This window comes from Gouania willdenowi, chromosome 10 (genome assembly GCF_900634775.1).
Source record: "Gouania willdenowi chromosome 10, fGouWil2.1, whole genome shotgun sequence".
NCBI lineage: Eukaryota > Metazoa > Chordata > Actinopteri > Blenniiformes > Gobiesocidae > Gouania > Gouania willdenowi.
Window position 1 is genome coordinate 25,271,831 of NC_041053.1, and position 121,387 is coordinate 25,393,217.

Below are 121,387 nucleotides of genomic sequence, written 5' to 3' on the forward strand. Positions count from 1 at the left end.
GGGGAGTGGAGGAAGACGTCTGGACAGCAATCAAGCGAACTACAAACAGGAAATCTAAGTCTGTCGAGGCCCCAGCTGTTGTGTTTGGATTTTTTTTCAGTTAAATCAAAGCAGCATGAATACCTCATACAACAAACCTTGGAGTGTCAGCCCCCTTAAAATAGTCAGTTTACATTAGCGACGTTTTTCCCACTGTGCAAGTGTTTGGAGTGGCTCCATGTTTGTGTTAATGCCCCCTGTGTTTTCTTTAGTGAAGGCTTTACTGTGCGTGAGACGGACAGGAAGCATGTGCCTCTGAGTGCATGACTGTATGTACGCCAGTGCAAGGATGTGTTGTCTCAGTGGTTAATGGCTGTTTGATATTGATTACAGCTGGACTGTCCCCGGTCACGTGTTCTTTGTCCTCTTCAGATAACGAGAGTTAACCACTTGACCCCCCCCTGCATGCCAAAGAGGCTCAACCTATACCTGCATCTGAAGCCTCATGGCCGCAGCTGTATCTCCCACAGAGGCCGTAACCCTCCGGTCTCGGCCTGGCCTGTAGATCACAACTCTGACATGAGGCCACACCAGAGGGAAATGTGCCAGACTTCATTAAGAGCAGATTACAAGCAAGAGAAAGCCACTTTCATAGTGATTTATTTCACTGTGAGTTTTGCTGGACACAGGCACGCCGTGGCTGCATCCAAGAAAGATGATGTCATGGTTTCAGTGTTTGCTAAGTGTAAATATCAGATTGGGAAAGAACTTTGTCCTCAGCAACGGAGTTCGGCTAAGATTTTACAAGTCAGGGAGAGGTGAGTTAGCCGATAACTCACTCTTTTCCACTGCTTAGACCACAAAAAGAAATTCCTTTTAGAGAATTGTTAGCCGTTTGGATATTTCATTCAATCAGTAGCCAAATAAATCACACACATTTCTGAAGTGTTTAATGAACGTGACATAGCTTTTAGAAAGTTCTTAAAGTGCTTTTAGGACTTGTTTATGGTTTCAATGAGCATTTATATCCTTCACTCATCATCATCATCATGTGTAAAGGTTCACTTACATATATTGCAGGTCAGTGTTTTCCATTTACTGCTACGTGTCACACTTAGGAAACCGTTAAGTGTGTAATTTACCTTTATCCAAAGAGGTGTCATTGAAATTATTGCTTTATTACTGTGCTAAAAGATTAAATATGATGGCCTTATAATGTCATAAACAGCTTGTAAAAGTGTGTTAAGATTAAAAGAATGATCTAACATAACCCACAGATCATTCTGTAATGATTTGTGAAAATTTCATACATTCGTATTCACGGGAGCTAAATTAGCAAATGGATCAACAAATAATATGCTTGCATGCAGTAAATCTGACCACCTGGTGTGTGATTTTCAATCTCACAGACTTGTATTCCGCCAACTTCGGTGGATTTAAGTCTTTAGCAAAGCTTTGACAATTGGGCCGGTTTCTAAGCCTAAGAAGCTGTTTTTTTCCCCTTCAATCATCCTATTTAAAATATTTCTAAAAGAAAAAAAAACTAGCTATTAATTAAAAAATAAAATAAAATAAAAATCATTAATGAATGAAAATCATATCCTGAGATCCCAGCTCAGAGGCGTCTAAGGGAGTGCCCGAGTCTGAGCCTCAGTGGTATCAAAGTACATTCAGCCTATTTATAGCGGCTCTAATCACAGCCCCCTATACTACACAACTACCATGACCTCATTCGTAGAGCACACTTTTCTCAAAGGTAGATATGGCAAAACAGAATCATTGCACCAACTGTTCTTCATGGTATGGAATGCTCCATTAAATTGTAGGTGTATTAGTGGACGATCCATTATTGCTCCACAATACATGTACACTACTGCTTTAATCCTCTTGCACTGAATCTGATGTTGTTTTGTTTTTCTGTTACACACGAAACTAAGAGATTAGTCCTGGTGGTTTCCAGTGTAGATCACTGTGAGGTCAAAACAAGAGTAATAATGCTTTGTTTGGCCCTCCCTGCGTTTGTGGTCGTCGTCCCATTGGCTGGCAGCTGATCAGGTGTAATGTGAGGAGTCATGAATCGCGAGCTCTGTGGCAACTTTTTTTTTTTTAATTCAACTTCATTGACAAATTGCAGTAGTTTACAAATCAGTAAAGGGAACAAATAAAGAAACAAAGAACAAAGCCAGGGAAAACATCATTAGTAAAGTATAAAGTAAATACAGGCATCACACTATGTCACTTGGAGGTACAGGAAACAATTATTCATACAAAAACAGAGTTCTTTCATCTTTTTGTTTTTCCAAACCCCAAAGTATTCATGTAATAATTACACTCGATTAAGAAAAAAATATAACATGGAGGGCATGATTATAGAATGTTGCCATTAATATAATGAGACTAATGATGAAAGGCATTGATGTATTTTTGGTTTTCAAATATAAAAATAACATCGCATTCCAAAATGATAACGGATATGGGCAGTGGAGCTCTGTGGCAACTGACCATGTGTTTGCTGTTTCTGTGACAACACTGTGACTGTTAGTTGGGCCATGGAGGATGCAGACATGGCATTTCTGTGGCTCCTGTTATCACTGACACACACACAAACACACACACACATCCGCACACACTCACTAATAGAATGTCTCACTTATTTTCATCCAAAGACTCACACAAAAGTGATATAAAAGTGAGATAAAAACTTAAACTATAACTCTGTTGTTAGGTGTTTTCCATCTTGTCCAATGACAGGCTTCCCCTGTAGTGTGAGAGTAGAATCAATCTCAACCAATAGGGGGCAGCATTGACTGGATAAATACTATAACATAATGAATTGGGGAGCAATTTTACCCCCCCCCCCCCCCCCCCCCCCCCACACACACACACACACACACACACAAAGGGGGCACGGACATGGACATGATCAATTATGTGTCAAGCATTTCTTCCTCAATGAATGAATGGTCCAATGACTATAGGCTACCCACCGTCTATTGTGCATTGACACTGGAGACTGAGTTCTCATGGAGTTCATTATCCCTAAAGGGGACAAGCAGAAAGAGATCCAAAGAGACCATTAATCATCATTTCCCTCGGTAAGGGAAGACGGACGAGCAGAATAGGAGAATACTGTAACTCCAGATGGGAAGATTTACTTTTTTTTAAGAATTAAAAAGACACATACACACACTTTTTAAGAGGTTTGCTGACAGATAGATCTTAAGAACACTTAAGAACAGGAAACTGTTCCAGGGGCCAACTTTTTACGCACAGATTTGTCGCATTCGCCTTCCTCTCCATGACCAACAACTCCAAAAAAAAAATAAGTCTATTCTAGTTTGGGGTCGATGCTTTGGTCCGAGCTGATGGCGTTGGAGGTGGAGGAGAGGGAGACGAGGGGTCAACCCAATAACGGAACCACCACCTCCCTCTGCCCCCTCCTCTTCCTGCAGCTCAGGACCGGACTGCGCGCTGTGATTGGCCGATCCCCGCACTGTGGGCGGGCCTCAGTGTGAGCTCCGCTCCGCTCGGCTCGGGTTACAGTCGAGCTGGAGCAGCCGCACACACAGGGATCCCAGTGTGACACACAGACACACACACACACACACACACACACAATCAGAGGTGCTTTAAAAACTACACACCGGTTTGGGAAATGTCGCTGAGCTAATCTAAAGCCAAGGGGCCCCGCGAGCTGCTCTTAATCTCTGCACTTTTTTGTGGTCAGGGAACAAACAATGACGCACTGTGACATTTACGCACCGGCGGCGCAGCAGCAGCAGCAGCAGCAGCAGCATGCCTGAGTTGGACTACTAGAAGCTGCCCCAGTTGGAAGCGCAACAACACGCAGAGAGCCTGGAGAGATTTTTACAATAGAAACTGGGAGAAGAATAACAGAGAGAGGGGGAAGGACTGAAAGACAACACCGGAATGAAGCGGACCCCGGGATTCCTGGCGTGCTGCGGAGTTGTGACTGATGGATGAATGTGGTCATCTGTAGGCTATTTACAGCGACAGGTACGCGCACCGACAGGAGAGCCGTGACAAAGGCGCGGTACGTGCTGCGTCCTCTCCACACAGAGAGAACATTTCTTTCTTTTTCCTTTCTTCTGATTTCCCACCGGGACACTTCTATCAAAGAAAGAAAAGAAAAGAAAAGAAACCAAGACGCGGAGGGTTCTTCACACCTCTTGTTTAGTCAAGGACACGGGGTCTGGTCCTGGAGCGGGTTTCCACAAGTCGGACTGAAGGACATGTATCTGATATCGACTTCACATGCTCCCGGCTGATCGTAGCTCACCTCCATCCACACCGTGAATAAAACAGGGCTCCACCGGCCGCTGCACTCTCCATCTCTGAGTTATCGCCTCTGTCTACGGTGCACCAGCATGGCGGGGCTCGGCGGTTGGAAGTATTACCTCTGGATCTTTATTTTAATGTGCAGGTCGGCGTTATCTTCCGCCAAATCTCTGGAGACAATCATCTGGAGCTCACAGAATCCCAAGTAAGTCTCTCTCTCTGTCTTAAAAAAAAAAAAAAAACACACATTTTACGCAGGCGTGCCGTTAATGGCTAGAAATGAGCTAACAGAAGTGGAAAAGTTGCCTTTGTGTTTTCCATTCTGTTAAATGCAAAATGCACTAATGATCTTCTTCAAACCGAGTGGAATTCATATGGTTTAATTGACATTCCCGCGCGGCAGAGTTTTGGTGTTGATTTATGTCCCAGTGGGGAGTTTCCCCCCCAACACCTAAAGAAACCCAGTGAAGAGCCAGCAGGCGCACAAGCACATAACGCACAGCGGCAGGCCTCACTTTAAATCACAATAATAGATGCTTAATCGTGCCACTTTTATGACGGTATTACATGCATCTCTTTATTTTCTCAAAGGCGGCACAGACGCATCAATCACTGTAACCTCCGTGCCGTGAGAGCGCGTCTGCGCCTTCCCCATCTATTCCTAGTAATTGGTGTAATTAGTCGAACAACGAAAAGCAGAAGTAGAAAAAAAAAAAAAAGTCATTTAAAAGCACGCCAAGTGTGTCAAAGCGTATAGCACGGGATATTTGGCCTCTGCACCCAAGTTAGTGATTAGTTTTAAATTCAGTCAGATATGTTAAAATACATTAAATACTTAAAAAAAACATATTAAAGTTCTGATTTTTTTTTTTTTTTTTTTTTTTTTTTTTGTGGTCAGAGATCATGTTTTTGTCAAAGCAAAAACTAATTTAAAAACAACATATTTATAGAAGCAGCGAGAGCCCATATTTATAAATTCCACCCTGGAAACAATTATCACCCAGTTAGACATGGCTGCTACCTTTTTATATGAAGCTGGAAAGCATTGTTTAAAAAAAAAAAAAAAAAGAGCGAGAGGGGGAACAAGCTGAAATCAGTGTGGTTGGAGCTGACCTTCATTTGAGCCCACTGCACTGAAGGGAAAATGAAAAGTAGCTGCACCAGGTTTCTAACTCCAACTTTGCTCATTCAAGTAAATCCATGATTTATCCCTCAAATGTCAGATGTCACAGGAGCTCATTGTGCAGTCAGTGACTATGAATATTGCTGTCCTGTTCACTGGACTGTGTGTGTGTGTGTGTGTGTGTGTGTGTGTGTGTGTGTGTGTGTGTGTGTGTGTGTGTGTGTGTGTGTGTGTGTGTGTGTGGGGCTGAGAACCTAATGGTAAAGACTACGGCCCATCAGCTTTTATTTGACTTTGGCTTCAGAGGTAGTGGAACAACTGGCACCATCAGTAAAAAGGATACACTGACACTACACATGCACACACACGCACACACGCACGCACACACACAAGCCCACCACTACAAAGTTGAAAAAAACTAGGGAGACATTTATTGATTGATGATGTCACCTGCAGTGAATGCCTCAGAAGGTTACCACGCTGCCTTTAAGGACTCAGAGATCATTTCTCCATCTGTTTCTTCACTCGCCTTCATCTGAAAAAGAAACCCACACTAGGCGAATATATCATAAAGTTCACAGTGGAACAATAATGCGCTATGCGAAGAGTTTCTCTCAAACTAATTATCCTGCTGTTCCGCGTTTAGGCAACAATGGGCAATTACCGCTATCTTTTAGCGTGCAGGCTTTGCAATAACAAAAGACGAACCTGTTTTTTGCTCTGAAATGTATCAGTCAGCAGCATTGGCTGCAGTGAAAAAGAGGGGAACCCTTAGAGAAAAAAAAAATCAGCATCCACTTTGGAAGGATAAAGTTCCCCTCTGCATATTGCAACCAAGTGATAACAGAAAGAGAAACCCATAGAAGTGTGCAGTGCACTCACTATCTGGTGACTTATCAAGATTTACGATGCCTCACCTCCTTGTTCCTATACTTTAGGGAACTGCAGCTACCTCGGCTAATAAATTAATATGGCCGTTTGCTTCCACAGTGAACCACATACACACAAATATAACAACACCAGCACCTCCCAACAGGCCATGAGTTATGAGAAAAAGTATAGCAAAGCAGTAGGCACGGGCCACAAAGGTGTGTGTTCTTTCTCGAGTGTGTTTGGGTTCCCGCTGTTTCATGCCTGGGTGCCATCAGTCCCACTTCTAGACTATCAATAACCAGAGTTTTCATAATTGATTTCCTCCCACCGCGCCGGAGCAGACGACATATATCATCTCTGCTGTGCTGTCCGAAAAAGGCAAACATTAGAGAAGTTAATGTTTATTAGGAGGTCAGGCGAAGGAGATTAGAATAGGAGAAGAAGAGGTGGAGAGGTGCTCTGAAGAAGCCTGGATCTGTCAACTTTTTCTTCTAACATTTGATCAAAGCAAATCGGATTAGCTCTCTTTTAGCTGAGTGGGATTACGCAGAGAAAATGTCACTTTGTTATGACTGATCACGTCTCCTTGGTGGGGTTGAAGCCGACCCAGCGATGTACAGACATGCTACGCACACACAAGGAGGCTCACCGTGTGTTCAGGAATTCTGCAGCGATGCCCTTTTTAATGATAGTCCGACATGGTTGCCACGAGTTTTTCCCCAGTGTTCCTCTCGCCCTCTCCTCAGCTAATATTTACCTCATGACCTGCAGCCCCTGCAGCTTCAGGAGGCAAAAAAGAAGAAGACTGGGATGGGAAACACGCTTGCACACCTCTGAAAAGCACTCAGCGAGTCCTGAGTTATAGGGAAAGTCATCGGCGCTGATCCTGAACCTTTTCGGTGAGGCTTCGAGAGAGTTTGTGAAAATGATTTCCCTCTGTAGGCCTGAGCGTTGCTTACAGCAGGGTTTCTCCAATGACCAATGACCCCTTTAAAGGTTAAAACAATGCCAGAAGAACCTTTATAATACTCGCATGGATTACATTTAATGCCTTTTTTTACCTCACAATGTCCAAACGATTATCAAAGTTTTTAAAGAAGCATATTGTTACATTAGACCCCCAAAAACACTCAATTAAAAAATATTAGAGACACATTATTTAATCAAATATATGTTTAAATATTATATATTTTTTAGTCTTCAATTTAAAAATTGTAAAAAATATTATTATTGTGCATTCTTAATAAAGTTGTGAATTCCTTTATATCATTTGTGCTTTGCACCTCCCAAAGTGTTTTTAAACTCAACCGATATGGGATTGTTATGGCCGACACCCATTATGAGGTTTTGAAAAAGCCGATATCTGACATATCTGACAATACCCAATGATTTTTCGGCTGATATATGAATAGAAACAAAAAAAAAACTGATATATAAAGTATATATACTGTACATAAGCCCAACCCAAAATATGATATATATATATATATATATATATAAATTAAGTTGTTTAAATCTCAAACAGTAAATATGGATACATTTAAAAAAAATAAATAAATAAGAAAAAGTGAAAATGTAACTGTAAAAAATTAACTAGTGCACTTCTCTCAATGTTGTCGTTTTGTAATCAATACTGCTGATTCAAAAGTAGAAGCGTATAATACACAGAGCCACAGGAATTTCCACGCAGCATAAAAAGTGAATACATCAGTTTTATATTATAGCCCGACCGATTAATCAGTGTTTGCTAAAATTGTCCTGGTTATTCAGTCAGGCTCTACTTTTTTTTTATTCATCTTTTTTCTTTGTGGATCATCAACAGGAGCTCTGCAGCTATGGAGCATGTTGTTACTTCTGTATGTTCATCTGTGTTTTAAAAATCTGGATAAACTATAGCGTTATTGTTTTGGAAATAGTTTTGCAGATCCACACCCTTTGACTCACAATGGTTTTGGCGCCCAGTTTGAGAAACGCATTAAGAAATGGTGGTTTGGGTTGATAAAAGTCAAGTGAACCCTCTTTTATCCAGCTCTCTCTGCTGTGAATTGACCTCAACTGTCTGGCTCGCAGTTTAACAGGCGAGCGGTTCGGTTTATATATCGTGCTTGTGTGGTTTAACAGTTCAGTGAGCTGAACTTGATTACCTCTGTAATATTAAGCAAACATGTTTATTTTTCCAAAAAACACAGGGAAACAAATTTGTGGTTTGCTGAAAAATGTTTGTCAGATGATGAGGCAGCAAGTCCACGTACGCCTCGTTGTAATTAAATTTTGCTGATTTTCCTTTTATGTAAACCCCCTTATTTCCCCAATGAGGTAATTGTGGACAGCTCATTATTTTCTTGAGGGTACTGAAGTATAAAAATGGCTGAAGTATCAAAGCAAACATCTTACACGTTTGTTCCTGATCCTGTGACCTCTCGGCTCCCGCTGCCATGTTGATGTTTGAGTGTCGGGGAGGATTTCTTTTACGAAGTTAGAAAAACAAACGGCAACGGCAAAACATGAAACTGCCGTAACCTGTTGAACAAGAGGCGGATGAAACCCCAGACGTGAGACAGGATTTGGTTCAGGGTCTGAGCAGGTTCCTCTCCTTCTAGCTCGCGGAACAGGTCACCTCTAAGCGGGTCGGAGGGCCTGTTTTTATTTCCTGCGAGCCCCACGTCCTGCTGCTCGAACCCATTCCCCCTTTCTGCTACACTCACCTTCTCTCCCAGAGTCCCCCCCCCATTTCTCCACTCTTTAAGCTGTGATCGTGTTTCTCATCTGATACAGATCTCATTACACGCAGGGAGGACTTAGAGCCTGAAACACTTTCAGAGAGAACGGGAGAGGGCTCAACCAATAAGGAAATACTTGTGGAAAAGCAACTGGTCCACGTCCTGTAAAGGCTCCCTGTGTCTCGCCTTAAGGACAGCTGCGTTTACGTGTGTGTGTGTGTGTGTGTGTGTGTATAGGTCTGTGTTGACAGGACTGTTGTTTCAGTGGTGGAATCACACATTCTTCTTTTTGGGGTATCTTCTAAGGGGTACACGATGGCACTACAGGGGGGTACTTGGAAGAGGGAGAAAGGAACATTAACAAATGAAAGCATAAAAAAAAATGGGGTTTTATATTGTTTATTTTTAATTAAAAATGATAATCACACTGAATACTACCAACAACTCGCAAAACGACAACAAAAACGCACACAAAAAAAGAAGAGGAAAATATGTATAAAAACAACAGACGACAAGAAAATACACAAAATGACATTAAAAACACACAGAGATAAAAAAAAAAAACAATACTTAACATTACCAGCGACACACAAAACAGCAACAAAAACATTGATCACTACAAAATACACAAAAATAACAGAGGAACATACAAAACGACACAAGAAACGACACCAAAAGCTCATACACAGAGATATAAAAATGTAAATAATATCAACAACACACAAAATGAGAGAAAAAATATACTGAGTAATAAAATTATCAGACAAATAATAACAAGATACACAAAATGCCACCAAAATACACAAAATGATGATAGAAATGATCTTGATTAGAACATGAACTAAATCACGACCATAAATTATAAAAAGTATAGAAATAAATCCATTTAGGAAGCACAAAATACTGTTTCATTTCACTTATTTACAAAATAAGATTCTTCAAATTGGGTGTTATCATTCATTTGTTCCATCATTATGCTCTATAGTTGTTTTTTCACAGAATTCTAAGCAAAATGTAATAGTCGATAGGGCTGCTCAATTAATCGAAATTCGATTACGATTTTGATTATTACACCCAACGATTACAAAAATAACATAATCGAGAAAAAACAAACCCACTATTTTGGACATCTACAAATAATAAAGCTTGGCACACATGTTATTAATGCTAACTTTGAGTTGTTTAATCCACTCACATGCAAGCTCCTCCCCTCTGCCCCGCCCCTCTCAAAGCCAAAGCTAGCCTGCAGGCTAACATGAGGAAAGTTGTTGCTCATGGTCTTTAAAATGCAGCAAAAACGGTTGGTAAACAAGTGGCAAGTCAAATTCTCTGATATGGGAACACTTTGGGTTTAATAATGAAGACTTGGACGCATCACATGCAAGAAGTGTTTTGTTTTGTGTAAAAGTGAACATACTTGATTTTAGTGTTTGAAGGATTTTATTTATGTTTAAAGAATATATTTTATGGTTTTTTTTGTACAAAAAAGAAAGTTTTTGGTTGACAATTGATTTGAATTATGACTAAAATAATCGTGATTATTATTTTTTCTATAATCGAGCAGCCCTAGTTGATAGAAGGGGGTACTTAAGCCAAAGAAGTTTGAGAACCACTGTTCTAAGGGCGTTGGGCTCAGAAACGGGTGCAGGGCCTTTTTTTTTGTTTTTTGTTTTTTTGAGGTGTGGGCGGACGTGTGAGGACACAAAATCTGCTTTTTCATTATGTTTTTTTTTCACCAGATGGACTCACTTTATCCACTGGTGGTTTGGCTGCCACATCACCAGAAGCTGAACATTGTGTTTTCTTGACTTATTGATGCATTCATTTCTTCTAATTCAAGCCCTGGTAAGCCTGAAACCGAGCTTCCACTCCCCAGCATTTATTTTTCCCTTTTCTCCTTTGAAGACGTTGCGCTTGTGACTAGCCCCAACGTTCCATAATTGTTTATTTATTTATTTGGTCAGGACACATATTGCAGAGACAACTGCTGAACGCAGTGGATCATTAGCAGAACGGAGAAGGATTAGTTAATTAGCTGAACATGCAAAAAACCAAAAAAAAACCGACTGAACAAGTAAAGGCAGATCCAACAGTATAATAATGTCCAGAGTATGTTTTTTTGTGTTGAACTGGTTAATTAGAGACCCAGAGGCTTCATTACTCTGATCCTGTCCAACCTGTTACAACCAGAGGCAGTGGAGACAGAGCGGACTAATGAGATAATGTGTACGCATTAAGCTGTCCCACCATCTAACATCTAACGCTAGACGACTAATCTTTTCTAATTTGTCTCACAAAGTAGGTGCAAAGATCGGCTGTTGTTTTTTTTTTTTGTTTCTGTGTGTGTTTTTAAAAAGGCATTGCAGTAATTTGTGTTTTTATTTTGTTTTGTTGCGGGAAGAATACACTGTAACCCAAGTTTGAGGAAGTCATTTGTTGTTAAAAGACATATTTTTCATTTGTGTTAATTTTGACAGCAAATTTAGTTTTAGTTTAGTCTTCTGACTAAAATGCAACTTAGTTTTAGTCCCCTCACGCTCTCCTATGTGCAGTATGTAAATTCAACTCAGGTTATATTTATTTATTTATCTTTTTGTAGAGTATTCTTCTGTTCTTTCTTTTATTTTGCACTTCTACTTATACCGTCTTGGCTGATTTGTTGTTTTATTTTTTTTTCAATTTGACTTTGGGACAAGAATTCCATTTTACCTGTTCTTTTTAACGTGTGCATATGGCAATAAATTCTATTCTTCTCTATTCTATAGTTTTATCAGCTAAATTACATTAAGATTCCAGTTAACTGTATCTGTAACCGATTAAGTTGACTGAAATCTTAAGTTATTTCTTTTTTTTTTTCTTTTAAAGATTCAGGATTCTCTAAAATTTCACTTTTTGCAAATAATTTAAATAACTTAATTTCATTTTTTTTGCAATGATATTTAAACTTTATTGTCATAAAGGTAGTACAAAGTGTAAATAAAAATGTAAGGGTTTTTAGGTGTAATTCATGCGCTTGTGAACATCGACAGAATGAAATTACGCTAAGCCATTTTATTATTATACAGATTAGATAGATATTAATATATACAGTAAAGAAGTGACCTGTTGTGGACATAACAGCAATTTTCATGATATTGTTTTAAAATCAACTTTATTTTCTACACTGACAATAAACATTCCCGTGTTGATATGTTGAGTTTTTCAGCCCAGGCTGTTTTTTTTTTTTTTAATATCCAGCACTGCTTTACTCACTGTGAAATACCTAATTTTTTTTTTCTCAAATCATTCCCATATTTAAATCCTTTGCCAGACTTAAAGGCATGTGTAAAAACTTCTCTTCCAAAAGCCCTAAAGATTTCTTTTTTCTTTTTTAATTCTTGGGAAAAAAAACCCCTCTTAGCATAATGACATCACACATTTCAATAGCACAGCCTGAAAGTCAGAGGTTTAAAGTACTTAATCACACTCCAATCACTCTCACATAATTTGGAGCAGATGATGAAGAATTTCATACATTTGACAGTCTCCATCTGCTTAGAAAAAAAATATAAAAATAAATATCAGTTGTCAGTTTTATGTGTCATTTATTTGATTTGTTTTACTGTTTCAAAAAAAAAAAAAAAAGTATCATGTGTTTTACCCTCAGGTTGGTGGTGAATAAAGGCCAAATAATTCTTTCAGGTGCTTTGGCAGAGGATTGTATATAAATGTGAGAACCAGACTTTCAGAGCGGTCCTCATGACTCCCACATGTAGGTGTGACGGGCTGTGAGCGGAGATAGACTGTAGTGAGTCATGAGAAACGTGTGACAAATGGTGCAAAGTGCAAGTACAGACAAAATAACACACGGCGGCTAATGGGTCAATTAAAGAAGCCAAAAAAATGCACACAAATAGGTAGATGTGCAGTAAATATCAAGCAAATTACAGTAAATGGAATAAATAACATGTCATTTTGGTATTTTGTTTGTTGTCGCCGTGTTTTTCCTGTTGATTTTACCGTCGCACAGTGCGAGGGCGAGTGTGAAAAGGACAAGTATAAGCTTTTGGTGGTAAATGAGTGTTTAAGAGTGCATGTTGATGTTCCATTGTTCTTTGTCCGGCCACAGTGGAGCATTAAGGAAGTGTTAGGAGCGTGCCAGTGTGCCCTCGTGAAAGTGCCGAGGGCCGACTGCTGGATGAGTGTGGAGTGGCTGAACAGAGGCTGCCTTACAGGCAGTTAGCGACCCCGGCTTCATTAGACGGAGGCCTGGCTGGCAGCAGACAGGAAGTTCCTATCAGCACCAGCTTTGCCAAGCAGAGGCGCCGCTGTTGGAAATTTTTTTCCCCCCTCAACTTTTCTTCTGGCCCCTCTTTAGCCGCATTTAGAGAAAATAAATATGAGATGCAGAGTTACAGGAAGTGGAGGAAAAATGTTGAATAGGCAAAGTCTGCCTTTTGTTTGCCATCTTATTATTATTATTTATTTTTTTATATAAGAGCAAGTGAAAATGGGGGATTAAACAGAGGAAAGGAAGCTAATGTAGAGCGTTGAACGCAGCCTTGGGCTCAACCGCACATCCTTTCAGTTCACCATAGAGCTTCTAGATTACTTCCATGTGTCAGTGTGAAGGAAAAAAAAGAGAGGCAGAAAAGAAGAAAGCAAGGCATGGAGAGAAAAGTTGAGCAATTGAAAAGCCAGTGGACTTGGATTGGTGGAGATCAGCGGCGGTATTGGACAGTGGAACGGATCTGTGTGACAGCCATCTCTAAAACCATTACCCCCGCAGCTCCGACTCAGGGAACTCGTAACCTCCTCCTCCGATCTGACCTCATCGACTTAACTCTTTCTCACAGAACCCCTCTGTGCTGGTGGAGGCAGACCTCATCACATGCCAGTACCAAACAGCGGGCATGCAACCTATAACAGCCAGCTGCACTGCAAGCTTTTAAAGACATCAGGAGTTGTCACCGGCACACAGGCAACAGGGGATCTGTTTTTCCCCAAAAGTTTGTGGCGCTCCAAAGACTTTTTTTGTGAGGAGTTTCGAATTTAGTAGGCCAGGAGGTTGGGGAGAGAGAAGACGGATTGCAGCAAATAAATGACAAAAATGTGTGGCACAGGAAGGAAAAGGTTGAGTTTATGAACAAATAAAGTAGATGGAAAAAAAAACCAAGCTGGAAATAAAAAGGTTGACGTAGGCTGTTCTCTCTTTTAAACCTAATGAACAATGAAATTAGGTCCAGGTTTGGGTTTTAAATCTTAGAAAAATACTTCAACTTTTAACCATTTTAATACAATAAATAAAATTTACAAACCACAACAAGTATCGTGAACAATGAGTCGCTTTCAAGGAAAACAAACACGTAAAATCTATCTAGTTAAAATATGTGCAGCAAAATGAAGACATTTAAAAACAAAATAGAATTAAAGTGGACTTATAAAAATATTTAATCAGCTCTTACTCTAGCTTTTTCTATAAAATATACTAGGTTATCCCAACACTTTACACCAGGGATTCTCAACTGGTGGGTGGCGGACAGCTGGTCAAAATTAAATAAATACTTAATGTCTCTCATGTTGGACTTTTATTTTGAAGGAAACTTTTCGATTGCATGTTGCACAGGAAAATATATAGATTTATGTTTTAAAAAAAGATTACATATGTGTGTTTTAAACAGCTATTTTTGAAAAACTATATTTGGTTTGTAGAAATAAAAAAAAAAAGTGGGTCCAAGGGCGAAACGATTTGAGAACCCCTGCTTTACACTGTATAAACACAAAAACTAAAAATGAAGTCAAATAAAATGGACAAAAACTTTGTTACTTAACTTTTTTCCTCTCACAACTTAAAAAGTATGAATAAGGTCATGAAATTATACATTTTGAATTCTGATATATCTATGCTTAAACTCTGAACTTATGTTTATTATAATACATTAGAAACATTTTCTATTCAAAGGTGAAAAAAACACTAGTTTGATTTAAAAAAAAAAAAAAAAAAAAAAAAAAAAAAAGTAAATTTTAGAAACTGAAAATGTAATTTACTTGAACTCTGCGTGTTTGTCAAAGTGGAACCAAAGTGAGGTTTTGCCCTAACTAATGACTTCACAAGTAGTGACTGGATGAAGTACGACCGTTCTCGGCCAAGTCTGAAGATATCATTAATGATCATCACAGAGCTCTTTGTTCACTGTTATGAGTACACTAATGGAGTGACAGGGTAATTGAATAGAGTGGTAGGATAATAGAATGATAGAATGATAAAGTAATGGAATAGTGTGGTAGCGGTCCTCGTTTCCCAAGGGACACCCCTGTAAGTGTGTCAGCGTGGCAGATGGGCGGTCTGGTAACAACCACGCCACCACCCCACCCCCAGCCCCCCTTCCTCCCACGTTAATTATAAAGCATCATAATCCATCTATGGCATACACAGGCAGGACATGGAGACTATTAGGGCAGCATGGAAATGGTGCAGTATTTAATCCTTGGTTCTTTGCCACTATAGGCTCTCCAGGCATTGGGTAAAAACCACTCATTTCTCCACTGATCTAGTTTGAGCAGGTTCTTGTTTTCCCGCTACGTCTGCAAATGTTTTTTTCCACATTTGTGAATGTTCTGTGGAAGTTTGACTTATCTATGATTTTTTTCCCCCTCACCCTCTTCCCCTCAACCCCGCTCCTCTGAACAGGCGGCTTTAAAAAGTGTGTGTTCCGCATGTGTGTGTATGTGTGTTTCATTTAACCCATTCAGCTAAATTTTTAGTTCAGCTTTTTCTAAGCAAGCTCCCAGCATGATCCTGGTCCCCTCTTGTACTGGTTAAGAGGAGCTGGAAGAAAAAAGTCTGTGGAACTCCTGCTGCTCCCGGGGCCCAAACCCCAGCCCCTGCCCCTGGGTAGGCCAGTCTTGGGATCTGGTGCATGCTGGGGCTCTGTGTGGCAGCTGTGAGTGACGCTTCAATCGGGACACCCCAGTGCCACCCCGCATTCCCTCTCACACCTCGGAAACCAGGGGGAAAAAGACAATTACACACATATTCAAATACCTCACCCCCCACCCTCCTTAACCCCCAGTCTGTCCACAATCCTGCGTTTCTGATGCAGACATTTACCAGATCTATAAAAAACTAATTGTAAACTTTTTTTACTCCGTGTTTCGCAAATAACTCCTCTTCCTAAACAACTTGCAAATTAGCTTAGCTGTTTGGACAGCCTGCCTGGAGTTTCATCATGTTTTTGCAGTCACTCTTGTTTATTTGATTTTTTTCCAAGTTGTGCTTTCTCTAAGTAAACAGCATCACCCGGATACTTCCTTTATATTTCCCCTGACATTTAAGTATGTATGTAATGGAAAAAGATTGGAGCCTTAAAGTGGAGTTAATGCTATCATGTATGGATTGTCAGTAAATTGAGTTTGTCTCCAGGCTATTGGAGCAGGGACTCATAAGCCAGCAGGATTTAAGTCCCTTAATTGAATTATTTTGATTGCTGACTTGATTGATGGAGTCAAATGTGGAGCGTTTTCTGTGCGTTTTTGTCTCCCTAATTCTTCTTCCAATGGAGCCACACCAGACAGATACAATAGAAACCTGCAATCAATCACAACTGCAACCCTGAGCATTTTGTTCAGAAAGAAATGTGCCTGCAATCAGGTCCGTGTCCCACAAGCCAACCAAACAACGTAAAACCAACAATGACATCAGATAGTAAAGCACTCTAAAAGTCTAATCTTCCCATAATGCCAAGCTAAACCCCATAGAGACCCTCAGTGGAGAGAAAGGCTTTTTTATGCCCCACCACTGCTCCTCCTCCCATGGCCTCTGGCTGTGTGTGTGTGTGTGTGTGTGTGTGCACATATTGTGAAAAGGAAAAGAATTTAAGAGTGAATGGAGATGTCACTGTCAGACTCTGGCCTCTGCATGAATCTGCCTCAGAATGACCATATTGGCAGCGTGTGTGCGTGTATGCGTGTGTGTGTGTGTGTGTGTGTGTGTGTGTGTGTATGTGTACACGTGATGACTGAGAGGAGGTCTGCTGTTTCCCCTCCACGCCGAGTTCTTACGGCCGTGATTGGAGCTCAGTGGGACGCAGGTCCATATTTCATCCTATTCATACAAGTGAGGTTGTTTCATCTCCCACACACATGTTCCCCATTATGTGTGTGTTTATTCTCCCCCATGATGTGCTCGACCATGGAAGCCTCTCATCTCTCCAATATTGGAAATAGCAGCAAAGGTCCGCTAAAGCAAACACAATATCCTAAACCTCTCAGCTGGCCTCACGAACTAAACAGAAAGTAAGAGTGAGGGCTCTGCAGTCTGCACTGGCTCGCCTTAATGAGTTACTTTGCTAGTTTTGCCTCTTAAGGCTCTGTAATGTAATATTTCACGCTGTGATTCTTTTTTCTATTCTAATCTTCACGTGTGGACCTCTTTCCACACTTGTTGTCTCATCTCCTGTTCCCCCCCTTCGCGCTGAAACGTTTGACTACTTTTAGCTATCCCCCTCATCTGTCTCCATAGTCCTCCCACAGAGAAACATGACAGCCCACATCTTCAACACATCACTCCTCTTTTCTCCACTCTTGTGTCAGAGATGAATTAGGAAACGTCTGCTCAATCCCCCTTTTTTGGGGGGGTATTCTTTCTTCTGAGCCTAAGTTTCTTGCTTTTAGTTTCCTTGTTTGCTGGATTTTATCATTTATTTATGCACTTCTGATTGTAGCACCTCATGCATGTCAAGCATCTCAAAGTGGAAACATTGCATGCACATTATGTGGGCTTGAGTCAAATTCTGTTTTTGAAATATACATGAATGCATGAATATATTTATTGACGAGAGGGTCCATGCTTGTGCGAGAGAGACTATTTTCCTGTAATGACCCTGCTTCAACTTGGTAGTAGCATAGATATTTGAAGTTGGGACCAAGCAGAAGGCCCAGTGTGGTGGTTCTCCCACAATGGAAGTTGTAGAGGGCAGGGAAGTGATTTAGCTGCTATCGGAAAGGTTGGGGCGAGTTGCTTCAAAGCGGTTTGCCAAGCTGAGGCTTTAACCGGCCATCTCTCTGCATTAGTTGTGCATCTGGTGATGAGCCTTTGAAGGGTGCAGGCAGTCGTGGCTGAGAGATTGCAATTGCATTGCATGGGTGTTTAGAGGTTGAGGGGTGGGGGGGTAGAGTTCAGCCTCATAAAGAGAGTTGCAATGGGGTTCAACTGGATTCTGGTTCTCTGCTCAGAGTTACTACAGCAGACTAAAATGTGTGGAGAGGAAAAATGCAACAGCTGCTTGTGTCACATTTGAATTTACACTGGCAGCGCGGTATAGATGAGAGAACATGCACCAGCTCAGGAGTCAGCTGCGGTTAGATTGTGTAGATTAAGTTTGAGTGTGTGTTACAGATGGCAGTAATAATGATCAGATAGCTCTTGTAATGGAGACGGCCTGTTTGTAATGGCTTCCTAAAACAACAAGTGGATTGTCTTTTTACGAGGCCCCTGTCTGTCTGATCATCACAGAGCAAAACTGCACAAATGAGAACAAGTTATTAACTCACACGTCACAGACAGAAACACACACGCTTCATTTTAATGCACACAGACTTGGTCTTGCCTCGCACTCAGCTTGTTAGGGGCGAGTGTTATCAGAGGAGACACAGACTCCCGCTGCACCAGTTAGACCATCCTCCCCCTTTTTACATTCACTGTTAATGAGCCTAATGATGTGTGTCTCTGCGATTGCATCAGTCAATATGTCGTTCAATATGGGTTTTAGAAACCCACTGACAACTTAAGCATGTCCGCCTGGATAAGATCTCCCATCCAAGGGAGGAAATAAAAAGCTACTCATTTGTTGAGGATTTGAAGGGACATGTGTAGCTGTCTTTTATAATCATGAGCTGAGATTGTAAGGAGAGAATAGACTTGCCACTTAAAATCTAAGATAAGGCACTCCTTTTAAGACACAGAAAGCAGCTGTGTGGTAAAGAACCTGCAAAAAAAAAAACCCCAGCGTCCCAGTTCTTAGAGAGCATTTTTTAAATGTTTAGAGGGTGGGGATTGCTTTTAGCTTTTTTGGCTTTCGGTGTTTTTTTTTTTTTTTTTTTTTTTTTTTATAAATTTCCATTCAGGTTTAGTTTCAGTTATGTGTTTATGTTTCAGAGGGGATTTGGCTGAGGTTTTATTTCACTTTATGTTAGGAGGCGTTTACTATATTAGCAACAAGGGACATATCGTTTTCTGCTTTGTAAGAGAATTGCAGGCTAGAGTTCAGCAATTTCTGGGTAGTGATTACAGATGTGTCTTTTAAAAAATGATTTCTGCAAGATACGCAGCATAACTTTATCATTGCATTAGTTATTACAGCTTCTGACACACATGTCTAAATATTTTATTGTAAGTTCTAATTATCCTCGTGTGGTGTAAAAAAAAATGTAAAAAAAAAAAAAAATCAGGACATATGTGACATTGATGAAAACTGTTCCTTTTATGAAAGACAAAGCTTTTGATTGATCTGTCTTGTGGTCTTGATCCCTGGGCTTTGCTGATTAAACCTATCCATCAGTCTCTCTTATCAGCGACGTAACAGATTGACTGCAGGACAACCAACGTAAACTCCCTGTATTGTTATAACGGAAAAAGTCAAAGGCTAAGGATGGGGAGGAGAGAGGTTCACCAGAACTCCTTTCTCCAAGGCCTTTTGAACAAAGCCCAAAAAATAAAAAATCCCCCCTATGTTATTTTAAACAAGTACCTCTCTTAAAAATAGATTCTGAGATAGCCACCCCCTCATTCTGTTGTGAGTGCCCTACACACACACACATACACACGTTTCTTGGCTGCGCCTGTTGGAACAACCTTTAAAATTAGGTCAAACAGTAGCATCGCATATTGTGACAGGAGTGTTTCCATTCTGAGGAAGACTCATAAAGTAATGTTTCCTGTCTACAGTATCACATACCCCCCCTTTCCCCTCAACAAGCTCCTTCCCCCCCACCACACACACATGCACGCACACCCCTTTGCCCTCGATCACGACTCGCTCAGGCATCAGCCCAGATAATGACATCTCTTTCATTGACAGCCTGTCATTCACGTGCCTGTAGAAGCACACGCACACGGATGCACACATGGACGGACTCCTGCAGGCGTGCACTCGTGCCTGCTTGAAAACGAGGGCAGGCAGGCACAGTTATGATTCATCTGGATGATTTGCAAGTCAAATACACCGGTTTCATAAGATGTGCCTGTTATTTTCCCAAATAAATGAGTTTCTCATCTTCCGGGGGGTGACTGTTAAAGCAAATGCATCAAGGCTTTTCAAACGTGGATCATCTTATACCACTTTTTCTCTGATTTATCTGCAAGTCGTTGATTACCATCATGTTGTCAAGTCTGTGAAAAACCAGTGCTGGAATAACTGACAGATGGGCTTTTATTATTCACAGATGTAGGATTTTAAGACAGTTTGTTTAAGATAAATCCTATTTTATCTTTTAAACTTCCTAAATTGCATTAAATTGTGATGCTTAACATGAGGAAAGCAAACTATGTCATCTGAGCAACATAAACACAGATTTATTTTGTGAATGAAGGTCCCATCACAGCTTGCATGCTGCTGGTTTATCAATGCCTGAGAGCCTTTTCCAAATCAGATACCACTCAACGTTTGCAACTGGCTGCCTTATCAAGAAACAATCAGTTGAAGTTTACATAGGCAGAATTTCACGTTGAAAGGAGATGGTTTTTCTAAAATCTTGCCACAGCAGGCCCGGAAGAAGCAGGCATAGACCTGCCAACTTGCCTAAAGCTATTATATTTTGAGGAGAAGGTTGTGAACACTTCCGCTGAACGTGAGAGGTGACGAGCTGCCTCCATTGCACATCCATTAACATGGTATCTAGTTTTTCTCCTGCCTAGTTTGTTTATTTATTTTTTCAAGTGCTCCTGTGTATTAATATCCACCGTGTGCTTCTGCTCGTGGGATGTAGTAGGAGCGTCGCCATGGCGATGATTGTGTCATTAATTTGCAGTCAGATGAGTGATATCCCAGAAGGCTCTAGCTGAGATGTCCAGGCTGGTTTAGAGGGACTGATTAGAATTGCAAATGGCCGCCAAGTGTTGTGTTTATTGTGTGTCTCAATATTGGAGACAATCAGGCAAATCAAAGCCCTCAGCTGGAGAGATGGAACCGAGGCACGGTGGGCCTCTCTGGTTGGCACGGTGTCCCCACTCCTCAGTCCTCGCAGAATCGGCCTCCCCCTCCACTCCTGCTCTCACTCTCTGCTTGTTTGCTTCTTCCACCGACCCTCTCTCTGTCTCTCTCCATCGGAGTCTGCCTTGTGTCTACATCCTGAAGTACAAGAACACAGCTGGAGAAAGTGAAGGAGACGCTGAGAGAGACACTAAATCAAGCGCACTCAATCATGTGTAGTGTGGCAGTCCTCTCACACAGCTGAGAAATATTAAACACACTTTATGTTAATGAAAGCACCAACGATGGACATAAATATCAGAGGCAAAGTGCTGAGGGATTAAAATGTCTTGTACATTCGCTCATAACACAAATTCGTCATTGATTTCATAGCTTTCCGATTCATTAAAAACTAAGTAATCAGCCTCTGATCGCAGAGTTTTAGTTGTTGTTCCGGTTGATGCTTTTACTCTGATGAGGAGTATCGAGACGGGAGTCATGTTAGCAGCTTGGGAATATTCAAACATCCGCCTGCAGCTCTCTTGTCAAAGCACTGCAAATGGATCCTGTACTGGCAATGCGCCTTTGATACGGCTGGGTGACAGAGTGTGGTGCAAAGTGCCTTAAACACATATTTCCACCTCAAATCACTTGTGAACCGATCCCGCACAACGATTGGCCCTCATGCTGGTATTGACTCACTTGTTTGTACAAGATTCGATGAAACCCATCTGAAAGCCATCCACCACTGTTGTGTGGGACCGGAAGCTGGTGTTTTAGCTCTCTGTGTAATTCACTCTGTCAGTCGCACACAGAGAGGCCCATCATCTCTTGTTTCGCTACTGTGGGCTTTTAAAGAGTGTACATGTACGTGGTGTCCGTGCACATGCAAGAATCTCAATGTGTGTGCGCATTAATGCGTTCTTGGATAATTCCTTAGGTCATTTGCACTCCCTATATAGTGCTGCATGACCAGTTGCAACAAGCATGCGTGAGGCCCAGGTACGGGCATGCTCAGTGAGCCAGGTATTGCTACAGGGAGATGAATGTTAAAAAGAAATTTTATTACACAACACACCTTCCTCCTAGCTCTCTTTGCTCTAGGCCAAATGAAGAACTATGTTATGAAGTATGCATCAAAGTCCCAAAGATCTAGCCCAAAGCTTTTACTGGAATTTTTAGAGCAAAGAATTCACCGATCCTCATTATAGGATGCTACCCATGGCTGAAGGAATCAAGAGTGTTTGAGGAGCAATAAGCCACGGTAACAGCATGCGAGTAGCAGCAGATCACGGGCTGTTTAGACAGTATCACTGTGTGCTGTTAAGCTTGACAAGTGGTTGATGAGCGATCAACTTAGAGTTGTGCGCGCGTGCGTGTGTGTGTACAGAGAGGAAAAAATAAGAATGCGTGAGAGTGTGTGCGCCGAATCGCCAACGTGGCTGTTTGTGAGTATGTGTGAAACCGAGGAGAAGGTTCACGAGGTGACATCTTGTCAGCTGTTTGACTTTCCCAGTTTCCCAGGGAAGCAGTTTCAAGAACAATACAGAAGAAAAACCACCAACCACTGACGATTGAAATGGCCCAACAAAAAAAAGACGAAAAAAAGATCCCCGTTTGTTGGAGAGTGAGTTATTGTCATTGCTCGAGATCGGAGATGGTTGAAGGAAATGCGTGAGTGACTGCGCCGTTCTTGTGGCAAATACACATCCACTACCAAACTCCTTTACCCATCCATCTCATGGCACGCCTCACAAAAGCAGGAATACATTCAAAAAGAGTGAGTCAGAGTAGGAATAGGGAACACAAGATAAATATTGTCTTAGTATCCGTGCTCCCTCTAGCTTGCAATTGTCTCTCAAACTGACAGATGAACAATGAAAGTATTTTGAACTTTGCTGCCTTCTATCCGTCACCTCCGGGTTCTGAACTGTGATGTCAAAGCCAGACATTTTCTGACAGTTTGATTGATTTTACTTTCTGCGTGTCATTCTTATATTCACTCTTCTTGGAAAGGTTGGATGCTTCAACCCCAATGACTATTTTTTTGTAGCTGGATTGCATTAACACATGTTAACAACACTCGGGATAATAAAATAACAACTGAGGTGTTGCCACGAAATTTAATCTTGAACTCAGACACCGTGGTTTTTTTTTTTTTTCTTGTAAAAACTGCCTGAAAAGTAGGAACTTTCATTATTTTTGTCTCATAAGAGTCAGGCAAACATTTACATTTTCAAACACGTGAAATAAGTGTAATAATAATATTAATAATAAACAGCAAAGAAAAAATATTTTGAAAAAGCTAAAGGAAATAAAATGCACTGTAGTTCAAAATTCAGTTCACAAATTTTAAAATGAACTTCTTCAGTTCATAGTTAATGATTCAAAAATTTCAAACCGAGTTATCAGTTCCAAAAATGAACAAGTATATGTTGATGTGAGCTTTTCCCCTCAGAATCCTTCCGTTTCCCCGTTGTTGCCATCCATTCAGTCCACAGTAGTAGCTGCAGCTTTCACTCCTCCAGTGAATTCTCAAAAACAGGAGGAAAAACCTGCTGCCTGAATTGTCTTTAATGAGGAATTATTAAAACAAAAACAGAACAGTAGTCCTTAGGGTGCATTTTATTTCCATTATAATAATTTTCCAAACCTGGGAACAATTCACATCAAATTATATATATATTATATAGGTCATACTGAAAAGAAACCTAAAGAAAACAATAGTGGAAACATATACCAGACAGGTATAAATAATTTTAAATATCCTCAAGGATACTATTGTAAACTGAAGCATACTGTTAACAATGAAGTCCAGAAGATGTGTGATTATACAGAGATGCTGTAATAATCGTGGAGACAGAATCTTAGTAGTGCTGCTGATAGAACGCTGAACTCAGAGTCAGCTGTAACATCATTCCCAGCTTTGATGTCTGAATTCTGATGTCCCAATCCGATATTGATAATGGTTAGATATTGATATCGGATATCGGTCCCATATCAACCAGAAAACAAATATCTGATTTTATCGGACTGCATCTAAAATCTCCAAATGTATTATATTATATTACATTTATTCAATTGTAGAATACTGTAGATATTATGTTGAAGGTTAAAATGTATGTAACCAATTGGTTAATAATAAAAGGGTCAGTTTTTCTCATACTTACTGTTGCTGACTATTGTTCTCTGTTTGAGTGACATCACTTGATCAAGCTTTTTCTAACATTCCACACTACAAAATAAGTAATACAAGTATATATGATTCGTGCTGATATCGTATCAGATCGGTATCGGCGAGTACACAAGGCTGCAGTATCGGTATCGTTATTGGAAGTGAAAAAGGTGTATCGGGACATCCCTACTTTGAACGCAGCATGCTGTCTCCATTTGATGACGCATGTGGCACAATGTCAAATTAGTTAGTTTTTTTCACCTCCATGTTAAAGCTTGTTTACATCGTGTTTTAGCTGGGTTTTCACTTGACAGGCTCTGTGGATATGTCACTCTCTTCAATGCAGGTGAACGGTAAGAGAAGTTGCTGTTCACAAATGCCAGAATGAACAGAAATACCGTATGTTCAGAGTTCATGACTGATCGTTCATTGAACACGTTCAGGCACAACACTGGTTTAAAAAGTCTAAAATGATGTTGACTTTTTGACAGCTTCAGGGTGATTAATACATTGCTAGGGGAAACCGTTACATATTTGTACAAGTGTAAATAGTACAACCCCTTAATTTGAGCGGATCAGTACAAAAAGTTAAAAGCAAGCCATATGTTTTTGTGGAGATTTTAAGGCAATGTTCAGCAGCCAAGTCTATTAGCTTGGCTAAAGATGGCAACTACTGTACTTGAATTAACTGGCCTGGCTCTGGACAAAGGTGACAAAATCCACTTAGCACGAGCAGTGTCTGTAAATCTAAGTAATCGGCAAGCTAGCTCTCATCTATTTAATTTGCACTAAAGCCTGTGCAAGTGTTAAAATCATATACCCTAATGCTGCAGGCCAATTTTCCTCATGCATACAAGAGTGTGGTATCATTTTCATTCTTGTGATGAGAGCAAATAAACATATTTCCCCTTGAATGTCAAACTATTCCTTGAACGAAAAAACCTCATTAGTTAGAGGTGTCAGGTTTGTTTGGAAGATTGGCTCAGGCCTGATCGCTCACTGATTTGAGTCCCAGTTGTGTTCGTGCCAAAATATAGTCGACCAGGTCAGATAATCCTCCTCTACCTCATGTTTCTGTGTCTGAAATCTATTCATTCTTTATATTAGTTAAAATAATTTGTTATTTCCAGTTCAAGAAACAATATCTAGTCTCAATTTCAGTTTCCTATATCATTCAGACTAAACACTGTAAAACATAGAATGAGCAGTTGTTAGTTTCCATTAATTATAATTAACTAATATTTGTAATAATAATTTTTTTTTTTACAATTATTGGTTGTATTTAAGCCAAACTAAAAATAGCTAGTTTAACTTGATAACATCTGTATGCCCTCATGGCGAGGTAGTTGCACATTTAATTAAGTTACAATCTTTTTTTCCCAGGTGAAATGGCTATGAAGAACTATTGATTGGATTTGAGATACAGAACAGAACATGTTGTAATACTACAGAAAGCTGTGTCAGACCGATAATGGTTATGATCCTTTTTCTCTCTAGTTTATTCCCTAGAAGAGTTGAAACAAAATCAGAGTGAGTGTGAGGGCCCATTATTGTTCTTCAGGGAGGGTTTGCTTGCTTTTCTTCCTCCCGCTCTGCTTGACGCTGATTGTGGTCTTGCATCCTGGTCCAGCTCTTGACTATCTGCACTGCAGCCCTTCAGTCCAGAGGGATGCTTCTTTCTGCGACCAGCCAAGCACACCAGCTTTGGCTTGTTTGATGCACCTGGCACAGAAACACACACAGAGACCTCCCTCTAACATACACACACACTTCCAATGATGTCTGTACATGGATGCATGTATAATATCTGTGAGCAGAAATGAGCTCACGCACACAGTGGGCTGAGGCCAGGCGGGTTTGGCCACGACTGTTGACTGGGCCTGTGGAGAGATCTTTACGGAGCATGGAGAGCCCATCTGTGGTTGCTCTGTGATGATGGGAGACAGCTGGTTTTGTGTATTTGTGCATACGTGTGTTGTGTGATGGCCAAGGAAGGAAATAGGGAAAGCTTGTGTGCATTTGGGTCACAGTGGCCCCAGAATAAAAGCTGACCCAAGCCTCGAACACGGGCAAACCAAATCGTAGGTTTTTCTCCTCCTCCTTCTACTTCTCCTTCCTTTTCTCCTTCTCCTCCTAGGTCTCCAGCTGGATAAACTCATTCCCCGAGCTCTGGGATGAATAAGTGGAAACTCAGAAAGCAACAGTCTGCGCCTTCTCCTGCTGTTAGCGATACTGTGGATGACGTTCAATCACAACCGCATCTACACATACTTGCTTAACTCTCCTGCTGTTATGGAGGGACGGTCTTGGCTAAGACAGAAACCACAGAGGCCATAAGAAGAAACAGATTATGTTCTTTCTCCTCCCAAATGACTTCTGACACTCCTTTTGCTCAACGGTTCTTTTCAGCTTGTTTGTCAACTAACATCCACTTCCATCCTTCTTGTTTCAAGGCCATCTGGGTGTCATCTTGTTAGCTCATTAGAACTGTAGATGGTGAGACGTTGGCTCTTCACTTGACACTGATAGAAGGGCAGTCACACCGAGTCTGTTTGGTGAACAAGTGAAGTGTATGTCATCGTTCGCTTGTGTCTGTGTTAGAAGTCGCCCATGTGTGACTGTTATGAGTCATGCCGAATGTAATCTACACTGCATGCCAAGTTGCTGACTGAGTTAACTGTGGCCAAAGTGTGTTTGTCTGTGAGAGAGTAGGTGTCTGTGTTCACACGTACAGAAACTGTTCTCTGTGGGAAGGAATACAGGATAGTCTGTCTGTCGTTTTCGCCTCTGACATTGTCATTTATGTCACTCTAATGAGGAAGGCCCTGGGGAAAAATTCTAAGCTTTCTCTGTTGTTCGGCAAGTCTTTGTTGCCAAGTCTGGAGTTCAAATGCAGCTGTGGATAGAGTTTAAACTTTAGCCAATGCCACCACCCGTTGGCATGGTTTTGTTGTCCTTTTCTATAATAAGGGTCAAATCTGTCTTGCTTAGTAAACAATTTTGATGCCAGATGGACCTTCTTGTTTTCCTTAATTTCAGGATGCTTGTGCTTGTCTTTGTGTGTGTTTGCATGTGTGTATATATATATGTGTGTGTGTGGGCTGCACTGGCATTGAGGCGGCTTGTTTACCAGATTTGAAATGTGAGGAAATCGGAGTGTGTACACTACAGGGCGTGTGTTTATGTGTGTGTGTTTATAGTCAAGCCTCCCTAAGAACATCTGCCCCCGTGACAGCCTGACAGAAGCCAGCTATGTATACAAGTACACGGGTCGCGCCCCAGGCCTGAGGAAAACCGGTCGACGACCAATTCACCTACTCGCGACAATGGCGAGTAAGTGAATTGGTGAGTAGGTGATTATTTTCAAATCAGTTTTTCACAGTTTGGAGTCGAGGACAAATTTATAGCGATAGCAAACATGTCCGGACATGTACTAACATACTAACAGATTGATGTGTGCCTCTCTCAAATGTGAGACGTGATCACTCTTGCAAAATCATCTGAGCCGCTACTGCTTCTCCAGTGTTTCTGTTGTGTGACCAACAGAGCATGTACAGTAGCTTCATTCAAATGATTAGAATATTTTTTTGGCCCCAACATTCTCTGCTAGCGCAAAAATATTCCATATTTATTGACTTTGCATGGAATAACAAATGTTTTAAATGAACATTGCCTCAGGGAAATTATTCAGGTTAAATTTCCAGATTGCTTTATTTATATATGATGTTATAAAGCACATGTGGGAATTACTTTTAGATTTCACAGGCAATAGGTTCAATCTGAGTTCTTTCTATTAGAATATGAAGGTTAACATTTTGGTCTTTAAAATGTATCATTAATTTATTTACTGTAATTTAAAGGCTGATATCAGAAGAACTAACAGTGGCCACGTTTACATGGGAGCTTTAATTCCTTTTTAAAGCGGAATAAAAGTTAATTCCTCTTCAACCTGACTTTGTAAACACATAATTCCTAATGCTAATTTAATTCTGAATTAAAGTTAATTCCGAATTAGGTGGCTGGTTTATTCTGTTTTTAATTCCGAATTAGTTAATTACTCTTTTGTAAACACTTAGCTTGGTTAACACTGCTTTAAGTTAATTTGTATCGTTTCGCGCATGCGCGACTTGCGGCAATGACGTGCCGGTGATGACATAATCCAAGATGGCGGCGGTCCTGACTCTAGCCTAGACTATTTAATAAGAGCCTTAAAAGACATGGATATAATGAAAAGAGTGGATGGACGGAGGCATAAACATGCAGACTTTCACACGTACACACACGGACTTATTAAACACACACGGACCTCGGTAAACGGAACAGGCTTAACCGAACGGCTGGCACTAGGACCTGGAGACGGAGTAAATGCGTCCCTGTACTGCTGTACAGGTTGTAATATTACCAAGTTTATCATTTTACCTGTTGTTAGAGCTACTATCTTTACTAGGTAGCAACTATTTATTCCTGGTGACTGTTTTCCAGACATTTACTGGGCTTTTTACCGGTGATTAGTTCCTATCTCCTTCCGCTCCGTGGTCCAAACTGAAACCGTGTGTTTTTGTTGAGCTGCTGCTTCAAAACTACAAACAAAATAAAGGTGAAAACAGTTCTCATGTGTGGTTGTCTGTTTTTTTCCTGATAGACGTGATACTTCACGTTCTCCCCCTGTCCAATCAGAGCCTTCCCAACCCCCAGACCTAAAGTGGAATTACCTAAAGCCGGACAAACCATTTTCCATGTAAACCTCATTCGGGAATTACCATTTCCATGTTAACAAGAAGCAGAACACTTTAATTCCAAATGATTTAATAATTCCGAATTAAAAAACATCATGTAACCGTGGCCAATGTGGACCACTTCTCTTGGGTTGCTAATTTTACCAAATTTATATCAGGGAGAGTAAATTGCTAGCAGCAATTTGATTATGTTGATGTGTTTTTTTTTTTTTTTTACATACAAAATGTGTGATGTTTATTTTGAAAAATCAAGCCAAAAACACCCAGTGAAATCAAGATAAGCCACTTACTGCCACTAAGTTACTGCTATAGCAGAGGTGAATTTTTCCCAGTTATGTAGCAGGCAATAATTGGTTTTAATTATAATGTATGACATATTCTTGCTGTTGCTCAAGAGGAACAAATCAATTTGACACCACTCCGTTGATAAGAGCCACCTTTGCCTTTTTCTGCTTTCACTTCCTGTGACTGGAATCCATTCATTCAGCAGGCTGAGGCAGCCTGCCAGTGCAGCGCTTTGGGCAGAGGGTTGAGTTGACTGGACGGGGGGTGGAGAACATGGGGGAAGGTGGTGGTTAGAGGCTCTCCAAGGGGCTTTGAGTGGGCCTTCGTGTAGGCAGCGTTTTATATGAAAGTCGGCAGGGCAGATTGCTTGAATAGGGGTGGCTGGGAAGTTGGTGTGGGAAGGTCCAGGATGCACCCCACAGTGCTTTTGTGTGCTCTAACATCTATGTATGTGTGTGTGTTAGGGGAGGGTGGCGGTGGTAGTGGTGGTGGTGCAGCATATGTGAGATCATGTGCTCATATTCACCAATGGAATGTAAAAAAAAAAGAATGGTGGGGGGGTGGGGGTTTTTTCTTTTTTGCTTGGTTGTTTTCTGTTCTCTCGGTGCTACAGTGTAGGCCTGTTTGTATAAGCTCTTTACAGGATTGAGCACACTGTGGAGCTATCCAGATGAAACAAAATCTACCTCGTTTGGTTGTTTTGAAAATGATTCTCTTTATTTTGTTTGGTTCAGGGAGATCCACCTCGTTTGACATGAAGGGAATAAAGGCTTGAACATTCAGGGTCATTTCCCAGAAACATTATTTGTGTCGGCACAGCTCTTCCTCTGTGCACTCAAACCTCTTTCATCAACAGGTCTTCCATAGTCCCCAGACAAAATGAATGAAAGATCCGATTCAGTCGTCCTTTCACCTTCTTTTTCCCTTTTCGACCTCTTCCAAAGTACAATAATCTTCAGTCACTTGTCTCTTCCTCTCCATTGCATGACTGTGTTGCACCAGAGTGGCTCTGATTAGGCCAACAGAGAGAGACAAACAGGAGACAAAGTCTCAGCCCACCAGTTTAGCTTCACATCCTGGACTGGAGCTGGGCCGCAGTTTGCCAAGTGGAGTGCTTTTAAACTGGGCTAAACACTAATTGCTGCCCTATTTCTTTTATGTTGCTTCTTTCCCATCTGCGATGGCGCTTCCAGACCTCCACAGCAGCCAGAACCTCATTATAGCAGACAGTTAACAAAGGCTGGGAAACAGAAGCCGAGAATTCACTTAGGATAGCTATCTAACCGCCAACTCTGAGGTCTTTTCAGAAAATTGAATCAATGACAGGGGCCGGCTTGCGACTATATCCTTCAGGGATATTAAGATAAAGCACATTTTTTTTAGTCGGGAAATCTTAATTATTCATCTAAATTGCTGCAACTTGCTTTGATAGTAACAATTGGCGTGTGAAAGAAAATTGTGCAAAGTGGAAGCCTCATTGTTATAGTATGAACTGAGCTTTTATACTTTTTTTTTTACAGTATTTGGAATTTGTTGAAAAACAAAGTTGACATTAGTCATCCTCCAAATAAAACATGAAACCAAGAGTTTGTTGAGTTAAAAGAATATTGGGCTTGATGTGATGTTTGCCTGGATGTTGTCCTCGCATAACCCCCCCCACCCCCCCCCCCCCACCCCCCCACCCCACCGGCTACACGCTTGTTTTTCTGTAGGTGTTTTTTGTGTGTGTCGAGAGAGGCAGAATGAGGGGGAGGACGGAGGGGATGGGGTTGTGGAGGAAAACAGAATGAGAGAAATGTTGAAGAGGTGAATGAGAGGGAAGGATAAAGCAAAGCGGAATGAGATTGCAGTGCAGAAATGGAGGGGGTTGAGATTGGGGATGTGGGGGGGTTGATGAGGGAACAGAGAGAAGGTGGGCAGGAGGTGGGGGGGGTGGTCAACAAAGCCTGATGTTGCCATGGAAACTTGTTTATGCCTCACTGATGCATCTTGTAGATCCAATTAGCAAATGATTGTTTCTGTGTCTTCATACACACATGCGCATGTGCCCTGGCGTCATGTGCGTGTGCGTTCATGGCAACATATGTTTGATCACGTGCAAACTTTGTATGGCCGTATTTGTGAAGACAAAGCCTTACCAAATCTAATCTTAACCAAAATGGCAAACCTAACAGCACTTAAAGATGCATAGTAATGTGAGCTAATCTTCACTTATATCTCTTCAGTTTGTCAAACTTTAAACCTTTGTTTTATGCGCCTGACAATAGCTGGGTTTACATTACAGATTTTCGCAAAATGAAAGCGATATTTCTAAATGTTCACAAAGTATAATTGCGCTTTGAACATGTTTCCATTGAACGTTGTTTTGGGCAGGAGCCTCGTAATATCTCCTGTGAAATCTCGTCCCACGAGACTTGGCTGCAGAAAGCTTGACTCTCAAAACCTCCTTATGACACTCTGTATTCCTTTGTTGTTCAGTGTCTAATGTGGCAGTAATAATTTTAAAGTATAATGGCAATGCTAAGAAATGTCCTGTTCTCCTCTTCTGTTTACACGTACCGTGGCATGTTTATTTGGAGAGCAGTGGTCACTTGACCATGTACGTCACGTCCTGTGATGTGATTTGTATTTGCGCGTTTTCATGTGCCTTTGCAACACATTTCAATATTGAAACGCCTGAAGTTCCTCCTCATGTCATGAGCGTAAAAACTCTTTTGAGATATTTGAGTGTTTTTTTCCCCCCAAAATTCAGGTGTTTCAGTTTTTATTGCGTTATTTAGATTTTGGACATTTCCAAGGGTAATGGAAACACGGCTTGTGATAATTTGTAACCCAGGTAAAATAATGTATTGAGGTGAATATGCACTCCTGCACACACCTTTACACATTTAGTTTAAAAAAAAAAATGTTAGTTGACACTTGTCACAATATCACACCGCCTTTCCTAACCTCAATGTAGTATGAGTAAGCACGCACAAGCACATGTAGTAGTGCTGTTGAAAACGAGCAAATTGTTGGAGATGTAGGACAAAGCATAACCCGTGTTCTTTTATCGGCCCTTGAATTAGCACAACCCCTCCCCTCACCCCGGGCCCCTGCCTCACCCCCAACGGCATCAGACAATAGCATGGAAATAACGTTCCACCCGCCTCCAAGGAACGCATATATCAGCCCTCATTGGCACATGCTTTTATGACTTCACATTCACCCAAAAAGAATTGAGTGATGACAAGGATTGACAAGAGGATTTTTACCATCTTTGCAAATTTCATTTCGCGTGTATCTCTTTTGTGAATGGATTCATTTATTCAGTAATGCCTTGGTCCAAGAAGAATGGCCGTGAATGCTAATCCAATCATTTTAATTGGGGGTATTTTCCCCCATAAAATGGGTCTTATTCACAAATTATCTTTCTTCACAATGGCTGTCTATTTGTCAGTCTTTAACATTATCATCACAGGAGGAGGATTGGCGATTATGAGTCACCCTTGAATGTCTTACACTTATGCATTCCTATATCAGCCTCTTTCAAGAGGCATCATGGCCCTCCATTTCAACAGCCTGTCTGAAAAGTCAGTTATTTATTGGTGAAATGATGTGTGTGATGGTGAAATGACGGGGACATAAATAAGGGGGAAACTCACAGGGAGAGAAAGATAAGGAAGAGGAAGAGAAAGAGAAAGAGGGGCCCGGCCCCTGATGTCTTGTTAAAACGTGAGGGATCAGTAAGAACAACAAATGTATTCCGCGCTTCTAAATCCTGCTTAAATCCGCTGGCATGGGCAGATCTAGCAGATAGCCGTGCTGCTGTTCTCACTGTCTGCGACCACAGGCACACACACACACAAACACACACGCACACCCGCGGTCAGTCCGGCTGTCTGGGTTAATGCTTGGCTAACTGGGACAGCAGAGATGAACCATGCTGACATTTTAAGCCTCAAACAAGTCCAGAACAATGATTCAGCCCGTCTGCCCCCCCCACCCTGCCCCATCAGACCGCAAACTCAGCCCATTTTGCTGACCGACTAACACACACACACACACAAATATGCTCACGCGCACACACTGCAAATAATCAGAGTTCCCTCTACCCTCTCTTTTCAGACACACACACACACACACACACACACTGGCCCTCCTCTTGTTCCCTACCTTTAGTGAATAAAAGAGAACAAGAGTTGATCTGATTGAGTTGGCAGCAGCGAGAGAGGTGGAGAGGTACAGTAAGGCCAGATGGATTATCTTAATCCTCGAGCCAATGATCATGGAAGAAGAGAAGATGAACCCGGAAGCCTTAACCTCCTGCCTGACCCCTGCAATGTTTTTGTCCAGAAAACACAGATCTCTGAAGTAGAGGACCAATAACGTTAAATCACAAGTATTATCCCTAGCTTGGAAAATATGAGTAAAATCAATCCCAACTGAAGTCATTTCTAGGGCAGCCATTTTGTGTTGGATGTTTTTTTTTAACTTTTTCCATGTGCTTTGATTCAGATCTGAGTAAGAGGAGCAATTCTTGAGGATGTGTGCCTCAACTCGAGTCAAAAATGTCAAGTTACTGCATGTTGTGTGTTGTTTTAAATCAAATTAATGACGCGCAACCTCAAAGCAGGTGTCAGACAAATCTAAACCCATAACTTTCAGAGCTTAAGGCATTATGTCTGTATAAACTGGTCTTGAGTTATGTCGGCATTTCCAGACATCTTTTTTTTTTTTGTCCACGGATCAGTGACATTTATCTTTTGCTTTTCATCTTTAGGTTTGTGTCTGGGAAAGGCCTGGTGATCTACCCAGACATCGGGGACAAGCTGGACATAATTTGTCCCAAAGGAGACCAAGGACAAGATTATGAGTACTACAAGTTGTATCTGGTGAAGAGGGAGCAGGCTGAAAGCTGCAGCACAGTCCTCGACCCGTACATCCTCATCACCTGTAACAAGCCAGAGAAAGACATCAAGTTTACCATCAAATTCCAGGAGTTCAGCCCTAACTACATGGGATTGGAGTTCAAGAAGAATGTCAATTACTACATCATCTGTAAGTTTCTCTCATTATTGCTTACATTTAGCTTTTCAACCCTATGGATCCATACTGAACAATCTCGGTCATAATATGTCCTTCACACTTGGCTGGGTTACACATGGTCACATCTGGGGAGTTAACTAGTAAAAGTGCATGTTAATGACATGCTGCAGTGGCCCCGCATAGCAACAACTGCATGTCACATGCCATGCTCAAGGCACCGCGGTTTTAGGTTGTTTCAGATGGATCTGGGCCATGTTATTACAAGACTCAGAGTGGCCACCCTGCACGACTTCTGTATGTAAGACTATAGCTTACAAAGCTCAAAGGACCAAAGAAAATCACAAATTTATTATATCTGGATTTACAACAAGAAGATTTATTCAAATCCTGTTGTAAAGGTAATATCAAAGCCATCACACTAGTGATGTATTACAGTTTCATTACCTCCACCAAGGAGGTCATATTTTCATCATATTTTATTTATTTATTTGTCTGATCGCAAGATTAAGTTTGTAATGGATTTTGACAAAACAAAAAAAAAATCTGGAGATCTGGATCAATACACTATACTGATTCTGGATTAGTTTAAAAAAAAAAAAAAAGCAAAATACTTATATCTCATTATTGGCAAAATTAAAAAAAAATCATATCTCGTTTCATAATTGAAATTCACCCAGTTATGTGAGGTAATTCTTTAATTACCTCACATAGTTTAATGTGGATCAATCAATGTGCATTGTGCATTTCATCACAATTATTTCATACATTTGGACCTACTGTATTGTTATTAATAAGGATAGAAATCTCTTCCGAGCCTTTAAAGTGTGAATGATCATGTTGCCATGATCAGAATCACTGAGCCACACAAATGCCAATATCTGGCAACGAGGACATTTGGCACTTGGTGGAGGTTTGCGCTCTGAGTGCTCTTGTTCTTGTTATTTCTGCCATGCAGACGATCAGACATGGTTTTTGGAAGACGAAACAATACAACTAAACTAATAAACTCTTAAACTAATAATAATGAATCCAACAATTACAAATACCAAACATAATTTTTATTCCACTTCCTTACATTGTACTCTAGAGCTGCAAACCTCTATGCAACTTTCATTGGAACCTAAAGTATGAGTTGGCCATCAGCAGCAGTTATTTTGCACATTTGAGGCATAAAGGTGAAGTTCTCACAAGTGATTTTGTATATTTTAATCAACCGCTGACTGTTACTGTGGTGACATGAAGCAGCAGAAGCTGTGATTAGTGTGGGTTAGAAGGATGGGATAATCATCTGCAATCAACCACTATTATGGCCTAGGTTTTATTATTCGCACTAAAGTTTCCTGATCAAACTATATGGTGGAACTGGGATGCTCACTACTTCTATTGTGAATCGAGTGCAGGTAGCCATTTCACCTTTTCAGGAAAGTATAGAGCACTCCTTATATTGATTGTCCGACTGGTAGATTAGAACTTAGAACGTCACTGCAGTGGTATACATAGCAGCATGTCTGTGATCAATTTTGGCTTCACCAAACAATGAAGCTACTGTCAATTTCTACCAAGTGACAATGCTTACACATTTTTTCCCCCCTGTAGAATAATGTGTTAATTAGCGACACTAGCTAAAACATCTTGTTCCTTAAATGGTTAAAGCTTGTTGAGTTGTTATATTTGTTTTTTTTATAACTTTTTTATAGCATTTCTCTTTCAGGTGAAATATAGACCCTCTTTTTGAGGTTCTTTTTTGCTAAAAAATATACATTTATTGCATGGATAGTTTTCCAAACTCAATAACAGTGCTGGGAAACTACAATATCAAAAAGTTACAGTATGTCATGTCTCCAAAGAGCAGTTCTGCTTGAGGGTTCGTAAGGTTGAGTTAAATTAAGGGTGTCCCAATCTGATATTGATATCAGATATAACCGCCTGCATCTGAAATCTCTGATATAACATGGATTGTTTTTATTAGATTTTTTTTTTCAACATCTTTAAATTTATTTTTTAATGATTTTATCCAATTGTACTATATTCTTATATTTAAGGTTAAAATGTAACGCATTGGTTAATTATAAATGACTCAGTTTCTTATACATGCTGTTGTTATTGTTCTCTGTTTAAGTAGTATCACATGATGAAGCCTTTTCTAACATTCCACACTACAAAAAAATTAATTAAATTATTGATGATTTACACTGATAGATATTGTATCGGATGGAATAACAACACACAAGGATGTGTTATCTGGTCACCCCTAGTTAAGAGTATAACCCAACTCAGCTTTTGTTCCTCTTTTAAATTAACGTGACCTCCAGATTTGGGAGGGTTCAGCAGTAAATTTCAGATGGCTCGCAAATGTGTAGCATTTTAACATCAGCCTTGTAATTCATGCATCTTATGTCAATAAAGTTAAGTGGCATATTTTCACATCAGCAGACTGCACCTGGCTGATTTATGTCAGAATGCTTTGAGCTTTTATATTCCTTATAGAGTAGTAGAACCGTCTTTGCATTCCACAGTGAGAGAGCCTTGCCGTCTTTGTCCAACTTGGCCCTCACAAACCCAATAAACAGTTAACTGAGCCTCTGGGAAGCTGTGATTAGCAGTAGCTCCCAGGAGAAACGCCGATCCTGTGCAGGACTCCGGGAATGATCTCTATCATCACTTCTAATGAAGCAAAGCTTCTAGTTGCTTTTCTATTACGATCTTGACAAATTCTCATGCCCCGCTGAATACTTTCTGATTTGATTTGGCAGCAGTCATTCAGTTTAATAAAATGTTAAATCCACTGAAAATGCAGCAGAGAAGATGAATCCATGTTTATTGAGTACTTACTTGTGTCAAATGTGGTTCCCTGAAAATCAGAAGGTACGACCTCTGGGGCCATGCGAGGCGTATGTGTGGGCTTAACACTCAACTTTCATTTAATCTTTGACACACAATTCTCACTCCTAATATAATTCATCTAAATATCAAGATAAGGTATTTGAAATTCTGAGTATAAGATCGGCTTTCTGTTGGCATTCTTTCCACTTCCAGATAAAGTAGGTTTGCTTCATTCTCAGAAAAAACCTTTCAAACTTGCAATGACATTTATCTAAATGAGAAAACTCTCCAGAACATATTTTTTACGTCTTTATGAGCAGCCCTTTGGAAAAACATTTGCAAAGTTAAGGTTTTTTCCTTTTCGTTTTTCCTCTTCGAGATCATATCTACTGCAGTAACTCAAATATGCTTTGGTTTTCCTGCTGAACCCCAGCGTGCCGTATCATTAGCACAATCTAAAGCCAAAGAAAGATAAGTCAATCCAGTAACGGCGCAGAAGGTTAGAGCTGACCAGAACAGAGCCATTATTTATCTTAGTGTAAAAAAAAAAAAAAAAAACAACAAAATGTAATAATTTAAAAAGTTTCATCTACCTTTTATAATCCAAATTGTACCAGAAGGAAGTTACTCAGTAGATTTGTGGATATCCTTTTATCCTACATCTTCATCCACCAACTTCTTCCTCATTTTAAAAGTTTCCCTGAAAGTCACAGAACTCAAGGTTGGATCACGAAACTAATCCCGAGCTGATCCTGAGTGGCGCTCACTAAACTTTCCAGGCAGCAATTTCATTCTTTTAAAAAGGATTTCTCCAATAAAGCCTCACTGCAGAGGGATACGTAGGAGTTTTTGAAATGGCTTGTTTGAAAGCTCATAGCCACTCATCACCAATGTGATTTAGGCATTCCACACCAGCCCATTTAGCCCATTTCATCACATCTAGTGTATTTCTATGTAAAGAACATGTATATACAGTTCATTCCCGTGCAATGAACCTGTTTGTTTATAGCTTTTAAAATTACAGTGGGTGGAGGTTCCACGAACATGACTAATGAACTGTTGATTTCTGCGTTTTATATGTAACCTAATAACGTGATATTACTGTACTTTTGTCCCTAACCCAAAAATCCCATGCACAGACTGCACAAAGACATTATTATTCATTTATTTTTAACATCTTTCTGTTCCACAAACAACTCTCAACATGTTTCCTAACAGCATTACTGATGTTGTTTTTTGATCTTTTTCACAGCATAATGTTTGTCCCAGATCTTTTGCTGCATCTGGAATTTGTTTCTTTGAAACTCTATGAAGTGATAAGGGACGATACTGACATTACAAATGCTGCGTCTCAGATAATGTGCGACGAGCCGCCTGATGCCAAAGAATGCCTGGAACATTTGGAAATCTACAGAGGCTCATTAAGCCAAAATGAAAAAAAAAAACCAAAACAAAACCAAACATGCACTACAAATCTCCACTAATGAAGAATGCAAGATAATATTGTTGCCTCGAATGTGGCTTAATTAGTTGTTCTTTTTTCAATTCGGAATATCATCAAAATCCTTTAAAAATGAATCTCCTCACATAAAACAATGAGACAAATACAGTTGCTCTTTCATTGTTGCATTTTAAGAGATGAAGCTCCTTTAATTTCCCCATTCATCTAAATTAAATCCCCCCCCCAACACACACACACACAAAAGTAATATCCACATATGGTTTTGTTTTCATCAGTTCTATCGATATTACAAAGCCTCCCTCATATACAGACCTCGTGGAAACCTGTAATGTTATCAAGGGGCAGTTTTCTGGAAGGCGGTGGCACTCTCGTGGCCCAGGACAGACTTTTGAGAAAACCTGTTTGAGTTTTATTCCACCCACATCTTTAGAAAACACCTCAGGCATTTTTGGCGGCCATAAAAAGTTTCTCCTAGCCAGCTGCTGAGCATATTGTCTCCTGATTACATCATAGATTTTTCAACTTTATTTGTGATCAAAGAAAAAAAACTCAACTTCACTTTTCTTGTTGGATTGGCTTTTTATTGAACAAATTTCAAGCAACTTCAGTTCTGAAATTGTGAGCAATACTGCTTTGTGCTGTTTTCTTAGTGTTTCAGACTGTGAACTCATAACTGAAACCTAGTATAAATCCTCTTCATGGGATCGGCTGCTTGTGCAAGTTCCAGCATGGTGTTGGATCCTTATTACACTTGTGCTGTTGCATTTCTGTGTCAGCAGTAATCAGATGTAGTGTTTGTCTTTGTGTTATGTTAATGTTGTTGTCCTTTACAATCGGAAGCTTGTGTTGCATTTATTTAATTGCAGCCTGTGTGCGCACATAGCGAAACACTTTCTCTGTCATGTAGATAATGAGCACAAGTGGATGTACACGTTCGTGTTTTATGGCCTTTGCGGTACACACTTTTCCGGCTTTACCTGTATTTTCACACTGTTTATAGTGTGTGTGTGTGTGTGTGTGTGTGTGTGTGTGCGCGTGTGCGCGTGTGTGCGTGTGTGTGTGTGTGTGTATTTGTCTGTGTGTGATTAGGTGCATTTGAGTGTTAAAGCCCCTCCATCCCATCTTTAATCCTCACCTAGAAGACGTGAGTTTCTTATCCTATCTCTCTGCTGGGAATGCAGTCCAGCCGCCAACAGAGCAGCGTAAATCTGCTGGGCCTATAAAGACCTGGCTTATCTACGCTGATTAACGGTTAAATGTGGCAGACACCATTTGAGACAAGAGGGAAATGTGTAGGGAGTGGACATTCCTTTGAATCTTCTAACAGTCGTTCTTTTAAGCACCCCCGTCCTCTTGTCTTTTCCTTCATCTCCCCTACCCCCGCTCTCATCCTTACGTCCTTTCTTTCCTGCACTAGGCAGAACAACCAACAGAAGGTGTGGGGTAAAGTAAGCAACAAATGGTTTGTGTGTGTGTGTGTGTCTATTTGTTTTTTATGTATCCCGTGCTTTGCTGTCACCACAGGGAATCCCCTCTTCTCGGTTCCGTCCGTCCCGGCCCTGACAGGAGCTGTTGGGGTCAAAGCTGAGGGCCGAGGGGTCACGGAAACCCAGCAGGGGGTCTGTAATGATAACCCTCTACTGATCTAAACCCCAGACCTGGGCCAGCTTGTGCTGTCCATCAGCACCCGATGCATGCACACGCACACACACACACACACACACACACACACACACACACACACACACATACATTGCATCTATTCCCACACACCCGGCGTAGTGAACAAACTGGTTATATTTCATTGCGTTGTCTAAACACAGGATATCGAATGAGCTGTTTGTGAGTAAAATGGCTGGAGAAAGGAGAAGTGAATTTAGACAGGAAGGCTTTTAGGAAAAAGGAAATATAATGGGGAGAAAATCAACAACAGAAGTGGAGAGCGAGAGAGAAGGAATGACTGTCTGTGTACATGTAAGAGGCACACATGCTCTCTTACATGTACACAGACAGTCATCTAACCCTCCTATTATCCTTGAGGTCAATTTGACCCATTTCATCTTTATCATTCAAAAAATAATAGTTGACTTTGTTTTTTTTTTTTTTTGCTTCATATTTTATGACTTTTCCTAATATGATGGGTACAATTGATTAAGCTTAAAATTATCACAAATATTTTTTTTTTCAATGTGCTGATTACGTATTGCATATCAATTTGACCCCATGCTGTATTAGCTGTGTAAAACTTGTCTCTCCTCTAGGGAAAGGTTTACTGTCAATGAGGTTTTGGAACAGCTCTTTCACAGTGAAAGTGACGTAGAAGAGAATGTGGACTCAAACAATATGGTTTTTTCTGTGAGAGTCATTCATGTGCTCCCCAAATTAGAAAAGATTTGGATGAAAGATTTTCAAGATAAATAAAGTTTGACCTGATGGTGGCGCTAGAGAATGGCTCAAGATTTCATTATCAACAGGTTATTTATGTATTAAAAAAATAAACAAAGTGCCTGACACAAAAACTTGGTCAACAATTTTTTGAAAATTTCCTAGAGTCAAATATCCCTGGGGGTCAGATTGACCCCAAGGGTAAATAGTGTTAGTAACACTTGAGGATAATAGGAGGGTTAAGACACCACCACCAGCTTCAGCTAAAAAATATCCCTCTTTCTCCCCATGTTGAGATAATGTGGCATGACTGCTGGAATTGTACATTTTAAAGTAGTAGCATGGCTTGTTCTATATAAGGCTACGGCCATGAGGCAGTGAACAGAGGAAACCTGTTGTCACGTGCTTCTCTTCTCTCCTTGATTTCCTGCATAGCAGTCGGATAAGCCTGATCTGTCCAGACAGCTGTCACTCTCCATCCGCTGTGTACCATCGTGAACCCTGACACACACTGACTTCCCCACCAGAATACTGCCGCTGCAGAGCACGTTGTTTCACCCCTGGAGGACAAGAGCGGTGATTTTATTCCCGATGCATTGCGTCCTTGACTTTGTTAGAAAATCCAGTGGAACGACAGTTGACGGCTTGTTCTGGCAACACCAAGTGACGGAAATCAAGGGTTCTGACACAGTATTGGAGAAAAGTAGTGCTAATAGTGCATTTGATTTGACACCGCTGGAGGATCTTCCTGTGGCTCTCACACCTAATGGTGATATGTAGAGCTCTTGAACTTTAATCCTAACATATAAGCTCTTTAGCATAGGATCTTTGTTTCATGCTTATTTTTTTGCTCGACAGCCTACACACTCCTTACGTCCCAACCTCCCTAAAGGCATTTGCTTTTCCACTTGGACAATGCACACGCACTGTTTCTTCTTGTGCTTTGTAAGTCCGTTTCTTCTCCTCTTTGCCCTTGAGGGAATTGAAGGTCAAGGTTGAAATCCTTAACCCGGCAGCACAAGATCCTTCCCTGCCCTACATTCTCAAAAGACATAAACACTCCAGCATATGTGCACACGTGTTCTCCCACGCAGGCACTCACTGTGTTACAGTGAGTGCCAGGCAAAAACAAACATGATTGCAATCAAAAAGATGGTCTGCGAACAAAGAAATACAAACACTGTCAATATTCTGGTGCATTAAAACAAAATTTGTATAAAAAAACAACAACAATATAATAAAATAGCGAAATTATAAAAATGCAAATATGCTTTATACAGCATTTAACATTGATAAGCCAGAACTGAATGCTTTTCTTTAGGTGCAGGAACAGCTGCCATAAAAAAAACAGAAACAATATAATTGAATGAGAATGAGACACTTGTGTGTTTATTATCATTAATTGTGGTCTCTCATGCAAGCGTCTACTGGCTAGAGAGCAAAAAGTGCTTTGTTGTTGTTGGTTTTTTTTTAGATCGCATATTAAATTTGTACATAGTAATAGCTGTCAAGAGATTTACTTTGTTTTTTTTTTAACAGTCTGCAAACCAGCTCAGCTTTTAAAACATAAATCATAAAAGGGGAATAATCAGAATCATGTAACATCCAGAAACACTGTCTAATGTTGCAAGTTTAAATTGCTCAATGTGAGAATCATGAGAAATTGCTTTCTTAATATATTCTTGAGAATTCAGACTTACTGTGAATTTTCAAGAGAAAATTACGGTGTCGTAACTGTTGCTGACTTAAGTTTCAGGCATGCTAATCAGTAAGCCGTAACGGATTTCATTTTTAAAGTAAACCATGCTAATAGGTCAGGTTAGCACTGGTGGAACAGCCTGACTGGGGATAAGGGGATTTAACCCAACCACCACATTCTCCTACCCCTCTTGTGAGTGATTATAACCTGTGTTTATTAGAGTGCCAGTGTAATATATGACTTTGTGCTTGCGTTGCAAATCTATCCAGGCTTCATTCTCCTTTGGATATTTCATTCAGAGAGGGTTAGCAGGCACAGCGTTATTGTCGCTGGTTATTGCCTTTCGTTTATTGCAGAGGAGTTTGTTTAGAGTGTGTGTGTGTGTGTGTGTGTTTGGGGGGGGAAGGGGCGTGAGCGATTACTTTTTTCTATCAGAGAGGGACGGTTCACGTGGCTGTACAAGTGAACAGTAACCATTGGTTACATCCCAACCCAAGATGAAGCAGATATATTCATGTATTCATCTCAATTAGTCCGTCCAAAAGCAGACACTCATCCCTCCAAGGCTGTGCTCCATGCTTATCTTATTAGAATATTTGATCTTCTAGACGAGGCCTCACCGTCTACTATGTCAACCCTCCCTCGCTTTTGCTTTAAACCACATTTTCTTCCACAATGATTTCGCTCTCATGTTTCAAAGTGTTTGTGTCCGAGTCCGGTGGGAAGTGTGTGTACAACAAATTTTTTTTGTCAACCGATAACTTGGCTCTCGTCTCAGCACGTAGACCATAGGAGACCGCAGCAGACTTTTTTTTTTTTTCTTTTTCTTTTATTTTGTTGTTTTCTTCAAACTCATTTGCCAAGAGACCTTTTGTCTAAGAGTGATTTTTTTTCAATTGTTCAAAGAAGCTTCCTGATTTGCTGTAATCCCATCCCTGTGCTTTTTATTGGAGAGCTTGTGAAATGTGTTATAGTACAAAAAGAAAAGGGATCTACGCATCTGAAAAGGATTTTTCATGTTCAAAAAGTTTCAAGAAAGGCAAAAGCATGACGCGAGCAGACAAGCGGCTTTGTGAGTTGTTTAGGACAATTATTTAAAAAAAAAAAAAAAAAAAAAAAAAAAAAACCTTCTCCAGATAAAACTATGAAAGCCCATAATTTAAAACACTCTGAAAAATGCATATTTAGCTCTCCATCTAAAGATGTTTGAGGTTGTTTGCCATGTACTTTGCCAACAGCACACTCTGTCTTTCTTCTTTAGCCAATAGCTAAGCCAGAATCACAGCTGCCTGCCTGTCAGATGAAGCTTGCAATCCTGCTTCACTGTCCCGGGAAGAATAGAGGTTTGTCTTTTGCAAGGCACAGTCTGAAATGACTCAGTCCTCCTAGAATGGGAGCCTAGACCTGCTTACATTTAAAACAAAAAAAAAAAAAAGAAAAAAAAAAAAAAAGGATGTTTACAATAATGGCCCATCCTGACTGTGGAAAATAACCCATGCATGGTCAGCTATCATGAGCCGAGCCTGATAAAAATCAAGCAGAAATGGCGTGAACCACTTTACGAAGTGCAAATAGAGAGAAACGTGAGCCATTTTTGAGTAGAATCAGCAGTGAGCGAGGCAAACAACATGAATCGCAAGGCGGTGATAGAGATGGCTGTGGTCGTCCAATGCATAAATACAGATTCTAAATTCTGCTCGGCAGGCCAGGACCCAGCCCGTTTCTATGAATTCAGCTCAGTGGCAAAATGTCCATGTTCCATTCCAGCTCGACCACAGGCACACAAACACAGTAACAGAAGCAGACAAACACACAAGAGGCGTGTGTGTGTGTGTGTCCGTGCGTGCGCAAACACACGGGCATAAATAAGCACAGGGCCACATAAGCACATTCAAGTATATAGAGAGTCATAATCTCACATGAGCATGTAAATAGACGCACACAAAGAGACACAGTCGACTCACAGACATCCGTTTTTCTTCTCTCACACATTTGCCCACCTAATAAACGCTGCCTGTGTGCTTGCTAATGTACACTTAATAGAAGTGTAACTCAGCTCAACCAGAGCTATTTTTCAGGCAGTAATCCTCACTGGAGACATAGTGTGTGTTCTGTCAAAGTTTGTGCTGGCGTGCCATGATGGATTGATGTATTCATGAATGAATGGATGGATGGCTGCACGTCTTCAAATCAATGTGTTTTACTTCAGTCTGCTCTGCATCTCTGTTTCTTTCGCGCTGACTTGATGATTTCGGTGGAACATTTTTTTACCCCCCCTCATTCCAAACCCAAGGGTCCAATTTCTTTCTCTGTTTTAAGTTGTGCTCGCTTTTGCTTTTTTTTTTTCTTGGCAACTCAATCTTTTTTTCTCCATCCACCTATTTTCTCTCCTCCTTGGATTCCCCCCCCCCCTCACTCCCTCTCTCTCACTCATCTTATCCCTCCTGTGCTGTGACAGATCCTTCAGGAAATTGTTTCGAGTCTGCCAGACATTTTTGCGTTGTAGCTGTTTATTTGTGCTGGAAGGAGGGGTGGCGGGGTCCCTCTCCGATCTCGAGCTAAAGGTTAAGCTCCTGAACTCTTTCAGCACCCCGTGCCAAAAAAACACTGATCCTTGATCAGCGTGGCTTTACCATGTAACCGATACAGAAAGAGGAGAGAGGAGCAGGAGGAGAGGATGTAATCAGTGCATGTATGTGCATGTTTGTATATGTGCGTCAAAATGCCGGCTTTGTGCGTATTAGGATGCAATCAGCAGCATTTTCTCTGTGGTCTGCGGGGCTCTTTGATTGGGTTGTTTAGTGAATATAGGGGGGAAATGTGTGCTTCTCTCTGCTTCTTGTGTTGCACACTGGCCTGAGAGCTGGAGATGTGTCTCACTGTGGTTTTGAGGCACCGCTTCATGCCCCCCCCATCCATTATGTATCTATTTGTTTGTCACCATGTGTTTTGTCTGTGTGGGTTTAAGTGCTCCCATCCCCTGTTGGCTGCATTCAGCTCTGCTCAGTCGCCTCCATGTTAGCAGGTACAGGAGATGTCATCCTCCCTGGGGGGTTTAGGTGCACAGACTCACACGATCACTCATGGGAAAAGATTCACACATGCACTGTTTAGGGATGGGCGATGTAGACAAAAAAAAAAAAAATGTATCCCGATAATTTCTGGTATTTATCAGAGTAATGATAAAAATTACGATAAATACAAACAATAAATAAATAAAACAATTCCTAACTTAAAGTGTAAACAGGTTCTTTACGAACACAAATTAAATTGAGTACATCAACACTAGAATCTGCTTCAGTAATAGCATTTACACATTAAAAAAAGGCTACAATAACTGCTGACTCAAAGAGCTAATGGGCTGCTATTTTTATTTTGTGCATGTTGGTCACTTTATTAGTGTTATTGTATGCAATTCTTTTATGTCCTTATCTATAATGTAATTATTTTCTGAAAAAAAAAAGCACATGAAAAGCACAAATAAATACAGTAGTGTTTTTACTGTTTACTACAAACCACTGCTGCTGAATCTTTTTGTGTCTGATCATGAGTTACATAAAGTTTTGGTTAGGGCTGGGCGATATGCCTGAAAAATGTATCACGATATAAGTCTTTCATATCAGTCGATATTGATAATTATTGATTCTTTTCTTTTTTTTTATTTATTCAAAATAAGGACCTGAAGAAAAAAGGCTAAATTTAAAGACTTTTATTTTAAACGTAATCTTTAAGATTTATAAAGAAGTCAACAAAACTATGGAAAAAAACTGAAAAACCTCAATTAAAAAAAGAAACTGTTAAATGTATAAATAAAGACATTAAATAACTAACATCTCTGACGTGAAACAAACAGCAGGGTATGCATTAAGAAAATATTATTGGGGCAATTTTGGCATTTATCTCCTCATTTATAATGAAATGACTTTCTTAAAAAAAAAAAAAAAAAGCACATGAAAAGCAAAAATAACTACAATCATGTTTTTACTGTTTAATACAAACCACTGCTGCTGAATATTGTTTATTTTATATTTGATAATGAGTTACAGTACATAAAGTTATGGTTGCTAAATATCACTCTGATTTCCTATCATTAAACCAGATCAGGCTTGATGATTTAATTATTAATGTACGGAAAGCAGTACTAACAGGATATTTTGGTGTAATAATCACAATAGTTACATTACTGTGTCTAATGGGGCCAAATTTGTCTTGTGAACACGTGAAATATGATTAAAAATATTGCATTTCACAAGTTGGGGCGGATGAATAGTTTTTGATGATATATTGTAAATGATAACATATCGCACAGTTACAGAAACACATGCATGCCCACACCGGTGTGTATTTTACTTTTTTGATCTCCGTTTTTTTTTTTTTTTTTTTTTTTTTTACAGATTTTGTTTTAGTAGATAACAGATGGAGCGACATCTTTTTACCAAGTATACTCTTTGTCTTTCACTGCCTTTATCATCCCTCTCATCTCATTGTCTCTACTGTCTTGGCCATAAACTCTCTCGGGCTAAAACTATTTGTCAATGATTGGCTTGAGGTATTCATCAAGCACGAACGCCATCTTTTCAACGTGGATGAAATGTTGCAGTTATTAGTGGGAAATGCTTTCTGGCCCTGTTATTCAAGCAAGGGCCATTAATCCTAAAATAATATTTATTAATCAATCATGCAATTTGTTACAACAAATGATGAACTTAGAAACATAAACCGTCTTGGTTTCACATGGTTCTAAACACACACGCCGTATCGAAGGTGTTGAGGTCATCCTGCAACAGTACACCAGCTTCATTTGGTATTAAAAACATTCATGAGAATGTGTCTGGAGGAGAGATTAGGGGCTCACGCCTCTCTGAGAGTTTGCAAAAACAAATAGTTCATGACTATTTTGTAATTGTCTCACAGTATGACAACGTAAAAATCGTGTTCATTTAATCATTTATTTTTCTTAATACTTTTAATTGAATGTGAATTTAGAAAGCCTTTCTATTTGCCAAGACTACAGCCAGTATTGGTCTTGTTTTGCAGCCCCTCAGGCTGAATTATATTAAACACAGACAATTCTGCCGTGAGAATGACAACACGGCCTCAAAAACCAGTGTTTTGTGGGAAGAATTCACCGCTTCACTAACATAGATTAAACTCAGCTTTATAAATAAAACAGGCTAAACGCAGCTGTCTGAGGATAGATTGAGACTGAGGTGAGAAATGTCCGAATGTCTCAAAAATTACATATATATGTATTTTTAATGGGAACGCAATGTCCTCTGAGGTATACTAGAGAGATAACCATTCTGTTATCGACAGCTTTTGAGATGTGTGAGGTGGAAATTCTTCACACAGGATGAGTGAAAGATATATGTGAAGGCTGCTGAAGAAAGTGTACAAATGTGGTTCCCATTCTGTGGCTATTGTTATCAGAAAAAAATGGTAATGGTTTATGTTAGAGAGATGATTCACATTTTAAGATTCTATAGCGTGCAGTTGCTTTGTACTTTTGCAGTACGAGTGGAGTCTGAATGCTGAAGTGTTTGCTGTCCAGATTTTTCTTCCACTGGAAATATTTCACCAAAACTCTTTCGTGTTGAGCTCCTGCACTTCCACATCAAGAAAAAGAGGAAAAATGTTTCAATATTAAAGCTGCTACCCCCAATTGCTTTTTTTAAATTTTATTATTCGATAAAATCATAGTGTATGCCTCATAGATCAATGAATCGAATATCATTTACTCCAAAAATAAAGGGAAAAATGGTAAAACAGCCGCTTGAAAGTTTTTCATCTTCAAAGCAAACACTCCATTTGTTGAAGTTTTCGTGCATTACATTGTGGGATGAGGATTGTGGGAAAAAAACAAGAAATCACGATAAGAAGGATGTTTTAAAAAACAAAAAAACACTTCTATGCATCCGTGTACGGGACTCCACATCCTGCTATCCCCTAACCCAAATTTCAACAAACGGAGTGTTTACGGTGGAGATTAAAGCAAAGTTTCAAGTGGCAGTTTCCACCTTTTTTTAATGACATCTTATGACAGCTAATAAAAAAAAATTATCAGGTTAGCAGCTTTAATCCGCAGCATATCCGGTTTCTCAAATGAGTAAAAAAAAATGTATTAGAAAATGTCCCCTTGCATCTAAAAGTAGCTGGGTTTCCATTACAGATTTTTGCAAAATAAGTAATATTTCTAAATGTAGACAATGTATAATTGCGATTTGAAAGTGTTTACATTGAACGTTGAGACTTCGCTGCAGAAAGACGGATGCTGAGAACTTCCTTATAACACTCTGTATTCCTTTGTTGTTGCTAATGTGGCAGTAATAATTAAGTAATTAAGTATAATACTAAGAAATGTGTGTTTTCTCAGAGAGTGGTCATGTGACGTGTGTTTGTGGAAAAAGTGTTTCCATGGCGCTTTTGCGACACATTTCAATCACCGAAACATGAAATAACATGAACGAGTAAACACTTTTTGGCAATAATTGAGTGCTTTTTCAAAATTCAGGTGTTTCCTTTACCAGTCTTTATTGCGATATTTAGATTTCCAAGGGTAATGGAAACACAGCTACTGACAGTCATTTCCAGCACGGGTCATAGGTAAATCAGATATCCTTGTGATTCTTGGTTGCACATGAGTATTCCTAATAGGCTCATGGCAGAAGTGTTCTCTCATTTATTGTGTCATGTAAATAAGCCTGAAACAATGTAAGAATATATGTTACACCCCCCTCCATCTTCCTCATCTCACAGGCAGCCTCATTAACTCTTACCTGAGCCCACAGCGTTTGCTTTGCTTCCCCGTGCTGCTCCCCTTCACTTAATGGACCTCATTGGGATTTGTTTTGCGTTGCCTATTTGTAACCTGATTCACAGAGCCTGTGGCAAGAGTTATTGTTTGTTTGTTTGTTTGTTTCCAATCTTTGATGGGTGTTTCTGAGCTTGAGGAACACAAGGCCGGGCTCATAGTCGTCATAACTCTGTTCTGGAGGCCAGATTGAAAAGGTCAGTGAAAATGAAGCCCTTCTCTTTGTACAGGATGAATGGATATAGCGTAGAAAGCTCCACGCAGACAGAGAGGAGCCTCCTGCACATGTACACACTAAACATATTTGCATTAATACACATGGAGAAGCATTCCGTTCATGATAGTTGACGTGTGTTGCATTGCTTTTAGCTCTGGTTTCTCTTCCGTGGGGGGGGTTGGGGTGGGTTTGCTCAGAGATTACCTCTTCGGTCACAGCAGATTTTTGCAGCCTCGTGGCCTTTGACTCGCCAGTTTTTTCTCTCATCGCATTCCGATCCATCCCAGAGCTTCCTTTATCAGCCTGATTTGTGGCTCGTGGCCCATTAGAGGTAGATGGACAAGGGCGACTCCTACCCAGAGTCCAGAGTCCTGTTTCCCCCCTTGTAGACGGCTACAAAGAAGACCCAGAGAAAAGAGGGAGAGGATCAGTGTTATCATCTGGTGGGATTTAGTGTGTGAACCATGGTTCACCTCATGTGATTATCAGTGCAAATGAAGCAAGACCAAAACTTCAATGAGCCTCCTGCTGAGGAACAAGCACACTAAGAGAGCCTCTGTGTACACCTGTCAGCTGATTACACATGTGTAACCCAACAATACCAATACCACCCACTGCTATTGAGGTTACTGCAGGTTTTTTTTTTTCAGGAAATAACTACTAGGATTTCTGCAAGGCTTAGCCTACTACAAAGGCATTTTTACAGGCACAATAACAGGATAAACACCATGTTGTGTTTTCATTCTGTGCAGGGTGCTGTTTTTTTTGTTGAGTTTAATAAAATTATAAGAAGTTTGGTGCCTTGGCATGTGCTTTTCAAAAAAAAAAAAAGGAGGGTACTGTTATTAAATTAGCTGGTGGGAAAATATTTTTCAGCTGATTTGTTTTAAATCTTTACAGACAATTAACTAACTGTGCGTCAGGAAGAGTGGTTTTTCATTTAGGGGAAATGGTATTGTAAAAAGCTACTGTTATAGTGTATAAAACCTTAATTGGAGATCGCCTTCTGCTGCCTATTAAATATCCAGCTTTTTAATTGTGTAACAAAAATTAAAAAAAAAAACGCACCAATGGGAAAAGTATAGTGTTTTATAAGCGAACAATTACCCTGAAAATGTTGTAAAAACTTAAAAAAACATAAGAAGATAAACTATTGACCTCATTAAATGATTACATGAAAGGTACACAGCTTTCTTCATAGGAACAATGGTGTTGTTATGGCAACTGTACAAGAATACATCCCAAAACCTAAATAAACTGTTAATCATTGCAAATGGTCATTTTATGCTAATATTTGGAAGGAATGTTTCAACTTATATGAATTAGTGATGTTATTGTAGGATGAAGATGCCATTGTGTATAATTCTCTGTGTTAAGAAGGAACTAATGTTCATTGTGTGTTTCTTCCAGAAGATTTTGGCTTACTTAGGTTTCATTCTCTGTTTATGTTTAGACTTCCTTACTTTGTGATTTTAGGATTTCTCTGTATGAGTAAACTAATCCCCTCTGGGTTATGTGCAGCCAGCGAGGTATGTTTGTTTTATTCATTGTATTTTCAAATAGTTTCGCTGAATGCATCGCATCTGTATACCGCATTTTTACGGTGGATGCTAAGAGCGTCTATGAGAATAAAGTAAATCAGTGAGTTTTGGGGAAGGAGTGAAACTTGAGTTCACTGACCTTCTTGATTAAAATGCAGCAGTTAAGTTTGTGTGCTATAATGAGAAGCATATGCATAAGAACAGTCTCGATGCAAACGACAAAGGAAATGTATGAAACCAAAAAATAAATAAATTGCATTTAATTATTTATTATACTTCAATATAATTAATATAGTGACAAGCAAGTAGTATAAGTTATCTTGAATATAGGTTAGCCCTCGGAGGATGTTACATTCAGAATCATGCTAGCTTTCGAAAATTACCTACCCTGCCTTTAATGGTATTGGATGTCACTTTTTAAAGACAAAAATGAATTTGAACAAGCCATTGCATCCATTATGGTTCTATTAAAGCAGATTCATTTCAAATTTCAAATAACTTTTTCCTTGATGTGTCAAAATCTTTTGTAGCTAATTGCAGTTATTGCCACTTTTCTTACCACAAAGTGTCAATGTATAGAGAACGAAAATGAAATCATATGCTACATTTTTTTTTTGTACAGCTTTCCAAATTGATCTTGACAAAAACTGTGGTACAAATGAGATCCTGAATTAGAAAAGCCACTGACATAGCAACAAAGGACTGAGTTTGAATCAAAAGCTTTGTGAAAGACTAATCAGTTTGATGAGGGAGAACTGAACTATGGGAGTTGAAATCACGTTGACTGATTGTTAATGTGGATTAATGGGTAATTGGTAGAACAAAGTGGACATCTCACCCACTGTGTGTGAGATAGGGGGGGAAAATGGTCCCGTGATGGGATTAATGAAGGACTAGTACAAACCCCGCCTCCACCCCTAAAGGACCAGGCTTTGTGCCAATAGGTAGTTACATGCACAAGCACTCAACCAGGCCATGTGCACACATTTATGATGGGTAAAGTGAGATAAACACTGACTCATAAGCTCCCACATGGGCAGTGTTAACCTTTAGTTTTGCAGCTGGTGTGTGTGTGTGTCAGTGTGTGTGTGTGTGTGTGTGTGTTGTCTCCTAACATTTTGCTCTGACCAATACGAAAGTGAAGCGCAATTCTTTTGTCTGTCGCTGACCCAGTTTTTAAGTGATAGAGAAAAACGGACCTGAAATTGAAAAAGCAATCTTAATTTATTCGTTATTTCTCTCTCTATTTCAAATTGGGCCCCCACATGACACAGAAATGCCTCACATGCATGTTACAAGCTACTCTTCACTGAAAAACCGATTATTTAGCAGATGGTGTAGTGGTTGAGCTGGTGATGAGTTTACCTGGTGACTGACACATCGCGGCAGAAATCTCTACAGTTACATGGGTGATTCGCCAGTTGGTGGTGATATTTCACAAATATTATTTTGTGTCCACATCACACATTTTCCCATTAAATGGATGTCTGAGGGTCATGATCACGTCATGAGTAATCTTGCGTGACTTCAGCGTAACCATCGCATTTACGTACATTTTTCTAAGTATATAAAAGTTAGAATTAATAACAGTAGTTGACTCTATTAACTAGGCCTCGGCAATATATAGATATTCGAGATATATTGACTTTTCTATTTTGGTATGTTTTATTTCATATCTTATTTTTTAATTAAAATACTCATTTGAGCAGTTGCTGCTTTTGCTACTTCTCAGAACAGCATAAAAACCACAGTTAGATGGATTTCTGTGTGTGTCCTAACCCAGACTTTCCCCTAAACAAGCCGCACTACAAATCTCACTCACACATGCTGTCCCTTAGGAGAAAATCCAAAAGTGGCACATATTGTGCAATAAATGTGCAGCATTTTGCATCCCTGCCCTACTATTAACCCTATAAAACAAGTTTGGTATGATTTTGGGAAATTTGATTAGCCGTTAAAGTGAGAGGGAAAGATGATGACACGGAAACGAGGTGGTGTAAAGTGACGCAAAAATAGATATACCCTGAATTACAATTCGGGAAATTTTGAAAAGGAAAATCAGAGACCTTAAAACAAGTGGCATTTGTTGTGCTTTAAGTCAAATGATGCACAATCTGGAAGGTGCGTTTAGAGCCATGTACGTAATGTGTTTGTGAAAGGCGGGTGTTTGTGTGCCACAAACAGTATGTTTGTTCACCTGTTACTTGTGTGTATTTTAAGGTGTTAATGTGGTTGTGCTGCCTTTAGGGAAAAACACAATGTCTGAAGTGTATTTACTTTTGTGGTTGTGCTGCGTTTAAATACAGGTCATACAGTACAACATAAAACATCTCTGCAGGCAATGACTTTAAGTTACCTTTTTTTTTGTTCTGCAAATGGGTTTCTCTGTAGCTGCACCTTTAGGATTTCGGCGAACAAAGCCATTGCTGACAATTAGCTGCTCTGTTATTAAGGAGTGCCGTGTGCGCTACTGACACTTTGCAGCACATTAAAAAGCATTATAACTGAAAACGCTGTTAAAGTCAAACTAGCTAATGTCTAAAAAATGTTCCATATTGGAAGCAGCAGGGTTGTTGGCTGCAGTTTTTCAGCTGGCGCGGATATTAGATTAATATTGGCTGTTTGCAGTGCCTTCGCGGCTTCTCATAACTTTAATACCATATATATCAACTTATGGTGTCACGAGCAATAACTCTAACTACCATCAGCTTTTACCGTCCTATTGTCCCAATCAAGTGCATTTAAATCTGTACTCCCTCAGTGTACACCTGTCAAATTATGTTTGTTTCAGCTCTCGCGGTATGCTTGAACATTTTAAGCAGGTCCAAGTGAAGTGTGTGGATAGTGAGAGAAGGAGGAGAAAGGATGAGGATGCAATGTGTTCCAAGAGAAGTCTGTCTACATCATGTCGCGTTGGAGTGTGTTCAGTCTGTTCCTGTTTGAGACAGATGACTTACTCTACTCCCTAAGGTCCCTGTGTTATTCTGCATCCCTTCTCTCCTACTGATCCAACAGACAGGCCTGCATTGTGTGTGTGTGTGTGTGTGTGTACTTTGATTTGTTTGTGTACGGGTCTTTGGATGTCTATTTTCTCTTTGTGCACATTGCATCCCTGTGAGTTTTATTCCCCTTTGTGCTATAACACGAAGGAAGGGACACTGTCATCGCCTTTCATTGTGACAAGGGGGAAGTTTTGTGCCGTGGTTTCACAGCATGCTGGGATGGGAAATGGAGAGTAAAATAGTGTAAAAGATCGGCGTCACTAGATCCAGCACAGAGGTGACACACAGACTCCTACAGCTGAATGATGCACAGGCTTCCCGTCGCTGCTGGCTGTGAGTCTTGTAGGGACACGCTTACACCCCTTTACAGATACACACGCACAGACTGTTTTAGAGCTGTTGACAGCTCCTCTGCAGAGGTTAAAAGTTCTCTTAAGTAGTCTTAAATGACTAGTCCAATAGAGCCTGTGCCTGCAGAGGTTTAAAACACCTAAACTTTAACTGAGCTATCCCAGACTGTCTCCACTAATGGGCACAGACCACACACATGCAAACACGCACATAATAAAAGAATGGGCCGAATTGACGACCTCTCCAACATTTGTACACAGGCTGTTATACAACTTTAAACTCATGCACTCAGTCGAGTACACAAAGATGTGCACAGGCATTTGCTTTGACATGCACAGCTGCACCACGGCTACAAGACTCAAAACGGGAATTAGAGCAGAGTGAAGAGAAATGGTGATTGTGATTGAGAGCGAATTGAGCTGGCAGACAAAACATGCACACAAGCACACGCGTGCACGTAATCCAACACACATATGCTTCCTCTGCTTCACAGAATTCACCTCCCACTTCTTCTCCTTCTTTCCAAACTGAGTTATCTTCCTCCTCCTCTTCCTCCTCAACTCCTCACTTCATCACCTCGCTCCGTGTTCCCTCACCGACACGCGCACCCACCCAATACATATGCACACGCACGCTCGCATGCAAGCTCCTCTTCAGACAGATCAGGTCTCACTTCTTTTCGGTTCGCACACACTTGCACTCCCTCGTCTCCCAAAAAAAGGAACCTCACACTTCCTCTGCTGCCCCTCCCTCTACACTCATGCTTCTCCTTTCCTTCCATCCTCTAAACACCTCAACTCCACTTGTCTTTCTCCCTTTCTTCACCCCTCAGCAGCCACCGCTCCACCCCCTTTCCTCCAGCTCCACCTTCACCCCGTGCTATCCCATAGTGCACTCTGCTGGGAGGATTTAGAGGTACCCTGTAATTTTGGTGCCTGGGAAGCTCTTAAGTCCTCCCTGATCTTTTGGCTACACAGGCAGTCAGTGTATGTGTGTTTTTGTGCCTCGAGATGTATTTGTGCGATTCCATCACTCACGTCAGTGCGTGTTTGATCTGTATACACGACTGTGGGTCAGAGATTTCGCTGCCATTTTGAGTGTGGTTGCATCTATGCGAGTGTGAAACAATCCATGCTGTTGCTTTGTACCGGTGTGTGTGTGCATGTGTGTATGTGTGCGTGCCAGAGGGAGGAAGCTGCCTAATCAGGACTCAGGAGAGGGGGCTCGCCTTCTGGTGCATAATGAAGCAGTGAGCTGTGCAACAGTTGGGTGCACTTGGCCGCTAACCACCTTAAACCTTGACACTAATGCTGCTACCTTTCTTACTGCTGCAGAAAAAGTGTCACCAGGGAGAAGGCAGTGCCAGCTAATTTTAGCTTCTCTGTGATGATGTATTCATTTTGGAATTCAGTCCTACTTTTGCAAAATAGATGGAAATTGTGTGTGTCTGTGTGTGCCTCCTTGTGTAGATGTGACAATTGTTTGTTGGGTAAAAAAAAAAAAAAGTATCAGTGGTAAAATCAAACCCATCAGCCTCATGCCTTCAGACAACTTATTTAGTGTACATGTCACAAGAAGTCTAAACGAATTTCCATTGCTGCTGGAAACCTGTGGAAGAGACTATGTGTGGAAAAGACGGCAAGTAAGAGGTTGGAGGTTGATTACTGATTTCCATTTCTATTTCTAGGACAAAGAAATGGAAGGCTGATGGACTGGGACATCTATTTAGATCCATTTCATTCCACTATAATCAGGCTTTAGCCATGCCCTAATACTCTGGATTAGAAAAGGTTCAAAGTGCAAACATCTAGATCCCCCCGTATTATTCCAGTCTGCCAACTTCACTCACTAGAATGTGCGTGCGTGTGTGTGTGCGTGTACATTTTTGCATGCGTACACTTCAGCTGGGGAGGGTTATCTCTAGAATCGGACACATAAACCTAATCTACCTCTTTCTGTGCTCATTCAAGAGTGAAATATTTTGTGCAAATAGGTTCTTTATTCCGTCTCTGCACTTCGATTTTGGTCTGCAAATGTAAACAAAAACCAAGATAGGAAAGCAGATATGAGAAATAGCTATTTCTATTGACTCGCTCTATTTGACACACACACGCGCACACACATGCACACCAGTGCTTTACTTAAATGGATAAGGCAGCTCCCCTATGCTAGTGTATTTCTGAGTGATCAAATGTGGATGTGCCTGCTGATGCATTTAGCTTTTTTAGGAATGGAAATGTAGAGAATATTACTGCTAGCTACTGTGACTAGCCGCCGACTGCCTTGCTTGCCTAAGTGGAAGTCTGAATGCTTTGGAGAACGAGTGCAGGGTGGTGTGTGAAAGGTAGCCAATGAATATCAGCACTCAGCCACTTTCTCATTAAGCATCCTGCTCTCTGTCCATCACATGGTTGTATCTATCCTGTCGTTCTGTGCTTTGGGCAGACATAGACACTAGAGCACTGAGGTGCACGCCCATATACACACACACATACAGTCCCACTACGCTTTATGAAAGCACGCCCCTCCTGGGCTGGACAGGAATAATAAGCAGCACATGATTCATGATGGAGATGGTGAATATGCATTTAACAGGACCACCTGAGTGACCTCATTTAGCAGACCTGAGAATAGATATGGACCCCTGCATCACACTCTCACCATAGCTTGTGTTGTCTTGGCTAGTTAGCACTGCATCTCACACACATCTCCCACTCCTCCCAAACATATACAGTACCTCAGGGAGTAGTCCCTTCCACTCTTCTTCTAATGTCCTTGTGAAATCTGTGTGCACTGAGTATTTTCATGTTCACATGTGCATGTTAATGCTTTTTCTTGCTTTAGGTGACGTGTATGAGGCGGTGGTAAGCTTGCTTTGTTGAAATGGGAGGCTGACTTGGAGGCCAGCAGCTCCTTCCCCTGTCAGACTTTCTCTTGGCTGATACGATTGTGCCGTAGATATTTCCCAACATCAACATTTGGCACCTGGTTTTTTTTCTTTATGACTTCAGCAGCTGTAGATCTTTTGTTCTCCCACTAGTCACTCTGTGGCCAATGATCCACACCCACCCATAAAGAGCGCCCTAAATCACACACACAAAAAAAACTATATAGAGCCAGCCATTTTAATAATATAGGCAACATTCCTTCATGCAATATCCCATTTTTATATTTGTGGACTGCTTACACCGAAGCAGTTTGTTCTACCAAATCATTAGTAGCAGACTGGGAGTTTCTTTGTTGTTCAACCTTTCCTTGCATTATCCCTCCCTATACATTTGTGACATACTGAAGGACCCAATTATCCAGTTTCTGCATTCCAAAACATGTCATGACTGTCGTCCTTTTAATATCAAGAAATCCTGATTTGGATTAATGTCAGTATACCAGGATAAACTAAGAGGGGAGTTTAGAGGGGGGAGGAGAACATACATAAGAGTAATAAGAGTTGAAACCAGTCAGAAGCTTTATGATTTATAAAAAGCACTGTGCCACTTTTGATATACATTGTTGTTCTGTGGGAACATAATCTCTGACATAATAGATGCAGCAGGCTTGGGTGAAGGGAAGACTTGTTTTGATTGCATGATGGTCTGCAGGTTTTCTTAAAGGCTTTGAAACTGCATTCAACAGTAAATATGAATGATTCACTTCTTGGATAGCAATGAAAAGATGGCATCACATAAGGAAATGCAGTTAAAACCGGACACAGCTAATCTGAATATTACGTTCAGTTGATATTAAGGCTTGAATGAGTTGGTATTTTAAAAGGCCATAGTGCAAACAACATATCAAGTGATCATTTCTATAAAAACCCCAATTCCCCTCATTCGCCTAGCTCTACAGCTGCCTAGAAGGAATGACTTATCATTGTGCCACATCAGTAATGCAGGAGCATTTTCCATCGGCCTGAAGGAATAGTTCATTTAGATGACAGAAGTAAGTTAACACAGAAGATTTGCTCTCCCTGAGTGAATATAAAATTCATAGCATGACGCTTAACTCTTCGTCAGATTATTCAAGCTCCTTTGAGCTTGATCTTCAAAGAGCTCATTTTTTTCTGTAACCTTGCCCTGGAAAATTCCAAATTGAAAGAGGAGAAGAAATTGGCTGGAAAATGGAAGGATGAGGTTAGCACGTGTGGCAGCATCAGGGCAACTCGGGGCCTGGGAGAGTGTATTCCTGGGAGAGCGGATGCAGGAGAGATCACCTCACTGTCTTTGGATGCCCCCCCCTCCCAAAAAAAAAAGACATGCTCCCTGTACTAGACTTTATATAAATCAGAAAACTCACTTAGCCTTGAGTGGTCATGCACATTATTACCCAATGTTAAACCAAATGCTTTTCTTTGATCCTTGCAGAGGCACTTACCACTGCTGGTCCCTCGTATATATCCCAACATCCACTTCGCTCAGTGGATGAGTTTGCAGCCAAGGGCCCATTTCTTTTCCCATGACAGGGCGTCACAATCCTTCTTTCCCCAAATGATCAATCACATTCTTCAGCTAATTGAAAGAAATTCACCTTGTAACTTGGAGAAGGATCTGATAATGTAACTCAATATTTGTGCAACTTATTCTTCAATTCTCTTGAATTTAGCTCCAGTTCAAAGCTGAAAGCCCACAGGGCAACAAAATGTCAACATTAATAATGATTGGAATGACAGGGCATGAATAGACTCGATGAGGTTGCAGAGCCAGATTCCAACATCGACATTCGTTACTAGTCGATGAAATGTATGTTGAGACATTGGCACATACGCCAACCACAGTGTTGTTGCCATTTGTAAAGCGTTGTTTAAACCCGCCCAGGCTTCCTCCCAAGTGCCTCAAGGCAAGTCTGCTTCTTTTTGTAGCATCATTAGATAAGCACCCTCTTTGAGACTTTCTCATCAGAGTAAGGGTGTCATCTGAAACGATCACCCAGGGAGATGGTCAGTGAGTTAAGGAGGAGGGAAGGGAAGCATCAGATTGTGGGTGCAGTTAGGAGAGAGAGCAGGAAAGAAAAACAAAGGCTTTTCTGAGGAAGGGAGTGACTTAAAAAAGCAGAGGAATCAGAGATGGTGATCATTTGGGGAATTCCAAAATGAGTTACCAAGGACACACACACACACATACTTGAAGTCACTCTTAGCCGCCGCAGCAGTTCAATGTTAAGGTCGGAGTCACACTCTGTCACCCTAGGTCATTATCATGTGCCCTGAAATAGAAAGCCAATTGTGTCACATGGAGTTTGAAGTGAATGTGACATTGAACAAACAACGCTCAAGGCTGAGCTCACCACGTAAGACCCAGAACAATGCACGGTTTAAAACAATTGAGAAGGGCTTTGGCCCAGATAAATACTTTAATATTAAAACCGGACACACACTTGCACCTATCATCATTTAAGGAGGCATTTAGCTCCCTGCAAGTAGTGACACATGTGGCTCAGAGGGAGTAAGCAGCACCAAGAACTTGGCAGGCTGTTGGAAATCTTGCTGGCATGTCTCACGACTGAAGTATGCACGAACACAAAACACACACACACACACACACGCACGCACACACACACACACACACACACACACACACACACACACACACACACACACACACACACACACACACACACACACACACACACACACACACACACACACACACACACACACACGCACACGCAGAGACACAGACAGACAGACACACAGACAGACACACACACAGACACACACTTTCACACTCTCTGGTCTCTCTCTCTCTCTCTTTCTGTCTGTCTCTTAAATTAAAATTCAAAACAGCTTTATTGGCATGAGAAAACAGATTTACATTGCTTAAGCAAGTGTGAGAACCATGTACACACGACAAGATTCAAATGTTAAAAAGTAGCTACATTTGTGCAAAACACTAAGATTAAAATACGAATAATGAAATAGGCTTTCACTATATATATGTAGAACATAATTTACAATTAAGTTATAAATGTTGTAAAAGGGGAAAAGGTTATGTACATAATTTTACATATATCAATATACACACACATTTGCATCCGGTTGTATAAGTACATACATATATATACATACAGTACAAGTACACAAACACCTACATATGTATATATTCATGCATGCATGGGCAGACTATATATACATACATGTAGTGGGACTGTAGGGTCTATGGGGGCTGGAGGTCATTGGCGTTCCTTAACCTGTCACAGCAGTCAATTAATCTTGCTGCCGTGTTTGCACATTGCTGGACTTTCGCGAGCAGGTAGGGGAGTTTGTGGACTTCAGACAGGTTCTGAAAGTCTTTGTGGGTGCACAGTCTGTCCTCTCAGGGGAGCCAGGTCTGTCTGTCTCTGCCTTTCTCTATGGCCAGGCTGTGCTCGCTGAGTCTGTATCGGGTCATGATTTTCTTGAGCTGTGGGTTGGTAACAGTGTTCAGGTATTCTGCCATCGTGTAGTTCCTGTTTAGGGCCAAGTGGACTTCCAGTTTGCTCTAGGTTTGGGTTGATTCTTTCCAGTGGTTCAACCTGGTTGGGGTTCTGTATGGAGGTTCTGCTTGTGTTTGAGTACGGAGTCCTAGAACCAGCTGGCTGAGAGGGCATCCGTCTATGGTCTCTGTGTATTTGAGGGCTTCTTTCTCTCTCTCTCTCTCTCTCAGTACCCACACACCCTCATCAGGCTCTTATGTTGTTCCCTTTGTTTGACTTCACTTTATTATGTTAATGAGGAATACTATTGAGAGGAGCTGTCCGTTGATGGAGGAATGAGAGCAGCTAATCACTGAATAAGCCAATTCGTACTTGTTCTAGATATTGATTTGTTCTCTTCTGTGCACCATGGACATGCTCAATAACCAATGTGTCCTCTTCTCTTTCCTTTTCTTCCCATTTCAATCTTTTCTCTTTGCCCTTCCACATTATTTCCCCTATCCATTCCCTTTCCACATTTTCTTCCTTATTTCTCTCCAGCGACCTCCAACGGTACGGCCGAGGGGCTGGAGAACCGGGAGGGAGGCGTGTGCAAGAGCCGAACCATGAAAGTCATCATGAAAGTCGGGCAAGGTAAGTGTGAGCTTACCCCACATGTAGAACACGATGAGACGCTGCTGCCTCAAAGCCATGTTTCACTTTGGTGTGACATTTTCATTTATCGCTATGTGTGCCTACCGTGACTTTGTTCGCCTCCATCGAGACTTGTTCCTGCACCTGTAAGGATGTTTTATGAATTATATCGGTCACGAGTTTTCATCCTTCTCCATTTTGAAAGGGATTCTTTTTAAGACATTATTTGACGCCTTTAGCGCGCACACACATATGTACACTCCATGTATTAGGACTGCTATCTAAAACAGAGGGATTTACAACCGTGTTTAGGACATGCAGCTGACAAAGAAGAATAAGTAAAAGTATAGAGTAGTCAAATTTTTTGTGAGGTAGGTTTTTTTTTTTTTTTTATCTTTCAGAGAAATGTAAAAGTTGAATTTCCTTTTTTCTGGAACAAATGTATTAAAAAGAGATATTCTATTATATTATACTGCTTTTATGTAATATAGTAGTTTTCAAACAGTAACTTATGATAATAATAATTGTATAAATTCATATGTGTATAAATCTTTGTGTAGTTAAAGTTTTAGTCATTTTTGGGTATATATTTTGAAACTATTTTTGGCACATTTCCACTACAAGGTGCTGGAATTTCTTAATACAAGATTTTTAGTAACTGCTCACCAGTTATTCCATCCAGGGCCAAGAAGATGCCCAAATCTAAACGCACAACTCTTTAGTGCTTAGATTGCTACGCTGCCTTTCATTAGCCAAGCTCATCTTATCATCTAAGGTCAGGATTGGACTTCCTGAAACCAGCAGTCTTTTCTGGTAGTGTTTCTTCACATTCATTTTCTTACTTCTGTGCAATACAGCAACATTCCAAAAAGCAAGTGCAATAGTCCATTGAGTTCGTCAGTTGTGTTTGTCTCTCATTTAGAGGACTTTAATATGTTTGCGACCCATGAAATAATGCCATGAAATTTGAATTGAAATACATGACAAAAATGGCAAATAAACCTTCTTATTCTGCTTGTACATAGTTTAATTGCATGTCTGTTCTTCACCCATAGTATTCAAGTTTAATAAAGTTTTTAGCAGCTTATTGTAAAATGTAGCAAAAAACGTTAAAAGAACCCTACTCCATGAATGAAGATGTAGCATCATCTTCTATAACTTCTTGCTCTATCGAAACAGTCTTTCCTGGCTGATCCATGTGGGGCATGTTTGCATCAATCAAACACTATAGCCTGTAGTGTAAAAATGCTACAGTAATTTGTATTTAGTTAATTAACATCGAACAAAGGGCATGTATTGCTGTGAATGTCCCAATAATGTCATTGATTTTATTAGCTAATGGCAGACTAATCAATATTGCGGGTTACTTCATGGACCGCTCTATTGGATTTGCACCATTTGTGCATCACTGCAATTAAATGACCGGATTTGTCAGTGACCTAATTCTGTTATGGTTCACGTATACAAATGTAAAGAAAAACAGATGATTTTGGAGACACCCCTGTTAGTCATATAAACAATATTAAATTGGATGTTTTGTATCATAAGGAAGCTTTTACAAATAATTTAGAGAGTCATATCCCTTCAAAAAACAACAAATCAGAAATGTCAAAAACTGAAAAAAGGCCTCTGATGACTCTCGGCTGCGATTCTTCAACATTAATTACTGAATCAGGATATGTTTGAAAGCAGTATGTAAGTGCACGGTCAGGGTAAGCCTTTTAAAATGGTCTGGAGTAAACAAGGTGGTGTTGTTTGGATATCCCAGGAACCAACAGTTGGTTTGCATCATACATTTCACTTTTATATGCTGTTTAGCCTAAAGAGTGGACATCTATATCCTGAATCTGACAAGGTACAGTATACAGATGTGTTACTTTGTAAACATTTACCCCATCTTCAGTGAGCTTGTTTGACGGAAACAGACACTAACCACCATCTGAGAGGAACATCTGCCCACCATGACGGTGAGATTCCAGCTTAAAAGCTCGATCTCAACATGTCGAAAAATAAACTGAGACTTGCTGGGAAATATGCAGTGTGATTGTGTGTATTTGCTCATGAATGTGTGTGTGTGTCGAAATTTAAATTTCAGTCGGCTGGATGACAGCAGTGCATCACGGCAGGCTGCAGATGAATAGAAGCTAACAGGCTGCTGATGCTAGCAAGGTCTGAGTCGCAACAAATTCAGCCGACACAGTGGAAAAAATACCCACTAACATTTCAGGGACAGAAATTGCATTGCATTGTTCCCTCATGTAGGTCAATTTAAGCATCTATCAGGCTGGGACTGCCACACCATCTTAGAATGGCAATGCAGCATCGACGGGGCAAGTGTCACAAGCTGTTAGCCCGAACCTGTTAAAAGATTTGACAACACAAACAAGTGTCCTGTTAATGACAGTTAAAAAGAAGTGTCTTTGGAAGAAAGTTCCTTGAAAGTTGGTCCCAGATGGACCCTGTTTTGTACTGTGCACTCATTTCCACAAATGCTACGAAGTGAACTGTCACACCCGATCAACGTGTTCTACAAACCCTGTTAGAAATGATTTAGTTGACACAGCTGCTACTACTTTTAAATCCTTTTCCGTGGGGAGAATATCTGATGAAAAATGTGCTCATTTAACACAGTAGGAATCTAAAAAAGGGGCACAGAGCAAAAAAGACATGGACTAAAGCCCTTTTGGTTAGTATTTAGGTAAATATCAATTTCACCCTGAAAATAAAAAGAAGGATTTTATTGCATTGCCCCAGGTCATTTATTTTAACATTGATTGGGACCATGGTTGCTCTTACATACAAAATAAAAAGGCCTTTTTTCAGTCTCGAGTCTATAATAAAAAACAAGTTACCTCTTCTACAGTATATACTGGTTTAAAGGGGAAGTGAAACACTTTGAAAACTGAATATATTTTGATTTATTGGTAATAACGCATTATTGTTTTGTTGTTTGTTTGTTTGTTTTATTAGAGCAATGCAAGTCTTTTGAAAGTCACAATTGCTTGCAATCCACCATTCAATGTGACTGTAATATGTGCAAAGGAATATACAGTTCTGTGTCTGTAAAATAACTCTAACTTCTACTTCCATATCTTAAAGGTATAGTCTACAGTCCTGTTTAGAAACACTTTGTTGTTCTGGGTGAAATGTTATTCCTTCCTGAGAGTAGTCAATACATTATGTATTGAGAAAAAGGAATGAAAATAGTCAGAGCCCTTTAACAGCTGGAATCCTGTTAAAAAAAAACTCTGACCAATCCTTGCCAATCTGTCCAAATGGAAATAGCCAATCAGATCCCTTCATGCTCACTCCTTTGTCCCTCCCTCCTCCTCACGTACACATTCCGAAATGTGCTGAAATGGCTGAAATTGACTGCTGAGTTTACTACGCACGTTCAAGCCTGTGGGGGCGTGGCTTTGGATGGAGCCCTAACGGAAGGAGGAGGAGTGGGTGGAGCTTAGAGGAGGTCTTGTTAGCTGTCCTTTTAATTATTGAGACAAACAAACCAGCTGCTAAGCTAAGCTAGCTGGCCTGGCTGTTAGCTAACAGCCGTGAACAAATCAGCTTCATCATGTATGTTCGGCTTTGGAGCTGATGCTAACCAACCTGGAGAGATCACTAGATGAGCTGGACCAGTAAAGCACTGGGCTCCATGTTAAACTCCGGTCCTTCCCAGTGTGATCTGTCCAATCCAGCAGCTGTTATCAAGTTTGTTAAAAGAAAACATAAGATTCAGGTGATTAAACAGGAAAGAGAGCTTGGGAAATGCACTAAAAAAGGGGCAACAGAAACAAAGCGTAGCGCTGCTGGGTAATAACAGTCTCTTCACAGCCAAGATGGAGGAACAATGTAGAGTTTAATGTTAGTTTATATTTCAAATGACTGGTATAAAAAATTGTAGTAATACAATATATATTATAATAAAGATCATAATGGACTTTATCATGGTTTCCACCTTCCCCTTTAAACACACTGCAGCGACTCAACTGGTTGAATCTCATACCACTGTCATTTTCATCTGTAACGACTGTTCTTCTCTACAATCCTGCTTCATTTGGTGTCTTTGTCTTGTTGCACCGTTATTTGTATCACTTATAATATATGGCATTTATGCAATTGTTTTTTGCTTTGATTAAAAAAAAAAAAAAAATCACACAATAGACACAACACTTTTATCTGTCCCGAATACATTTCTTCATATTAAATTTTTTTTAAAATCCATTACTCTTGTTTTGTTTAACCACTCACAAACATGTCATATCCGAGATGTCTGAAAAATAATTATTTTTTCCTTTTACCACAACATGTCACTGTGTTCACTGGAAATATGTTGACTCACCACCTTGAACGCACCCTTCCTCCCCCCTCCCCTGAATGTTTTCTCTCTCTCTCTCCCCCATCGCTCGATCATTGTCCTTTCATTTCCACTTTTTCTCTCCCTCCTGGTAGGCTGGTAGTCCGGAATTTGTTGCTGTCTGCAAAGCAAATGGAAATATCACTACTATGCACAGAAAAAATGGGTCAGAACGTTGCGACGCTCCCCGCACATGCTCAGTAGATGACACAGTGTCGGGGCTTTAGAGTGAATCAGATCACTGCGTCCTCTCATATTCTCTGTCATGCGTGAATGTTCCCACTTCTCACTCCTGTCTTTCTTCATCAATTATTGACGTTGCACAACTGCTCATGCTACCTTTGCTGCAATCAGTTTTGGAGCCGTGCGGTGTGGAAGGCCAAGGGACGGAGTGATTTGAGGGCCAAAAATAAGATATATTGAACTAATACAGATAATAAAAAATGGATAATCAGTCCACATTCTATTCCTCTGTGTTATTGCTCTTTCTAATCTCTAATCTGTCAAGTTTGCTTTGGGATCTCACTTCTACTTAAAATTTGGTGGAAATAGAATAGAATAGAAGCTTTTATTGTCATTGTAAAAGTAGAGCTGGTCGATTTTGCCTAAAAAAAATCTCTGATTTTTTTTTAAAGAAAAATTCGAGTTTCAATTCAGATTTTTTTTTTTTTAAACTCCAATTTGCAAAATAAAAATTGTTTTATCTACAAATTCGATTGATCGATTAAATCAATTTTTTTGCCCAGCTCTATGTAAAATATGTTAAATTAAGGTGCTTTTCAAGAATGGGAAATGAGGAATGACATATGACACACTTATTGGAAACTATTTGAAAAATAAATATAAATAGCACACTATATACATTACCATGAGCCACAATATAAAAATATAAACTGACCTGTTGGTCAGATTAATAAATATGACACAGATAGTGGATTGCACTTTGATGTGAATTATTGCACATAGAATACTATAAAACTGGACTCTAAAATTGACATTCTTTGTCTCACATGGCCACACTCACACAGAAACCTGCTGCAATGTGCTTATATGTAAATTGCTCCTCTGCACACCCTTGTCTTTCTCACACACACGCACACACACACATATCCCCTAAAGCAGGCCTTCAGGCAGATGCAGATAAGAAGTGATAGAAGGCGAGACATGCGATAGTGGGCTGTGGAATCCATCTGACTGGCTTCAATAATAGTTTCTAACTGTCTCCTGTCTGTTGAGCCCTGCCCTTGTCGAAAGGAAAACAAAAAAGAAAACATGCTGCAGACCCACCACTGTTTACGGCACAGACTTCAAAGCCTGCAAGCTGAAATCGTAACAGACAGACGGATAAACCGTTGCTTTGCTTTGCTTTCCCTCAGAGCTTGAGCATCTCCCCCTCTTCTCCTTTTCTGTTCCTCTTCTTCTTCTCCTTGTCTCCCACATTGTCCTCCCATCCCATCCACTTCAGAAGTGTGAGTCTTTCAGGCAGCTTAAAGCCAGAGCGATAAATAAGACATATTATGGCCTCTTAACGTGATGAATAATGTAAAACAATAAAAAGTTAATACATAGCTACTTTACCCTCATTCTGCCATGCCTAAGTGTATTGTAAGTGTATTGTAGGCATGTACGTTTGTGTGTGTGTGTGTGTGTGTGTGTGCGTGTGCGTGTGCGTGTGCGCCGTGCTGTGGTGAATGTGTCCGTGTTGAAAATGCCTGTCTGAGTGTTTGCCGAACGAACTGCTGATGTAGACGTGAGCTTTTTACAGTGCGACGGGAATTCTGGCGTGTTGCACAGACGTTTGCAAACTCATCCTATTTCTTTTTGATGCTTTCATCTTTCCCTCAGAGACGCTTTTAACGCACGCAAAGCTAACCTTCTCAGTGTATAAAAGATATATCAAAAGATATTAGAAATAATCCTCACTGGTGCAGAGAACAAGTCATTTTTATTCAGTGCATGCAGGCTGGATCAAGGCTGAGTCTGTGTGTTTTTTGTTTCATGCAGTCCCTAATGCGGTGAACCCTGCAGTGCCGGATGCTCCGGAGGACAACGCCATACCAGAGTCCAGTCCCACCAGTCCGCCTGATCAAGGTCGGATTGGACCTGAGATGCCAGGAAACTCCGGTGAGCGAACTCGTCTATACCATTCAGCAGTCAAACGCATCAGAAAAAGTCCTTAAATGTTTTTTAAAGTGCAAACATTTTAGTAAATCAAAGGTTTGTAAAGCATGAAAGTCAAATATTCACAGCCTGGAGGATTCATCTAATAATTAATCACATTTAGCCTAAAAAAGACAAAATAAAAATCGCTGTTAAATCTCCCGATATCATCTCATTTGCCTCTGGCTGGTCTTTGATTTCCTGGGGGTCAGCACGTTTAAATGGAGTGTTCTCCAGACTAAAGTGTGTGTGTTTAAACTAAAAAAAAAAAAAAAAAGCAAAACCCCACCTAGAGCAAATAAAGTTCTCCCTGAGTCACATACTTATGCATATTATACAGAGAGGGTGTGGCGCTCCCAAGGAGAGTCAAAGACGCATGCTATTATGTCTTTAAACTTCATTACACTTGCAGATAAATGAAGATTAAAAGCAGAGATAATTCAAGAAGTCACACAATGCTCTGGGCCCTCCTTGTTTTTTCCCCCATCTTTCATTGCCACTTCTAAGAAGCACTGGTGCCTCTTCTCCTTCTTGTTTGATCAGTCGTCAACTTTTTGACTTACTCTGCAACTTTGTGTGTCGCAAACTTCCTGCAAGAGCAAACAGCACAGCCTGTCTGGATGTGATAAGCTGCCTACATTTATTAATTGCTTATTTGGCAATATTGGCTGTGCAAAAGATTTCCAAATGTAGTAGCTTAACTTCTACCCGTCTGCGGTTGTTAGATCACTGATTATGTCAAGTGAAAAAGTGCAGGGTGGAATGAAGGACGAGTCACTGCTGTTTAAAGAGCTGAGATTGAAGGCTGGGAATTTCTGGGACATACAGAATTCCTTCAGCCTCTGATTTCAATGATAAGACTGGAAATTGGTGGCTTTCAATGACTTCGTTAGCTTGTGATTGGTCGTGAGATGCGGTGGTCCCCTCCTCAATAAATAGCTCAGTGCAGAAGTGATTGACATGGTGAAGAGACTGTCATTAGTGTGGATGGTATCATGTCCGGTGGTATGAGGTCTTTGTGTGCCTGGTGTAGATCAGTGGTTCTTAAACTTTTTTGGCTCTAATACCCCCCCCCCCCCCCCACCCCCCTTTTCTCTTTCTTTTGAATCCAAGTACCCACAACATTTTGCTCAGAATTCTGTGAAAAAACCACTATAGATCATTTTGTATGTTTTTGTTGTTGTTGTTGTTGTCTTTTTATTATCAGTATATTTTTTTATTATTTTTTTTTGTGGGTTTTTGTTTTCGCTTTTGTGTGTTTTTGGTATTATTTAAATTATCCCCTTTCAGTGTGTGTGTTTTTGGTGTGGTTTGGTTGTTTCTCTGTTATTTTTGTGTATTTGTAGTGATCATACGTGTTTTTTTAATTCTCATTTAGTGTGTCTTTGTTGTCGCTTTGTGTGTTGCTGGTAATCGATAGTTGTTTTCTCCCTCAGTGTGTGTTTTTGGTGTCATTTTGTGGATTTTGTTGTTGTTTGTCTGTTCACTTTATTATCCCCCGCCACAAAGTGGATGGGGGATATAGGTTGGGCTCTGTCCGTCCGTCCGAGTTAAAGGGGACAGCTTTTCTCAGAAACTGTTGGCTTCAGAGTATCAATACCTTTGTGGAGTTCGAAAATTAGAAGTGCGCAATTATCCTTCCCGGAGTTATTGCCCTTGTTCTGTTTTTCTTTACTCTGGGTGAGTTTGTGTGTTTTGACCTACCACTGTTGCCGTAGTAGTCGCAAGTCGCCATCTTGAAAGCCCATGGCCTACTGGTCTCTACTAAGTTCTTGTGTTTTTGGCTTGAAAAAACACAATATGCTTGTGAGTATGTTTAAGTGTAGTGTTTGATAACATTCCTAAGACTGTTTGTGAAAATGTTAGCATAAGCATATACATGGGTTTGCATGAAGCTAGCTGACTTTTTGTATAGTGGTATTATTATTATACCCCGCCACAAAGTGTGGAAGGGGGATATAGGTTTGAGCTCCGTCAGTCCGTCCGTGCGTCCGTCCGAGTTAAATAGGACAGCTTTTCTCAGAAACAGTTTAAGATAGGATAACCTAATTTGGTGTGTGACTTCAGGGCATCAATACCTTGATGGAGTTTGAAAATGAGAAGCGAGCAAGTAATTTTTCTGGCGTTTTTGCCCTTGTTCGTTTTTTTTGATGGGGGATGTTGATGACTGTCTTCTTGTTTTTCTCTTATTTTGTGTGTTTTTGTTGTCGTTTTGTGTTAATATCATTTTTAACTAAAAACAAATATTAGAAAACCCCATATTTTTAATGCTTTCATTTGTTAATTTTCCTCTCTCTCTCTCTTTCTCTCTCTCTCTCAAGTACCTCCTGTAGTGCCATCGTGTACCCGCATTTGAGAAATACTGGTGTAGATGTTTTTGAGGGGGGTGGAGGGGGTGAGGGGTCATGGACAGTAAAAAGAAGAAGGTGGTGCTGGGAGTCAGGCGAGTGCTGCTCTTTGGCAGCAGCTGCATGCATACATGGAAAACAGATTTGGTTCTTCTCGGATTTCAGTCAGTCATTCTCTTTCCCATCCTGTATCAACCCCCCCTTCACCCGTCACCACCATCAACCCACCCCCCCACACCCCGAAGCCCTCAAACAAAGGGATAAAATAAAATCAGATGTGCAGATATGCCCTCCACATTTTTTCCCCATATCTCACTTGCCCTTTGCCTTACAAATGTGGCCTCGGCATGTCATGCCCAGACGCGCGTCTCTATCAGAAGTGGGATCTCTGTAATATGTAGCAATGATTGCACATTTCATAAATAGGCTATTTCAATTGAGCTCATTCAATGACATTACATCAATGAGACTGTTAGTCATTTTTGAGCAAACAGAAAACTGGGAATTGCAAACAACTCAAATCAGTGCGATTGAGTGCATGTCAGGACTGGCTCACTGCAAATGTTCTAAAGTCTCCATGGTAATATGTGAGAATTACGTTAATTGGAGGTGTGTGACTGGTTTATTTTAGAAATAATCACATCAGTGTTAATAATTAGCCTTTTCTGGGAACCCTCTACCTTCGCTTTATGTGCAAATTAACAGACTTTCATTTCCCATGACCGCAAACATATACTGTAACTAGAGAAAAACAGTTTAACTTATGAACCCTCCTAAATTAGGAAATGTTTTTCAAAAATGGAGGTGTTTTTGGCTCCAGGCATTTTAAAATTTTTTATATATATATATATATATGCTTCTCTGGAAGCAGTTATTGAACGACTAGGATAGACGTGAGATTATTTTGTAAAATAAAAAAATACAAAGTTACACTTCTTCTCGTATCTTTTTACACACGTGTTTTCTTTGCTCCAAATTACCTGAGCATACAGTCAGGTCTTTAAATACTGAATATTATAAAAAATTTTGTTAGCAAATATTTGTATTTGCTTAGAAGGTTCAGAAAAAAATTAACTCAATGCTTGACTAAGTTTCATTGCACTAACTTTTTGTATGAATTATATTTGGGGAATTCAGGAAAAACTGGATCACAGAATAAAAGCTTTTACATTTTTTTATTTGGAGAAGGGGCTACGCTTTTTAAACTTAAGTTTCACAAAGAATGTATAAGATAAAGAGGAGCTTTTCCATGAGTTGCTACCTCAGTAATGATTCGTATAGTTGCATTCCTGAGGTTTATGGAAATTAAATTGCTCATCAAATTAAATAAATTAAAACTTAAATTTAAAGTTTTTGGACAAATTTGTGTTTAATGTTCTTTTCAATAACTTTTGTATATATATGAAAGTGTTCTGTGAGCAACTGCTTGGATACTATATTGGTAGAAATAAAAATAAAAAAAATAGACATTTTTCACTGTTTCTGTTCATTATCTTACAATTAATTAGTTTTACTGTGAACAAGCTTTAAGGAACAGCTGTTCTTTGTATCAAGAGCACAGATGTATTTCATGTTTTTAAAATTAAAATATGAATGTAAAGAGGTTTAAATGTGCTGTGTAATAACTAAAGGCAACAGTAAATAGGCCTACTGGTCAATGCGAGTTAAAAACTACAAAAACATCTGTAAATAAAAGCATCATCGGTGCATGTAATGCCTTTTTGTGATGATATCAATTCAACCTCCACCTTAAAACTGCACGCAGAAGCAGTTTCCAGATGAATTCTGGGTGCAGAAAAGCCAGATGCCACCGGCAGTTCTCAACTTGTTCTGGTTTTACTGAAACAGGCCGGACAACATTCTGTTTGATATAATGTCAACACACACTTTGGCTGGCAATGACCAAACCAGTCCTTGAATTGTTGGGACTTGATAACAAAAAGCAGGAGTCATGACAGACCACCTGTTGGGCTAATGCAGCTAGGTTTAGCAGTAGCATTAGCTGCCTCTCCTTCACTATTACAAAAATATGGTTGGAATCACTGACTAGCATGATGAACTGGTATGTTTATCCAATTATTACTAGTTAAGTACATTACGTGTGGGTATTTTTCTATGTTAATGTCTTAAAGTCACGAACACGACTGCTTTAAATGTGTGAAACATGAAAAAGACAGCCCAACATTTTACGTCCAGCCCACATCTACAACACATGCACACCGTAAAATATTGGAGCACATAAAACCAGTTTTTGATGTTTTTATGTGATCTTTTTTTAACTAATAAATCACCCAAACATGAAACATAAAATAAAATTGAAATATTGTGCTTGACAGATAAAAGACTTCAAACAATTCTCTGAATATGTCAGGTTTCTCCTCCCTTCACTAAAATTAAAGATCGTAGCCACCTTTCTTCTTTGACCTTTTGTCCACCTTGTAATAATTCATAAACCGACCCTAAATTATTGCTTCTTTTTCTCCCCTCCTGCAGATTCCATGAATCAGGATAATTCTGGGTCTTCATCAAATTCCGATGGCATCCTCAGCTCCAAAGTGGCTGTTTTTTCCGCCATTGGGGCTGGCTGCATCATTTTCCTCGTACTCATCCTCCTCCTTGTCATCCTCCTCATCAAGATGCGCAAGCGCTCCCGGAAAAATACCCACTCCCAGCCCCGCCCCTCTGCGCTCTCCCTTAGCACTCTGTCCAATCCCAAGCTGCAGGGCGGCACAGCTGGCACAGAGCCTAGTGACATCATCATTCCGCTGCGGACAGAGAACAACTACTGCCCTCACTACGAGAAGGTGAGCGGCGACTACGGCCACCCCGTCTACATCGTCCAGGAGATGCCTCCGCAGAGCCCCGCCAACATCTACTACAAAGTTTGACTTTCTTGTGTGAAGCTGGTGACACAGTAAGGAGGGGATGAAAAGGTAAAGGGTGTGCTTGGTTTATTGTTCGAGGGACGAACACTTTCCCTTTGCATTCGGGAGGACTTGAATCTTCTACAAGACCCTGTTATTTCTTCTACCGCCTGCTGCACAGATCTGGAGAGACACGCACTGACCAGTAACCAGTGAGGTTATGAGCCGACTGTCAAGACCAGAGGTTTATTCTGTTTGTTTGGGTTGTCTGACAATCAACACCCTCCCTCTTCCACCCCTTTTCTATGGCCCTGCCACCTACTGCGTCTCCCTACTGTGCCCTGATAGCGGGTGGGGGTGGGGGAGGAGGCCTGAAGCAAACTAACAGATGGAACTCTGACTTCTTGGTTGGCTGTCCCTGTTAACGGACAGGATATAACTTATCTCAGTTCCCTGAAGTGTGCTCTGTGCTATACACTCAATTAAACACACCACCCTCGCACAGAAGCCAGGAACAGGCAGACACAGGCCCCCGATTCCCCTCGGCCTGCAGTTTGAGCATAAAACATGGGTGTGTGTGTGTGTGTGTGTGTGTGTGTGTGTGTGTGTTTGTTTCTCTCTCGTGTGTATGTGTGTTCGAGGCTCCGTGCTGGGCCAGGAAACTCTCCAGATAGCTCAGGTATCAGACACAGTGTGTGAAATAATGTGCTCCTCTCCCTTCGCACCTCTGATGTTTGCCTTACTACTTTGATGGAGGATTTCCTTGAACCCTTATTCAGTTCATAAAGCAGTTGTATTTTGTTAGTTTTTTTCCTACAAGTGCACAATGTATAGACCTATATGCTTCATCGCTAGTACTCCATCATCGTACCACCCATGTCATCCATCACTCTCATTGCTGATTTTTAAGGACGTACCTTGACCTGGACTGGGGATGTCGAAGTGTGTGTGCCTGTGCGTCCGTGTGTGTGTTTCTGTTTCCAAGATTCTTCCTTTCTTCTCTATCCTAGTATGAACATTATCATTACCTGGTATTTATGACCCACTTGTGGTAATACAGGGTTTTCTGTGAGGCTGTTTGAGCATGTCCTGGCCAGTTTAGCATCTGAAATGACTTATTGGCTTTAAAGTAGGGCAGTTTAGATTACAGTTGTCAATTTAGTGGGTTTAAACAAAAAATGAAAGGGACAGAATTACGTGCCGACAAAAAAGAAACCATGCCCATGCCCTCCAGTTGGCGTTAATTTAAGTTAATGGTTTAAAGACAGCAGGCTGGTTGGTTTTTGTTTGTTTTAGCTTCTGCTTCTCAGTGTAAGCATCAAAGGCTTTGCTGCCTGGGTGAGGTGAGCATAGGTCAGATCCCTGGCAGTGAGAAGCTGCCCTATGTAGGTGAGGATAAGGATGCCTCATTAATAAGTTGGATGGAGAGCTACAGCAGACCACTGAGATACAGTATTGTCCAATGCCAATTGGGTGCCATCTGTTGATGAGTCAGTGACTTTGCCAGCATGTGACTTATCTATGTGCCATCTCTGTGCCCACACTCACCAGAACAGTGAGTGAGGCGGGGAAAATGTTCCTGTGACTTGGCTTTAACCTGAGAGAATCATGCCGACTGAAACGAGTGGCGGCGGACATCGTTTAGCATTCAATTTTCTCCCCATCCTCACATCTGTTGTGCTGTGAATAAAAATGCTGCGCAGAATATTTTATCGTCAAGGTGTTCAAACCAATGAGGACACTGCAGCCATTCTATCACACAGCCCAGGGCAGCTGCAGCAGCACCCCGACAGGATTTACTGCAGCCGGAGAAATGTGTGCATGCACACAAACGCTCATATTTAGGTGAGGGCGGCACATGCAGGTGAAAGGAGGAGTGTGAACGCTCATCTGTGCATATATTTTCAGTTTTGCGTGTCTTTCAGTGAGTGTGTGTCTGTCTGAACAGATTGGATGGGGTATGGGGCGATGAATGGAGGGAGGAGGACTAAATCAAGGTGCTCCAAACGGTGTCGCTGCCAAAGCTGAGACGCTGCAGTCCCGGCTAATGATGTGTGTGAGAAGAGGAGATCGGATAAGGACAGTCATTTCTCAGCATGTAGACACAAGCTGACGTCTGAAGCACATGTGCGCACACACACATAAACACACACACACACCCCAAGACTGACTGGTCCAGGTTTTATCACCAGTCAAACGTTCAGACTGGCAGTTAATGTTTATACACCGGCAGGGACACCCATCATCCATCCGCTGCCACATCCCATCAGCATCCCCGGACAGCAGATGCTGCTGAGTTAAAAGGCAGCCCAGCTTGAAGACTCTGGGAAGGCTCCACCAGCCCTAGCGCGTCATCCGCCTCAGAGTTAACAACCAAAACAGCTGCTTTTGCTTTTCGCGGTTCCTGTGTTTTAACTCAGCGTGCTGCCCTTAGCGGCCCTCTGCAAAACACATCCACAGCATATATTTTTGTCTCGGATCATTGCGCACCCATTCACCTGCATCAGTGTAGGGAGTCATTACCAAATCCCCACAAACCAGATCTCTCTCTCTCTCTCTTTTTTTTTTAGAAACCACTTATTGTTATTCAAATTTGAAGAGAAAAACAATTGAGATAAATGTAAATATATGGTTAGAGCCCAATTTAAGATGTATTTCACCTGACCACTGCTCATAAAAAAATGTTTTAAGTATAGATTTTTGTAATGGAGGATGTTTGTAAATAGCTGTCTTTTTAAAAGTGTGTTTTGTATGAATCCTTGGATTTTTTTTTTTTTTTTCCTTTGCAATATGTTTTTATTTTTATTTTCCTTTAGAGGCAAACTGAATATTGCAAAGATCACATGAACTGTCTTTTGTTTTGGAGCATCCAGTATTGAGAAAAAAAACAGTTTCTGTTACCACATGTGTTTAAGATAAATGGGAGTAAGGAGATTTTTTTTTCACACATTGCCATTCAGCAGGAAATTGTAAGTTACTGAGAAACTGTTCAGGACTGAAGCTTTTGTTCATGATTTAGGAATAGATGGGTCACCCAAGATATGAATAAAAGGGTGTCCTATTTGTGTTTGAGACGGCACTTAAGTTTGCAGATGAAGACCGTTTTATTTCACTGCCATTTAGTAACCTACACCCTCAACTCCATTATTATATGTGACAAAATAATAATAATAATTTTCTAAATTTAAATAGGTCTATGGAGTCAGATAGAGAAAAGGGGAAGGTTGGAGGGGAAGAAAAAGAAGCCGTGTGTTAGAGTATGATGGTGCTGCGCTCACCAATAAATCATCTGGTTTCCACCACTCATTATCTCGTAGGCGGTCCTTTGTCTTAAAAGTGCTCTCTTTCTCTTTCTCTCCTTCTGTCTCTCCCTTTTGTGATCCTCCTTTCCTGACTTGGCACAAAGGATGCTGGTAGCTCAGAGCTTCAATGTCGGCCGATTTATGCTATTGTTCAAAGTCAGTGTTATTGTTTCAATGTGCATGTATAAGCGAAACCTGTTGAATTTGTTTCCCTTTTGTTTGAATCACATTCGTCAAGATTTTGTTGTTTTATTTTCTTTTGTTTTAATTTCATGCCGTTCACTTTTTTTTTTTTTTCCTTTTTCTTTTGCTGCTTCTCAGCATTAACCTGTTGGCACCAGCTACAATGGAAACAATGTTCCACCAGTTTGGAAACTACTGCATAATGATAAATAAAATTTTTCCCATGGAGCTTGGGTTTGCTGTTATTCTTCTCCTTTTTTATCATTAGTGCTGCCTGCTTCATCATTGTGTGTAAAGCATTACCGGTACACCCCCTCCCTCTCTCTCTCTCTGTATGACCACCCTGAAGCATTTTGTGAGCCTAAAATGGCCGCCCCCACACACAACACACCACACTGAGTCCCTTAAAACCCTCACCTCAGGGGTCAGTGCTGCACAGATGGGTTTGTTCTGATACATTAGTCAGATTGAAATCACAAGCAGGCTTCATAAATTCATATTCAGGGAGGATGGACACGCCTTTTTGCATAGTAACTAATACCCATATCAACCCGCTCTGCCCTGGTGTCCTCCAAAATTACATTTCTTCATACATGATTAATTCTGATTGGCTGCACTCTGCGTTTCCATCGCATTTGGCTGAAATTACAGTCGGCGATTATCTGACTGAGGAGCAAACTCCAAGTCCTTGGTGAAAGAGGAGATGGCATGAAATCTTATTAAAGTGATTGGGCATTTTCTTCAACAAACACATCAGTGTTTGTGTGGAAGGGCTCTCGTGGTGGTTGATGATGTGAGCATAGACAGAGTGGGCGAGTGAAGAGACTGATGGCGGGAGGAAGAAAGAGCTCGGGCAATGAGAGACAGAATGTGCCTGTGGCTTCACACTGGGCCCCTCTTCCCCCACCACCACTTGCTGTTTCCTTCTGAGCCCTGGGGCAGGTACGTTCATCTGGTTTCCTGGCTCGCTCCCTGCAGACGCCCCCATAGATCCACGTTATGCGGGTTTATTAAAACCTTCCCTCCACATAGCTACTGTGCATGTGTGACTGCATATTGTTTTTTTTTTTTTTTTTTTTTGTATGTCTGTGACAATTTGTGTATGTGTGTGTGTGTGCGCTATGTTTTTACACACAGTCATTACATTTTTGCCTCCAAATAAGTAATAAAAATAAAAAGACAATGGTCTCTGCAACAGTCACTGCAGCACCGTGGTGCCTCATTTCCCATAAAACAATCTTCTCCCATTTTTACTGGATTAAACACCTCATTTATATCCATTTAGAATACTACATTGCTTCATTGTAATGATAATTTTCAGCAGTTTGCAATGATTACCACATGTTATCCCTCTCTATTACTTTAATTTCACATATTTACATGTCCTCAGCCAAGGCATCGTCATGATGTAAAGCATAAATACTTCTCCACAGTGGATTTCCTCTTTTTTCCTTTCTAATCCTGTAACACAGTGACTCGTGTGTCTTTGTAGATGAAACAAGTCACCTGGGAAAGCTGCAGCTGCCAGCAGTTTGTGGCAGCTTGGGAACAATTTAATTTACACTAATTTTCATACATTAGCAGGAGCACGAATTGAAGTGGGTAAAACCACTTTTTTTTTTTCTCCTCACAATATTTGTTTTTAAACAAGGAAAAAGTGAAATTATGAACCATTTGCATTGATGATTAGCGACTCGCGTGCAAACTTTTTTCTATGTGAAACTGATTAAATACAGTTTTAAACACTACACCTGCAGGCTGTTGGCGTGCAACTGAAGCTCGTAAAAAAAACATGGTGCTGTGAAAGATAAATTTATTTTGAATGCCATATAACATTTGAGATACTTTTATTAAACTGACACAAAATCAATAAATTAACCAGAATATTTTCAGATGAAATATAAAAGCTGGGAGTTATAAAAATCCTAAAATGGACAGCAGAAGAGTAAAGTTTCACAGTCTCTGAGGGTGCAAATCATCAGATCAGCTCAAAATGTGGTCTGGAAATACTTTTTAGGAATAATACATTTCTTAAATACATGTTAAGTATGTTTAACCTGAAAATGAATATTTTGACCTTTGACCTTTAGGTGAAGATGAGTCTAAACCAGCCTCTGAAAGTATGGCTTCATTATCAGCATATGTGACCTACAAAAATAAGGGTTATGTAAAAGCTATAAGTTTAAAAAAAAAAAAGAAAGAAAGTAAAAGATATATGTTTAGTTTTGGCCGTATACCAAAGTTGCCATATGACGCCGGCTGTGTATAGGAACTGGACGACTCACATTCTCACACTCGCACACATGTTTGCGAAGGCTCTCCAACTGGGGAAATATCACTAAATTAACCACGTTAGAGGTTTTTGACACTGAGGCGCTGACATCAGAGCTCTTTTCTTGTTACCACATGTTGTGCTGTGTGGAAGTGAAGTAAAAGTTCAGAGGGGCTGAGGAGGAGGCGGTCGTCTTTATGGTGTTTTTTTTCCCCCTAAAAATTTCAAATTAAATAAAGATCTAGTGTCTTGAATAAATATTCTCTGCTTATCTATTGATGTAACACCAAATGACTATATTCAATTTCACATAGTGTATATTGATTCTGCTTCAAGAAATAGATCTTTGGAATATAGCAGAGCAGTGTCATTACAGACAAAATTGAATCAGGTCAAATGGGATGATGTAGAAACCTAAAATTAAAATATCAATAAACTGGTATTTAAAACAGCAATAAAGCATTTGAATGTACCAATACTTTTGACAGTTATTTGGGACATGTACATTTCTCTATGTCACCAGTTAGGCATCACCTTCTTTGAATGAGTGTTATACACATGGAATATAACAATAAATAATGATAATGATATTTCCATCTGCAAAATTGGATTTGAAATTGACGAATCTAGGAAGTGAGTCAAGACACTTTGGTTTTGAAATTGCATAATTTTAGTGGTTTCCAGCGTGTTATGTAACATAGTTCAACTTGCGACGAGATGTTTTTCTGCATCAGATGATCAGCTGCCAGTTGTTCATTTGCATAGCTTGCTTATCATGTTGTTGCACGGCTGCCTGCGAGGCCAAGTCGTTCTCAGTTCTGACAGGGCATGGGAGCAGCTTCTGAAGCCACAGATGGAAAATAAAGTTGGAGTTGTAAAGCGATACCAAACCAGATGAGGGGAAAGAATTCAACAACACCAGTACGATTACTCCAAAGCTGTAAGTTGGCACCTCATCCTAGTTTCCCCTCACGTTATTTCACACGCTCATAGCTCCCACACAAAATCTGCTGCCTGTGCAGACACCATCAGTCGAAGCGAGCGAGTTCAAAACTCTGAAACTTCTCAGCTGAACCCAGACAGAAAAGTCTGTCAATGCAGCTCTTAAGTGATTTGGAGGGCAACTTTACTTTGGTTTCATCACAGAAATGTGCTGCAGCTTTGTAACCTACACCCAAATCAATATGACATGCTAAGAGCCATGTTCATTCACATGTAATGTACATATCAATTTTTAATTAGTTAATGCATCACTTACCACTCATAAATAATGCAAGCCATCTAATGCCTTTCACCAAATGCTGCTCATCAAATAGCAGGCAGTTTTTGGCCCTTTTTTTTTTTTTTTTTTTTTTTTTTTTTTAGCTTTAGAGGAAACCCAAGACGGCACAAAGGAAAGGAAGCAGAGAGAAGAAAAGCTTTGGGAAAAAAGGAGTTCATTAGTCCAACAGTAACATATAGTTCACTGATGAAAGGCTAATTAATGTGATTCACATTTCAATCAGTGAAGGGAACTATATCTAAACAACATTCTGCTTTAATCCCTCAGAGAGGCAGGAAATTTAACTCGATTGTTAGGTTGACGTTTTATTAGACACACGCACGCACGCACACACACACGCGCAGACACACACACACGTTAGCCACATATTGATGGCATTGTTATGACCCGAACATGCCTGATCAGGCCTGGGCTGTGGCAGGGATCCAGGTCTGACCGAGGCTCATCAATCATACAGGGAGTGAGGGATCCAAAGAGACTTGCACACATGAAAGGGTGGAAAAAAAGAGAGAAATGCACACACATAAGGGAGACATAGCTGCGGAGGCTGGCTGCTGGGTCACAGGTGTGCGAACCAGAAAAGAAAGTGGGAATTATTCCCTTTTTCGCCCCTCCCTCTCTCCTCAACCATTCTTAAAAGGAAACCTCTCTCTCTCTCTCTCTCCCACCTCTCTGAAAACATCCCATTTCTCTCCACGTTTCCTTCACCTAATTTAAAACCCACACTTCATACGCCCCACAGCATCACCACCCCTCTCATCCTCCGTCTCCTACTCTCAATTAGGCCATGCCTCGAATCTTAGACATTATCTCAGCTGGCCATTTATATAACATGACTCCAAAATGCATTTGCACAATTTTCCAATTACAGTATTATGCCTTGAAGCATTGGTCTCCCTCATTTCCCCTCTTTCACTCAAACTACTCTTGATGTTTAACACTACAAAAGAGTCACCTCCACAAATACAGACACACCTTTCTGTTTCAAGGAAGTGACCTTTACCCATTGTTTGTGTTTGTAAGACTTTATTATAAAGCTTCTTTTTGAAATGCATCCAAACTTTGGCTGACTGGAAAATGCTGAACTCCATCTATTAAATGTAGTGAAAGCAATTTGATTTGATTTGAGGTTTTCTTACTTTGTCACATAAGTTCCCTTACTTTAAACAAGATAAATAGCTTGGAGATCAGATTACTTTTGACACCTAAAAACCTTCTTCTCAGGGTTTTCTTTGTTAATGTCTTCTTTCACCCCTTCCCTGGGGAACACTAGTCTACATCGTACCTTTTCCTATTAAATAGAGTTATAATGTTGGGTTGTTTCCTATGTTATACCACAGTGTGCAGGTCTGTGTAATCCTCATAGCAGTGGGCTGTAAACGTAACTGTGCATTGTTTGGGCATTCATATATCCCAGTAAGATCTAGTGCCAGTTAGACATTCCTGGAAAACCTCCAAAGAAAGCTGATCAGAGACTGGTATCAACTGACCAGATGAGTTGCTTCAACCGGTTCCTGGCAATCTCAAAGAGAAGTGACTTTATTGTTCTCAATTAAAGCTCCTACCCCGGTTTTTTTTAATGAACTAAAATCATTGTGTATACTTCATAGATCTATGAATCAAGCAATATTTACTCCAAAAATCAAAAAAAGTTGAAATTGCCACTTGAAAGTTGGTTTTCATCTCCACCCTAAACACTCCATTTGATGACATTTTTGCGCATTGCATTGTGGGATGTGGAGTCCAGTAAACAGATGCAGTGTGATTGCTTGCTTTTGTTTTTTTGTTTTTTACTTGGCAAGAAAGACAGGGATTCTCTCGACACAATTTTTGTTCTAGTTTGTTCCTGGTGTCATGGTCTGAGTTCACGTTGTACTGAGATTGTATATGCGCATATAGGTTTAGGGTTAGGTTAGGGTTAGAATCTCAGTACGGCGGTAAACTCAGACCGTGACACCAGTATTCCCCACTATTGTAGAATGAAGAATAATACTTCTATGCATCCCTCTCCTTCACTCTGTATCCCACAATGCAATGCGCATAAATTTCAACAAACAGGATTTTTAGGGTAGGAAAAAAAGATCTTTCAAAAAGGAATTTTGACCCTTTTCCTTACTTTTTGGATCTAAGAGGCATACACTATGATTTTAATTTAAAAAAATATCTATCTATCTATATATATATATATATATATATATATATATATATATATATATATATATATATATATATATATATATATATAAGGGGGCACCAACTTTAATAATAAAATATTTTTTCTCTTCTTTCCTGATGTGGAAGTTCAGTAACTCAGCACTCAATAGCTTTTCAGTAAGTGTGGAATATTTCCAGTGGAAGAAGACAGAACACACTTCAGCTTTCAGACAAAAGGTCAGGGATAGCAGCTTTAATGCATGTAAACAATTGACCATCTGAGCTAAACCATGACCTGCATGTTTTATGACCATTCAGAGATAATTTGGAGTCCAAGGTTTTTCCTGAAATAATCCTTCTTGCAGTAAAAAAAAAAAAATTGAGTTAGGACCATCATTAGACCCTAAAAACTACTGCAACTATAATGCACATACTTAAACAGGGCTAAATAAGCAGTAAGGCACAAAAAAATGACAAAAAACTAAAATCACCCAAAATAAAAAGTAAGGCTATAGCAAGGCTTTTTTTTCAAAAAAATTCCAAAAAAAAAAATTGAGTTAGGACCATCATTAGACCCTAAAAACTACTGCAAATATAATGCACATACTTAAACGGGGCTAAATAAGCAGTAAGGCACAAAAAATGACAAAAAACAAAAATCACCCAAAATAAAAAGTAAGGTATTTTTTTCAAAAATTTCAAAAAAAAAAAATTCAGTTAGGACCATCATTAGACCCTAAAAACTACTGCAAATATAATGCACATACTTAAACGGGGCTAAAAGAGCAGTAAGGCACAAAAAATGACAAAAAGCTAAAATCACCCAAAATAAAAAGTAAGGCTATAGCAAGGCATTTTTTTCAAAAATTTCAAAAAAAAAAAAAATTGAGTTAGGACCATCATTAGACCCTAAAAACTACTGCAAATATAATGCACATACTTATACGGGGCTAAAAGAGCAGTAAGGCACAAAAAATGACAAAAAGCTAAAATCACCAAAAAAAAAAAGTAAGGCTATAGCAAGGCATTTTTTTCAAAAATAAAAAAAAAAAAAAATTGAGTTAGGACCATCATTAGACCCTAAAAACCACTGCAACTATAATGCACATACTTAAAAAGGGCTAAATAAGTAGTAAGGCACAAAAAATGACAAAACACACAAATCACCCAAAATAAAAAGTAAGGCATTTTTTTCAAAAAAATTCCAAAAAAAAAAGTTGAGTTAGGACCATCATTAGACACCAAAAACTACTGCAAATATAATGCACATACTTATACGGGGCTAAAAGAGCAGTAAGGTACATAAAATGACAAAAAACTAAAATCACCCAAAATAAAAAGTAAGGCTTTAGCAAGGATTTTTTTTTCAAAAATTTCAAAAAAAAAAAAATTCAGTTAGGACCATCATTAGACCCTAAAACTACTGCAAATATAATGCACATACTTAAATAGTGCTAAAAGAGCGGTGAGGCACAAAAAATGACAAAAAACTAAAACCACCGAAAATAAAAAGTAAGGCTATAGCAAGGCATTTTTTTCAAAAAAATTCCAAAAAAAAAAAAATTGAGTTAGGACCATGATTAGACCCTAAAAATTACTGCAAATATAATGCACATACTTATACGGGGCAGTAAGGCACAAAAAATGACAGAAAACAAAAATCACCCAAAATAAAAAGTAAGGCTGTAGCAAGGCATTTTTTTCAAAAAAATTCCAAAAAAAAAAAAATTGAGTTAGGACCATCATTAGACCCTAAAAACTACTGCAAATATAATGCACATATTTATACAGGGCAGTAAGGCACAAAAAATGACAGAAAACAAAAATCACCCAAAATAAAAAGTAAGGCTATAGCAAGGCATTTTTTTCAAAAAAATTCCAAAAAAAAAAGTTGAGTTAGGACCATCATTAGACCCTAAAAACTACTGCAAATATAATGCACATACTTATACGGGCCTAAATAAGCAGTAAGGCACAAAAAAATGACAGAAAACAAAAATCACCCAAAATAAAAAGTAAGGCTGTAGCAAGGCATTTTTTTCAAAAAAATTCCAAAAAAAAAAAATTGAGTTAGGATCATCATTAGACCCTAAAAACTACTGCAAATATAATGCACATACTTATACGGGGCTAAATAAGCAGTTAGGCACAAAAAATGACAGAAAACAAAAATCACCCAAAATAAAAAGTAAGGCTGTAGCAAGGCATTTTTTCCAAAAAAATTCCAAAAAAAAACAAATGAGTTAGGACCATCATTAGACCCTAAAAACTACTGCAAATATAATGCATATACTTAAACAGGGCAAAATAAGCAGTAAGGCACAAAAAATGACAAAAAACTAAAATCACCCAAAATAAAAAGTAAGGCTATAGAACGGCATTTTTTTCAAAAAAAATTCCAAAAAAAAAAAATGAGTTAGGACCATCATTAGACCCTAAAAACTACTGCAAATATAATGCACATACTTAAACTGGGCTAAGAAATCCGTAAGGCACAAAAAATAAAGTAACAAAAATCACCCAAAATAAAAAGTAAGGCTGTAGCAAGGCATTTTTTTCAAAAAAATTCCAAAAAAAAAAAATGAGTTAGGACCATCATTAGACCCTAAAAACTACTGCAAATATAATGCACATACTTAAACAGGGCTAAATAAGCAGTAAGGCACAAAAAATGACAAAAAACTAAAATCACCCAAAATAAAAAGTAAGGCTATAGCAAGGCATTTTTTTCAAAAAAAATTCCAAAAAAAAAAAATGAGTTAGGACCATCATTAGACCCTAAAAACTACTGCAAATATAATGCACATACTTAAACAGTGCTAAAAGAGCAGTAAGGCACAAAAAATGACAGAAAACAAAAACCACCGAAAATAAAAAGTAAGGCTACAGCAAGGCATTTTTTTCAAAAAAATCTCCAAAAAAAAAATTGAGTTAGGACCATCATTAGACCCTAAAAACTACCGCAAATATAATGCACACACTTAAACAGGGCTAAATAAGCAGTAAGGCACCAAAAATGACAAAAAAAAAAAAAAAAAAATATCACCCAAAATAAAAAGTAAGGCATTTTCTTCAAAAATTTCAAAAAAAAAAAATTGAGTTAGGACCATCATTAGACCCTAAAAACTACTGCAAATATAATGCACATACTTAAACAGGGCTAAATAAGCAGTAAGGCAAAAAAAATGACAAAAAACTAAAATCACCCAAAATAAAAAGTAAGGCTTTAGCAAGGCATTTTTTTCAAAAATTTCAAATAAAAAAAATTCAGTTAGGACCATCATTAGACCCTAAAAACTACTGCAAATATAATGCACATATTTAAACAGTGCTAAAAGAGCAGTAAGGCACAAAAAATGACAAAAAACTAAAATCACCAAAAATAAAAAGTAAGGCTATAGCAAGGCATTTTTTTCAAAAAAATTCCAAAAAAAAAATTGAGTTAGGACCATCATTAGACCCTAAAAACAACTGCAAATATAATGCACATATTTAAACAGGGCTTAATAAGCAGTAAGGCACAAAAAATAACAAAAAACTAAAATCACCCAAAATAAAAAGTAAGGCTTTAGCAAGGCATTTTTTTCAAAAATTTCAAAAAAAAAAAAATTCAGTTAGGACCATCATTAGACCCTAAAAACTACTGCAAATATAATGCACATACTTAAACGGGGCTAAAAGAGCAGTAAGGCACAAAAAATGACAAAAAGCTAAAATCACCGAAAATAAAAAGTAAGGCTATAGCAAGGCATTTTTTTCAAAAATTTCAAAAAAAAAAAAATTGAGTTAGGACCATCATTAGACCCTAAAAACTACTGCAAATATAATGGACATACTTATACGGGGCTAAAAGAGCAGTAAGGCACAAAAAATGACAAAAAGCTAAAATCACCCAAAATAAAAAGTAAGGCTATAGCAAGGCATTTTTTTCAAAAATTTCAAAAAAAAAAAAATTGAGTTAGGACCATCATTAGACCCTAAAAACCACTGCAACTATAATGCACATACTTAAACAGGGCTAAATAAGCAGTAAGGCACAAAAAATGACAAAAAACTAAATCACCCAAAATAAAAAGTAAGGCTATAGCAAGGCATTTTTTTCAAAAATTAAAAAAAAAAAAAAATTGAGTTAGGACCATCATTAGACCCTAAAAACCACTGCAACTATAATGCACATACTTAAACAGGGCTAAATAAGCAGTAAGGCACAAAAAAATGACAAAAAACTAAAATCACCAAAAATAAAAAGTAAGGCTATAGCAAGGCATTTTTTTTCAAAAAAATTCCAAAAAAAAAAAATTGAGTTAGGACCATCATTAGACCCTAAAAACTACTGCAAATATAATGCACATACTTAAACGGGGCTAAATAAGCAGTAAGGCACAAAAAATGACAAAAAACCAAAATCACCCAAAATAAAAAGTAAGGCTTTAGCAAAGCATTTTTTTCAAAAATTTCAAAAAAAAAAAAATTCAGTTAGGACCATCATTAGACCCTAAAAACTACTGCAAATATAATGCACATACTTAAACGGGGCTAAAAGAGCAGTAAGGCACAAAAAATGACAAAAAGCTAAAATCACCCAAAATAAAAAGTAAGGCTATAGCAAGGCATTTTTTTCAAAAATTTCAAAAAAAAAAAAAATTGAGTTAGGACCATCATTAGACCCTAAAAACTACTGCAAATATAATGCACATACTTAAACAGTGCTAAAAGAGCAGTAAGGCACAAAAAATGACAAAAAACTAAAATCACCTAAAATAAAAAGTAAGGCTATAGCAAGGCATTTTTTTCAAAAAAAATTCCCAAAAAAAATTGAGTTAGGACCATCATTAGACCCTAAAAACAACTGCAAATATAATGCACATATTTAAACAGGGCTTAATAAGCAGTAAGGCACAAAAAATAACAAAAAACTAAAATCACCCAAAATAAAAAGTAAGGCTTTAGCAAGGCATTTTTTTCAAAAATTTCAAAAAAAAAAAAATTCAGTTAGGACCATCATTAGACCCTAAAAACTACTGCAAATATAATGCACATACTTAAACGGGGCTAAAAGAGCAGTAAGGCACAAAAAATGACAAAAAGCTAAAATCACCGAAAATAAAAAGTAAGGCTATAGCAAGGCATTTTTTTCAAAAATTTCAAAAAAAAAAAAAATTGAGTTAGGACCATCATTAGACCCTAAAAACTACTGCAAATATAATGGACATACTTATACGGGGCTAAAAGAGCAGTAAGGCACAGAAAATGACAAAAAGCTAAAATCACCCAAAATAAAAAGTAAGGCTATAGCAAGGCATTTTTTTCAAAAATTTCAAAAAAAAAAAAATTGAGTTAGGACCATCATTAGACCCTAAAAACCACTGCAACTATAATGCACATACTTAAACAGGGCTAAATAAGCAGTAAGGCACAAAAAAATGACAAAAAACTAAAATCACCAAAAATAAAAAGTAAGGCTATAGCAAGGCTTTTTTTTCAAAAAAATTCCAAAAAAAAAAAATTGAGTTAGGACCATCATTAGACCCTAAAAACTACTGCAAATATAATGCACATACTTAAACGGGGCTAAATAAGCAGTAAGGCACAAAAAATGACAAAAAACAAAAATCACCCAAAATAAAAAGTAAGGCTTTAGAAAAGCATTTTTTTCAAAAATTTAAAAAAAAAAAAATTCAGTTAGGACCATCATTAGACCCTAAAAACTACTGCAAATATAATGCACATACTTAAACGGGGCTAAAAGAGCAGTAAGGCACAAAAAATGACAAAAAGCTAAAATCACCCAAAATAAAAGTAAGGCTATAGCAAGGCATTTTTTTCAAAAATTTCAAAAAAAAAAAAATTGAGTTAGGACCATCATTAGACCCTAAAAACTACTGCAAATATAATGCACATACTTATACGGGGCTAAAAGAGCAGTAAGGCACAAAAAATGACAAAAAGCTAAAATCACCCCAAAAAAAAAGTAAGGCTATAGCAAGGCATTTTTTTCAAAAATTAAAAAAAAAAAAAATTGAGTTAGGACCATCATTAGACCCTAAAAACCACTGCAACTATAATGCACATACTTAAAAAGGGCTAAATAAGCAGTAAGGCACAAAAAATGACAAAACACACAAATCACCCAAAATAAAAAGTAAGGCATTTTTTTCAAAAAAATTCCAAAAAAAAAAGTTGAGTTAGGACCATCATTAGACACCAAAAACTACTGCAAATATAATGCACATACTTATACGGGGCTAAAAGAGCAGTAAGGTACATAAAATGACAAAAAACTAAGATCACCCAAAATAAAAAGTAAGGCTATCGCAAAGCATTTTTTTCCAAAAAATTCCAAAAAAAAAAAATTGAGTTAGGACCATCATTAGACCCCAAAACCTTACTGCAAATATAATGTACATACCTAAACTGGGCTAAGAAATCAGTAAGGCACAAAAAATAAAAATAACAAAAATCACTCAAAATAAAAAGTAAGGCTATAGCAAGGCATTTTTTTCAAAAATTTAAAAAAAAAAAAAATTGAGTTAGGACCATCATTAGACCCTAAAAACCACTGCAACTATAATGCACATACTTAAACAGGGCTAAATAAGCAGTAAGGCACAAAAAATGACAAAAAACTAAAATCACCAAAAATAAAAAGTAAGGCTATAGCAAGGCATTTTTTTTCAAAAATATTCCAAAAAAAAAAAATTGAGTTAGGACCATCATTAGACCCTAAAAACTACTGCAAATATAATGCACATACTTAAACGGGGCTAAATAAGCAGTAAGGCACAAAAAATGACAAAAAACAAAAATCACCCAAAATAAAAAGTAAGGCTTTAGCAAGGCATTTTTTTCAAAAATTTCAAAAAAAAAAAAAATTCAGTTAGGACCATCATTAGACCCTAAAAACTACTGCAAATATAATGCACATACTTAAACGGGGCTAAAAGAGCAGTAAGGCACAAAAAATGACAAAAAGCTAAAATCACCCAAAATAAAAAGTAAGGCTATAGCAAGGCATTTTTTTTCAAAAAAATTCCCAAAAAAAATATTGAGTTAGGACCATCATTAGACTCTAAAAACTACTGGAAAAATAATGCACATACTTAAACAGTGCTAAAAGAGCAGTGAGGCACAAAAAATGACAGAAAAGAAAAACCACCGAAAATAAAAAGTAAGGCTACAGCAAGGTATTTTTTTCAAAAAAATTCAAAAAAAAAAAAATTGAGTTAGGACCATCATTAGACCCTAAAAACTACTGCAAATATAATGCACATACCTAAACTGGGCTAAGAAATCAGTAAGGCACAAAAAATAACAATAACAAAAATCACCCAAAATAAAAAGTAAGGCTATAGCAAGGCATTTTTTTCAAAAAAATTCCAAAAAAAAAATTGAGTTAGGACCATCATTAGACCCTAAAAACTACTGCAAATATAATGCACATACTTAAACAGGGCTAAATAAGCACTAAGGCACAAAAAATGACAAAACACACAAATCACCCAAAATAAAAAGTAAGGCTATTAAACCTTTTTTTACGCAAATGCACTAAAATAAAAGTCAAACATTCCTCGAGCACAACTGTTAGTAAGTCAAGTACAAATGGTGTTGTGGATAAGGCTTTGGTAACATGTGGCATTGGGTCACTGTCCAAACGTGAGCATGGGTTCAAATCCTCCTTTAACTAGACACTTAATAACTGATATGGTTGCATTTAAGCTGGCATGATTAAAGTGACAAACATCCAAAATCAGAGGTAGGGCATAAAGAAATGTGATTTTTTTTTTTTTCTTAGATAAAAATATCAGAAGACCCTAAAAACTACTGCAAATATATTGCACACATTTAAAGCAGTAAGGCACAAAAAATGACAAAAAACTAAAATTACCCAAAATCAAAAGTAAGGCTACAGCAAGGCATATTTTTTAAAAAATTTCAAAAAAAAAAAAATTGAGTTAGGACCATCATTAGACCCAAAAAACTACTGCAAATATAATGCACATACTTAAAAGGGGCTAAAAAGGCTATAAGGCACAAAAATTTACAAAAAACAAAAATCACCCAAAAAAAAAAGTAAGGCTATAGCAAGGCTTTTTTTTCAAAAAAATTCCAAAAAAAAAAATTGAGTTAGGACCATCATTAAACCCTAAAAACTACTGCAAATATAATGCACATACTTAAACGGGGCTAAATGAGCAGTAAGGCACAAAAAATGACAGAAAACAAAAATCACCCAAAAAAAAAAGTAAGGCTATAGCAAGGCATTTTTTTCAAAAAAAAATCCGAAAAAAAAAATTGAGTTAGGACCGTCATTAGACCCTAAAAACTACTGCAAATATAATGCACATACTTAAACAGGGCTAAATAAGCAGTAAGGCACAAAAAATGACAAAAAACAAAAATCACCCAAAATAAAAAGTAAGGCTATAGCAAGGCATTTTTTAAAAATCATTAGAGCATAAAAAGTACTGCAAATATAATGCACATACTTAAACAGGGATAAGAAAGCAGTAAGGCACAAAAAATGAAAAAAAAATAAAAATCACCCAAAATCAAAAGGAACTTTTGGGTCTAATGATGGTCCTAACTCAATTTTTTTTTTTTTTGAAATTTTAGAAAAAATATGCCTTGCTGTAGCCTTACTTTTGATTTTGGGTAATTTTAGTTTTTTGTCATTTTTTGTGCCTTACTGCTTTAAATGTGTGCATTATATTTGCAGTAGTTTTTAGGGTCTTATGATATTTTTATCTCAGAAAAAAAAAATCACATTTTTTATGCCTTACCTCTGATTTTGGGTGTTTGTCACTTTAGTCATGCCAGCTTAAATGCAACCATATCAGTTATTAAGTGTCTGGTTAAAGGAGGATTTGAACCCATGCTCACGTTTGGACAGTGACCCAATGCCACATGTTACCAAAGCCTTATCCACAACACCATTTGTACTTGACTTACTAACAGTTGTGCTCGAGGAATGTTTGACTTTTATTTTAGTGCATTTGCGTAAAAAAAGGTTACTGATACAAATAATTTAAAATTATTACATTTTATGCCTTACTAGCCTTACCTCTGATGTGGGGTATTTGTCACTTTTTTCTCATTTTTCTCACCTTACTGCATTTTCACCCCAGTTAGGTTGTACTCCTCATATTTGCACTAGTTTTTAGGGTCTTATGATATTCTTATCTCAGAAAAGTTAGTTTTTTGTCATTTTTTGTGCCTTACTGCTTATTTAGCCCTGTTAAAGTATGTGCATTATATTTGCAGTAGTTTTTAGGGTCTAATGATGGTCCTAACTCAATTTTTTTTTTTTGAATTTTTTTGAAAAAAATGCCTTGCTATAGCCTTACTTTTTATTTTCGGTGGTTTTTGTTTTCTGTCATTTTTTGTGCCTCACTGCTCTTTTAGCACTGTTTAAATATGTGCATTATATTCGGAGTAGTATTTAGGGTCTAATGATGGTCGTAACTCAATTTTTTTTTTTGGAATTTTTTTTGAAAAAAAAGCCTTGCTATAGCCTTACTTTTTATTTTCGGTGGTTTTTGTTTTCTGTCATTTTTTGTGCCTCACTGCTCTTTTAGCACTGTTTAGGTATGTGCATTATAATTGCATTAGTATTTAGGGTCTAATGATGGTCGTAACTCAATTATTTTTTTTGGAATTTTTTTTGAAAAAAATGCCTTGCTATAGCCTTACTCTTTATTTTGGGTGATTTTTGTTTTTTGTCATTTTTTGTGCCTTACTGCTTATTTAGCCCCGTTTAAGTATGTGCATTATATTTGCAGTAGTTTTTAGGGTCTAATGATGTTCCTAACTCAATTTTTTTTTTTGGAATTTTTTTGAAAAAAATGCCTTGCTATAGCCTTACTTTTTATTTTGGGTGATTTTTGTTTTTTGTCATTTTTTGTGCCTTACTCATTTCTTAGCCCAGTTTAGGTATGTGCATTATATTTGCAGTAGTTTTTAGGGTCTAATGATGGTCCTAACTCAATTTTTTTTTTTGAAAAAAATGCCTTGCTATAGCCTTACTTTTTATTTTGGGTGATTTGTGTGTTTTGTCATTTTTTGTGCCTCACTGCTCTTTTAGCACTGTTTAGGTATGTGCATTATAGTTGCATTAGTATTTAGGGTCGAATGATGGTCCTAACTCAATTTTTTTTTTTGGAATTTTTTTTGAAAAAAATGCCTTGCTATAGCCTTACTTTTATTTTCGGTGGTTTTTGTTTTCTGTCATTTTTTGTGCCTCACTGCTCTTTTAGCACTGTTTAGGTATGTGCATTATAATTGCATTAGTATTTAGGGTCTAATGATGGTCGTAACTCAATTTTTTTTTTTGGAATTTTTTTTGAAAAAAATGCCTTGCTATAGCCTTACTTTTTATTTTGGGTGATTTTTGTTTTTTGTCATTTTTTGTGCCTTACTGCTTATTTAGCCCCGTTTAAGTATGTGCATTATATTTGCAGTAGTTTTTAGGGTCTAATGATGGTCCTAACTCAATTTTTTTTTTTGGAATTTTTTTGAAAAAAATGCCTTGATATAGCCTTACTTTTTATTTTGGGTGATTTTTTTTTTTTCGTCATTTTTTTGTGCCTTACTGATTTCTTAGCCCAGTTTAGGTATGTGCATTTAATTTGCAGTAGTTTTTAGGGTCTAATGATGGTCATAACTCAATTTTTTTTTTGAAAAAAATGCCTTGCTATAGCCTTACTTTTTATTTTGGGTGATTTTTGTTTTTTGTAAATTTTTGTGCCTTTTAGCCTTTTTAGCCCCTTTTAAGTATGTGCATTATATTTGCAGTAGTTTTTAGGATCTAATGATGGTCCTAACTCAATATTTTTTTTGGGAATTTTTTTGAAAAAAATGCCTTGCTATAGCCTTACTTTTTATTTTCAGTGGTTTTTGTTTTCTGTTATTTTTTGTGTCTCACTGCTCTTTTAGCACTGTTTAAATATGTGCATTATATTTGCAGTAGTTTTTAGGGTCTAATGATGGTCCTAACTCAAATTTTTTTTTTTTGAAATTTTTTTGAAAAAAATGCCTTGCTATAGCCTTACTTTTTATTTTCGGTGGTTTTGGTTTTCTGTCATTTTTTGTGTCTCACTGCTCTTTTAGCACTGTTTAAGTATGTGCATTATATTTGCAGTAGTTTTTAGAGTCTAATGATGGTCCTAACTCAATTTTTTTTTTTGGAATTTTTTGGAAAAAAATGCCTTGCTATAGCCTTACTTTTTATTTTGGGTGATTTTAGTTTTTTTGTCATTTTTTGTGCCTTACTGCTTATTTAGCCCTGTTTAAGTATGTGCATTATATTTGCAGTAGTTTTTAGGGTCTAATGATGGTCCTAACTCAATTTTTTTTATTGGGAATTTTTTTGAAAAAAAATGCCTTGCTATAGCCTTACTTTTTATTTTCGGTGGTTTTGGTTTTATGTCATTTTTTGTGCCTTCCTGCTCTTTTAGCACTGTTTAAGTATGTGCATTATATTTGCAGTAGTTTTTAGAGTCTAATGATGGTCCTAACTCAATTTTTTTTTTGGAATTTTTTTTGAAAAAAATGCCTTGCTATAGCCTTACTTTTTATTTTGGTTCATTTTTGTTATTGTTATTTTTTGTGCCTTACTGCTTATTAAGCCCTGTTTAAGTATGTGCATTATATTTGCAGTAGTTTTTAGGGTCTAATGATGGTCCTAACTCAATTTTTTTTTTTGGAATTTTTTTGAAAAAAATGCCTTGCTATAGCCTTACTTTTTATTTTGGGTGATTTTTGTTTTTTGTCATTTTTTGTGCCTTACTGATTTCTTAGCCCAGTTTAGGTATGTGCATTATATTTGCAGTAGTTTTTAGGGTCTAATGATGGTCCTAACTCAATTTTTTTTTTGGAATTTTTTTGAAAAAAATGCCTTGCTATAGCCTTACTTTTTATTTTGGGTGATTTTTGTTTTTTGTCATTTTTTGTGCCTTACTCATTTCTTAGCCCAGTTTAGGTATGTGCATTATATTTGCAGTAGTTTTTAGGGTCTAATGATGGTCCTAACTCAATTTTTTTTTTTGAAAAAAATGCCTTGCTATAGCCTTACTTTTTATTTTGGGTGATTTGTGTGTTTTGTCATTTTTTGTGCCTCACTGCTCTTTTAGCACTGTTTAGGTATGTGCATTATAGTTGCATTAGTATTTAGGGTCGAATGATGGTCCTAACTCAATTTTTTTTTTTGGAATTTTTTTTGAAAAAAATGCCTTCTATAGCCTTACTTTTATTTTCGGTGGTTTTTGTTTTCTGTCATTTTTTGTGCCTCACTGCTCTTTTAGCACTGTTTAGGTATGTGCATTATAATTGCATTAGTATTTAGGGTCTAATGATGGTCGTAACTCAATTTTTTTTTTTGGAATTTTTTTTGAAAAAAATGCCTTGCTATAGCCTTACTCTTTATTTTGGGTGATTTTTGTTTTTTGTCATTTTTTGTGCCTTACTGCTTATTTAGCCCCGTTTAAGTATGTGCATTATATTTGCAGTAGTTTTTAGGGTCTAATGATGGCCCTAACTCAATTTTTTTTTTTGGAATTTTTTTGAAAAAAATGCCTTGATATAGCCTTACTTTTTATTTTGGGTGATTTTTGTTTTTTGTCATTTTTTTGTGCCTTACTGATTTCTTAGCCCAGTTTAGGTATGTGCATTTAATTTGCAGTAGTTTTTAGGGTCTAATGATGGTCATAACTCAATTTTTTTTTTTGAAAAAAATGCCTTGCTATAGCCTTACTTTTTATTTTGGGTGATTTTTGTTTTTTGTAAATTTTTGTGCCTTTTAGCCTTTTTAGCCCCTTTTAAGTATGTGCATTATATTTGCAGTAGTTTTTAGGATCTAATGATGGTCCTAACTCAATTTTTTTTTGGGGAATTTTTTTGAAAAAAATGCCTTACTTTTTATTTTGGGTGGTTTTTGTTTTCTGTCATTTTTTGTGCCTCACTGCTCTTTTAGCACTGTTTAAGTATGTGCATTATATTCGCAGTAGTTTTTAGGGTCTAATAATGGTCCTAACTCAATTTTTTTTTTTTTTTAATTTTTGAAAAAAATGCCTTGCTATAGCCTTACTTTTTATTTTGGGTGATTTTTGTTTTTTGTAAATTTTTGTGCCTTTTAGCCTTTTTAGCCCCTTTTAAGTATGTGCATTATATTTGCAGTAGTTTTTAGGATCTAATGATGGTCCTAACTCAATTTTTTTTTTTGGAATTTTTTTTGAAAAAAAAATTTTGGTTCTATTTTGTTATTGTCATTTTTTGTGCCTTACTGCTTATTTAGCCCTGTTTAAGTATGTGCATTATCGTTGCAGTAGTTTTTAGGGTCTAATGATGGTCCTAACTCAATTTTTTTTTTTGGAATTTTTTTGAAAAAAATGCCATGCTTTTCCCTTACTTTTTATTTTTCGGTGATTTTTGTTTTCTGTCATTTTTGTGCCTTACTGCTCTTTTAGCCCTGTGTCAGTATGTGCATTATATTTGCAGTAGTTTTTAGGGTCTATTGATGGTCCTAACTCATTTGGTTTTTTTTTTTTTTAAATTTTTGAAAAAAATGCCTTACTTTTTATTTTGGGTGATTTTTGTTTTTTGTCATTTTTTGTGCCTTACTGCTTTAAATGTGTGCATTATATTTGCAGTAGTTTTTAGGGTCTTATGATATTTTTATCTCAGAAAAAAAAAAAATGTCATTTTTTATGCCTTACCTCTGATTTTGGGTGTTTGTCACTTTAATCATGCCAGCTTAAGTGCAACTTTATCAGTTATTCAGTGTCTGGTTAAAGGAGGATTTGAACCCATGCTCACGTTTGGACAGTGACCCAATGCCACATGTTACCAAAGCCTTATCCACAACACCATTTGTACTTGACTTACAAACACTTGTGCTCGAGGAATATTTGACTTTTACTTTTAGTGCATTTGCGTAAAAAAAGGTTACTGATACAAATAATTTACAAATTATTTCATTTTATGCCTTACTAGCTTTACCTCTGATGTGGGGTATTTGTCACTTTTTTCTCATTTTTCTCACCTTACTGCATTTTCACCCCAGTTAGGTTGTACTCCTCATATTTGCACTAGTTTTAAGGGTCTTATGATATTCTTATCTCAGAAAAGTTAGTTTTTTGTCATTTTTTGTGCCTTACTGCTTTCTTAGTCCTGTTTAAGTATGTGAATTATATTTGCAGTAGTTTTCAGGGTGTAATGATGGTCCTAACTCAAATTTTTGTTTTTTTTGAAATTTTTGAAAAATTATGCCTTGCTTTAGCCTTACTTTTTATTTTGGGTGAAATTTTGTTTTCTGTCATTTTTTGTGCCTTACTGCTCTTTTAGCACTGTTTAAGTATGTGCATTATGTTTGGATTAGTTTTTAGGGTTTAATGATGGTCCTAACTCAATTTTTTTTTTGGAATTTTTTTTTTAGAAAAAAACACCTTGCTATCGCCTTACTTTTTATTTTGGGTGATTTTTGTTTTTTGTCATTAGTTGTGCCTTACTGCTTATTTAACCCTGTTTAAGTATGTGTATTATATTTGCAGTAGTTTTTTGGGTCTAATGATGGTCCTAACTCAATTTTTTTTTTTTAATTTTTGAAAAAATATGCCTTGCTGTAGCCTTATTTTTGATTTTGGGTGATTTTAGTTTTTTGTGCCTTAATGCTTTCTTAGCCCTGTTTATGTATGTTCATTATATTTGCTGTAATTTCTAGGATCTAATGATGGTCTTAACTCAGTTTTTTTTTTCTTTTTTAATATTAATATAAATATGCCTTACATCCGATTTTGGGTGAATTTTGTTTTTTGTCTTTTTTTGTGCCTTACTGCTTTTTTAGCCCCGTTTAGGTATGTGCATTATATTTGCAGTAGTTTTTAAGGGTCTAATGGTGGTCTTAACTCAAATTTCTTTTTTTTTGAATTATTGAAAAATTGAAAAAACGCTGAAAAAATTTCAAACGCCTCAAATTGGAGATAAGGCTACAGTAATGCATTAAAAAGAAAGAAAAATTATAAACCGCCTTGAGACGGAGGGAAGACTATAGTAAGACATTGTAAAAGGGCAAAAAAATTCCAAATGCCTCTAAACGGAGGTAAGGCATCGAAAAGTGCAGAAAATTTTCAAAAGCCTTGAAACGGAGGTAAGGCTATAGTAAGGCATATAAACAGGTGAAAAAATTTCAAACACTTTAACATGGAGGTAAGGCTATAGTAAGGCATTAAAAAGAAAGAAAAAATATAAACCGCCTTGAAATGCTTCAAAACGGCCGAAAAAAGTGACAAACATTCAAAAACAGAGGAAAAGCGTCGTGTCCCCAACACAGCCTCTCATTCCCTAAGATTGTCACATACCAGAAATGAGGAAGGGCTGGTCATGGTTAATAATTGAATGGGAAACCTCCAAAAATACAGGTGTGACAATTGGCAGTCTCTTTGAGAAGTGACATGAACATTTTGGAATTTTCTCTGGGTGATAAAGTGACAAACACCAAAAACAGAAGTATGACTATATGTGGCTGTGCTGGTGTCTCATTTCCTGGTTATACTGCATTTCAGAGTCAAAGCACTGCCAGTCTTAGGTGACACTTGAATGGGAGACCATTGAGAACTCCAGGTTGGACAGCTTGCAGTCCCTCCATTTTGAGGCGTTTGAATTTTTTTTTCTTCTTTTGACATTTTTTCACCTTTTTCAATGCCTTACTATAGCCTTACCTCCGTTTTGAGGCAAGTGAAATTTTTTCACCTGTTTTTATGCTTTAATATAGCCTTACTTCCGTATCAATGCGTCACAAATTTTTTCGCTTTTTTCAATACCTTATTATAGTCTTACCTCCGTTTTGAGGCGTTTGAAATTTTTTCACTTGTTTTTATGCCTTACTATAGCCTTACCTCTGTATAGAGGCGTTTGAATATTTTGCGCAATTTGCGATGCCTTACTATAGTCTTACCTCCATTTCGAAATGTTTGAAATTTTTTCACCTGTTTTTAAGCCTTACTCTAGCCTCATCTCCGTTTCGAGGCGTTTGATTTTTTTTTGCCTTTTTCAATACTTTACTTTAGCCTTACCTCACACTTACCTGTGTGTGTGTGTGTGTGTGTGTGTGCGTGTGTGCGTGCGTGTGCGTGTGCATGTGTGTGTGCTGGAATTATTAAAAGTGGATACAATTAAATCTTACAACCAGTTGTCTCACAAAAGGTTATTCAAATCTGACGTGTGTGGCTGTGGGAAAGATAATTACACATAATCTGTCTTCATCACAGTTGTTCACCCAGAAAAACCAGAAAATTATTATTTGGGACAACTTTCAGAGTCAAAGCAAGTGAAATCTAGTTGGGCTGTCTGCTCATTTGAACTTCATGATGTATTACTTCATCCAAATTGCAGATATCTTCATTATTGGCTTCTCTTTACTGAGTCAAAATATAACATTTGTTTCTTATTATAAAAACCCAGATTAATTACGTTCCAATATTTCATAATTGACTCGATGAAGTGGATGACCTTCTTCCGTAGCTATGCATAGGTTTAGGTTGCAGTAAAGCAGTATCTCGTAGATTCTGAGTTAAAGCACAATCCTGTGAAGTTATGTGCCAAAATAAAATAATAATTCCCTTTAACTTGGAGGAAAAACAGCAAGAAAAAAAGAAGCAGAGGCAACAATACCATCTGCCACATTCTGACTATATTTGTAATGAAGGAAAAACATCTTTTGAAGTGACTCATAGGTATGTTTTCCACTCTTGGAAAATACAAGTCTGTAATATTGTCTGGGGGTATTTTTTTTTTTTTTTTTACATATTCCATATAATTCATGTTCTTTTTTCAACAGAAACAGATCTTAAGTTAAAGCCTAAGACAACATAGTTTATTTTAAAAACAAAGTTTTCAGCAGAGGTGTAAAAACTGATATATTCTACTCAAGTAGAAGTACTGTTACTTGATTGAAAATGTACTCAAGTACAAGTAAGTGGTACAAAAAATACTCAAGGACAAGTAAAAAGTTGCTCAATTAAATAATACTCAAAGTAAAAGTTATTAGTTACTTTCACCCCCCACGTTATTTTTGGTATTAAATAGTGCCACGGTTCCCTTGCATACAGTAAACATTTCATGTATAAACTTAAAAAGAAAGAAATTAAAGCTTTCACAGTTGGAACTTCATTTATTTTCTACAAAGGCATCTGTATAAAATAAGCATAGCTAAATTTATTAACTCTAAAGCTGGGAAAATAACCAGCATTCAATGCTGTTTAGGCGTGGTGCATTACGTTTAATCTGGTTGGTCGGCTATGATGTGATGCATTTAATTGTTTTCTGGTCATTTCATATTTTGTAGTGGTACAATGTCCGTTGATCATTTTAAAACAAAAAAATAATAATTTACTCATTAACGGTTGGGTGCAGAAATGTATTTGTACGGAAGTACAAATAAAATGACTGATTTAGAAATATACTCAAATAAGTACAAGTGCCCATAGAAGCAACTCAATTACATCAGTGTGAGTACTTGTAATCCGTTGCTTTAACCTCGGGTTTTCAGACAGAAACAAAAGGGAAAAATAAAAATCCTGCTCATTATTTGGCGTGACTATCTCTTTCTGTGCAAAGTGGAAGCAGGTTATCTACTCACTACAGATTCACAGACCAAAGCCCCACAGCCGTTCTCACCATGAAGTGTTTAACTTTCATCTGAACGCTGCTACAATCAGAGTCGGGGCAGCGGTTCAGAGGTGTGTGAGGCTATTGACCAACAACAGACGACAGATGAAAGAGTCCAGCGCGTCTGCTGTCCTTCATTAGGACTTGTCCGGGATGCAGCTGGATGTACTTACCTTTAATAGTGCTGATAATTAGCCCTGCCATTCCACATCTCTCCACATAAACACACTGCCATTCACGTACGCACGCTGCCACACACACATGCTCTTTCACACTCTCCACAGGCTTTATTACTTGGACGGGGAATCATTATCAGGGATAATTTGAAAGCAATTTTGAGGCTCACCTATTACCTCTGTTTTGGTTCCTTCTGGTCATTAGCAGACCTGTCAGGAAGATTGAATATTACACATTTCGAGGAGGGGGTCCATGACTCCAGGTGTCAAGAGAGGTTAGATAGAGCAAACGCAATGACAGACCATCACGTCTAAAGCCAAGGCCCCGTCTCCAGAAGTGCACCTACATTTATGTTTCTTGTTGAAAAATGAGTTTGGTTTGTAATTAGGAGAGTTTGTGTGTTTATCACCACCAGGTGATGGTTTTGATGATGAGATAATTCGGAACTTGGCAGCATCGTTGTGTAGCAGTTAGCATCTCTGCCTCGCAGCAGAATGTGCATGTTGTCCCTGTGCAGGAAACGGTGCAGTGCAAAGACGATGAATGAGTTAATAATTCTGGACTGGAATATGGTTAAGCCTGTCGCGCCAGCACTTACTGTGAACGTATAATCACCATTTCAGCTGTTGTTCAACTAAAGCTGATTATTTATCTGAGGTTAAACAATTACCTGATGTCATTTTCCTCAGAATTACTAGATTAATTTTCGAGGCAGCCCATAACCTGGTGATTTTATTAAGCAGTTTGATGTCTCAACTGCCTTGTCTTTTGGCATTAACATGCAAATCAAATAAGCGTCCGATTTTATCCTGCCAACAGCTAGGTCATTCTTTCACATTTGCATATTACTAATCTCCATAAAATTGTCACAAAGACACAATCTTGTCAGCATCACAGATATGAGTGTGGTTTCACTTTGACTGGGGCATGACAAGGTTGCAGACTTGTTATTCCAAAAGTAAGAGTAATAACTTTACACAGAACATCACCATTGTATATGCTTGAATGTTTTTCATCTCAGAAGTGCTAGCAGTCATATCATGTGATTTACAGCTCTCTTTCTGGATTAAGGGCCTTTTTAAACTTCTTGGTTTCAGAGTATTAAAAAGGAGGTAATTTGAAAGACAGAGGGAGATAGATCTCTGCTAATGTTTGACGGCTCACTGAAAGACAGTAGTAGAGCAGCTGCTTCTGGACACGTGAAGAATCATGCTTGAGTGTTGTTGATATATACTGGCTGAATGCAAATGTCATCGTCTCAATAGATCATCTTTTTTCCCCCCACTGTGCCTGTAGGTTAGGTCTGTTTCGTATTCTCTCAGCACTTTAAGGTAAAGCCAGAGAAAATTAAATCATGAAATCATTACTGAGAAAGGTCAGGGTATAAATATTTCATAATCCGATATTTTCAGTGTGAGATTGGGTTTATATATAGCAACAGTTAAACTGTGAGAATACATAGTTATCAGGCCTTGTCCGAGCAGGTTCACACAATGATGGCAGCACTTATTTTCCTACATGTCCAAACTCAACACTGAGGATGAAATAGAACTGGAAAAATAACATCATCTCAGTCATCATTGCAAAAAAAAAAAAGGAAAAAAAAGTCAAATATAGTCCAAGTGACAGATTTACCCATAGACAACAAACATGGATCTCACCAAAACGAGACTTCTCAATGTCCTCTAAAATGCTACAGAAGCAGTGTTTGTTTGCAGGATGAAATACAAATGTGGGCAACTGGTGGCTCTAATTGTGTTCAGCCCCCAAAGTAAACAAAGTCAAAATGACTCTAAAAGACACACAAAACAACAAACAAAATGACAGGAAAATACACAAAATCACTTAAAAAAACACAAAATGACATCAATAACACACAAAACTACAAAATAATCCCATTCACAAACAAAACCCTTTGTTCTTTCTAGTATTAATGCTCAGACTGGTCATTGTTAACAGCTGAATGTTAATTATGTGGCCCTCAAACAAAAAAAAAAATCAGATGTATTTATTTTTTTTGCCCCTGCTGTGACAATAGTTGATCACCTCTAATGTAGTATGTTTTAGAATAATGCAAAGATAAACAGACATTTCTCATAGGCAGGGGAGAAAGGGGGGGTTAAAACATTGATGATATTTTTTATTTTGTTGGTATTTTCCTGCATAGAAACATCAGTGGCTTCTGCTAAGAAATAATATGATATACAGTATCAATCTGCTGGTAGAGAAAATACATCACCCTCACAGATATTTGTAACAATTTGAGATTCATAGATTTACAACACATTATGTGAAGTAGAGATATTTTCTTTGCTTCGGATGCTCAGGGTTGAGAGTTTGATTCCTGGTTGGTTTCATCTTCCGGTCAAAGTGTGTGTGTTTTTTTTTTTTTTTTTTTTAAGTTAGTTAAACTGTCATTACTTTTTCTGTAATATTATAGGTAAAAATGTGCAAAATGCTCACACACCTCTCCCCCCACTCACAACCTCCTTCCTCCGCCACTGAATAAGTCCATGTTGCATGCTGTGGAGCTATTAGCAAATGCAAATTGCATTGAATGTAAGCTACATGGAATAATTTATATTAGAATACAAATATATGCAAACATGGATGATTTAAATATGACATTTACACTTTGTGTAGAGCACATGTGTCAAACTCAAGGCTCGAGGGCCAAATTCGGCCCTTCAATTCGGCCCACAGGAGTAAGTAAAAATAACAGAGAAAACATGGACAGCTGTGGAAATGAAACTCAATGATATTTGCAGGGGCTCACAGTTTTCTGGGTGCTTATATTGCATGATTGCAGTCATTTTCAATGTTAAACTCAAAATGTTCCTCAAATTATTACATAATATTTCCCTTCATTAAATAGAAATTGGTCACAAATTCTAGGAAATTTAAAGTGAAGATCATGTTGGGACTGATATCAATCATTTGGTATTGCTTGGATGAAGTTAGTTTCTTACATATTTTGTATTTTATGTATACGTACAAGTGTAAACTCGGGCACAAAAATGTTGAAATTACTTGTTTTTCCGCATAAAATCTGTGGCTCACTTAAGATTAAACTGCTCCGTATTTGACCCCTGAACTAATATATATATATATATATATATATATATATATGTAATATTAATTGGTTTTTTTTCATTTTTAAATGTTTCAAGTGAATTTATCTTTCCAAATGAGAACTTTAATTTCTCCTATTTTTGGCTTGATATTCTCCTACTTCCACCTACTGATGGATGGGTGAATAAGAACATCACATCACTTCTCTTGTAGCCTTTTTTCCATCTGTATTGTATAAGTTAATTATTTTTACCACTTCAGCAAGATCAATAGATTCCCTTATACCTGCTGGTCTAACAAATAAAATGGTTGAGTGACCCCAGTCTGCGCTGTGCTGTCCTGGAGAGCTGAGGCCTGCAAGTCTGTGTGCTCCAGCTCCCCACACCCTTTCCTCTCTTAATGATCAGGATTAGAGAGGCTGGGGCCTCTACTGTAGGAGGAAGCAGCTGCTTCCATGCTCATTATATCCCTCACAAGTCCACAGAGTGGTAACAGCTGGAACACACGTTTCAGAGTGAGAGGGCCAGGATACTATGAAGATCTCATGTGGCAATGAGCATTCCAGAGTGAGCGGTGAGCAGCAACGCTGTGGCATCGCATGACAGTCAGATGACAAGGGAAGCACAAGTGAGCAGACTGATACATTCACTGCAACCAAATCTGTTGTTCTACAATTTTGTATTCCCCCCGTTATCGACTGATAACGATTTGTAATTCAACTCAACTTTGTGTTACATTTATCTTGCTACTGCCCAGATTTTCTGTGAAGATTAAAATAGATTCATGACAAAATGACAACCCAGTGTCATTTAGCAGAGCACTTTAATGAAGAGGCGCAGTGTAAAATGACAACTGTTATCTTCTCCAGACGGTATCTGCTGCCAATGATCATAACAATACGATGTGGGATAAGGAAAGTGATGGTAGGGCACGCTGAGTTCTTAAATATTACTTAATGACTCCAACATTCTTTGCATTGATAATGGAATGGAGCCTGTCTGCACTGGGGATGATAAAAGAGTTACAGCACCAGGCCAATTTGCGAAACATTAAGTCTGTACAGCTGTACCCGCCGTAAAACTGTGACAAATGCTGTTTATTAAATAGAGGTTGGACATCAGCTTGACACTTGATAGTAATATTTAGAAATTGAATGGGCCAAAGCACTCCAATTTCACATCTCCAAAATACCAGCAAAAATTGAGTTCACTTATTTTGTTTTTCATCTGCCTGGGGCGTCACGGCCCTCCTGGTGTGCAAATGTGAAAATATCTCCAGATTCAAGTCTGGAGCCCTGGCGAGGCAGACTGTGTAAATTACCCAGCTCCTTCCCCGTTTATAATTCTCAGTTAATTGTCTGGAGGGCTCTGCATTCAGGTGTGGAATAATACTGACCAAGTGCCATATTGAAATTCCACTGCTCAGCTCCCCTGGGTCACGTTTACAATATCCAGCCCTACAAGAGCTGAGAATCTGGAGTTTAGCCTTGTGCATGAGGTAATGAAGAGTCACATGCATTGAGCGGGCACTTCTTTTCTGCTGAGATGAGCCAGTGGCACCTTTGGGCCTATTATCCCAGCACTGCTGTGACAGTTACAGACGCCTCACACCTAGAAACCCTGAACTTTCATTACAAAAGTGCCTCAAAGGAGGTGGTGAAATCATAACAAGGATTTTTTTTCGTGTCTTTACATGCATCCAATTGTATGTGAGATGTGGGAGAAGAGAAGAGAAGAGAAGAGAAGAGAAGAGAAGAGAAGAGAAGAGAAGAGAAGAGAAGAGAAGAGAAGAGAAGAGAAGAGAACAGAACAACAGAGTTTGCATGATAAAGTCAATCACAACAAAAGCTCTGCAGCAAACATGCAGGAAACTCCACTGCTTATTATAACCTACCATTGAATGTATGGCCACCATGTGGGCAAGAATACAATGCACTCCCCCACCATCACCACCACAAACCCCCCAATGATGACTAATGAAGTTGACACATGGGGCTTTCAACTATTCATGTTAGGGCCTGAATTATTTGTTGGGTAGATGTAAGCAAAGAAAAACAGTGTTTCCAGCCATCAAGATCTGAAAGAAAATAATATGGTCCATCTCTGTGGGAATCCTGTGACTAGGCGTGCCTTTGATTTTAAAATCTTACTTTCTGTTTCCTACATCAGCCCGCTGCAGTTGACTGCAGCTCCTCCTGGGAGGACCATCCATGCAGCTGTGGGCATGTGAGAGAAAGATGGAGCGACACAGTGAAAGAGACAGAAGAAGCTGACGCTCATTTTGCTTCATGCTTCCAGGCATTGTGTGGATATTCTATTAGCCATATCTAAAGTGTAATTGTACCATTGGGGGGGTGGGGCAGTGTGTTGTCGGAGTGCCAGGACTTCTCTCAGTGACTAGCAGAGTGTGGTAATCTCACACACCATCTCATTACAGTTTTAACCCCCAGCAGCTGCTTGCATTAGACTTTTATTACATGCTGCCGCTCACAGCTGTGCTGGCATAGCCCTGGACAGGATGGTGAGAGACTGGAACAAAGACAGACAGACACAGGGATTCCAGCACAACATTTGGCTCCCATCAAAAAAAGTGGAAATATCGGAGCAGAGGGTTGTAATGACCATAGCAGTCTCTCGGTGTGATAACTCCAGGGCCTCCCTCCTCCCCTCCATCAACCCCAGATCCTAAAGCTGGGCCAAGGACAGTTGCACAGATGGACCAAGTCAGGCCCACTCAGATTGGGATTCCATCAAAACTGCGAGAGCGGTGTTCATGCAAAAGCCTCACGCAGGGACGGCTTTCACGAGCATTTGTCTCATCCTGGAAACAGTATGAGGTGGTACAGATCTGTTTTTCTAGCGTCACATCTGTTTTAGGCCAATGTACATTTATGTGTCCCACTATGGGAGTGTGTGTGGTTACAGTGTTGCAATACATGAACGCAGCCAATGTTCACAACAAGATAAACAGCTGTTGAACATACTGTGTGTTCTATAAAACAAAAGGGCCATAGGCCAGAGTTTCTGACTTGAATCAGTATAAAACTGAAGTTAATTAAATGTTTTTCTCTTCACTCAAGCAATGCTCCAACTTACATTAAACATTCTACTAGGGAGTTTAAAAACAGCAAGATTACTATTGCAACAACACATCATCAGTAGGGTAAAACTAACCTGTCTCATGACGGTTTAAACCCAGCTCACGTTCCCTATTTGTATTTTTACCTCCAATTAAATATTTTAACCTATTTATTTTGATCATTGTTGTGGAGATTATCCCAACTGGTGAGGTATACACTCTGGATCAGGGGTGTCAAACTCTTTTTCAAACTGGCAATTCAGGGGCCAAATACGGATAAGTGGGCCACAGATTTGATGTAAAAACGAGTGGTTTCAACATTATTGTGCCCTAGTTTGCACTTCTACGTATCCATAAAATACAAAATATGTAAGAAACCGATAATATTCTAATAATGAATGACAGATATTAGTCCCAACAGGATCTTCATTTCAAATTCCCTAAACTTTGGGGCCAATTTCTTTTTAATCAGGAAAAAAAATTATGTAATAATTTGAGGAATTATGAGTTTTTTCAACAGTTTAACACTAAAAATCACTGCAGTTGTGTGAAATAAGAACCAGGAGTGTTGAGTTTCTTTTACACAAAGATTCATGTTTTCTCAGTACCATAATTTTTACTCTCTCCAAAGGAACAAATTTGGCCCCCGGGCCAAGAGTTTGACACACGTGCTCTGGGTAGACCATTCCCTCCTACAGTTTACTCAGAGATTCTAATAATGCTAACACTCAAATACTCCAAGCAAAAAACAAACAAACACTAGCTTTCATTATCTAAAAAGCAAAATCAGGCTAAAGAAAGTACTATTTAGTGGTTCAATCAAATAACATTGTTTGTATTATCAGGACTAAGTTGATAAATGAAAAAAACAATTACTTTATCTTTTACAATAATGCACAAAATTCCAGACTTGGTAACATAATTACATCAGGAACCCATTTTGGGTTTTTCTTTACCCCATTTTGAGCGTGGATCCAACTGCATGCCCAAACACTCAAAAACAAGGTTAACGATTAGAACATCCTTTTTAGTTTTAGTGGGTTTTAGTAACACTCTGCTTTAATTTTACGACTGCTCCGAATAGCAGCAGACACTTAGGTTTGACGCTGCGGTGTTTGGCTTCCCATAAATCTTCCATTGTGTGAGAGACAAGGAGATGTTATAAATCTATCACACTGAGGGAGTATTGTTTTGTTTGAAACTGTTCGGCAAAGTCTGCCCCGTATTATTCAGCAAAGTGTGTGCCCTTTGATATTTATTCAATGATACATAAAACACTCCCCCCACAGAAACCACAATTAATAATTGAATGTTGAAGCTTCTCTACTCTGATAGTCTTAACAAACATAGCATTGACATTACTGCATGTCAGCAAGAGGTTTGAGGTTTGTTTTCTTTCCCTGGGCTTTTTTTTTTTAAGAAGAGATGACGGTACACTGAAACCATATAGAAAATAAATGCATCTATCAAAATAAAAGTTGGAAGATCTGATTTTATTGAAAGGAGATAAAATAGATTTTTCTCTATGCTAACATTTCTGCGAGAAGCAAAAATCTATTTATTTACATTTAAAACAACTTAAATTTTTCATTTTAAGTGGTTAATACATTTGGTTTTCTGTAAAAGAAACAGGAGAAGAGATAAGTGATGCTTTGTTTGGCATGATTAAGAATATGCTGCTGTTATTGGCCTACAGATGATAGCAAAAAAACGTAGCCTTACCACAAAAAAAAACAAAACACAATCCCATCATAACTTATTAGCTCGAGTTGGTGTTGGGTACCATGAAAGATTTAGTCCTCCTGAACATCCCAGAAGTTATTTACATTAGTCAATTCACCCAGAGTTTGCAACCATAATAAGGGACAAAAAAACCCCAAAAGGAGATGTGAAATAGTAAATTGCTACTTAGAGAGTTTTAAAACAGAACGTCACTGCAGAAAAGTCAGTTTCTTGTTTGCTTTCCCTGCGGCAAAGCAGATTTTAGTGTTTAATGGTTCCATGTTGGATAGTGGGCCAGCGATATTTTACACTGAGCAGCTTTGAAGCATGTGAATCACATTTGTGACCAACCAAAAATGAAAAATTTAAATAACCATTGGTGTGCTAGGGGAAGCTCGCAACATTATTTTCTTTTTTGTTTTTGAGGGTTTACAAGTGCAATGAAAAAACTATGAATAAGTGAAACGCTGCTGATAGAAAGTTTATTATTATTATTATTATTATTATTATTATTATTATTATTATTATTATTATTATTATTATTATTATTATTATTATTATTAATAATATTATTAAACACCTGTCAGGCTAACAGAAATGTAAACATTTTAGTTACAACTTTTTTATTCTTCAAAGTAGCTCTGTACTAGGTAATCTACAGCCTGGTTCTGGTCCCTGGGCCGGTGTTTGGGGACCGCAGCTGTATGTATTAGTAAAATTCCTGTATGCTCTTTACTTTGTCTCATCGCAGAACACAAATATAAATCTTTGTTTTCTTCTTCTTCTTTTTTGTAACAATTCTAAATATTCGACTACAGATGAGACTAAATTGCTGTATTCCTAACAGTGGAGGTTCATGCCTGAATAGCTCACAAGATGTTTTTGACAGAGGTTGAATTGTACGTCACTTAAAGGTCCTTTATCATGCAAATCAACTTTTTTGAGTTTTTAACCTTGTGACAATGTGAATTCCTTATAAAAAAAAAACACCTCAAAAGTATTATTGGGCTTCCTTCCTGCATCTCTGAGAAATCCTCAATAATCCTGCTCTCTGAACTGCTTCTCTGCCTTCTTCTGAAAAACGAGCGCTTAAAATGCTAGTGACGTCACTAGCATTCTGAACCGCCCCCTCCAGGAAGTGCCACCCATTCTCTCTGGTGCTAGAGGCATGCGAGCGTCCGAAGAACACCTGTTTGGAAGGTCATTGTCCTTTCTTATCCAGTCTGCACAGGGAAAAGAAACAGACTTTGTTTTTGTACCAAACGATAAGGTCTAGTAACCGAAAATGCGTGTTCGACAACGAAAGTCCTCGAAATTTGTTCAAACTTCCTAAAGAAGAGTCTACTCGCCATCATGAAATGGGAGGCACTCACATGGGGAGAGGCGATGCTCTGAGAAACGTTGCGTTTCAACTTCCGGGTTGAAAAAAAATAAGTCATATATCTTAATAAATTAGTATTTTATTTTGCAAAATGTAAAATATTACCCACATGTGGTTGTAGTTGATTTTGGAAGGTCTTAATATAGCATGATATAGGACCTTTAAAGGAATTAAAGTGCGTATCAATTAATAGTTTGAAGTTTGGGTGCAAAATTCTTCAACAGAGATATCAAGATTCAATCCATATATATTATCATTTTGGTTTAACAGCACAAAATATGTTTTCACTGTAACGATTATTATGTCTTTCTATAAAGCCTGGGTGCATACTAAAAATAGATGATAACGAATGAGCTGAGAGAAATGAATGAAATAACATTATATGACTTGACAGCATGTAAAAAAAATATGTAGGCGGAAATGTTTCCATGTCAACAGCTCTACTACAATTTCACTAAATCTTGGTAAGACTTTAAAAAGCATAAAGGTCAGGTTTATGTTCAGCAAGAAAAGAAAAAAAAACAAACAAAACTAAACTAAATATTATTCGATCCACCTCCAATAAAATATTAGAGAGAACGACAGAGGGGTTCAGCTCATGATCCAAATCATCACCTCATCTGTCAAACATGGCGATGCTTCAGGCTGCCAATTGATCTGGCACAGTGGAATGGGCTGATAATCTAACTGCTACTGGATGAATACAGATGTATAAAGGATGATTCAGCGGGCTCACGTATATATCTAAGCCCATTAAAATACAAGCTTTGCGTTGGAAGGAGAGTTTTTCAGGGTAAATGGTGAAATATCCTCGACTGCTACTTGGTTTCTATCCAGCTGAGCGGCTTTTCAACTTGCTGAAGGGCAGACTGAAAGCAGGGATTCCACACAAGCAGCAAGACCTGAAGGCATCCTCACCTCAGTGGGTCAAAGGACTTTACATAAATTATTGAACATCATGCTTTTGGCTTTATGTGTATCTGCCCAATTACTTTTCAAACTACTAAACTTGAAGCACTAAGCATTAGAGGGGCTTTATCTACCTGCTGTATATTGACATAAATCTGCTCAAAGTAGAGTTTTTTATATAGTATCATTAAATCTAAATGAGCTTGTGGATGAAAAAACTACAGATAACGGCTGAAGATAAGCTGCACATTTTCATCAAATGCCATTCAACGTGGGCTAAAGTCAGACTAAAAAGTACAAGAAAATATTTTATAGGGGTTTTTTTCATATTGAATCAGAAAGGTCATGGTGTTCAGGTTGGTTGTGTCTGTAAATGACCTGGATGGATAAATTATTCTCTTTATGAATAAGTTCTATATTCATTCCACTATTTGTTAAAGAGTCTTATATTTAAGGACTACCTGCATGTGGAAATTAGCTTTTAGCTAAACCTGGTCACCCCAAGCAGATATGCATGCATGCAAGCAGTCTGTTTAAATAAATATGAAAAATGAAATTTATGAATTAATTAATATGATCTCCTCCAACAAAATAATATTTTTAGGAGTGTTTATTTATTTGTTTGTTTGTCTGTCAGGCAGGATTATGTCAAAAGTACTAAATGGAGTTTGACAAAATTTAAACAAAAGATTTTAGACCATGGAAGATTCCATTAAAAGTTCTAAATTTAAAGTTCAATATACTGATTATGGATCAGTTTCAAAAATAGTAAAACTCCTATCTCTCATCATTGGCTAAATAAAAAAAAAGTACATACATTCTGTGTTTATATTCTGTTTTTATTTATGTCTTCCCCCTTTCTCTCAGTATTGTGTATACTGTGTGTGTGAATCTTCTATTTTTTATTATGCTATTTTATTTTATTTTATTTATCTGCTCTTGAAACTGTGCAAATTTCCCCTTGTGAGACTAATAAAGGTTATCTTTAATTTTATCTTTTATCTTTAAATGATCAATCAAAGAAACTTGACTTAGTTATGTCGTCTTGGTTCCTTAACTATCCCACCGAGTTTCATCTGGATCGGATGATGATCATGATTTTTCACCCCTAGAAAATGAAGGTACCCATAAATTTGAACCGACTGTATAATTATTAATGAGGGTAGAAATTTCTTCCAAGCCTTTAAAGTGTGAAGGATCATGGTTCCATGATCAGGATCACTGATCCAGATAACTGCAATTATCGTACAAAGAGGAGATTTGGCGCCTGATGCTGGTTTGGACTCTCTGAGGACTCTTGTTCATTATTGCAACACCGTCTTCACCTTTTGGTTTTTTTGCTTTGCAATCATTTTTCCTTTGGGTTGGACCACATGTGCCTGTCTTTGCTCCCTAGATCCATCACTGAGCCATGGCCCTGCTGTTTAGTTTCCTACTGTTTCCTTGAATCACCTTTGCATATACCGACCTCTGCAGATTGGAAACGCCCTGCATGATTTTTTTTCTTCTTTTTTTCTCATTAGATACTCTGATCTTGTCATTCAGCCATGGTAATTTGGCACACACATGCTCATATTTGCTCCTACAAACGCTTCAACTTTGAGGGCAATTTATTGCTATGCTGTTCCGGTTCTGTCTCCCTCTCTCTATATGTGTGTGTGTTCATCACCTTGGCTTTTTTTGTGTGACTACAGTGGCATACTTGCAGAGGACACTGGGACACACAGCACAGCTGGGGAGGGAGATGAAGCACAGCTGGGGATAATTAAACCAAGCACTGTCTCTACGACGTGGACGGGCAAGGAGAGGCTGGCTCGGTGTTTCCCTGACAGTGCAACCTGGACTATGTCTGCACACACGCACACGCACACACACGCACACACACACACACACACAAATCCCACAGCTTGAATTTACTGTTGATTCCCTGAATGAAAAAAAAAATACACATATACATGGATGTTCTCGTCTTCTTATACTCAAGTACACAAACAGAAGCTTTAGAAAAGATATATGGCCCATATATTCCTAGCGTGGAATTTGAATGGAGCAAACCTGGCAACCTTTATGAGCTCCATATTTGAGTTGGCTCTCGATGAAGTGTGGAAGACGGCCATATCACAGCCAGAGTTTGCCCGCATCGTGCTGGAAGATGGATTTGGTTTTGGATAATTGTGAGTAATGTCTCCCCCCCCCACTGTTTCTCCATCATTCAGCAGATTAATTTACAGTGGCACTGCTTTTCATCTCTAACTTTATCACTGGGAATGAAAAGATTTACTTTGGATGTTGCATTAGAAAAGTGAAACTCTCTCCAGCTCGTATTTAGAAAAATGCACTGCTGCCAACTCAAACAGTTTGAGATTGAAAGAAGGGATCTGTTCAGATTTTTTTTTTACAAGCCCGCACTTGGTATGAAGATAAACAGCGCTTTGTAAGAACCATCAAACTCTCCGTTGTTGCCAGAGCTGCTAAGGTAAATGACCTAGCATGCTAAAATTGTGCAGCAATTAATCAGACGCGACTTGGGAGGACTGGCTCCGCCTGTGTTATCACCACTGTTTCCACTTCCCACTGTTTGTTTGAATAGGTTTGACTGTTGAGTGGATCAGTTTGATTACAAAAGCATTGAGTTGGCTCATTAATGACGACGTTAATGGCATCCTCCATCATCCTGGAATCACTAGCACAAGCAGTCAATACACCATGCGTTTCAGCGCCTTCATTAAGTTACACTTTACTGGTCTGTAAAACCTGACTGCAGACGTTTTATTTGCCACTTCTTGAGGCCTGTGCATGAAATACGGTCTGTGTGGGGCATGTAGGGGCGTCACATCCGACACTCACTGGGCAGTAAATAACGTTCGTCTCTCATTTCTCTTTGCCAACACTTTGGCTGCACTCACCTGTGTACAGCTTTTGTCAACTTCACTCAAAAAAGGACATAAACTATAGCGAGAGTTTACACTGGGGGTTTATGAATGACTGCGTTGGATCAGGGCTTCATTGGTTAACCATAAGTCTTCGTCATTGAAATCATTATAATGTATTCCTGACTAGCGGAGGTTGATTAAAGCAGTTATGCATGCACAAGCTATAGAATTTGCGATCAAATCCCAAAGTGCAGACTGAGATGAAATGAGCTCTACTCATGGTGATATTACCATTCATCTCCAGAGCTTTCTCAAGAAATGACTTCCTAACAAAGCAAAGCTACTCTTTGCATTGCAGTCATTCCACAGTCAAGCATACATTTCAGAGGAAGTCTGTGTGTGCTGTAAACACAGTGCGCACGAAACACTTGCAAGCTCCTCGGTCACTCAGGCATGAGTTGTATAATAGACTCAGGATTCATTATCTCGAGGATTAGAAACAACTCTGATAAGCAGTTCACTAACAAATCATCTGTTTGTTCATTTGTTTTTTTTTTTATATTTACTCCAGTCCCTGGAACTAGCAGAGAATGTGAATGACACTCATTTTCAGATTAGCATGCACATTCTCTCGCTTCAGTTGCTATTGCGGCAATGATAACAAGGCTCCCTTGTCTCAATCTTACTCACACATACATGCACCCCCCTACACACACTCATTACCCAAACCTAACATTTCAGTTAAAGTGCATCTTCATGTCTGTGAAAGGGTCATTAAACTGAGGTCCAATAAAAACAGCTAACCATGATGGATGACCGTTACTACTTCACCGCCCTCTCCTTGCCTCGATGGAGACAACTTGTCTTGTCGATGCCTTACGTGCACTGATGCCTCCTTCGTGTTGTCGCGGTGAGAAAACTCCTTTACACCTCAGATCTATCAGGCTTTGGAGGGCCGCTCTACACAGCTTGTTAGAGTAACACGTATAAGCCCTAATGAGCAGTGAGCTAGCCGGGAGAACTGTGTCTGGACGACAGAGAACATAAATCTCCTGTCCTGCTCTGTGCCCTAGGGCCTGCAGGAACACCAAAATGTGTGTCTGAGCGAGGGAAAAACTGTGTGTATGTAGACACACACATACAATGCAGATGACTCTGGCAGAAAGCTCCTGGGAAGCTCATCTACTGTAGTTGAAAGAAGTGGGTTGTGTGAATTATGATCTAATAGAAGTGTTCCACTCCCACTCCATAAATGAATCCAATATGGGTTTATCAATCATTCCTGCAGGACTCTCCTTAAACACCTTTATTCAAATGAAGTTGGAAATCGGTTGATCCAAACTAAAAAAATAAAAAAACCTCACACACAAAACAAAAGATGAAACATCACAGGTTCCTTTATTCTCTGTCCCTCTGTATATAAACTGCACGCGTTTCCTTCCTGCTTCCTCAGGTAACTGTGTCCGATGAGCCTATCTGCTGTATTGCACCGATATAAAGTAACACACACCACTGCTTTCCGCAAAGATTCACCTTGCAGGGTCACTAACTGCAAATGAGGGGTGTGTAATGAAAGAATGACTCTCCATTAAAATGGAAGTTTACTCACTTATGGGAACCTTGAAATAGAAGTGTGTGTTGGGGCCTGAGACTTTGCAGTCCATAGTGAAAGAAAACTCGAAAGGTGTGAACAGAGCCACAGGAATGTTTGCCAGACTGTGTCTGTGTGTGTGCAAGTTTTTGTGTGTGTGTGTGTGTGTGTGTGTGTGTGTGTGTGTGTGTGTGTGTGTGTGTGTGTGTGTGTGTGTGTGTGTGTGTGTGTGTGTGTGTGTGTGTGTGTGTGTGTGTGTGTGTGTGTGTAAAATGGGGGGACAGGGGGACATGCACAGTTTATGTGTGAGTTATATAGCCTCAGGGAGCTGCTACGGTCATATTTTAATAAGTGGCGGCATGTTGGATTATGTACTGCTGGCTTGTAATATCACACCGTAAGGGCCAAAGCCCCTAACTGATTCTCTGTTAGCTGGTCCTTAGCAGAGGAAAAAACTCATATCAAGGGACTTGCCAAAACAATGTTTTCAGTTCTGCAGTACTTGTGAAAATGTGAGCTCCCACATGATTCTAGTTCAAAGGTATGCCTTCACCGTTTTGTCTGTCTCAGCATGCAGCACGCTCTCTCCCAGCTACAATGAACAGAGCTCCAGGTTTAATAGGGTCTAAGTAGCACAACTCCTTAGCTGCCTTTGAACACACTGACACACACACACACAAACACAAACACACAAACACACACACACACCTACACATACACACACACCTACACATACACACACACCTACACATACACACACACACGCACGCGCACAGGTACGCTCAGCAGTGCTGTGCGAGCAATAAAAAAAACACAGTGGAAAGGTGGCTACTTTTTTCTCTGACACATCAAAAGTGGAGCTGAGGGCAGTCATGTGTGGAATGATGTGTGTGTGGAACAAGGCCAGGATGCCATTTGTGGTTGTACTGTGTGGTTTAAACCAGTGTTTCTCAAATGGGGGTACGTGTATCCCTAGGGGTACATGGTGGCACTACAGGGGGTAGGTTACTTGAGGTAGAGAGTGGAAAATGAACAAATAAAGTGTCCCATCCAAGGCGTGAGATGACCGGTAATGATAAAAACTATAGAAATAAATCTATTCAGGAGCCACTAAATCAGTGTTTTTCAACCTTGGGTTTGGGAACCCATGTGATGTCACCTAAATATTCAGAAAAAGGAAAATATATATTTGAAATTTTATAATTATTATTCTTTTGTTCACAATCTTACACAACCGTATTTCTATACTTTTACTTTCTCAAAATATATATCTGAGCTCAAACTTGATCAAAAACTAATTCTAGGAGAGAGAAAATTAATGTCTTTGCCACAAATTCTTGATATCAAAATGAGGTCACGATCCCAAAAAGGTTGGGAACCACTGCACTAAATACTGTTTCTTTCCACTTATTTACAAAATTAGATTCTTTAAAATGTGTGTTATCACTCAGTCATATCTTTGGATAAAAGTTTGTACTGCTGGTCGATTCTATTCATGAAGATTTATCATTGATTTATACATTCTTGGAGAATATATTTTACATTACTAGCTAATACATGGTCACTATACAGCAGTGCTTCTCAAAGTGTGTGGTGCGCCCCCTGGTGGGGAATGGAAGTATAACAGGTGGGCCGCGACAAACAGGAGGACATTTTTAATTCCATGCCAATCTTTTTAAAGTCCTTTCTTCATTGACAATAAAGATCATTAACACTAAACAAAGAAAGTAAAAATGAGAAGAAAAATGGAGCAGAAACTAAAAGAGTACCAAATGATTAGACTGCATTAGATATGGACCGGCAACAAAATGTAACGTGGAACTAAAGTGCAAAAATAATGATTTACGTCAAACAATAAACCTAAAAATGTATATCCTTTTTTTGTTTTCTTAGGCTTTTTGGCACAAATTCCATACAATGCTTCTTAATTCCTGTTTTTTAACTGCTGCACTATTATATTTGTTTTTGATTTATTATGAATTATGATGTTACTTGTTCCCTGTTGGTTCAATAAATTTGAAAATGCGTAATTTGTCAGGAGTATTTGGGGGGCAGTGGGCACAGGTGGGGCTTGAAACACCCTAACCTAACCCTAAAACTAATCCTAAACCTAACCAAAAACCTAACCCTAACCCTCAAAATTATTGCAAAATTGTTACAATATAGGGTTATAACCTAACCTAACCCTAAACTTAAGAAATTGGTGCTTTTAATACTTCGGTAAATGTACCAAGTTACAAAGTTACAAAACAAGATCCTTTTCCATTCACCTAGTGTATGTGTTTTGTCTTTTCCTAAATTTTTAGATGAACAGTTCAAAGTCTGATCATTCGTAACTCTAAATAGTTGACAATTACAAAACACTTATTGATTTCCTGACAACAGTATAACAATAAAACACTGAGTGGAACAACAGTTCACTCAGGTATGTTGTCTTTCAGGACTGTCTTGCCATCTTTCTGTCATTCACCACGTCTTGTCGAGGGTTTGTTTTCCCTCCTCAACATAAGTGGTTTCTCCTGAAGAATATTTGGAAATAAAATGACAAACTATCAACCCCATGATGTCCATGGGGTGATCCTCCCCTGCGCTTAGCTTAGCTGCTGATTTCCTTTCCACAATATGAATACCGCCTTGATGTCAACAAAGTATTGCAAACAAAGGAATGTGGCTCGCTAACCTTCAGAGAGACTTTGGATATTGGTTCACATGAGCTAAATCCAGATGGCTGAGGCTTATATTTGACTTCTGTTGGTCCCAGAAAGAAACCTACCTTTACGTGAATTTTTGTATAAAACTTTCTGTGAAGTTAAAGGGAGCTTTGCGTCCTGTACCTCGTAAACCCTATAAATGTTGGCATGACCTATCCGACCCATGAGATCAATGTTAATGAGAATTACAGAAGTCTGACATAAACCAGAATGTTGCTGTAAAGTAAGGTTAGTCCGTCTATAAATTCACAGAGGCATAAACAACTCTGAGAAATCCGGGTTTTGATAACAATAAAGGCTGGAAATGAAACCCCACCGCATGCAAAGCACAAATTAGTGCATCTAGCTGGATACGTGCTTGCATGTAAGTGCATATGTATGTTCCTGTGCCTCACTGTTAGTGATCATGTAACCCAGGCACTGAGGGAGAAGGGGAAAGTTACAATTACCCCATCGCCAAAAGCACAGCTCCATCCTTTAAGGCAAGTTTAAGCTTTACTCGAGCAGTAATTACACATGTCATCTTTTGTTTTCCAGTTCCCATAAAGTGAGCAACATAATGAGGGAAAAAGCTCATTTCTACACGATTCTGTGTAATACTACACTGCGCTCTTTTTTGTCTTCAAGCTCATTTAGGCCTCAGAGAACATCTACAGGGTTTGAAATGGGAGGAGAAAAGGAGAAATAGAGGGCTGTAAACAGGGACAATGCTTCGCCAGATGGGAAACTTCTGTTAAGCTGTAATGAGAGTCCATAATGATGCAAACGAGCTTGATGAAGGCAGACACGGCAGCGCCCACATTCAGCAATCTGAAACCACGTTTTTTACATTTCGTATTTCATTCCCTATGCCATTCATTCTTTAAACCATAAGTGGAAGACAAATGTCTTCATTAAATGTTTGAGAAAACATGTTTCTCTTCTCCTCAGTTATAGCCAACAGGGACACACGATGCAAAGGCACATACAAATGATAGAAAAACAAAAGAATAGGAGTGACTGCTCTAATGGGACCGTTTTCAGCAGCTACATTAACTAGCTTGTTTGATTTCCTAGTCCTAAGTGAACTTGTCAGCCCATGTGTTCGGCATGCTATGTTTAGGATGTCTGAGAGTTGTGTGCTCCGGCTCTGGTGGATAATAAATGTTTAGAGTTGACCTCTTGTTTCTTTTCCTATGTTGCTCTGAGTCTACATTCACTCTCTAAACAGAGTGAGAAACACTTGTACTGCAGTCAAAAATCCATCACGTTTTAGCACGATAATGCGTCTTTTCATCAGGGTTCTTCATTAAACACACCTGAGGGAAGCAGAAGAATGACCTTTTTTTATTGGACTGCTTTGAAAACATCATAAGGCTGCATACTGCTTTTAATTGGACTGTCTATGCTTGAAATTAGGTTATAACACTTATACCTCTCTGAGTGTGTTTTTTAACATATGCAAATGCAAGAATACTGAATCTTCTGTTTTCATTTCCATAATGTGAATCATAAATACACATTTACATTTTCTTGGTTGATTTCCAGTTACGTTTAGAAACAAAATCCATATTTGGCACCGTAAAAAAGGCGCAAAGATGTGAGTTTATTATTTTTGAGGAATGCCAGATTACTCACACGCATACAGTATTGGACACAGAAACAAAACACTCACACTTTTTGTGGCTCAGTCCTATGATTGTGGATTAGTTTCCCATGATAGCTTTAATAAAAATGTATTGCCTCATCCTTGTAAATTTGCCACAGCAGTCGATATGGGTTCAGAGAGTTGGAAGCACTCTTTGCCTGTGAAGACCACGGACTGTAGCTGCTCAACGGCTAATGAAACAATAGTAGAGCTGCAGTGAAGGGAAACATTCTTTTGCCGAGTTGGCATTATTGGATTTGGATTGTAACATGGTAGGATCAAGTTAGGCTGAGAGGGAGCCTATGAATATCACTTTGGAATCACAATAGACAAGGCCCGACTGTTATTGCACTGCACAGCCATTAATAATTCAATCATTTGACCCGTGACATGATTTCCCGTAAAACAATCTCATCCTCTGCTGGTTGGTGAAGATATTTGAAATCTATGAGGTTTGTGTGTGGTATGTGTATATGTTTTGACCTTTGTAGTATGACACAGAGTGGATGCCTGAGGCTTCAACTACAAGTATAATATTTAGAGGGTAAAGGAGAGGAGCAGGAGATGAAGACGAGGCATTAGAAAGTGTAGAGTTCAGCTGAAGTGTGGTGCAGATACTCTGTCAACCTATAGATGCGCTCACCCCAAGGGTCCACCATAAGCGTCTCCACAGATATGCAAAGTTTTGCACTTAAAAGTAAGGGTGTAAGAAAAAACTGATTTGGTGATATATTGCATTGTTTCACCGCGCGATTATCCTATCGATCCAAAATATGTCCACATGAATTTTTTTTAATCATGTTTTTTAATGAAAAAAAAAAACATTTAATTGTGCAAACATATACATAGCACGTAAACACCGAGCCACTATGTGTCAGTGAACCACATCAGACCTTGTTAAACTACCTCACTGGTAGTACTTGAATTACAGTTAGTTACCATTTACTTGTTCTCGCAAGTTTTTTAAGAAAAGAAATCAATAATTTGTATTTCATACAATTTTGTACTTGTAAAGAGCAAATTTGTCATTTTTGATATTGCAAAGTGTATTGTATTGTTTATTATCGGTATATATTGTATCATGACATGCAAATCGTGAATCGTTTCGTATTGTCAGATTCATGGCGATGCACAGCCCTTCTTAAAAGTGAGCATAAAAATAATACTATCAGAGTGCATTCAATCTATAAACATACAGAGTGGATTAAAAACCCTATAATAACATAATACATTGTTGCAGGGATTATACCATGGACAGACCAAACAACCTTCCTCCAGCTCGGGCTATAGCTGCACAGATGGAGGATGTGGATGCATGCATGAAATAAGGCATCCATGCACGAGGGGAGAGCAAGGGTGCCATCTATCAGGCTGCAGAATGGTGCTCTGCTCGGGGAAATCTGTCCTGTGATGGCTGTAAATGAGGGCTGTGGCGGCACTGTCACATTGCATTTGGCTGGGACGTGGGAGCTATGAGCGGCTACACGGGGATGGACAGTGTGTACAGATATAATGAACTTGGGGAAGTGGCTGAAGCATAGGCAGACACTGCTATTCTGTCACAGCCTGCACTGGGAAGAGGAAGGGAGCAAAGGAAAGAAATACGATTGAGTGCAGAGGAGAAATAAAAGGGGTGGACCAGGCTGGGAATGCTAAAGTAGCCCTTGCAGGAAAACCAGAGCTAATCAGAGTTGGATTGGTAAGATAATACTGGTGATGTAGACTACCAGAGGAATGTTTACTCTAATGAGAGACCACTAATGTGTCTCCAGGTACAAAGGCTGCTAGTGCTTCAGCAAGAATAATTAGAAACACAGAGTTCATTGTCCGGGGGAGCGCTGCAGAGCTCCTTTTTTATATCATTAACAGTTCACTGACAACAAAAGAAGAGTTAATAGAATGTAATGTGGTCTCCTCGCCCATCCGTTTGTTCAAATACTCATTAGGATAAT

At 38.8% G+C, this 121,387-nt stretch overlaps 1 protein-coding gene and 2 long non-coding RNA genes across 3 annotated transcripts; all 3 read left to right on the forward strand.

Annotated features, from left to right (window-relative positions):
- The first annotated feature begins 3,527 nt into the window (after positions 1–3,527).
- On the forward strand, positions 3,528–77,156 carry efnb1 (ephrin-B1). The gene is made up of 5 exons (XM_028459311.1): positions 3,528–4,483; positions 34,120–34,397; positions 61,625–61,717; positions 68,076–68,195; positions 73,073–77,156. The coding sequence occupies exons 1-5, from the start codon at positions 4,368–4,370 to the stop codon at positions 73,465–73,467; spliced, it is 1,002 nt and encodes a 333-aa protein (XP_028315112.1). The 5' UTR covers positions 3,528–4,367; the 3' UTR covers positions 73,468–77,156.
- A 6,697-nt stretch (positions 77,157–83,853) lies between these two features.
- Positions 83,854–84,364, forward strand: LOC114471505 (uncharacterized). The gene is made up of 2 exons (XR_003674980.1): positions 83,854–83,934; positions 84,272–84,364. It is a non-coding gene; the product is annotated as an uncharacterized LOC114471505 (long non-coding RNA).
- A 4,458-nt stretch (positions 84,365–88,822) lies between these two features.
- Positions 88,823–89,508, forward strand: LOC114471506 (uncharacterized). The gene is made up of 2 exons (XR_003674981.1): positions 88,823–88,897; positions 89,417–89,508. It is a non-coding gene; the product is annotated as an uncharacterized LOC114471506 (long non-coding RNA).
- Positions 89,509–121,387: the final 31,879 nt, after the last annotated feature.

Bases quoted from the DNA above. Each gene is read 5' to 3' on its own strand.
- efnb1 (XM_028459311.1), top strand. From the start codon at position 4,368: ATGGCGGGGCTCGGCGGTTGGAAGTATTACCTCTGGATCTTTATTTTA. The intron at 34,398-61,624 runs GTAAGTTTCTCT...ATTTCTCTCCAG, and splicing joins TGTCAATTACTACATCATCT to CGACCTCCAACGGTACGGCC. The intron at 68,196-73,072 runs GTGAGCGAACTC...CCCCTCCTGCAG, and splicing joins TGAGATGCCAGGAAACTCCG to ATTCCATGAATCAGGATAAT.